This window comes from Lissotriton vulgaris, chromosome 1_1 (assembly GCF_964263255.1).
Source record: "Lissotriton vulgaris chromosome 1_1, aLisVul1.2, whole genome shotgun sequence".
Taxonomy (NCBI): Eukaryota; Metazoa; Chordata; class Amphibia; order Caudata; family Salamandridae; genus Lissotriton; species Lissotriton vulgaris.
The window spans coordinates 1,472,230,994-1,472,375,172 of record NC_141685.1 but is presented as its reverse complement, the minus strand read 5'-3'; the positions used below and the strand labels follow the sequence as shown (position 1 = coordinate 1,472,375,172).

The window sequence follows — 144,179 nt, the reverse complement described above, 5'->3', positions numbered from 1 at the left end:
GCCTTTTGTGCATTCATTATCTCGTGGATTCAGGAGTCTGAGGTCAGTGCCTTTCCTGAGGCCGACTCACTTCTAAAAACTCTACTCTGGCTGTCCCAGAACACCTCTCGTAATGGTTTTAGTGCCCATCCACTTCTTACCCGATGTTAGTACTCCCTCATTTGGTGTGTGTAAGTGGCGCCATAGCCGGTATAAGCTGGAGGATTGGAGTATGCATTGTCTGTGAGGGATGTGCATGCTGGATGGGGGGCTGTTCTATTGGGCCTTCTAACACCGTGTGCTCATCCCTGCTTAGCCACTAGAGAAGAGATTTCTGGATCTTTTGTGGACTCTGGTTGTAAAGGGTCTGTGGGGGACTGCATGAACTTATGGGGCAGTTTTGATCCATAAGGAGTGCCAGACACATGTGCTTCATATAGTTGTTGATGCGATGTGTGTTGAAAATGCCAGGACTGCTGGACTGTGAGTATTGAGCTTTGCAGAGGTGGTTGCATTGTCCGCTGGACCTACCTGGACTATTTGGAGATGGTGGATATGTTGGTGCATGGAGAAGCTGTTGAATCTGTCTTGCAGGACAGCTGTCATATTGGAGGTTGTTTGGGGAAGCAAAGGATTTAGGGCCTCATCTCAGTCTGACAAAGTAGTATCGATGAACATACACCTCTGCCATATGCAAGCTGCTAATTTCCCACACCTGCTGCAAGAACATTGGGTCCAGTTTTACTGAGTATAGATCCGCAACCATTAAAACCAAAGGCCGGACAATGCATGGGATATGAACTGAAGCACAGCCCAGCCTTCTCCCAACAATCTGGGACCCTACAGGGAGCACACAATGATCCTATAGCAACGGATGACCCTGCCCTGCTCCCCTCGGTACTCGCTATTCCCTATGCCCACCATGACTCCCGTGCTCAGAGTTACAATGTTCTCAGAGCAGCTGCTAACTCTGAGTAGAAATGTTTCCGGAAAAATTAATAGCCAATTAAAAAGAAACTGAAAATACTGCTTATATATTGCTACTGCCAGATCCGGTGATATTATGTGTTCATGGCCAGAAATTGATGGGGGAGATGCCATCCAGAATCTTTAATTCGAGCCCTGGTATCACCCCATCATAAATCCAGTCAACTTTTAATGTAAACTACAGTGAAAGAGAATGATTCAAGTAAGTTTCTTGAAATGGGCTTTTGTTACATGGTGCTGGGGGGTGTGCTAATAAATGTGTTGTAATTAAAGAAGTCCTAGAGCCAGGTATTAAACAAGCTGGATTTAATAAAGCTTAGTTCCAATTTAGGTTTGAAGTAAAAAAGTTAAGATGACAAAAACCCCACCAGGAGCGGCCTCCCTGCCACTCAGCCTGCCTGCCATCAACTACCACTCCACACAAGCCAGGCACCCAGGATTCTATTAAGTCATCAGGCATTCCAAGAGCCACACCAGCTGAGTAGCAGGGAAGTCACCAAAGCTAAGTATAACATATCCCCCTTCCTTATGGAAACAACAATTCACAAGTGAAGGAAGGAAATGTGAACAACCATCAGAATATACAATGAAGATATACAATGCATTGTGAAAAGAAAGCATTTACATTGCATTCTAAAGAGAAAAACCTTATCTCCCAAAATAAGCAGTGCATTTTCAAACTTAACATTTACATTGTGAAAACACCAAAGGTCAAAACACAGCATTCGGGCAATGGTGCGCAAGCAGTAGTCTCAAGTGCATAATATACCTCTTAACGCCGGCATAACAGCTGACAGCCCGATGGCACCAATTATGTACTGCAGACTCCTTCACAGGAAATTCCAACTCACTTCTTGTGCCAGGCAGCCAAACTCCTACCAGACTCTGCTCCGACTTGTAGGTGTAAAACTTCACAGGAGTACCAGTTCTCACAATATACAGCGCTGGTGTCAATTTCGAAGGTGTCACAGCAGCTGTCCATTCACAAGAACACAACGAACACCGTGTGGGCAGGCAATTAACTCCCGGTCCGCACATCCAGAGTTTTCTCCTTGCCAGGAACAGAGTACTACTGTCACTCTATAAATCTGCTCCCTTTACATCAGGTTTCACATGCAGGGTCAGAAACAGAGAATAGCTGTCAGACTATAAATCTGCTTCCTTCACGCAGGGTTGGCTACTCATAGAAAAAGCAGGTCATACTGTCTCAAGTCTACAGCAAATACTCAAAACCGTGGGGTTGCAGGCTGTCCAGATGGCAAAGAACACTGGTGGGGCTAACCAGGGCACTTTCTTTTCTATAATGGTTACGTAGTTTCTGTAGTTTCAAAATAATTCAGTAGGTTCTTCCAATACACAGTCTCTTCTCTTTTGTAGGTTCCTTAGTTCTCTTGTAGAGATCGCTCACCGGTGTCATGAACATTAAGGATTTGCAAGAATAATTATAATTTATGTTTTCCTATGATTTTCACAATCCAGTTGGGAGTTGTGGGTAAAAATTAGGGTGGTTAGTGCCCTATTGTGGTTTGTTTTTAGGTTAGTATGTGCCCAAGTTTAGTGTATTTTTGGGTTGTTGTAGGGTGGTGAGTGGTGTAATTCGGAGGTGGTGTATAATTCTAACTTTTGGGAATGGTGATGAGTTTGTGGGGTAGTAGGTGCCCTAGTGTTGTGTATATTAGGGTGGTTTGTGTCTTAGGTTAGTGAGCTTTTGGGGTGGTGAGTGCCCCGTGCGGTTTGTTTTAGGGTGGTGAGTGCCCTATGTTGTTTGTTTAGGGTGGCGAGTGCCCTACTTTGGTATGATTTTAGGGTGGTGAGTGCCCTATGTTGTTTCTCTAGGGTGGTAAGTGCCCTATAGTGGTCAGTTGTGGGGTGGTGAGTGCCCCGTGCAGTTGTATTAGGGTGGTGAGTGCCCTATATGTTGTTTAAGGTGGTGTGACTCGTATGTTGTTTGTCTAGGGTGGTGAGTGCCCTATAGGGTGGTTAGTGCCCTATGTTGTTTGTCTAGGGTGGTAAGTGCCCTTTAGTGATCAGTTGTGGTGTGGTGAGTGCCCCGTGTAGTTGTATTAGGGTGGTGAGTGCCCTATATGTTGTTTAAGGTGGTGTGACTTGTATGTTGTTTGTCTAGGGTGGTGAGTGCCCTATAGGGTGGTGAGTGCCCTATGTTGTTTGTCTAGGGTGGTGAGTGCCCTATAGTGGTCAGTTTTAGGGTAGTGGATGCCCTATGCTGTTTGTCTAGGGTGGTGAGTGCCCTATAGTGGTCAGTTTTGGGGTGGTGAGTGCCCCATGCAGTTGTATTAGGGTGGTGAGTGCCCTATATGGTGTTTAAGGTGGTGTGTGTCCTATGTGGTTCATCTAGGGTGGTGAGTGCCCTCGTATGTTGCTTGTCTAGGGTGGTGAGTGCCCTATAGTGGCTAGTGTTTGGGGTGATGAGTGCCCTGTGTAGTTGTCTTAGGGTGGTGAGTGCTCTATTTTGTTTGTCTAGGGTGGTGAGTGCCCTATAGTGGTCAGGTTTTGGGGTGGTGAGTTCCCTGTGCAGTTTATTTGGTTTCTTTGGATTTTCATGCATTAATTGTTATATAACTAGTGTTATTTATGCATGTTTTAATTTTTATTTTTCCTGAGGGAGGGGGGTGGGCAATGTAAATGTTAAGTTTGAAAATGCTTTGCTTATTTTGGGAGATAATGTTTTCTCTTTAGTATGCAATGTAAATGTGTTCTTTTCACAATGCTTGGTATATTTTCATTGTATATTTTGATAGTTGTTCACATTTCCTTCTTCCACTTCTGATTTGTTGTTTCCCCAAGGATGGGGGATATGTTATACTTAGCTTGTGTGACTTCCCTGCTGCTCAGCTGGTGTGGGTATTGGAATGCGTGATGTCATCATAGAATCTTGGGTGCCTGGCTGGTGTGTGGAGAGGCAGTTGATGGCAGGCAGGCTGAGTGGCAGGGAGGCCACTCCTGGTGGGGTTTTTCTTATCTTATACTCAAATACTTGGAACTTAACCTGGAACTAAGCTTAATTAAATCCAGCTTATTAAATGTACCTGGCTCAAGGACTTCGTTATTTACAACAAAATGCCTTCTAGTGCGGGTGTTCCAGAGTGCCGCACATCTGGGTTGGTGTTCAGGGAGTCAAGGAAACGTGTGGTTAATCCTTAGGTGTCGGTCAGGGTAAAAAGAATGTGGTGCTTATTTAGGGCAGATTTATCTATGGTGGAGACAGGGTCTCTGATTGGAGAGGAAACTAAAGAGAAGATTAGACAGTTAGGGAGGAGAGCGTTGGGGCTGTGTGGATAGAATTTCCGATATGTTTTGCTGTGGCAGTTGTTGTGGAAGCTGGAGTGTGCCAAAGTCAACTGTGACACTAGGGATGATCTGCTGACCCAGTGTAACATTAAGGATGGTCTGCTAATCCACTGCAACACCAGGGATGTTGTGCTAATGCTAAAATGCATGACATGGCCCTTTTGGATTAGACATGTAAGTCTACCTATAAGAGATGGAGTTTCCTCGGTGTGTCGAGCCTGATGGGGCCTCATCAGAGATGAGGTTGATATATTTTGAATAGCGAGTCATGCCTGGGTTCGGGACTGCATGCAGCTTGCATTGCTTGGTGGAGTCCCAGCAATGTATTTGAGACTTCCTCTGCTACTTTGAACTTAATGTATAGAGACTGGACAATTAGTGAATGAATAAATTAGGTTATGTTTTTCAAATACGACACATACAGGGACGAAGAGGAAAATGCCTGACTTAGGTTAATTATATTTACTTTATATTTTGAGTCGATTATCAGACTTCCTACAGGGAATAATAGCAGTTACATAATGGCCAGGTATGGTAATTTATTTAACAAGACATTGTGGAACACAATCTAATCACGGATCTTCTTTACTGGATCAATCTAAAATAGATCCCAATCATATTGTTCTTCATTTTATTACGGACCCTGTTTCCGGTCCTGGGTCTTTTTTATCTGCTAATACTTTTTGTCAGGTGTTTTAGTTTAAGTAGGTCAATGGATGGAAACCAAGACTACCATACCCAGAATCCATTCGGTTGTCACACAAAAGCTAAGGATGGGAAGCCGTGTCCGTAATGACACAAAGTCAGATGGCCACCTTATATCGGTTGCAAATTGGTGGACTATTAAAACTGGACTGGCTACTGTTCATGTCTTATCAGGCATGATATTGCATATATACTACAGCCATGGGAAAACGCCATTGGCTCATCAGGTTTTGCATAATGGGGCAAAGTGGCATCCTGTTTAGTTTTTGTTCATTGTATGCTATGGAAAGGTGCATATCTATCAGATTAGTATATTTGTCACAAATAAGAAATGCCACAACTAGGACATTTTAGACTACGCATAGTAGCATGGTAAATGGTTAATATCTAGCCTGCAGGGTTGTAGCTATAAATGCTGCAACTGGTGCAGTGGCACCATGACCCAGGAGTGTAAAGGTCCCACTGCACCTCAGTTACTCCCCAGTCAGGGACTAAGTCAGTGGTGGTTACACCACTGCTGGCCTGGCTGTGATGCTTTAAGGCATTGTTTAATCCTAGCTACACCACTGACCTCTGCAATGGCACAGGGGAGTGACATGCGTCATCTTTGTTGATCAGTGATTCTCACAACCTAACATTATATGGAAGAGTATATCATTGAAGGAGCAATGACCTAAAAAGTGTGAAGGATGGGCAGTAAACGCCTTGATATTAAACACAACATGCACGGGAGGATATACAGGATTAATGTAATCAAAGAGCAGTGCTAAATTATTACAAATTAAATTGAAGAGCACTACTCCGCGATTATTGAATTTAATTGTGTACATTATACTGCTGTTTCGGGTGCCAATCAGCCCCGTTGTGTGGGTTGCCTCACTTATGTAATATCCTGTTTCGGAAGCGAAAAGAATAATTAGCAGCTAAGAACATGAATGGGTGTGGGGCTGACTCATACCTCACCTCATTACTTGCAGGTACATGACCTCAAATGAATCTATATAGAGTGGAAACCTGTCTTTGGCAGAGCCTCATTTTACAGCACTGTTTTTGCCCAGAATTCACTTTGACTCAGGCACTAAAGTAGGTGCCAGTATTGTTGAAATGTTTTATTTCAGTTATCTATCAATTAATGGAAAATACAAAAGATTTTCACACATAACAGCTGTGTTTCCCAAATTCTGGGTCGAGATGTTTTTGGGTGGGTTGGGAAAGTCTGAGCAATAAATAAAGATGTCTTTAAATTCTGTGTTCATCTTGTCATATTTGGGGCCTAATTTAGTAGTGTTGCCCTTGCTCCACACATGTGACCCAGGGTGACACAAAACCAAGATTAAGATTTACTAAGCCATGCAAGGCCACCATGAGTGGCTCTGTGTATCTGGTAAATCTGGTGCAACGCAAGTCAGCACAAATCGCTAACTTGCATTAAACTGCAAGGTAGGGGAGTTACATGGTTAGCCTGGGTGTTTCCACGCATCTACTCATGCATTCTGACACATTTCCAGATTTACCAACACTAATAGACCTGGGAATGCGTCAGAATTGTCCCCCTTCTCACCAGAGGCACAACAAGGATAACTATCTATATTTCTCATGTTGTTTCCTCTTTCTAAGTGTGCTGGATTCGACAGCACACTTAGAAAAAGGAAAATGCCTCTGAGGATTGTTTTTGTGCAATCCTCCCTATAATACAGGCACTCTTGCACCACAGTGCAAGAATGCCTGCTTTTGTGCAAGGCAGCACATTGTGCACAAGCGCAGGCAGAGAGCAGGAATGTGCCATATATTGGTAAATACGGAGCATTTCTGCCCTCTCCCTTTCATGCAGCACAGCAAGTTGTCTTGCTGCATTGCGTTGTGTGAAAGTATGATAAATCTGCCCCTTGGTGCTTCAATGATAGAATTAAATGGCAGGCTATGCCTTCTGATTAATTGCTGCTTATTCTTTTAACATGGGATTGGTGTTTTCTCAAACCGCAAAGTGAGAGTAGGTTTTAAAGTAAATCATGTGACAAACTTGCTAGAGCACAGGGACTGTGTATGGAAAAGCTTTAGGATGTAGTTTATTGCAACACAACAAAATGTAAATACCTGTAAATAAACTGTATGTATTCAGCACTTAGAAAAGCAAAAAAGAGAAGACTTTTTTGTAATTCTGAAGTGTGCTGGATAAAGAATTTAATAGGATCTAAACAAATCCAGACACTTGATGATGCACAAATGATACATATTCACAGAAACCCAATTTCCACACATTATCATTTGAGTGCTGTTTATTTATATCAGTAAAATGGTATGCCTGTGCAAAGAAAGTTGCCTTTTCAATGGAAAATATGCTATGTGTCAATGACAATTCTCTAACACATGAGGCTTTAGTTACATTACAAAAATGGCCCACCTCATGCCCATTTAAGGTAATTGAGTTGCAAAGAGTTGTTGCTCTAGTGGATTTAAAAAGTTTGATAACCACTGCATTAGTGTACGAAAAGAACGTTACTAACATACCAAAATGGTCACACCCTTAAACTATTAATTTTTTTTATCTGAGATGCAGAATAAGAATTCTACCAGATATGTGAATTGATATTGAATAACTCCACTCCCCATCCAAAAATAAAAACAAACATAACTTAAAATATGGTTTAGAATATCACATTTCAAGAAGTAAATTGTTACAAAGGGAAAGGCACTTCGATGCAGTTAAGTGGAAAATGTATTGGAGGCAGCACAGAATTCACAGACCAGCAGCCTGAGCAGCTCCAAGAGATGTCAGGCAGATTCCAAATTCCAAGATGTTACAGGCATACTATTACAGAGCTATTTAAGAATAAAAAAAGTACCAAATATGTATCCTAAAACAAGAATAAAACTAACTGTAAATATAATAAACCAAGAATGTAACAAACATACTATTAATCAGGATGTATACTCTGTTCTAAACCAAAAACGTACTCATTAATTACCCAGGTTACATATGCCAGAGTTTTCGGCGTGAACGGCACTGTGCTTATCATATGTTTAAGATTTTGCTGTAGAAATGGCAAAGGACTTTGGGGCATATTATCAAGAACTTATCGCTGAGTTAGCAGCACTTTATCGCAGCAAAAGTGGCAATAAATTTATAGCCCTATTCACAAGCTGGTGCTGACATCAGATATCACCAGTTTTCATGCATCCGGGGCCTACTTGCTGTTTCTAGGTGTGCTGCAGTGTGCCAAGGGGATCAGAGACATGCTCCAGAGTCATTGTGGGTGTGCACTGTGCTATACTTAATTGTGCATGTGTGCCATTGTGCCCATCTCCCCCCATCCCCCCAGTTCCTGGTCATTACTCACCCTGTTGCTGTTGTGTCAGGTCATGTTGAGCAGTGTCTGGTCCCCTAACTCCTACCACCGTCTCCACACTGATGACTGTGGACACTATTTCCTCCATCTCATCCAGCTCCTCCTGTGGTGCTGGACTCCCACCTCCGGTCTGCATCGCTGCCTTATGGTTGTTGGCGAGTTTCTGCTTGGTTTTGCACTTCACAACATTCCAGCGCCTCTTGAACTCTTCCATTGTCCTCCTCAGCACTCCGACTGCATTCACCTTGACCACGATGGACTGCCATATTCCATTTGTTGTTGCCAATGACACAGTGGAGGTGACGAACAGTAGTTGCTGCTGTTCTATCACCTCCGTTATCAGGATCCTGTTTTCCTGCAGACTGAACCACATCTTCCTCTTCTTCTTGTCCTTGCCCTTCCCTGATACTGAGGTCCCAGGCTGCTCCTCCTGGAGGCTTGTGGGGTTCTGGTTGTCCTCTGGACTTGCCCCGGCTACCTCCATTATGCTTTACAGTTGTTTGTTTTCCACTTTTATAGTGATTTTTCCCACCTGATGTGTGTGAATTGAACGCCTGGCGAAGATTATCGCTGATTTATTTATCGCGGTTGGGCCCATCGCAACTTTTTTCATGTTGGGGATTACATTTTTATCACCATTCCGGTGACTTTATCGCAGACATTTGACGTGTTATCCGGAGAATATCGCATGTTATCGCCGTGTTGTGAATAGGATGTTAACACATTGTTATTTTCCCGCGATAGACAGCGATATGAAACATTGCATTAACCGATTTTGGTGATGATTATCGCACGTTCTTGAGAGTATCCCCCATTGTCCCTTTCTTTCCCAGCATGGATAGCAAAGTGCTAATGCAATGTTTAAAATCTTTGATAAAAAAGCAGACATTTGAGGTGACCAAATTCAGTGTATGGCTGTTGTTGTAGGGTGCTCTATACAGGAGCTGCTCTCCACCTAAACTTGGAAACTACCTAGAGTTCTTTGCTTCTTTTTTGCATAATTTATGCAGCACTCTATGCCTGAAAGAATATTGTTTTGACTTATACTGGGTGCTCCCTTGTGTATGGACAACGCTAAACCTCTATGAAGAGCTATAATGATAACAAAACACGTGTCAGGGGTTGCTTTTATTTATTTCAGGTTGTCATGGATGGTATTTTACCAGTATAAGGCTGTAATATAATGCCTGGAGTGGTGAAAAACGTTTGTCATTTTGTACCTCAGCGTGGATGGCACTGTGCTAATCCTTTGCTTTAAGACTTTGCTGTAGAAATGGCAAAGGATTTTGTCCCTTTCTATCTCGGCATGGATAGCTGTGGACTGCTTCATATCAAAGTGCATAAAGTGACGTAAAATAATAAATTGAAAAATGTAAATATCTCAATAATTTTAAGTGCTTTTCAAACCATTCTCTAGGCCCAGCGATTCTATCTATATCTGCATTATTCAGATTAGGGCTATGCATAATATGTGTTTTATAGAGCGTAGAGGTAGATGTACACACTATTCAGTTTCCCCAAGTGGATAAAGAATGTCAATATATTATTTATTATGTTTTTTAAACATTTTTTTAATTGTTGCATTATCCTCAGTGGGTAAATACTACTCTGTGGTACTCGGACCTGTGAAGTATCCTGCAGAGTTGCAAAGTCTCCCTATCCTCTGATGTTGTAATGCTAGTTAGTGAAATGATGGATCCCAATTACATCAAAACAAAACAAAAAATGAAGTTCAGGCATCATTTCTAACATGTTCCCAACTGTTAAAATACAATTTACTGTATGTAAAGAACAGTGTCATGAGGATGTGCACTGGGAGTAAGGTGTGTGAGTCTAGTATAAACTTGTATACAGCTCTTCGTCCACGTTAAATACATTGAGCTCTTTACTATCCAGTGTGAGTATGAAATATGTTTCGAGCTTTCTAAGTTCCCTTTATCTGGCTTCCCCCTCCTACTCTTAGAAATTCGAGCTATACAGCTATATCTCATCCAAGTGGAGTCGCTCTGGTGTACCTTCCCAAAATGATGAGCTACTGGGTAGCTACGGTCATTGTTGTTCATTGCCCTAATATGTTGCAAGATGTGTTTGTGCACAGGCAGTGTTGCGCTGCCCAATTAGACTTTCTGGCAAAGCTAGTTCTGCAGGTCAGATTGCCTTTAATCCTAATGGTCTTCTTAAAAGGGGGCCTTTAACATAGTTAGTTCTTCTCCATTCATGCATGCTTTGCATTTTTTACATCTATAAAAGCCTGCTTTTGGAGTGAGCCATGTAGGTCTAACTTGCTCTGTGGCCAGTTTACTCTTTACTAAGTAATCTCTCAATGACTACACTTTTCTATAAGTTATTTGAGGGTGACTTGTTGCTAGGGATCCTATAACAGGATCTTCCCTAGTTCTGTCCCAGTGCTTTTGTAAAACTTTCCAAATTCTCACATCTTCAGGATTGTAAGTGGTGATAAATCTATGAGGCTGACTTTGTGTGTTTTTTTATTTTTTGTCAACAGGGATGAATTGAAAAGGGATATCTCTTTCTTTTATTTGCATGCTATTTGTGATGCAGTGCAAAGTATAGCATCTGAATATCCTCGCTGTTTGAAGCGTTCCTTCATTTTTGTCTCTGCTGCATTATAATGCTCCATAGTACTACATATGCATCTAGTTCTATAGGATTCCCCAAAGGGAATACTCTTGATTAGGGGGGTGGAGTGAAAACTATCAACATGTAATATTGGATTTCCAGCTGTGGGTTTTCTGTATATGGTGGTTTCCACTTTATCTCCATTCACCGTAATAAGTACATCCAGGAATTCAATGTTTGTGCAACTAGTTTTGCTAGTGAATTTCAGATTTAAACCATTCTGGTTCATCTCTGTGAGAAACCTGGTTGGCATCCTCCTCCGTGCCTTTCCATAGCACAAAGAGGTTATCAATGAACCTAAGCCAAAGTGCTATTTTGTCAGACCATTGGTCCTTCCCACCCAACACCTGCTCTTCCCAAAAGTCCATATGTAAATTAGCATAGCTACTGGGGGAGCAGGTGCTATAGCTGTACCTCTTAACTGCTGGAAGAGCTCATTGTTAAATAAGAAAATATTTTTATTCCAGCACCATTGCATCATTTCCAGTAGCATGTTGTTATGTGCTGCATATTTTATGGGTCACATCCTTAGGTAGTGTTGTGTTGCATTTAAGCCATCATGATGTCTAATGATTATTTATAATGTGGATACATCAAGGATCAATAGGAGCATATCATTTCCCCACTGAATATCAAAGATACATTGTAAAGATTCATTTGTATCCCTGATATATGCTGGGAGTGTCATTACAATAGGATTTAGGAAAAAGCAAATATATTTTGAAACATTCTCAAAGAGACCGTTTTGTGCAGCTATAATTGGTCGTCCCGTTGGTATAGTAGAGTTTTTATGTACTTTCGGTATCATATAGAACACCGGCAGTTTAGGATGGTCTTGCTTTAAGAAATTATTAACTTAATAGTCCTAGGTTCCACCATGTATTACATTTTTCTGTGGTTATTGCCACATCAAACACTGTCACAGCAGTGTCTGTATGACTAGTAGTGTCCCTGTCAAGCAACAATACCATGCTGGTGAGGACAGACAACTTACTGGACCAGAGAGCCAGTATAGCAGCAAGAACCTTGGCACATATTTTTGCTATCTGATGTATGATTTATATTTTTTTTCTAGTGAACAGTGTTTTCGGCTATGTTTTGTGTTTTGTTGTCGGTTTGTTACTCATCACTATGAGTATAAGCAACTCTAATAAAAAATAAATTTAAAAGGAAGTAATTTCTTCACACTAATAATACTATACTTGATACAGTCTTGAATCAAGCAAAATCAAAGCTGCTTGTTTGATTTTGGAGTGGCAGAAAGTCCTCTTCTGTTCTTGAGGAACACTTTTAGTCTCTCTGGAGCTGAGTGTTAGGTCCTTTGTGCCAGCGTTTGCTCACAGAATGCAGGTTTCCAGGATAAGGTAGAGGTCAGAATTTGGGCATAGTTATACCTTCACTAGATTTAACTATTACAATAACCACTGAGATTTTTGGGGATGGCTGTAAGCCTGTCAAAGAGCTATGTGGTGGACGTACATTGCAGGCATCGTAAATCACGAAGAGCATTGTGTTACACTGAGGTCTATGCTTCTAGGCTCCCCATGTGTCTCCCTGTTGGTCAGAATTTCCAATGTGTGTGGCTTTGAGTAACTAGGCACAACCTCATCTGCATATGTAAATGAGAAAATACCCTCCAGAGCACTCAAAATTGTTCAGCAAAATATTATTAGAAAATCACAAAAAGTTCCAAGTCTTGATTAGCGCACACTCCAAGTTCAAGTCCAAAATCAAATCCAGGATTATCTTCCAAATATTTATTTCTTTGTCGTACAAATCAGTCCAATCATCAGCACGATTCTTCACAGTTATGCAGCCAACACGTGTTTCGTCATGATTATTTTATCATTCATTGACTTCCTCAGGGCTGCAGCCCAAAAATTAATAACATAAGTAAAGGGGATCCTACTATAGGCATTAACACTCACCAGTTAACAAAGTGTTTGAAGGATAGTAGAGTAAGAAGGCCCCATTGTGAACTAGAAAAATTTGAAAAGAAAAGAGATTGGAACTTTCACCATCTACCTGTTTCACCTCATGCGTGGGAGTTGACCTTATATCCCATGAACATGGTTGAATGGAATCTATTAAGAAAGTAATATTATATTTCACCTATTTCAGCACCATCCTCATGTTCCAATTTAAGCTTTCTTGTATGGTTGTATCCAAATCTGTAATTGTAATATACACCGATATATCGGATTCCTAAATTCCAACCACATAATATCAGACCTTGTACCAAATCTTGAACAATTATAAGTGTTCTGTTGTCACCACTTGACAGTTTATCACTAATGCTCCATTTAAGTCTATAAGTACTTGATCTATACACTATAGTTAACATTAGTTCAAAGTGATTTCTTGTCTTATCTTATCAAATATCGATTGTGTAATTATTAGTACATCATTTCCACAATGTTAAAATGATAAGGTTCAAATCTGAAAAAAGAAACTGATTCAATTCAACACTTCCCTCTCACGATCTAATATTCCATTCACTAAATTAAATAGCATCCTACTCACCCCCTCTTTCTTGTTCACTCTCCTAATACTTCCAGTTATTGCATCCAAAATGTTCAAATATTTTAGTGACTACGTAAATACAAAGCTGTCTGTTATCCAAATAGGTATCCTTTGAAAATAATATGATCCAGGATATAAAATCTCTATTAGTATTGCGTAGGCTACTAAACTGAGTCCCATAGAACTGTAACTCGGATTAAACACTCACCAAATCCACCAATTTCTTGTCCGCTCTCCTAATACTTCCAGTTATTTCATCCAAATTGTCCCAAATCATTTATAGCAACGTAAGTACAAAATTATCGGTTGTCCAAATACATATCCTGTAAAAATAATAATAAGATCTAGGAAACCGCTATTACTCTTACGTATATTACTAACCCAACTGCCTAGATACGGTAACTGGGATTCAACACTCACCAAAATTCACCGCGAGTATCTTCGCGTGTATGGTACGGCGTCTCGCACGGGCGACATCTTGAACTTCCTATTTGAGTATACAGAAGTTCAGCGCCATCTTGTAATGTGCTAGTGCTAATCCGAGGAGCCTAGTGAAGTTGCGTAACTAATATTTCATAACACCACTCTCGAATATGCATTCCAGCATAATATACTGTCTATGTAACAAAATCACAGTATGTTGCAAAACTCGATCGCGAGAGTGGTGAAATCGCGCATCGAATTTCTGGTAATATATCTCTCTAATGTTCATTTAAATACACCATGCTGTCTCACTTCGTAAAATTACAATAACAAAGACCGGACTATTTAGATTCCAGCGAGCAACCAGTTTCCTAGAGCTTCTAAATCAAGGCGCCATCTTGTAAGGTGCAATATATTCGGGTCGTTTACCTTGTTTAAAGTTCAAAGATAGCTATAAAATTAGCTGAGTGTGGCATGCAAGAGAGAGAAAAGAGAGAGAATATACTTCAGTTATACATTAAAATGTACGAGAGATTGTGTGAAAATCCAAAGTGAGTATAAGGTGACGTGATGGTGTTCCTAGTTGCGTGAAAACAATTAGTATTTAAGTCACTTTAAAGGCGAAATATAATTGACTATAATTTCTGGCTTTGTATCATAAAATGGTCATTAGAGAGGTAGTATTCAGAGTGTACATCACTCAACATCTTGAGTATAACCATATTTACATCATAAGGAAATATACAGAATAAATTGCGATATCAGAAAGCTGATTATAGTCTGTATATTATAAGCAAAGCAGTACATACTTGATATTTAAAAGAACACAATATATACAATGATACCTTAACAGTATACATGTTCACATGAAATTAGTTATCATCAATATAAATCATTCTTGACCCAGGAAGAATTGGTACTCGTTATCAGTGTTCATTCCGTCCTCAACCGCTCTAAATTTCATTAACCAGATCACTTCTCTACGTCTGAGCTTCAAGAGTCTATTACCCGCTCTTGGGTCTTGCGTTACATGATCAATGCCAAGGTAACTGAATTTGTGTTGTTCCATTTTGTCAGAAATTTTGTACAGAGTGAGCTGCAATGGGGTACCTAGTATCCCCATTTTTCCATGCTCTAAAATGTTCCACCATTCTATAGCGTAGTCTACGAATGGTGCTCCCTACATAGATTTTACCACAGGAGCATTCTATTATGTAAACAACAAACGTGGTATTACACGTAATAAAGGTCTTAATCTCAAATCTTTCTGAACAATTGTAGCTAAATTTAGCCACCTTCTTCTGTGCCCACCTGCACGAACTGCATCGACCACATTTGTGAAAGCCCATGGTAGGGCTCATCAACCAAATTTTGGGTAACCTGGTACGGTAACTCAGACTCAAATCATTGGAAAGTGTTTTACCTTTCCTAAAAGTAACACTAGGTCTAATGGTAATAAAGGGTAGAAGATCCTTATCTGCCTTCAACAGGTGCCAGTGCCTCTTTAATCCAGAATACAATTTATGGCTCTCAGTGTTATAATTGGTCACAAGGCGTACTTTTTGTAATGTCTTTTCTTCCGTTACTTCCTTCCTTGGTGTCAAAGTCTGAGTACGTTATAATCCATACACCCATGTCCTTGCCTTCTCAATCACCTTACGATTATAACCCCTGGCTTCAAATCGATTAGCCATGTCTTGGATATTCCAAAGGAATTCTGTGTCCACTGAGCAATTCCTACGTGCCCTAACCATTTCACCATAGGGTATCGAATTTCTCTGGCTCAGCGGGTGGCAGCTTGTTGCATGGAGTACAGAATTACAGCTCGACTCTTTCCTATACATCCTGGAGCAAAGTTTGTCATCCTGGGCATATAATTCAATGTCGAGGAAAGATATTCTCTCATGACTATATTGGCTGGTAAATCTCAAATTAACATCGTTATCATTCAAAAAATAAAAAAAAATGCATGTAAAGCATCAAGGGTCCCTGTCCAAATCATCAGGCAGTCATCTATAAAACGACCCCAATAATAGATGAAGTCCACCCACCTCTGACCGCGACGGCCCCAGATGCACTCCGCCTCGAACCACCCCATGAAGAGGTTGGCAAAAGACGGAGCAAATCTGGAACCCATCGCAGTACTGAGGCATTGTCTATACCATTTATTATCATAGATAAACACATTGTTCTTTAGTACAAGTTCAGTCATTTCAAAAATCATTTTGGTATGCTCCAGTAATTCGGCCGGTCTCCTGTTTAGAAAGGTTTCTAGAGCAGCTATTCCTAAGTGATGCTGAATATTAGAGTATAGAGAAACCACATCTAGAGTAACTAGATACATCCCGGTCTCCCATGTCACATCCGCCAAAATATTAAGTACATGCTTGGTGTCTTGAATATGGAAGGGAAGATTGCTTACATATGGTCTTAAAAATGTGTCAATAAACTCTGAAAGTCTTTCCGTTGGGCCACCAATCCCCGAAATTATGGGTCTACCCAGTGGTTTCTCTCTGTCTTTATGAACTTTGGGTAAAGTGTATAAGCATGGTGCCCGTGGGTAGGAAACTGTCAGATAGTTAAATTCATCAATATCTAGTAGTGTCTGGTCATACCACTGTTTCAATCTGTCATTTATCATGAGTGTAAGTCGTTCAAGTGGGTTCCCCATTAAAGGTTCATATTATCTCACATCATTAAGTTGTGAGAGAATCTCTGCCTTGTAATTAGTGGTATCCATAACAACCATATTACCACCCTTGTCCGCTACACAGAAAGTAATATCATCATTGTTCTTCAATATTTTCAGTGCACTTCTCTCACCTTCCGTTAAGTTGTCATGTTTCCTATAGGAACCCCTTTTGAGCTGTTGTTTAATCAATTTGTCAATATCTCGCTCTACTGATCTATAAAATGCATCTATAGTGTTACCAGACGAGACTGGTGGGGTCCATTTGGATTTTAATTTAAGACCACTGCTTTCACTAAGAAATCTATTCACTTCTAAATCCTCAAGTAGTTGTGATGATGTAATAGGGTCTTCTTCACTCTCAGTTAAAGACAATAATAATTTTGTTGCATTGATCCCTTCAATAGTCAATTCACTCATATTTTTTATTTGAGTTGTAGGTTTCTCTTTTCTTGGTACATGTACAAAGAATTTCTTAATTTTCAACAATCTCACAAATGTATATATGTCAATTTTCGTCATAAACCAATCAGGTGGTGTATTTGGACAGAAGCCCAAACCTTTCTTCAACAGGGTGACCATATCTTTAGTCAATTCCAATGAGGATAAAATGATTATCTCTATTTCATCACTACCAGCTCCCACTGTATTTAGGGATTCTTCAAGGACCTTGTTCTCATACCTCTTCTTACTCCTTGCTGTCCCCTTGCCTCTGGTACCTCTCCTTGTCTTACGATACCCTGTCCACGGTCTCTGGTTCCTGAATCTCGATTCCCAATTCTCAGTCTTTTCACCTCTTCTAAAAAATTATTCTCTACATTCACTACAACTTGGGTACCATCCATCTCCTCATTCTCACTACTGGAGAGATTACTTGATGAAGCATCAGTGTCACTGACTGTGGGAATAGTTTGTTTTTGTCTTTGACCTTGTTTCATTAAATAGTCAAAGCGTTTGGCGAAAGTAAAAACGCGTCCAGATTTATAATCATTTTCATCGCGTCTTAGCTTTCTCGCTTTCCTCTTTTTAATATCAGCTTGTAAGTCATTTAAATAAGTATCTAAGATTGTATAATTGATAACAGTTGCCTCGGGAAGATTGAGTTCTTTCATTTCATCTTCCACTTTTTGAATTTCAAGTAAAAGTTTAGTAATTTTCCTCTCAGCATTCTCAATCAGAATGCCTATTAAATTTCTAGAGGAATTGGTAAGTTCTTTTTCCCAACTCACTAATAGATCAGGTTCAAGGTCTTCATATGTGGGCATTATTTGAGATCTTAAGCCCCTGGGTATCCTATTTAGGGTCAGGTACTGCTTAAGTGTTGCAGCATCCCACCATTTATTAAGCTCTTGTCTCTTCAGAGATTCTAGTTTCTTGAATTTCTCTTTTAAACCTTCTGGTCTGGTGGTTCTATTTGGATTGGTGGCTGTGCTAATAGATCCCCCTGTTGTAAGGTTACTAAATAGTTATTGTGCCTCTTTATCTCTATTCATTTTCCCTTTCAAAGAATGCGGCTGCTCCTAACTGTATAAATACAGGAATTACGTTGGGTAACCACAGAAAAAGGGCGCTCAGCAAGTTCAGGGTCTGTAGAGTTATAAATACAGTTGTGCTCTGGGAAGAGGAAGTGGTTACCTACACCCACAAACAGTTCTACAAGAGTAAAACCTCAAACAAGAAAATACCCTCCCGAGCACTCAAAATTGTTCAGCAAAATATTATTAGAAAGTCACAAAAAGTTCCAAGTCTTGATTAGCGCACACTCCAAGTTCAAGTCCAAAATCAAATCCAGGATTATCTTCCAAATATTTATTTCTTTGTCGTACAAATCAGTCCAACCATCAGCACGATTCTTCACAGTTATGCAGCCAACACGTGTTTTGTCATGATTATTTGATCATTCATTGACTTCCTCAGGGCTGCAACCCAAATAATAATAACATAAGTAAAGGGGATCCTACTAAAGTCATTAACCCTCACCAGTTAACCAAGTGTTTGAAGGATAGTAGAGTAAGAAGGCCCCATTGTGAACTAAAAAAATTTGCAAAGAAAAGAGATTGGAACTTTCACCATCTACCTGTTTCACCTCATGCGTGGGAGTTTACCTTATATCCCATGAACATGGTTGAATGGAATCTATTAAGAAAGTAATAATATATTTCACCTATTTCAGCACCATCCTCATGTTCCAATTTAAGCTTCCTTGTATGGTTGTATCCAAATCTGTAATTGTAATATACACCGATATATCAGATTCTCAAATTCCAACAACATAATATTAGACCTTGTACCAAATCTTGAACAATTATAAGTGTTCTGTTGTCACCACTTGACAGTTTATCACTAATGCTCCATTTAAGTCTATAAGTACTTGATATATACACTATAGCTAACATTAGTTCAAAGTGAGTTCTTGTCTTATCTTATCAAATATCGATTGTTTAATTATTAGTACATCATTTCCACAATGTTAAAATTATAAGGTTCAAATCTGTAAAAAGAAACCGATTCTTCACCAAGAAATTGGTGGATTTGGGGGTGTTTAATCCGAGTTACATTACTATGGGACTCAGTTTAGTAGCCTACGCAATACTAATAGAGATTTTATATCCTGGATCATATTATTTTCACAGGATACGTATTTGGATAACAGACAATTTTGTACTTACGTAGTCACTAAAGTATTTGAACATTTTGGATGCAATAACTGGAAGTATTAGGAGAGGGGGTGAGTAGGATGCTATTTAATTTAGTGAATGGAATATTAGATCGTGAGAGTGAAGTGTTGAATTGATTCGGTTTCTTTTTAAAGATTTGAACCTTATAATTTTAACATTGTGGAAATGATGTACTAATAATTAAACAATCGATATTTGATAAGAAAAGACAAGAACTCACTTTGAACTAATGTTAACTATAGTGTATATATCAAGTACTTATAGACTTAAATGGAGCATTAGTGATAAACTGTCAAGTGGTGACAACAGAACACTTATAATTGTTCAAGATTTGGTACAAGGTCTGATATTATATGGTTGGAATTTGAGAATCCGATATATCGGTGTATATTACAATTACAGATTTGGATACAACCATACAAGGAAGCTTAAATTGGAACATGAGGATGGTGCTGAAATCGGTGAAATATATTATTACTTTCTTAATAGATTCCATTCAACCATGTTCATGGGATATAAGGTAAACTCCCACGCATAAGGTGAAACAGGTAGATGGTGAAAGTTCCAATCTCTTTTCTTTTCAAATTTTTCTAGTTCACAATGGGGCCTTCTTACTCTACTATCCTTCAAACACTCGGTTAACTGGTGAGTGTTAATGACTATAGTAGGATCCCCTTTACTTATGTTATTATTATTTGGGTTGCAGCCCTGTGGAAGTCAATGAATGATCAAATAATCATGATGAAACATGTGTTGGCTGCATAACTGTGAAGAATCGTGCTGATGATTGGACTGATTTGTACGACAAAGAAATAAATATTTGGAAGATAATCCTGGATTTGATTTTAGACTTGAACTTGGAGTGTGTGCTAATCAAGTTTTGGAACTTTTTGTGACTTTCTAATAATATTTTGCTGAACAATTTTGAGTGCTCGGGAGGGTATTTTCTTGTTTGAGGTTTCACTCTTGTAGAACTGTTTGTGGATGTAGGTAACCACTTCCTCTTCCCAGAGCACCACTGTGCTTATAACTCTACAGACCCTGAACTTGCTGAGCGCCCTTTTTCTGTGGTTACCCAACGTAATTCCTCATCTGCATATGTTTTCCCTAAGAGGCAGTAAATGTAATCACTATGGGGTCCTAATGGGCAGGTATCTATGGGCATATTTTCTATTTTCTCGAGCAATGTGGCACAGTAAACTAAGTGGCTGCACTGCACTGTGCAAGAGCCAGATCTACTAAGATATGGCACTACTTTTATCATCCCCAGTGCTCAATGAATAGAGCAAAAAGTTTAGGGGGCATTGGGCACCCCTGGCGGGTGCCGGTTTGGATTTGCACAGTACTAGCACGATCTACTAACTTCACCAGACCTTCTATTTGTGATAGACTTAGTTAAGTATTTAGGGCCAGATGTAGGAGCCCTAATACCGGTCAGAAATGAGCGATTTTGGCCGTTTCCGACCGGTATTAGGGTTTTCAGATGTTGGGGCATGTTATTTTAAGAATCGGTAATTTTACCGATTCGGTAAATATACCGATTCTGTAAAATACCGAATCGGTATGTTTACCGAATCGGTAAATCCATATTTGGGTGACACTCCTAAGAGTGCCACAGGCCCTTAAGAGTAGGTATTTTACCACACAATCCTATTGTGTGGTAAAATACTGAATTCAGGTGTGCATGCACATCTGTGCATGCCCACCTGCGCAATGTGACACACAGACATGCCCTTAGGGCATGTCTGTGTGCCACATGGCACACATGCCTGTATTTGGGGTGCTAGAGGGTGTCAAAGTAACACCCCCTGCACCCATGCTGGAATCGGTATTTACCGAATCGGTAAATACTGATTCGGTAATGCCCATTGATTCTTATGGGCTTCAATGCCCAAAGAATCAATGGGCATTACCGAATCGGTATTTACAGAATCGGAAAATTCTGAATCTTAACGATTCGGTATTTACTGATTCTGTAATACCTACACCCCCCCCTCTATTTTACCACTTCTTAAATACCGAATCGGTAAAATTTGGTATTTAAGAAGTGGTAAAATAAAATTACCTACATCTAGGCCTTAGTGCCATAAGTACTAACACGCCTATTTCACAATAAATACTGATATTGTTTACACTGAGTTTAATTCTGACCTATGCGAAATTTGAAAATGTATATATGCCAAAAATGGCAGAGATTCCAACAGCAGCTGCCAACCACAGTAGAGAAGTAGGCTCTCTCCTTTGCATAAAGTATACACACCAGCATCCTCACAAGATCTGCACCACTAAATAATGGATGTGATATTAGCAGCGTGGAGTGTGACACCCAATCACCATGGGACTGATTGCATTATGACCCCTCCGTAGACCCCTGTTTACTCATGGATCATAAGTGTGGGTTTGAAGGGATTTAACATAACCGATAATTAGTATTTGTGTGAAGTACCTCAAGCTTAAATGTCAGCTGGTTTGACCTGCTGAAATTTAGCAGGGGAAATATGTATGTTACTGCACATATCACAATGATGAGTTAAAAACTTTTTTTCACTTCTGAAGGTCGAACCTGCTGATAATTCTCCCCCGAAAGATGATCACTGTTGACTGGAACATGCAGATCTTGGTGGGGTAAACACCAATATCCGCCTGTTATCCTCCCCACAACTCGAAATTTGGTGGAATTTATTGCACCTGATAAATTCCGATTCGCCAAACTGCAGTAATTATCACATCCTTTACCGGGACACTAATTAGAACTTAAGGATTCTGGTTATCACTTTGTAGCAAGTTATGTTTGATACTTACGAGCTAGGACCTAAAATATTTTTAGGCTAGCAAGTAGAAGTACAACCGCCATCAAGAGCAATATGTTGACTTTCATATAAGCACGGAAATTCATTATTCACAAAACTGCAGAATGCAAGATTATAAGTAGTTGCTGTTCTTCGTGCCCCGTGACAGATTTTTTTCAGAGATTTACCGATATCACAGGAAATTGTAGTTACATCCCATTGTTGAACCACATGGGCAGCGCAAGATCTGTAGTACAGAAACATTATACACGGGCAAAAGAGATAGAAACAAATGTAGAATTCACTATTTTGATGTATGTCTGTGTTTTAGAAACATTTTTGTACCACGCCAAAAATGGAGAAAAAGGATTGTGGGACCCCCGATAACAGCATACCTTTATTAAATTTAAATACATGAACGTTGCTAAAAGAAAATACAAATTAGTTCTGGTCCACGAATAACCTTAGAAAAATGTTTTTAGTTGGTTTGTGTTTGGTTTTCTCTTCTCTGTCTTCACATTCTATACAGAATGTTCCCTGTGTGGAACACATGTAATGATTCTGTTCACGGCAGTTGCTGCCGGGGAGTTGCAGTGGCTGGATGTAAAATAAAGCCCTTCTCCTACCTGTCATGTGGACCCCCCTTCTTTTCAGTGGCGACGATCGATTCCAGCTTCCAGCCTCCCCAACCTCGAAGAAGATCCCTCCTGTGGCGATCCGGTCTTTCTGACGTTTTAGTGTTTTTGAGAATTCGACGTTTTGTCAAGAAAGGTTCTCAGTGATTCCTGATTCCCCTCTGAAGCTTCCTGTTGTGTCCTCGATGCCTGCTGACTCCTCCACACTTCCTCAGTGTGTTTAAGATAGATTTGTTTATTTTCTAGCGCAATCGAGCTATTGCCCTGCTCTCGCGCTGCAACGTGAATTCTGCCTGACCTGCCTGACGACGTCAACACGACATTCACATTGCGTGCGCCGGCCATTTTAATGGTATTGTCATAACCAAGCTGAACTGATCTAACGCGCACAGCTGTTTCATCTTCCCACCGCTGATGCGCACAGCACGTCTTTCTCGAAATTATTGTTTTTGCCATCATTTTATCGCTGATGCGCACAGCAATACCATTTTAATTCTATCTGCGCAACAATATTTATGCATTACTTAATTGAATATGCACATCATTTATTAGCACACTGTTTTTGACTTTTAAAACCCAGTTCTTTAACCATCGCTGATGTGCACAGCCTGTTATACTTACTACCTTTTTCTGTTTTGTACACTATTTGATTCCAAAAAAAAACAAAGTGTGTTTATTTTGCAAAGTGCACATTCCCGTTTTTTTTCATATACAAATATTATCTTGTGAACTTCTTCATTGTGCTGAAAGTCTTCTGGAGTTAAATATTCCTTTAGTGTGTTCCGAGGCAGCAACTCACCCACGCAATGGATCATATTTTGGCTCCTCCTCCTTTTTTGCAAACTGCTGGCACTCCGCCTGTACCATGGGAGCAGTGGAAGGACACTTTTGAAGCGTATTTGGAAGCTATTGATGGCGATACTTTTACCGGCAAAAAGAAAAAGGCTCTGCTCATTTATAATCTTGGCACTGAAGGCAGAAACATATTAAAAACTTTGACTCTTGAAGTGGTCAGTATTACTGTTAGTGGTGGTGATGCTGGAGAATCACTTCTAATTGATGAATATTCCTCGTTGATTAAAACTCTTGATAAAAGATTCTCTCCCAAGAGGAATGTTGTGCTCGAACGCCACAAGTTTCTTCAACGTGCCCAAACCCCTGGTGAATCAATTGACGACTTTGTAGCTGCGCTTCGCATACTAGCCATTAACTGTAACTATAGGGAATTCAGGGATGAGATCATACGTGATCAACTTATTGAAAGAACTTCCAACAAGAAAATCCAAGAAAAACTACTTGCTTCAGGCGATCCTGACTTGGAGACTGCTCTCACCTTAGCCAAGAGTATTGAGCCTTCTCAGTTTTGTGTTAGAGAAATGAGTTCTACCTCTCCATCCATATCCTCTTCTTCAATGGAGGTTAAACTCTTGAATTCCAAACCTCCTTTTAAACCTAAAGCTAGTGCTTTGCCTAATATTACCCGTTCTCTTCCATCCAATGTTTCTTCCAAAACCAAGTTTGTGCAAAATGATTTAGTTTGTTTTCGTTGTGGTAGTAGGTCACATTTGGGTTCTGCTAAATTCTGTTTTGCTCTCAATCAAACTTGCTATAAGTGTGGGAACAAAGGTCACTATGTGTAAAGCTGTTTCCACAAATAAGCCACTTCAATCTGTGAAGAATATTTCAGGGGAATCTGATGAGGAATGCTATGAATTGTTAATGTTGTCTTCTGCTTCGCATGAGGCCGGAGTAGTTGAACTGTCTGCTTTGTCTGGTCTTCGGAAAAGGAAGTCCCCTTCATGTTTGATAACTGTGAATGGAGTGGTCTGCAAGTTTTTAGCAGATTCAGGTTCTCCGTTCACCTTGTTGAATTCTGCCGGCTTTGGTAAACTGTCTAATGTACTTTTGGAACCTTCTAGCATTAAGATTTTTGCTTACAATGGGAAAAGAGTAGAAGTTTTGGGGAAGTGTTCTGCCAAACTAAAATTTCATGCCGATCATACCACTGGTGTGGTATTCATAGTTAAGGATGGTACTAATTTGTTGGGGTGGGACGAACAAGGTGATTTGAACATCATTTTAGATCCCAACCATCCGGACATGGTGATATCCCGTAGTGAATTGTGTACGTTTTTCTCTTCAGCTTCTGCACCAACAAAGGGACTGGCTGTGTCTCAAGTGTCTAACACTAAGTGGGCACTTATGTTTCCTGAGGTATTTAGTGGGGAGTTGGGCAAGCTCAAGGGTTTTCAACACCGTTTAATTTTAAAAGAAAATGCCATACCTGTTGCCCACAAGGTGCGCAAAGTGCCTTTAAGTTTACGGGCAGAGTTGAAGAAGGAATTGGAGCGTTTGTGTGCTACTGGAGTGATCGAGCCAATTGAGGGTTCTGAGTGGCTCGCTCCCATAGTTTTGGCGAGGAAATCCGACAAATGTTTGAGGATGTGTGTTGACCTGCGCGATCTGAATAGTAATATTTGGATTGACCGGCAACCTCTCCCAAATATCAACGAGATGTTAGCTACTCTCGATGGTGCTAAATTTTTCACTTCCCTTGATATTTCATCGGCATATCACCAAATTGAGTTGTGTCCAAATTCTAAGCATCTCACTTCTTTTGTAACTCCGGAGGGAGCTTATCATTACATCCGCATGGTGTAGCTTCAGCCTCAGCTGTCTTTCAGAGGCTGATGAACAATCTTTTTAAAGATATTCCTGGCGTAGTCTTTTTCCAGGACGACATACTGGTTCACGGGAAGACTGAATGTGAGCATGATGAGCGTGTCAAACTAGTTTTGAGTATTTTAAGTTCCAGTGGGATGACCTTGAGGGAGGACAAATGTAAATTCCTTCAAGATGGGGTGGACTATCTTGGTCACCATATTTCCCACAATGGTGTAGAACCTAAACTCAAAATTATTAATGCCATTCAAAATGCCCCTGTTACAGCGAACAAGGATCAGTTACGTTCATATCTTGGTCTGGTGGAGTATTACTCCAAGTTCGTTAAAAACTTCTCTTCCAAAACCGCTGCTCTGCGTTGCCTACTCAAAAAGAATGCTAAGTTTGTTTGGGATGATGATTTCAATAGCAACTTTAATACCATTAAGCATGAAATCATTGCTGCTAGCCCTCTCAAAATGTTTAACATCAATGACTTATGTATTCTTTCCACCGACGCTAGTAATGTGGGGTTGGGGGCTGTTCTCATGCAGAGAAGGTGTGATGGTCGTGAAGAAACCATCGCTTTTGCCTCCAGAACTTTGAGGGGTGCTGAGGGTACTTATTCTACCATCGAGAAGGAGGCTTTGGCAATGTGGTGGGGAGTATTGCACTTCAATAATTTTCTCTGGGGCAACAGATTTAACTTGAGGACTGACCACAAGCCCTTAGTCGATTTGTTCACCACTAAGGGGGGTGGCAGGGCTACCCCACGGATCTCCAAATGGCAGTTTAGATTGCAAGAGTTTCAATATCAGCTTGAGTTTGTAGCTGGGGCGAAGAATTTAGTTGCCGATTGCTTATCTAGGCTACCCCTTTCTAATTGTGATGAGTGTGTTGCGAGTGACGATTTGGAGGTGGTTTGTGCGGTTGGTTCTTTAGGTGACTCTGTTGGGTGTGCTCTTTCTGAGTGTGAGTGGTTGGAGGGGATTGCTTCGGATGTTGACATGCAGAATGCTATTGAGCTCCTCTGCAAACCTTGGCCGAGTGAAAAAGCTTGTTCTGCTGCTATTGTTCCTTATATGAGAGTTAAGGATGAATTGTCCCTTGTAGATGGAATATTGAGAAGAGGGGGTTTATTAGTTGTTCCTCTTTCGATCCATGGTAAAATTCTTAGTCTGGCTCATGAAGGGCATCCTGGTATTCGTTCCATGAAACGTAGGGTGAGGCAGGATTTTTGGTGGCCGTCTCTAGACAAGGACATTGAGCATTTTGTTCGCGAATGCTGTGAATGTATTGTTAGTGATAAGTCACAGGTCACCCATCCTTTGCCTGTTGAACCTATCTTTGTGAAGAGTGTTCCTTGGTCTAAGTTAGCTTTGGACATAGCAGGACCTTATGGTCTCATTGGTTCAAATCCCAAGTTTATTTTAGTGTTGATTGACTATATGACCAAGTGGCCTGAGGTTAGGTTTGTTGATTCTATCAGTTCTTCTGTGGTGATTTCATTTTTACGTGACGTTTTCTCCAGGGAAGGTTTTCCTGAAAAAATAGTTTCGGATAATGGCACGCAGTTGGTTTCTGCTGAGATGTCTTCGTTTTTCAAGGAGGTTGGTATTAAACATATTTGCACGTCACTTTATCATCCTCGTAGCAACGGCTTGGTTGAGCGTTTCAACCGCGTTGTTAAAGAACACCTTCAACTGGCTTTAGTGAATGGTTTACATTGGCGTCAAGCGGTTAGCGACTTGTTATGGGCTGTAAGAACCACTCCCCATGTTTCCACTGGTGTTGCTCCTTTTACTTTGTTGCGTGGTAGGGTTGCTGGTACCAAGTTGAACAAAGAATGGATGTCTAGGAAGGTGGTGGATGCTGCTTGTTTAGCTGGTGTAGCTTATGTCAGGGTTTCGGTTCAAAGCAAGTATGATACCAGGTCGGACGTTTTGTCTTCTTGCAAGGTGAAGGTTGGTGACTGGGTGAGGATAAAGAAACCTGGGTTTCTTCGTAAGGGGGAGTCGTGGTTTTATTCTCCTAAGAGGGTTTCTGCGGTTAAGGATTGTGTGGTGGTGTTGGAGGATGGAAGGGTTTGGAGCAAGAGTTTGGTTTCCATTGTGCCTGGCCTTATGGTTGAGAGTGTCGGGAAGCGGTTGGGGGTTAGTGTTTCCCCTGCTTCTCCTAAGGTGGGTGGTGTTGTGCGTTCTCCTGTTTCTGTCTCTTGCCCGCAGAGGGAAACTTCCTCCAGGGTCAGATCTGTTCCTGCGAGATTTCAGGACTATATGTTGGGGTAATTTTCTGGACCACATGATGGGTGTACAGCCATGTTTGTTTTTGTTTGTTTTGCTTTGCCTTGTTTTCATCTTCTTTTTGCTTCTGTCTTAATCTCTTCCTTGGTTCTATTTTCCCTTTGCTTTTTCTCTTCTTTTTTTTTCTTCATGAAGAAAGGGAGGTGTGTTGGGTTTTCTCTTCTCTGTCTTCACATTCTATACAGAAGGTTCCCTGCGTGGAACACATGTAATGATTCTGTTCACGGCAGTTGCTGCCGGGGAGTTGCTGTGGCTGGATGTAAAATAAAGCCCTTCTCCTACCTGTCGTGTGGATCCCACTTCTTTTCAGTTTGTCAATGCCAATAGGTCTGATTTGCATTTTCACTTGTAAGTCAGTCCTATTGACTTTACTAAAGCCAACAATTGCCCTGATTTTGGTGGTAGGAGGAGTAAGCTGCCAGGTGCACTGAGGGGCCGATTTACAATAACTGGCGCATCCCCAGGGATGAGCCAGTTATTGTGTGCTGCAGCTCCGCCACCCATGGTGCGCCGCATTTACAATGCGGCGCACCATGGGGCAAAAATGGCACAGATGCGTGACGCATCTGTGCCGTAAAGGCGGCGCATTGCTGGAGTTGCGTCACAAGCGCGACGCAGCTCCAGCAATGCTCTGGGGGGCCCTATCTGTCCAATGCTGCGTCAAGCCTTACGCCTGCTTCAAGCAGGCGCAGGGATTTGACGCAGCATTGGCCTAAAAATGACTGAGTGAAATCTTGTAGATTTCACTCAGGCACTTTTAGGAGGCGTTCCTGCGCAGGAACGCCCCCCCCCCCCCTTCCCCTGCGCCAGAACGCCTCCTTATGGCGCAGGGCTTTACAACGTGACGCATCTCCCAGATGCGTCACGTTGTAAATACCCTGCACCATGGCGCATCTTTTGCAACACCGCTGCCTCAAAAAAGTGACGCACCGGTGGCGTAAAAGAGGCGCAAGGGGCTTGTAAATCTGCCCCAGAATGTGGTTGCTTGGAGTGCCTCTAACAAAAACACAAAGATACTTACCTTTAGCGCTAGTATCTCGTCATTTGTTCTGTGGTAAAATGAGTCACTATGTCCTGCAAGAGAAAATAACAACACAAAAGGATTCTTTTTTATACACAATGGGTATTTGATCAAACTCTGAATTTGTCAAACGATGCCATCATCGTATTTTTCAGATGTAAAATAGTCTTGCATGGATTCCACTGGAAGCATGTTCTAGGAGTTGCAAGGTTGCACTAAAAAAGCCAATGGTATGATAGTCAGACTAAAATACTCCCTAGGCCTCATTCAAGATGTGATTGTCAATGTTTCCAAGAAATGGCTCAAATAAATTATCCTCAATAAGTCAGCAGTTTGAAGGCAGTTGACCCAAAACCCATTCACTGTTCATTGGATGTGAGGCATTGCCTTTTCTAGACCTATAAAAGGCAATACTGACTTTGCCTAACAATTTGCAGGGTGATTTTCCATTTGGTCAAAAGGGAAAACCATCATAAATATTTAATGTATACACCTCATTAGAGGACGGGTCGTCTCCATTAGCTCTGCCCTCCCTTTGACTGCTGACACACCTGAGACAGGAATACTAGTCTGTATAATTCAGAAGGTTTGCCCAATTTATGAGACACACATTTTTTCTGTCAGATCTGCCATGTCAGACATGGGACATTCTGGACAGGAAGAGGCAAACAATGTCCTCAATGTGCAGAGACAAAGTCCATGTGTGTCAGGACATTTGTTTTTGTAACAAATAAACCCTCCACGTACCCAGTATGGTGCCATTACCTGGAGACTTGTCCTGCATGCTTTTTCACTGAAAGTGCCTCTAACACATCAGTTGATCACTGCTAACGCTGGACCCTTATAATATGGCGGCTAGGTTTCTGTGGGGCAAATGCAGGCAAAGTCTCAATGGCTCAGTGTGTTTGGTGTCCATCTGCCCAACAATAAATTATCTTCTTAGTTTCATCTCTCAAATTTGTAAAGTGAAGAAGTCCTTTATTTTTTAAACAAGACTGATACAGAACACTTTTTTCAGGTACAAAGATTCCTTTGTCCATTGACCTGAATCACCGAAAACAGCCTGCCATATTGTAGCATGTTCCTCTCAATATAAAGAAATAAGAGACATTTCTTAATTAACTCTTGATTTGCAAATTACATTTAATTTAGAAATTGTTCTTCGAAATTAGTGCAATAAATGCATCATGCTCTAACCGTTTGCCTTTTGAAAAGGAATAGTCCCTTAGTTTTTAGTTTATTCCCCATAAAATTTGTTTATAAATAGGATGAAAACAAAGAATTTTGACAACCAAAAATAACGTTCTGGAATTCAACCAACCTTTGAATTTTATGCGTGGAAATTGGAAAAGGAAGTTGGCTAGTGTTAGTCGTTAGCATGGCCCTTAGAACACTGTGATATTTCTTACTTCCACAGGAAGGTAACTGAAAAATCAGAGATGCCAGACAAATACAGCTACACCCTTCTGTTTGTACTTTTTTTAATGTTAGCTTCTTTGAAGTAAAAATGTCTAGCTTCAGTCCAACTGGCAATCACGACTCCCTGTACTAATGCCCTTGCTTCATGAAACATACAGGAGATCATTATTTTGATTTTTTTTGGGCCTTAATCATTTGGTCAAAAAGCATTGACATGGTCCCCGCTAGAGAAAATCATACAGAGAAAAGTGAGCCGACATAGGAGCCATGTTAGTGTAGGAAGCCAAAATGTAAGCTCAAAAATAATTCCCCAAAACTGCCAACATGATTGAAACAGAGGTTGTGAGCTAGCCAACAACACATTGTTTTTGTTGCCAACAATGGAATGCTATGCACAGTGTAATTGTTTGTAATTTTAAATCTGTTTATTTTTCTAAGACATGGATTGAAATGCTAAACTTGTTTAAATTAGCGGCCCCTGTTAAAAATATCTCAGATTCACTTGATCTACTTTTTTCATAAAGTACAAAATATGTTGATATCCCTGGGTGCAAAGCTAATGTCTGTCATGAGGACATTCAGATTCAGTGTCCAATGGATAGGAAAGTTAGTCTCGTAGTTGGGACAGGGTTGTCTTTTGTGGGGTGTCACTAAGATTGATTTGGATATCTTTGTCCTTGTCTTCAATGGCTCCCAGACTAAGAGGATGATTTGGACTGTCCTTATGTTTCACCAGTCTCCAGTTCCTTCAAGCTTTTTTCTTCACTTTTTGGCTTCTCATTTTAGTAGCAACATTTGTGTCTGCTATGAATGAATGGAGAACCAAGTAGCTCCTTTTCAGTCCACCTAACAAACAGCATGGCAGTTTAGACTGTAATGGGTTCACCCCCTCTTTAAACCTTGATCAACCCCCCAAAAAAACTCCTTAGCAGGATTACCCTCATAAAGACTTTACATGACCCACAATTCTAGTCGAGATATTCATAGGTATGCATTTGCCACTGAAAAAATATCTAATTCTAGGCTGTATGGACAACCCTCAGTAGTTTGGCAAAATACAGTACACACATTCTTGAGATGGACACAATGGCCTATAATCTTAATGGCATGCTGTGTTAAATCACCTTTAACTGGATCACTCCTACATTCTATTTTATTCAGCAAACTGCAATGCCTCAAAATCTTCAGCACAGTTCTTGAAATAAACATCTACCCGTATAAACTTTTATTACTAAGAGGATAGCACTGTATTACAACTTGTTAACACAGGCATGTGCCCAGATATCTACTGGTGGATAATTTATTGTCAACAGAAGCTTTGGGCTTAGTAACAGTTTGCAACAGGCTTTGGGTTTCAGCAACAACCTACTATGAAACATATCACTGGAACCCACATCAGGGGCACTCAGCCTGTGCCTTGTTTAATATGGAGTAATATGTGCACTCTAAACGGTAGCGATTTGTAAATGGTGAACTATATCACTCTGAACATGCAAAACCACCTCCAAGCTTTCTCTGTTTCTATGCTATGTGCCTGCACATGTACACACAGTAATTCTATGCTGTATGTGACTATGTTGTTATCAGTATTGTCACCAGAGATTTAATCAAGGATGTCATTTGAGATCATCCTTAATGTCATCCATGATGTCACTTAACATGTCATAAGTGATCTAATATGGTAGGTCATAAGCAATACATGGCGAGGTTAGCTAAGTAAATTATAACTTGTGGATTTTAGTAGATTTTTGTTTTGTAAATGTTAGTTTTTCATCTCAAATAATAATAATAATAATAAGGCATTTATTGAGTGCACTGCTACCCCAACGGGGTGTCCCGGCGCTATAGCAGACAGAGAGCGAGGCCGCGGCAGAAGCAGTGACTAGTCCTGGCGGCTTAATAGCCAGGTTTTGAGAGACTTGCGAAACTCCGGTTCTGACTGAATCAAGCGCAGGTGAAGGGGTAGTTTATTCCAACATTGAGTGGCGCCCACTGCGAATGCTGTACCTCCTGATCTGGCTTTTTGGAACCTGGGGGTGGCAAGCAAGCATTGAGTGTTAGACCGTAGGATCTGGACTGAGAGTATGGACAAAGTCTCCTCCTGAGATAGGCCGGCCCTAGACCTTCGCCTGCCCTAAAGGCTAGTGTCAGAGCCTTAAAGTCAATTAGTTTAGCGATAGGTAGCCAGTGTAGGTGTCGTCAATAGGGGGTGATGTGTTGTCTGAGCAAAATGCCGCAGACTAGACGTTTTGTACCGTCTGAAGTCTGCGGAGCAATCCTAAAGAGAGACCCAGGTATAATTCATTTGCGTAGTCCAGATGTGAAGTTATCAAAGCATGGACCACAGTTTTTATAATAGAGTTGGGCAGGTAGTTAATGAATTTCTCTAGTAGTTTTGATTTTGCCAAAACAGGCGGCGGAGACTGTTTGCACCTGAACAGCGAGGGATAGATGTTTGTCCCATCTAACGCCCAAGTAAACACCTAAGTACAACTTCTGTTTAATCTTTGGTATTTTTAATTGAATATGTATATATGTGTATTCCCCAACACCGTTTAGCTATGGATAAGACGTATTTTCCACTGAGAAGTTATTTTTTATTATGCATGACCATGTAATAGTGCCTATAACATTTGTCCCCATGGACAGATTTGAACCAGAGGTGGCAATCTACTAGCTTAGTCAGCTAAGCGTCAGCATGTTGCTCTTCCTAAAGATTGCTGCAGGGGAGAAAGAGGTAAGGGGGTTGAAAAAATAAATGTTTCCCATTGTATCTCCAATAGGAAGTTTTTGCTCTCGTTTACAGCCGAAACCACTGCACATATTTCCACAAACTTCACATGAAAGTAGACCTTTCTTCAGTGTGCATGCTTTTTTGGTTTAAACCTTTTAAGTTGTTTTTAGAGATATTATTGTTTAAGGAAATTACTGAGTTGGCACCAAAGGATTAACACTTTTCTATATGTCTACCATTTAAACTCAGGAGTCATTACGCACAAATCCTGTAAATCACATTTTTAATTTTTTTAAGAAATGTGATTGCTGTATACGGGCTTTGATTTTTTCTTTTCTGCTATCTTAAAATCCACAAGTCAGATCTGAACAGTGGCTGTACATGACCTTTGTCTGCAAGAATGATTGAGGGCCAGAAGTGCACTGGGTGCAGGGCCTGGCTAAATACAAGGACCTGTGGCCAACCCCCGTTGTGTACAGCTGAAGGTTTTATGTGAGGGATTTGTAATGATTTAGTGAGAACACAAAGAACAACTTTTCAATTGAATAAATAAAAAGCAGACTATATCCATGCCTCTCCTGATTCACATAAAAAAATGCAATTTGAACAAATTCCTTAAAATTCTCAAAAACGGAAGACATAAATTGTATTGTTTTGTTATACATTTATTTTCCTTGCCCACATTGTCCTTGGCATGGAAGCCAGCAGTGTCCCAGGGATGGGGTTCCTGGGACACTGTGATCAAGATCCAAAGCATGGGGTCCCCGGAGCCAATCTTTGGGGAGGCCCCTTCCCTGAAAAAAGAAAAACGCTAGGATAGGGTTCCCATGGATGTCTTTGCAGCTTGGGGAAGAGGGCCTTGTGCCCCACTCCCCCTTTTAAACATATCGGTCGCAGGTGATCCAGTCCCTGGGGCCTGTTTGAGACTCAGAGAAGGGGAGGCATGCCTCCTCCCCATTTAAAAATATCAGAACAAAGGATGGGGGTCCCATGACATCTTTGAAATTTGGGGGCTGCCCAATTATACTGCCCCCAGGGCCACATGAAGGCTCAGAATGTGAACCGCATGCCACCCCTCCCCAAAAGATAAAACATTTTCTGCCTCCCCAATCCATGGTGCTCCCCAGGAGATTTTTTTTAAAAGGTTGAAGACTGTAATCTGTTTTTTAGGTCTCGCTGAACCAACGCGCATGCGTTGCTCTGCGAGATTATAGTGGGCAAAACAGCTCTTGAAACCAGCGAGGATTGTCCCCAATGCATGTGAGTTACTCAAGCGCGACGCTTCCCCAGCGCGCTCTTGAGCTCACTTCTTAATCACACCCCATATGGTGTTCCCTCCCACTCGCTCGCAGATCAAAGGCTGCTCCCGCCCCCTGCTTCACACTTCAAAGGAATGCTGCAGAGAGCATTTCCAGACTGGCCGCTTTTAATTTCATTTCGCAAGCAGTTCCCCTCCTCCTCTCCTGACTTGCTCCTGCCTCCCACACCAATCCCACGTCGAGGCTGCTTCCACTCTCCCGCTGCCTCGTCAGAGCACTTAAATTGCTTGTTTATACTTGTGCCCTAATGAGAAACAAATCAGGCATTTAAATGTATATCTTGTTTAACTTCTACACAGATGTGCCCAAGTGCACACAGAGCATCATTGAGCGATCCAGTAATGACGGGGTAATCAAGCATCTTCCCTTCCAGTCCTTCATCCTCCGTCTGCTCCTTGATCCGCTTCTAGGCACCTCAGTTGCTCTGCATAGGACGTCCCTTGCGGATTTTATCGCAGTGTAAATTGGCGCATGTCTGACTTAAATGAAGTGCTGTATTCTATACGCTCCAGCGGACAGGTTTTCAATTCCCAATTATCTTTATTTGCAGCTTTCCCAGAGCCGGGAGCCCTAATTTAAGGAAGGAAAATGTCTCCCCGACCCGCAGCGCCCGTGTACCTGGTTAGGTAGTTAAAGACAGTTCTAAGTGGAGATCAGTGGGCCCCTCACACCCAGTGCCCTGGTGCCACTGCACATTCAGCACCATTTGTAGCCACGCCGCTTCCGCCTGAGGTGAGCCGCTGGCTCATCCTAGTGTCAGGCTCCGAGGGTGGCAAAGAGCTTATTCAGGCGCGTGAAGGTGGCAGTGAATGTGAGAGGCCCGGGAATGCATAGCCCTGGCACGCGCTGGAATGCGCGGGCCCTGACTACATCTCACCGGCCCTCACGGATCACTTTATATAGCGCCTAGTGCTAAAGCCTTGCAGATTTAAAGCGATGTGAATGCAGATGCTATTATTAACACAATATCATTAGCGGTCATTCTACCCATTTCAGAAGATGACAAACTTTCACCTCATAAGAATGCAGAGTTGCAGCTTGTAAGTTACACACAGATCCGAACAGCCGATGGGGCCTAACCCCAAGAGCTATCCTCCTCATCTCCCATATTCCCGCGCAGAGTGATATGAGCTGGTCTGGTGTGCATTGCATCTTTTAATACTTATACGGCGTAAAACTAAATGAGAGGCATCGGAGCGCTGTGCTTCTTTCATGGGGAAGGAGGAGCAGGGTGCTCCTCTTATTGCTGCAACACGAAGCCTCACAGTGCTCCACTTGTAACTGCAGCATTTTAGAAGCCACAGAGCAATTCACTGTTTGCTGCAGCATTTTAGTAGCAGCAGGGCCGTACGCTTGTTGCTGCAGTGTTTTAGAAGCTGCTAGGCATTTCGCTTGTTGCAGCAGCATTTTTGAATATTCAGTGCGCTCTGCTTGTGGCTGCATCATTTTAGAAGCTACAGGGAGCTCCGCTTGCTGCTGAAGTACTTTAGAAGCCGCAGGTGCTCCGCTTGTTGCTGCAGCATTTCAGAAGCCATAGGAGCATTCTAAAAGCCACAGGGTGCTCTACTTGTTGCTGCAACAAGAAGTCACAGGGGTCTCGACTTTTTGCTGCAGCATTTTCGAAACTGCAGGAGCATGTTAGACGCTGCAGGGTGCTCCTCTTCTTGCTGCAACAATAATCTCCGCTTGTTGATAGGTGCGTGTACAAAATAGATCACTCTCTCGTGATTTATTCGACATGTCTTAATTCCAATTAATTTTTGTAGTTACGTTCTTTAGTCTTCATTCATTCATGTCACTTGTTATTTACAATGGGCAGAACAGATGCCGAAACCTCGTTGCCACTCTTCGTGAATGGGACAAGGGAAAGGATGTGGTTTAACGACCAGAGTGGCGGACTTTGAAGCCAGGGACCCAGCCTTAAGTCTGTCCGGAGGCTCAAACATACTGTGATTCTGGGCAAATCACCATCTCCCCGTGCCTAACAATGAATGAGTCCATCTGTAATGCAACTATTGCTCATGTAAAGCGCTGATACCTAAGGTCGAGTTCGAGCTATATAAAACTGCAAAAACAGACTTGCTGCAGCTTTCCATTCTAACCCACTAGCATCAGCCTCCCATTCTGCGCTTTTACTCCTCCCGCCTCATTTTTGCTCCAGAGTCAGTCTCCGCCTCGTTTATACAAACATAGCCAACTCTCACCACAAAATCTGAGCACGGGGAATGTGCACATCATATTAAAACTACATAGGACGGGAATTTGGATTCTTGTACATATGTGTAGTGTTTCGTGTTTTGTTTTGGCGTGGGTGCTCCTTGTTTTATCTCACTCCTGAGCCTGTCGTAACATTCATGTTTTATCTCTGGCCCTCTTATTTTTGTTATATAGTGCTGGAACAATCCTTAAGCCGACCGTAGCTATGCCAAAGAATGATATCGTGAAACAGGTCAAACTTTTTAACTTTCACTCTACTAAAATGCAGAAAACGGCTTTAATACCATTGCTTTTGATAATGCAGAAATGTGGAGCCGCTACTGATGACTTACCCTAAAATATAGCTATGGAAAAAGGTATTATTTTCCTTAAAGCATGTGAAACATCGATGAACGATCTTCGGACAGCTTCTGGGATTTTTAGTGCAAACAATCACCCCTTCCTGGTGTCTTTTTTATTGATCCTGAGCGCGTTTAGTGTCCTCTATTTTGGTGTCCGTGCATTTTTAATTAACCAACCTATATGCTTTAGTTTTATACCGCGATTTTTCAAATTTTTAAGATACTAGTATTGTTTTATTAAGTTGAATATGTTTTTTTTAAGTAGAAACATCCACGTTCTGGAGCTTACATGTCAGGAACTGCAGGGAATATAAACCCAATATCATTCTTTACAATAGATTAAAGTGAGGATTTTTTACTATTGATATGAACATTAAACTATATATGATCACTGAACCCAGCCATTGTTTAAGGTAATGTTTTCTTTGCACTCTCATTCGTTGCACACAGCGAAGTGTGGTTAAGAGCATTGTTAAATTAAGATAGCGAAAATTCCGGGACTTTGCCAATATCCCTTTAATAATTGTCAGATTAAATCAAAATGTATTCATTCATGCCTTCGAATACGAATCTTAGTGATGAAGGGGCATATTATCAATGGGGTTTATGTCCGCTTTTTTGGCTTTAAAAGCCAAGAAAGCGGAGATAAAATTATCTCCCTATTACCTAGCTGTCGCTAACACCAGTTAGCGACAGCTAGTAGGAGATAGCGACCATCTTGGGCCCCACTTTGCATGTCAGTGATATTTATCACTAATGGCATGCAAAGTGGGCGTGCCAAGATGTTAGCGACTGAAAACAGTCGCTAACATCGCTATCTCCGATTACCAACTTTTGGAGATATTCGTGCTAAGCGCGAATATCTCCAAAAGCTAACACCTGCCCTGAACAGTTCTTAGCCATGTTATCCAATGGGAGGTGGATAACATGGCTAAGAGCATTAGCTCGGTAATGCATGAATATCGCTGACTTTTCAGCGATATTCATGCATTGCGGCGATTTTTATCGCATTTGCGGTAAACCTTGGTAATACCAAGGTTTATTTGCGGTACAAATCGCCGCAGCTCAGCGGTAACTTTTTGTCTCTAACCAAACAATAGCGATAATTATCGCTATTGATTGGTAATATGCCCCGAAATTCTTTATCTTTTTGGTAGTTTTTTCTCAGGATGATCTGCTAATTCCAACTCCCCCCTACAGTGGTTACAGCATAGTGGGTTTGTTGATTGCGTTTCATTTATTTACAAATTGTTAAGTTCTTAATGTAGTACTGGTTTGCCACTAACTTTTCTTTTCACAATTTATTGTTTTCCACTTGTGAAGAGAGGCAAAACTCTGAGGTTTCACACAAAGAAATCATAAGAATTCTCGGGGCATATTACCAAGCAATAGCGATAATTATCGCTATTGCTTGGTTAGAGACAAAAATTTACCGCGGAGCTGCGGCGATTTTTACCGCAAATAAACCGTGGTATTACCAAGGTTTATCGCAAATGCGATAAAAATCGCCGCAATGCATAAATATCGCTGAAAAGTCAGCGATATTCATGCATTACCGAGCTAATGCTCTTAGCCATGTTATCCACCTCCCATTGGATAACATGGCTAAGAACTGCTCAGGGCAGGTGTTAGCTTTTGGAGATATTCGCGCTTAGCGCGAATATCTCCAAAAGTTGGTAATAGGAGATAGCGATGTTAGCAACTGTTTTCAGTCGCTAACATCTTGGCACGCCCACTTTGCATGTCATTAGTGATAAATATCACTGACATGCAAAGTGGGGCCCAAGATGGTCGCTATCTCCTACTAGCTGTCGCTAACTGGTGTTAACGACAGCTAGGTAATAGGGAGATAATTTTATCTCCGCTTTCTTGGCTTTTAAAGCCAAAAAAGCGGAGATAAACCCCCTTGATAATATGCCCCCTCCTTTCTTATATATATCGCTACACAATGGGACATTCCGCCACAGTGTGGGTGAATCTGACACGTGCGCAGATTGGACGGCCCCTCCCGTCCTCCGCACACGCCCACTGTGAGGTTGGTGCCATCCAACGCATGGAAGCGGTTAGAGACACATCAACTTAAATACTCTGATGCCTTATCCTTCCTCACTTTTTAGAGTTTTCGAGTTTTCGAATGTTCATAAGTAGGTTGGATTTACTTCCGTAATCCTTAAGATTTAGTTGATGTGCATTTTTATAGTCTTTAGTGCAAACACTCTGGCACCCCCACTGCAAGAAATACAGCTTTAGCACAACAGAATTCAGAGACAAGTACCCGAAGCTGCCATGTTTTTGGAATAGGAGAAAAGATTACCTGTAAGAAACAAGCATTTTTTTAAATTTAAATCAACATAACATGTGCACACAACAATGGCGCCTGCCGCCCAGAGCCCTGTCCCGCCCTCGGAAATGCTTTCAGTCTTAATCAGCCTGTTTCGTTATCCAGTTAAAGTTGTAAACGTGATTACTTTTTCTCCCGAATTTCTGTTCTTAGTCATAAAGTGAAAAATACGCGCTTGTTGTCTGTTAGTAACCTGACTCCCTTGGCATCAGCTTTACTAATGCCATGAGTCACGCTGTAGCTATAATACATGTGCAAATTGGAGTTTTATTTTTTATTTTGGTTGCTGCTATTTAAAAAGGTGTTTTTTTAAATGGACCGAAGTGGTGGACAGAACATGTTGTCTCGAAGCCCCCTCTAACTCCCCTGCACACCAATCACAACCAACCCTGTCCAACTTCTGTGCATCATGCTGGTTCCAATGCATTTTGCACCAGTAAAGATATGCAAAAGGTCTCGCATTTACGCGAGTCTCACCCTCTCCCTCACACCCCCTCTCCCTCGCACCCCCTCTCCCTCACACCCCCTCACCCACCCTAACATTCACACCCCTCACACTCACACCCCCTCACCCTCACACCACCTCACCCTCAAACCACCTCACCCTCACACACACACCCTCACCCTCACACTCCCCCCTCACCCTCACAACCCTCTCACCCTCACAACCCTCTCACCCTCACACACCCTCACTCCCCCACCCTCACAAACCCTCACACACCCTCACCAGCATAGTATAACAAAACATAACATAGCATAACAAAATACAGCCCAGTAAAGCATAGGATAGCGAAACAAAACATAGCATAACAAAACAAAGCATAGCAAAACACAGCAAAGCATAGCAGAGCATAACAAAACACAACAAAACATAGCATAGCATAACAAAACATAGCATAGCAAAACACAACAAAGCATAGCATAGCATAACAAAACACAACAAAACATAGCATAGCATAACAAAACACAACAAAGCATAGCATACCATAACAAAACACAACAAAACATAGCATAGCATAACAAAACATAGCATAACAAAACAAAGCATAGCATAAAACAACAGAGCATTGCATAATATAACAAAGTATAGCAAAACAAAACATAGCATAGCATACAGCATCACTCAGCACCACCACAGCATCACTCAGGGGCACCACAACATCCATATGCGATACCAAAGCATCATTGAACGCCACAGCATCACTCGTTCGCCATCACAGTATCAATCTGTGCAACCATTCAACAACAACTGGTTCAAATATGTTCTCTCAATGTTTCAAGCTTTATTACAAATGTAACAAAAATATGCTAATATTTCACTTCTGTTTTTGGCTTTTCGTCACAATAAAATACACTGAACATAATCTTCACAAAAGTTATTTACAAAAGTTTAAGCTATTGCCATTATAAATTACAATAACTTTCATTTAAGTATTATTTAAAAAAAATTAAAAGCCATTGTTATTTGTAATATCAATACATGTAAGTCACGTAAATACAACACATATTGCATTACAAATGCTATAGGTGGCACATTTACGAAAGTTATAACTATTGGCATTGTAAATGACAAATCTATTAATTTCGCTATTTTCAAAAACAAAACCTATATATAAAAATGTATCATTTACAATACCAATACCTCACACTTTCCTAATGCGAGACCTATTGCATTGCAAATGCTTGTTTAATCTGCACCCTGGATCCAGAGATCGTCTGCAGACCTGTGGAACTGTTTTGATCTTCTCAACAGGCCCTAATGGGAAAGGGCATACCTACCCTGTCCCCTATGTTTTTTAAAACTTTTTTTACTGCAGAAGTATGAGGGACTGATTTAGATTTTGGCGGACAGTCTGTTTGCCTGCCAGGTCAACAGAATCATTACTCCATCGCCCTGACGGAGATGCCACCCACTGAATTTGTAAGTGACCGCCAAGCTGGCGGCCAAGTGGCAAGAACTGCCTTTGCAGTTTCATGTAGAGCTTCATTTGCACAGAGGAGGGGGCCCTGCACAAAAATGTTTTCAAAAAGTAAGGTCCAGAATAAGATTTTCATTTTGGAAATAAAAAAGAAAATACTCCCCTCACCATGGGTGCCTCTCCTATAGAGAGGTGAGCATTTAACGACTTTTACTGTCTCTTGCCCTCAGGATTATCATGATGGTGACAAGCAGTGAAAACTGACCTCTGATTCAGCCCATCTAAATCAGGTGGGCAGAATTACATATTTGATTAAGATCGCTCTTACTCAGCAGGTCCATAGGATGGGATTAATCACAGCTGAGACAGAGTAGTCTCTGTCAGGAATAGCTCCTGAATCCGCTCTTGTTAAGCGCCTGCCTAAAGACTTCAACTCCCAGAAGGCCGTGGGAGGCGTTCAGGGGTTATTACGGCGTCAGTCGCGCACACTCGTGTGCGTAATTCCTTTTCCGATTCCTGCATGTCCTGCCCGGAGGTTCCTGTGTAGACGACTCCAGTAAAGAACGCTCCGCTTTTTCACCAAGGTTTGATGAGTACCTAGATCCTTAGATTATGGGTGGAAGTTTCCCCGTAATCCGTTGTTGTCCGGAAGCATCGCTTCTTTGGAGCTACTTTAGCGCGGATGCGCTTTGTGTTATATTTTCTTTGACATTATTTTGGCCGGATTCATAAGCAGGGGAAAAACTGAAGATACGGAGGTGGAGCTTAACCGCATTTACCCTGGGCTCAGGGGTTTTTCCTCACCTTACATTTAAACAGGGCATCATTTACTTTTTGTTTTCACGCGTATGCGTTCCTAACTTTAATAAGCTGGACCCTGATATTGAAGGAAGCTTATATTCTTACGGAGAAAACTAAAGAAAAGGCGGCGGTTATGCTAACACTGTGGAAGCCTTGTTCTTTGGGGTTGTTTTGTTGGATTTAAAGGATAGCAGTTTCAGCGGTGACGTAACCGCAGGGTTTCTTTGTTGTGTTCTGACATTTGGTGGCTGGTCTTTAAATTGAATAGGGCGGTGGTATGCTACTACACCATGGAAGCCCATTCAATTAAATCCTTGGTTCAAAGAATCTACACCCTGCAAAGCAGGATTGATGTTTTGCCTACAAACTTATTGGTTATATATCTGCCTTGATGTTCTATGCTGCCTTGCCTTCCCCTAGAACCAATGATATCGGTTGGAGTGCTCTATTGAGATGGATGGTCCACGTAGAGTATGCTGATCCAGTTGATATCCAAGGTATGCAAGGGTTTCTTAGCGAGAATTAATGAGAGTAGATTTTCATACTCTTTGTTTTCTGATCCTCTGCTTTTCTTCTTTTAGGTTCTCCTCCCCGCTGTCTCAGCCCTTTTTTCCCTCACCTGATAACCCTACAACTCTGTTATATATATAACAGCTGCTGTGTGTATTACATGTGACCAAGGCCGCTGGGGAGCCGAAACGCGTTATTGTAATTAAACAGTTTTCGACTTTGATCTTGGTTTGATTGAGCTGTTCCGGAGAGCACAACATTTGAACTTTTGAGTAAGCTATTGACAGCCGGTACACTCTGCCCGCATGCGCGCCACTCCCCTTGGGTCCGTTCGTTCTGGAAGGAGCTATGAATGAAGAAATATATATATATATTGTTTTCTTGTGTTCTGTTTTCACTTTATCATAGTTTGTGTGTGGTATAAATACTTTATTATTATTTATTATATTTAAATTTGTAAAGCGCTCAGCTACCCATAGGTTTCCCGGCGCTAACTCAGAAAACAAAGAGGGAGAGGTAAGAGGGAAGAAGCTTACATGTTGAATAGCCAATGTTTAACTTGTTTGCGGAATCTAAGATAGTTGGGTTCTTTTCGTGACTGAAGGGGGAGAGAGTTCCAGAGTGAGGGGGCTAGCCAGGCAAAGGAGCGACCTCCCATTCTGGCTTTTCTGATTCTCTGCACTGAGAAAAGGTGTTGGTTGGATGAACGCAAAGTGCAGGGGGGACAGTGGTGATGGACCAAGGATATGAGATATGGTGGGGCCAAACCGCTGTTGATTTTGTGCATAATGCAGAGTACTTTGAATTTTGAACGATTTCCAATTCGAAGCCAGTGAAGTGAGCGGAGGGAGTTAGAGGTGGGGGCGGTATTAGGAAGTTTGCAGAGTAGTCGTGCCGCCATATTCTGGATGGTTTGAAGTTTTCGGGTTTCCTCTTTGCTGGCGCCCAGGAGGAGGATGTTAAAGTAGTCTAGTCTAGAGGTAATTAGAGCCTGGACCACAGTTTTCTGAGTATCAGCAGGCAGCATCCACATGATTTTACGAAGCCATTTGATGATTGTGATGCATACAGAAGAGGTTTTGATCACATGGCTTTTCATGGATAGCTGATCGTCAAAAATCACTCCTAAGTTACGGGCTGATTTAGAGGGGGTGGGTGGGGTGCCCATTTGAGCGGGCCAGTGTTGGGGTCCCCATAGGGTGGTATTGTGTCCAAACAGAAGGAGTTCTATTTTTCCCCCATTCAGTTGGAGTTTGTTGTCCAACATCCAGGCTGCAATACTACTTAGTCCTGAACAGAGAGCAGATGAAGGGGTGTGAGGGTCAGAGGAGAGGGAGTAGATGATTTGGGTGTCATCTGCGTAGGAGTAAATTGTGAGCCCAGCTTGCTCCGCAATGGACGCCAGAGGTCTGACGTATAAATTGAAGAGCAAGGGGCTCAGAATGGAACCCTGTGGAACTCCGTACGCAGATGTGAAGGTTTGAGAAGCAGCTGAGGAAGAGAAAACTTGGAAGGTGCGGTTGGATAGAAAGCTAGTGAGCCAGATGAGAGCAGAGCCGGTGATTCCTGATGATCGGAGGGCGTTAATGAGGATGGGATGGGAAACAGTGTCAAATGCGGCACTCAAATCCAACAGGATGAGTGCCACGGTTTCCCCCTGTCAACTCGGGAGCAGATGTTTTCTGAGACTCCCAACAAGGTAGATTCCGTTGAGAAACCGGCTCTGAAGCCTGACTGTGATGGATGTAAGATTTCATTTAGCTCAACATGGGTGGAGAGTTGAGAGTTAATATGTTTTTCTAAGATTTTAGAAAAAACTGGGATAAGCGAGATGGGGCGAAAGTTAGCTAAAATGCTGGGATCAGCATTAGCTTTTTTCAGTAGAGGCATTATCATCGCATGTTTCCATGCGGAGGGTACCGTAGCTTCTCTTAGAGAGGAGTTTAAAAGCTCCATGATGAATTCAAGGGAGGCATTATCCAGTTTTTTTTAAATTTGGGGAGGAATAGGGTCTAGTGGGGATCCGGATTTAATTTTGCTAATTATATCAGAGAGGGTCTCGATGTTGAGTGGATCCCATGTGTGGATCATCGGAGCAGTCGGAGAACAGGTATCAGACGTGAGCATTGTTATATTGTTATTGTTATATTGTTATATTATGTCTTTTATAGCGCTCGGCTACTCAAAAGAGTGTCCCGGCGCTTTATTGACAACCTAGGAAGACAAACACAACACAACAGATTAAAAGAAGGCAGGATCAACAGAACACGAAAGAGACTAGGAGGCAAAAAGCCAGGTTTTCAAGCCCTTCCTGAAAGCCAGCAGATTTGAGGTGCTGCGTAGTGTCAGAGGCAGAGTGTTCCAAAGCTGAGGGGCCCGGAGCATAAATGAACGACCTCCGATACGGGCCCTCCTCACACGTGGAACAATGGCAATGAACTTCGACTCTGACCTCAAAGATCGGGCAGGACGGTAAGAAACTAGCCTCTTCTGAAGATATTTAGCCCCAGTGGCGTAGAAGGCCTTGTGAGCAAGGGTTAGAGCTTTAAAAACTATCCGCTGTCGGATAGGCAGCCAATGAAGCGACTGCAACAGGCCAGAAACTTTGACTCGCCTATGCAGGCCAAAAATGGCACGTGCTGCAGCGTTCTGGACCACCTGCATCTGTTGCAGGAGATATTCGGGCAGGCCAAGATATAGGACATTGGAATAGTCCAGTCTTGACCCGATCAGGGCCTGTACTGTAATCCTCCTGTGGTCCTCGGAGAGCAACGGAAAAAACTTCCGAAGCATGCGGAGAAGCCCAAAACAGGTGCCAGTGAGGGTAAGGATCTGAGATCTTAAAGTCAGACCGTTGTCAATTTTAACCCCCAGATTCTTAGCTGACTGAGATGAACGCCCTGGGGGAGACATGTCGGCAGGCCACCATACCTGCCAGTCCGGAAGGCATGGGAAGGCGTGAGTGGGGGGGAGGGAGTCTGCAAGGAATGAATGGGGCTGTTGTCATCTGATGTCTCTTGCTCAGGGAATGAGGTTGGGGCTGGTGAGTTGGGTAAAGTAGGACGGTGGGATGAGGTTCCAAAATTGGAGTAGATGGTGTCAATTTTGGCGTTGAAGAATTCAGCTAATGCATTGCTTTGAGATGTGTTGAGACAGGGAGCTTTGGGCTGGCAAAGTGCTCCCGAGAGTTTTTGCACTACCTTGAACAGTGTCTTTGGGCGATTTTTTGCTTCAAGGATAGTGTGATTAACATAATCAACTTTAGCATCTTTACATAGGGAGTGGTATTTTTTAAAGCGGCTTTATAGCTCTGTTTAGAGCATGAGTCATATTTTATGCGCATTTGCGCTCTTAATTTTTGCAAATGGTTTTCTCTTTTTTTAATGCTTCGTTGAACCAGGGTGCAGGTGAATTATGATAGTTGTGCGATGGCATACGTAGAGGTAGGCATACATCGGCAGCCTGTGTAAGCCAGGTGTTTACAACGGCAGACGTTACAGTGCTGGTATCTTCCATGGGAGGTCTAGTATTTTTGAGACAGGTGTTAAATTGGTTTAAATCCAATTTATTCCAATTTCTGGATTGTCTGGGTTCTGCGGGGCTGTGCGGGTTGTTAAATTGCTGACCTAGTTTGATGGTAAATGTCACCATGTAATGGTAGGACCATGTAATGGGTGAGGGAGCCTTACAGTCTATGGTCTCCAAGTTAGAAAGAATGGGGTCCAGAAGGTTCCCTGCTTTGTGCGTGGGGCCAGAGTTGTGCAACAAAACTTTACGCATTGCCTCCCTTTAAATCATGTCAACTTTGTGCCAATCAACCAGAAAGTTAAGCAAAGGTTAATTTTTTACTTCAGTGATTCACTCAGTGAAGGATTTTGATTATAATTTGAAGAGGGTCCCCACACTCTTAAAGTAATACTCCAATTTCTTACAGTCTTCATGTCTACTTTGTGCAGCCAGCTGCAGTTTCCGCTGTATAACAAATCAGGGATTTAACACTAAAGAATTATCTCATACTTTTTCTAAAATATATAGGCAATGTTCATGGTGGGTACAGAGAACAAACAAGATTGCTGGATTGGATAGACAAAGCCAAAGTGTCAGCTGCATGGATTTCCAGAGTACTAGAAACATGTTTACTTTCTTGGGACTCCTTTTTGAAGCCATTTGTTGCACTATGCTACTGTTGTGTGATCATTTTTAGTAGCACTAGAACGCAGATAAATACAATGGCATATATGTGTAGCACCAATCATGAATGTTAAATTAAGAAAGCTTTAGATTGATCAACTCATAATAAAAATGTAAAACTCTTCAAAATAGAGGATATCAGAAAGGGACCAACTTGTGCCAGGATACCCTCGCGGTGAGAGTGCGATTTACAAATACACGAATAACTAACTTTGTCACACATATCAAGATGCTCACATTCATCTGAATATCATGTTTGAGAAGTTACTCTGCAAGATACTCAGAAATGTTTGTTCTAAATTGCATGGAGGAAAGATCCCATTGTGTTGTCTGCTTAAATAGTTTAATGAGCCTGTGCTGTGGAACTCTACGTCACCATGAAACTGTGCGTTCCTATAGCAGATCTAATTATTGTATGGAATTGTTTCCAAGTAAACATTGTTCCAACCCGTGCATAACCTGAGAGCTCCAAAAGAACTGTTCAGCTTAAATTGGACTCTGTAAATAATTAACAAGATCCAAACTGTACCTTCAGCATCAGTTTTGTTCTGTGAATATGAAGGATGTTTTCCAATAGTGCATCATAAATTTAATGGACAGGAATAACAGCTTCCTGGAATAATCCACTTACATGCACTGGTCACAATGAAAAGAAGTGCACTTCTGGGAATTCTCCTGTGATTGGGTTTCATTGTGTATCCCTGTCAGGGAAAGTTTATCTGGTCTTATTTTAAACCTCAAGGCTTTGGCTCTTTTTCTGCTTTGGAAAGTAGCCTTTAGAATAAACTGTGCATGTACAACACTCCTTCATCTCTTTTCCTCATCACAGTACTTAGTAGGTCTGATTCAAAAAGCCATTTAAACTAGCTTTTACATGTTCAGATAGTAGGATTTGTGACTGCTAGGTATTCACAAAATGTGAACTAATAGCCTTCAATTTACTTATTCATTCATTTATTTGTAATTTTAATGGCACAAACCAGACTCACCAGGGTGGGAGAGTGCTCTACAAGAAGCAAGCTATATAAGAACAGAAAAAGTTGGAGGGGGAAGGCTAAATGTAAAGACTGCAGCTGTCATCTCTTTGTACTAAGGTACAACTATGGGGACAAACAGGTTAAGGATTCCGCATTGATTACTATAATTAGCAGGTGGTTGGTGTTAGAAATGGGATTCCTGGTTGGCTGAGGTATGCACCCAGGCCGGGCAGAAACCACCACTCTAGTCAAGAAAAGCTAGATACACACTAAAGGTTTATCTGTGATCATCCTTTGGTAGCTTGGCACAGAACAGTCTGGCTACACAGAGGCAACACAATGAATACAACACAAAATGACTATACACAGGTTTAGAACAATAGAGAGGATTTATCTTACCAAAATAAGACCAGAACAACAAAACTCCAATAAGGAAAAGTCAAGATGTGATTTTTTAAAAGATTAATTGCCAAAATAGTGCTTAGAAGTCACTAGCGGTCAAAAGGTTACTTGAGGACATGAGGGACCAGTGCAAATCCAAAGTTTAGGACGACAGTGATTGACGGCAGGCTGGCTACAGCACCCAGACAGGTCCCACTGAAGAAATACCTTGGATGGAGCTTTTGTTGATGTCAGTCTACAGCGTTGTCATCCACCGGCGGAAATTGGGTCCTGCATCGTCATCGAGCTCCGTTGAGTGACTAGATTGCGTCATTGTTGAGCCACGCAGAACGTTGTCATTGAGCCGTGAAGACTGTGGAACTGCTGTCGGGCAGCCTCTGTGTCTACGTGAAAGGGCGCAGTGGCATAATTTCTCACGCAGTTGGTGCAATGTGTCAGTTTCTGATGGAAACAGCTGCAAACCCATTTCTGAGGCACAGAGTTTGGAGGGGTCCCTCAGGCAAGGTTAGGACTCTCGGAAGGCAGAGTTCAGCAGCACCTGCAGAATTGTATGAAGTATGTTGTGTCCCTGAGACTTCAGAAATAGTAGGCAAGACAGCAAGACATTGGTGATCACTTGGAAGGAAGGCAGGGTCTTTGCAGCAAAGTCAGGGAGCTGCAGTAAGCAAGGAAACAAGCAGAAAAGCAGTCCTTCCAGAAAAGCAGTCCAGTTGAGTCATTTAAGCAGCACAGCAGCCCTTCTGACAGAGGTTCAGTGCAAGATCCAGAAGTGTCTGGTTTTAGGGGGTCAGAGACCCAGTACTTATGCCCAAAAGTGCCTTTGATGTAGGGGTGACTTCAAATGTTCTCTCTGAAGTGCACAAGGATGCCTTTCAACCCAGTCCTGTCTGTCAAGCTAACTCTGAAGGGTAAATCAGTGCTTTGTGTGTGGACAAGACACTACCTATTGAATTGTAAGTGTCAGACCCTCTTTTTCCTCCCTGCCCAGGAAGACCCCTCAGAATTAAGATAAATGCAGATGAGTGCTCTGGATGCAGATGAGCCTCACCTTTCTGTGTTTGTGGCTGTGTAGAGGGAAAGCACAAAGTGTAGCAGTCACCCAAGCCAAACTCCACTTGGAGATAGGCTGTCAGGCACAAAGAGCAGTAAGTACACAGAAATGTCTAAATAGTGGCATTTCTGAAACAGTAATGTTTAAACGAAACTTCACCAGTATGGAGGATTTAATATTCCCATTCCCAACATATGAAACATGGAAAAGCTACCCCTCTCTGATCAAGAATTACGACTTAAAAGAGAATTAAGGAATTCCCAGTGCTAACCTATGAGAGTAGCATGCCCCACATTAGTGGAAAATGAATTAGGCTGCTTGTCACTACCTGGACATGCAAAACATGAATGTACATGCCCCTACCGTTTACTTGCATAGCACCCTGCCCCTAAGGCTACCTGGGGCCTACCCTAGGGGTGACCTTTATGTAATAAAAAGGATGTTTTTGACCTTGCAAGTAGTTTCAAATGCCAAGTTGAAGTGGCAGTATTCTGCACTCACAGGCCCTGCAGTGGCAGGCCTGAGGCAGGTTTGAAAGGCTACTTCTGGGAGTGCCACAATCAGTGCTGCAGGCCCACTAGTAACATTTAATTTTCAGACCTTGGGTATATAGTATACCACTTTACAAGGGACTTACAGGTAAATCACATATGCCAACCAGGTGTAAACCAATTATACCATGTTTAGAGGAGAAAACACATGCACTTTAGCACTGGTCACCAGTGGTAAAGTGCTCAGAGCCTGAAAGCCAACAAAAGCGAGGCCAGAAAAATAGGAGGTGGAAGGCAAAAACTTTGGGTTAAGCCTTCAGAGAGGGCCATTTTCCAACATTTGGGCTTTAGAACATTTAATAATGGTGCAAATCAAGTATACGGTAAGCAACAAAAATGACCACAATATGCAAGTTTGAATACATTTGTAAAGCCCTCACCTTACCTTTGGCTGCCTGGAAATGCCCAGAGATTTACTTCAGGGTTGGAAGGGAAACAAAACACCACCAAACATGATGAGTGGGTAGGGGACAGGCTTTCTACGTGAGAAACGGGAATCCTGTCACATGTATGGGCTCATTACGATGTCGGGCAGAAAGCCTCCGCCCGACACGTCTCGGAATCAGTACCGACCGATGGAGGTTCCGAATGCCGGAATACAATGAGACCAAACACTGTTCGTCAGATTCCCATTGTTTCCTATGGGAGCTTGTGTTATGCCTGAGAGCCGGCCGTAGTACAGGCTCCTATGGCAAAATTGGGTGAGTGTATAAAACCCTACACCGTGTGACAGGGACCCTATGGTGCCTCCCTCACAGTGCAGGATTTAACAGGGGGGGTACCTTAGGTACCCCCTCGGCCACCAAGCGTAGGCTGCATGGGGGTAGGGGGCCCTGCCAGAGGCTCCCAAAGTCACTTTCCAAAATCTTTCCCATGTCAGGAAGGCCAGCATGGAAAGGCAGTTGGAAACCGACATCGTAATCCCAATGGCAGAAACGCCGTCCATAGAGGGGTACGGTACGGTTCCAACCGACAGGAATACTCTGCAAGTAGCTTGGAACTAAGTCCGAATGACTGGCCGGTTTACAGTCCGACTGCAAACATAATCGGGCAGTCGGACTGTAAACCGACTGAGATGGCGGGAAAGGCTCCAACACTGTCGGGAATATTCTGACTGCCGGGCAGAGGCTTTCCGCCCGACATCGTAATGAACCCCTTAGGATATTTTCTGCAACGAACAACAAAGTGATGAAAGGCATATTTACCAGTGGCTGAGACTAATTCAAGCATTCTGCCCATCATTTATCACTTCTTTGCGTGATAGTGTAATGGGTATGCCCAACTGTACATCCTGATATCACTATGTGTTAGAATTGGGGGTCTCTGGTTGGCGCAAGTATTTACTTGTGACAAGCAGGGACCCTCTCCTCTAAGTCAGGGCGAAGGATGACCCCTTAGAATTACCCTTGCTCACCCTCTAGGTGCGTGGCGTGAGCAGCCAAGGCTATTCTCCAGGCGTTTCTGAGTTAAGCATTTGTAATAACACACACAGTAAATTTACCAATCCCCCACAAATGGACACCAGGCTGTAGATATATAAAAATACGGTTCCTTTATATAAAAATATATATGTTCAGGCAAGACTTATCACAAGACCAATATAACGATCTTTGTTAGGCCACAAGATCATAGAAAAATGGCAAGTGTTCTTTTGAATTAATAGCTGCTTCCTTTTAGTTTCTTTTGCTTAAAATAGTTCTTTTTGTTGCAGTTCAGTTACTCTTTTAAAAAGGATAATGCCACAGTTCTTGTTATGCAATATTTGGGGCCTCTTGCCCCGTTCCTGGAAGGTACGGCGCTCCCAAGCGCCTCTGTGTGCTTCGCAGCGCTCCTTTGTGCTCCACACGGAAGAAAACCCAGGGCCCTACCAAGACTCACGCATCTCGCGTGAGCAGGCGGACTCGGAATCCCATGGTGGGGGCTGAGCTGAGGAGCAGCAAGCATGCGATGAGAGGAGCCTCGAGGAACCCAGGGCCTTTTCCGGAGGTGGGAGCTCCTGGCTGCAGTGAGGAGCAGGGAGGCGATGAGAGGACCCTTGAGGAACTCAGGACCTTTTCCGGAGGTGGGGGCTCTCGGCTGCAGTGAGGAGCAGGGAGGCGATGAGAGGCTCCCCGGGCCAAACGCACAGGGAAGGTCTTACAGGTACATGCATCAATATTGCTTTTTGCGATTCCTTAATTGCGAAAAATAATTAATCGCAATTAAGGAATTGCAAAATGCAATGCATCAAGAAATCGCTAAATAAATTGCGATTTCTTAATATTCCTTAATTGCGACTCGCAAATTGCGAGTCGCAATTAAGGAATACCTCCCCATTCATTCCTATGGGCCTAGAGGCCCATAGGAATGAATGGGAAGACATTCTCATTTTGCGATTAGCAATTAGCGAATCGCAAATTGAGAATGCGATTTCAAGGGTGCAGGGGTGTCCAGAGGACACCCTGTTGCACCCCTGAAATCAATCTGTGCACATATGTTGTGCACACACATGTCCTTAGGGCATGTGTGTGCACAGCATGAAACTTTGAAAAATGCACAAAAGTGCATTTTTCAAAGTTTTCGCAAATTACCATGAGGTTCAACCTCATGGTAATTTGCTCCCCCTAATTGCGAAATCGCAATTGTTTTAAGTTTCATGCATTGCATTTAAGGAATCGCAAAATGCGATTCCTTAAATGCAATCGCAATTTGAGAATTCGCAAATATTTGCGAATTCTCAAATTGCAAGGGCCTTCACCCTTCATGCATTCCAAAATCAGATTTTGCGATCGCAAATGTTGTATCTTAGCAATGATGTCATCGTCTCATGGTCACTGTGCTCACTGGATTCCAGAGTGTGGAATCCAGGGAGCAGATCAGAGATGCACAGATGCTGAGGAAGTTGGTCCTTGAATGCTCCTGGGGTTGTTGGTTAAATAAACTACTTTTACCCACTTAACCACTGTACTCCAAGTCATTTCAGTGGCGACGAGGATGGGATACATTTAAAGAAGAAAAGAAGACTTGGATTGAAGATTTTTCTACAAATTGAAGATTTCTTCACACAACCCCAGGAAGCCTGAACATTTTATAAAAGTTTCAAGGTACCTTTATTATATGTTGTCGTTTTGAAACGGATGAACTCTTGTTTTGCGCTTAATTTGGATTTTTTTTCTTGTTTTGAGAGTCTGAATCCAATTTTTAAACTGTTTTTGGCATGTGAACTGTTTTTTTTTAGCATGTCAAATTAGCGCGCAGCATTGTAAATCTAATGCCATTTTAAATACGAAGGATCGCTCTCTTTTCTATCGTCTAAAGGATCACAACAGTATTGTTTATTTTGAAAGATGCCGGCATGCTGACAATTTCATTGTACTCACATCGTTTCTTTATTCAAAAAATGCCGCCGTGTTGATTGCTGCCTTAGCGTGCACATCGCGCTGCCACATCAGCGTGTCTAACGCTCCAATATCAATCACCTGCATTCTTCTGGGTTACCGCGTTGCTACATCAGCGCGTTCAACGCTCTGACATCAATTACTGCATCATCACGTTTGACGCTCCGTTAAGCGGCCATTTTGAGTAACCATAGCAACTGATGCTGTTTCACTCGTACAATCGTCGAAAGTAAACAAACAAGGCTATTTCACTCGTCGGACACAATTTCCTTCGGCAAGTCTACAACTTATTACTTATACTTGGCATTATTAAACGTTCTTCATTAAAGAAGATTGTTCAATTTTTGTACACAATTTTCTATGAAGTGAACTTAGAACATCAGATGAACTTTGAACAATAAGTGCATACTTAATGGAATAAACGCCTGACAACAGTTTTTCAAGCAAATACCAGTTATTGACAACGGTGACTACATTAATTATTTTAGTTATTTATTTTCAAACTACTTTGACAACGGTGACTACATTAATTATTTTAGTTATTTATTTTCAAACTACTTTGACAACGGTGACTACACTAATTATTTTAATTTATTATTTTATTGCATTTACTAAGTGTTATTCTAATATTTAAATCTTATATTAGTCTCATTATGGATGTTTCATCTTCTGTAGTTGCTCCTCCCAAATTCTTGCAGTCTCCTGGTCCGCCTTCTATGAATTGGGAAGATTGGTCAGAATCTTTTGAGACCTATTTAGAGGCCATAGGCGGTGATGTATTTTTACCTTCTAGAAAATTAGCATTACTTAAACACAATTTAGGTGTTGAAGGCAGAAAAGTTTTAAAAACTTTACCTGTAACAAATCGTGTTGTTTCAACGGTTATTGATAATGATGAAACAAGTGAAACTAGTGAAACCAGTTCTAATGATACAGCTATTGATGTATATTCTGATGCTTTAAAAGCATTAGAAGAGAATTATGGTAAGAAAACGAGTATTGTTGTTGAAAGACACAAATTTTTCTCTAGAGCACAATTAGCTGGTGAAAATGTGCAACAATATGTGGCATGTTTAAGAACTTTAGCCATCACATGTAAGTTCAAAGACTTACACGAAGAAATAATAAGAGATCAGTTTATAAATAGAATTAAAAACATCAAAATTCAAGAGCGTCTACTTGAGCTAAAAAATCCATCTCTACAGAAAACTCTTGACACAGCCAGAAAAATGGAGAATACATCCCATTATGTCAAAGAGTTAAGTTCTAAGGATGAATCTAGTAATGTTAATGCTGTATCTACAGGCTATAGAAAAACTGATTATAAAAGCGATAACAAGGAAGTTAAACCCAGTTTTTCTAAAAATAAATCTAGTTTTACCAAAAGAGTCTGTTACAGATGTGGTAGTCAGAAACATACTGCTGATTTCATTAAATGTCCTGCTAGTAAAGTTACATGCATTAAATGCAAAAAAATTGGTCATTTTGCCAAATGGTGTAGAACTGGCGATTACAGTAATTGGAAGCGTTCTGTAAATCTCGTAGAATCTCACCTTGACAGTGATGAGGAAGTATTTGATGGCAATGAGAATGATATTGAAGTGATGATGTTGCAGGATGATTTTGTTAATGATATCTCTGAAGATTATTGTCCGCCTAAATGTGAAGTATTGATAAATGATGTCTACATGATGCTTTGGGCGGATTCATGTTCGCCGTACACCATCATTGATAAAAACATGTGGGAAAATGGAAACAAGTACACTTTGATAACATCTGATGCACGACCTAAAGGTTACTGTGGTGTTAGATTACCTGTTATAGGCTATTTTGATGCCAAGGTAACCTTCAAAGGTAGATCTTGTTCAACCAAAGTTTATGTTGTTGAACAGGGACGTGCTTTATTGAGTTGGAAAGATCTTAAAAAAATGGGGTTGGTACTAAATCCTAATCATCCTGACCAAGTAGTTTTGGCTAATGATTATCTTGAACATGTATTGGTAACTAATGAAGATTCATCTTCTAAATGGGAGTCTGTTTTTCCCAAATTATTTAGCAAGGAACTAGGATGTTTGACCAAATTTGAACACAAGATTATTTTAAAAGCAGACAATACCCCATCTGTTCATAAAGTAAGAAATGTACCATTTGCTTTACGGAATCCCTTGAAGGATGAATTAAATAGGTTATGTAATGCAAAGGTAATAGAACCTATTGAAGCTTCAAATTGGCTTAGTCCCATTGTTTTGGCTCGCAAACCCAATGGAAAAATTAGGATGTGTGTGGACCTTAGGGACTTGAATAAAAATATCTGGGTTGATAGATATCCTCTGCCACACATCAATGAAATGATTTCGAGCATTAAAGACGCCATGTTTTTCTCGTCGATTGATTTGTCAAATGCATATCATCAAATCAAATTACATTCTGACTCCATGGCATCTGCATCCTCAGTTTTTCAGAGAGTCATGTGCAGTATTCTGAAGGGTGAATCAAATGTGAGAATTTTTCAAGACGATGTTCTTATTTGGGGGAAAGACATACTTTCTCATGATCAAGCAGTACACGGTGTGTTACAGAAGTTACAAGATGCTGGTCTAACTGTATGTGGGGAAAAATGCAAGTTTGGAGTGAAAGAAATTGATTATCTTGGTCATACCATTTCCAACGAAGGGGTTAAACCTAAAATGAAATTATTAGATGCTATTGAAAAAGCACCCCACCCTATTAATAAAGATCAGTTACGATCATTTTTGGGACTTGCGGAATACTATTCTAAATTTGTCCCAAACTTTGCTGACAAAGTGCATAATTTAAGATTGTTAATGAAAAAAGGCGTTTCTTTTGCATGGTCAACTTTGTGTCAACAGGCTTTTGAGAACATCAAAAAAGACATCACAAAAGCTGTGGCTCTTAAACCTTATGATCCTGATCATATCTCTATAATTGTGGTGGACTCAAGTGCTTATGGTTTGGGAGCTGTCCTTATGCAAAAGCACAATGGGGCTGAACGTATCATAGCGTTTGCATCTCGCACACTTAAGGGTGCTGAACCTTCATATTCCGTAATTGAAAAAGAGGCTTTAGCATGTTGGTGGGGTGTAGACCATTTTAAAACTTTTATTTGGGGCACTTGTTTTGAATTAAGAACAGATCACCGACCTCTTATTGACATCTTCACAACTAAAGGTGCTTCAAGAGCCACTCCCAGAATAGCCAAATGGTTATATAGATTACAGGAGTATAACTTTCAAATAAATTATGTTCCTGGTCATAAAAACATTAATGCGGACTGTTTATCACGCCTTCCCTTGCCATGTGACAAAGATGATACTTCTGAGGATAAAGATGAATGGTTAGTTGCCAGCATCGAAGAATCATGTAATAATGCTATCAGTGAACAAGAATGGGTTCAAGCTGTGACTGATGACACTTTACTACAACAAATCATTAACAACTTACATGTTGGTGTAGATCTGTCATCTTTGGATAAGTCTATTTTGGCTGATTTTAAGATGGTTTGGCCAGAATTATCTTTTTATGATGGCATTCTTAGGAGGGGCGACAGATTAGTTGTACCTGCACTTCTGCGTGACAAACTATTGAGTTTATTACATGAAGGACACAGTGGAATGACTAGCATGAAGAAGAGAGCAAGGAATGATTTTTGGTGGGCTGGAATGGACAAGGACATAGACAGGTGCGTTAGGAATTGTCTAGCATGTATGTCTAGTGACAAATCTCACAAATCGCATGAAACCACCATTTCGGCAACTCCTTTTCCTGAAAAGCCTTGGGATAAAGTTGCCATTGATATTTGTGGTCCATTTCATGTCAAAGGTATAGAAAATAAGTTTGCAATTGTCTTGATGGATTTTCACTCTAAATGGCCTGAAGTAGCTTTTGTAAGGGATATCAAAGCTTCCAATATTATCGAATTTTGCGATGGTATTTTTCGAAGAGAAGGGTACCCTAGCACTATTTTATCAGATAACGGCCCGCAATTTATAGCTGAAGAATTTTCCGCTTATCTTAAAAAAGTTGGAGTTAAACACATTACTACCTCTGTATATAATCCAAGAGAAAATGGTTTAATAGAAAGATTCAACCGGGTGTTGAAGGAATGCATCCAACTTGCTAGCAACAATAATGATAATTGTAAGGATGCTGTCAAGGAGATGTTATGGTGTTACAGAAATACTCCTCACACAGCTACGGGAATATCTCAGTTTTCTTTATTAAAAGGGCGTGAGGCTGGATCTAAGGTTAAACCTGTATGGATGTCTAAAAATATTTCAAAAGTGACTGATGGTAAGAACCTTGCATCTAAGGTTCAACAATATCAAAATAAATATGTTCAGAATCACAATTCTAAGATCAATTGTAATGCTAATGCTTTTAGGGTTGGTGACTGGGTACGCTCTCAATTAATGGGCAATCGGAAACCTGGTTCCTCTAAATGGTCTAAACCTAAACAAATTATCTGTGTAACAGGTAATATAGTAAAGTTAGATGATGGAAAACAGTGGAATGTGAGAAGCATTACAAAATGTAATGATCTAGAGTGCAAACAAATGAATGGTCTGGTAGACATTTCTTCAAAAACATCTGTGGAGAAAAGAGATGATGTACCCATTTCTATGTCTGTATCCACTAGGCCCAAATGTAGACCAGTTTGGATGAAGGATTACATCTGTCCTTGATTGTGTAATTCTTATAAGTATCAATATGAAATGTGTTCTTTGTTTTTGTTGTTTGTTTTGTTATTTTATAGAAAGGGAGATATGTTGTATCTTAGCAATGATGTCATCGTCTCATGGTCACTGTGCTCACTGGATTCCAGAGTGTGGAATCCAGGGAGCAGATCAGAGATGCACAGATGCTGAGGAAGTTGGTCCTTGAATGCTCCTGGGGTTGTTGGTTAAATAAACTACTTTTACCCACTTAACCACTGTACTCCAAGTCATTTCAGCAAACAGCCGATTTTTGCGATTCGCACCGTTTGCGATTGCAAAATCCTTTGATGCATGTACCTGAAAGTACACAGTTACAGGCTGACAGGGAAATAAGAACGGTGCGGGCCCCGAGCCCGTTGTCGATTTCTTGCTTGAGGCGCACTGACACCGCGAGCGGCAAATGTCCCTCGATGCAGGGGGACGGGTCAGGCTATTGGTGTGCTTGGAAGCGCAGATGTACCTTGGGATCTGAAGAATGGCAGGATGCTTCCGAAGGCAGGGCGCGGCATGGAGACCTCCAATACGACCAGTAGAGGGAGCGAGTCCTTTGATTATGCGGCGCGGCCTCTCCACAGGTCAGAGGGCACAGCAGGGCGGCCGGGTACGATCACAACGCACAGGCGGCCGTCCAGGCTATGGATGTGCACTCAGGAGACCAGGATTCTGGCGGGAGGGAGCAGATGAACCCTCCAAGTCCTCCAGTAGCGAACAGTGGCAGAGGAGCAGGCGGCCTGACCCGAGGGGCAGAGAGCGGCTCAGGCAGAGCGAGGCTCTCAACGGGTGAAAGGGCAGGCAAGCTCCCAAGTGACACAGTTCTAGGAGGGGGCGAGGGGGGCGCAGTCTTGCCTCCGGCGGGAGGAAACATACGGCTCAATCACAGACGAGCCAAAGCACAGAGAACCCACTAGTCTTGAGGTTCAGATCAGGGGGCAAGCTCAGACAAGCCCTTGGAGAAAGTTTCTGGCACAAGTCAGCAAAGTCTTTTCAATAAGTCTTCTCCTCTCCTTCCTCAGCAAGGCAGATAGCAGGCCAGTCCTTCCAGCTTCTTCTTCTCCTTCTAGCTGGGCAGAGGTTCGTTGTGGGAAACAGGATTCTCATTTACAAGGAGCAGGGCTCCTACTTTTATACAGCATTTTCTTTGTTCTCACAGGTCAGGGGGGCCTCTGCATAACTTAATTCAGTCTCTGAGTACTTTGTTGGGTGTACTCTGGCTTCTGCTTTCAGTGTGAGGGGCAGGCACCTCAGATGCTCCACAGGAGGTGGAGCCAGCATTGTGTGGACAGGGGAAGCCAGGAGTACCTTGTTGACGGTGCTTCTCCTTTCCTGGGCCAGGTGTCGGCTGAGTCATCAGTCGCTCCCCAGGGGGCGGAGCCAGCATTGTGGTGGCAGAGCACAGCCCTATTCAGAGTCCAGCGGCACTCCCACCTCCCACCAAGGTGTAATCCTTGCATTCACGGGGGGCCTCTGCATAACTTAATTCAGTCTCTGAGCACTTTGTTGGGTGTACTCTGGCTTCTGCTTTCAGTGTGAGGGGCAGGCACATCAGACGCTCCACAGGAGGTGGAGCCAGCATTGTGTAGACAGGGGCATGCAGGAGTACCTTGTTGACGGTGCTTCTCCTTTCCTGGGCCAGGTGTCGGCTGAGTCATCAGTCACTCCCCAGGGGGCGGAGCCAGCATTGTGGTGGCAGAGCACAGCCTTATTCAGAGTCCAGGGGCACTCCCACCTCCCACCAAGGTGTAATCCTTGCATTCACCACCTGTCATCCACCAGCCCTGTCACTCACATAACCCAGACAGTCAGATACACATCCTAGCAGAGGCGGGCTGAAAGGGTTAGGCAAGCAAATGCTAGCTTTCTAAAAGTAGCATTCGCAAACACAAGATATTAAAATAAACTTTACTAAAAGATGTATTTTATTGTTCTGAGTTCAGGCATACTAAACTTGACTTTCTACCATGTTCCCTGAGCCTTCTGGGATTATAGGGTGTAATAATTCCAGAAGCTCATCTTGGCCTAAGAGAACAGGTAGACTTACAATAGTGAAAAACGAATTTGGCTGTAATTCACTATTAGGACATGCCACACACATCAGGGCTTGTCCTACCTTACACTTACAATGCACCCTGCCCTAGGGCCTACCATAGGGGTGACTAATATGAACTTAAGGGAAGGTTTAGAGGCTGGCAAGTAGGTGCACTTGCCCAGCCAGCATGACAGTACCAGACTGCACGCAGGTTCTGCAGTGGCAGACCCCAGACACATTTTAAAAGGCTGTTTCTGTGGGTGGCGCAACCAGCGCTGCAGGCCCATTAGCAGTATTGGCATTTACAAGCCCTGGCACTCCTGGTGCACTTTACTGGGGACTGACAGTAAATCCAATGAGCCAATCATGGAGATCAATCGCATATACACTTTACATGGGGAGGGCATATGCACTTTAGCACTGGTCAGCAGTGGTAAAGTGGCCAGAGTCATTAAACCAACAAAAACAGGTCAGAGAGAATATTGGAGGAAGGCAAAAAGTTCAGGGATGACCCTGCCAAGAGGGCCAAGTCCAACACTATGTCACTGGACTGAAACTGCACCCTATGGTTGAGATTCAAAAGGCCAAAACCAGTTTAGGGGGTGCATGTATTCTCATCTGGTGGGGACCGGGCCTGGCAGTTCAAATTGGACTATTCCAATTACAAGAGTAACAAGAATGATTTGCATATGACTGGCCTCCAACAAGTGTGACATAGTGAACACAAACTATGGACTGAAATGTTGCCCAGAGTAACCACCAGTGGATATTAATTCAAATATTTATCCTTCACTTTTCACTTTTCTTAGTGGGATGTTCAGGCACAAGTCACTACAAATATCAGATTATCACTGGCTGTCAGAAACTTTAAGTCCTTACTTTTCTCTGAATATTCCTGTTGATGTTCTAATTGTATCTCATATGAAAAGAGTAGGTAATTGTGTTCTACTTCCCACTTTATGTTGCAAAGCTCTTTGCAGGTTCTTAAAGAAGTGACTCTGCTGTGCATGAGTATGCAAAAGCATTCCTAATGCAAGAGGATGGTGTATTTATTCATGTTTTAATTAAACAATCCTCCCATTCATTCCCACTAAGGGACAATTATGATGTTATACGGACCCCCACCGACAGCCTGTCGGTGGAGGTCCGTTGGACATCTGGTGGCGTGGTCAAACTGCTGCATTATGATGTGCGGCTGTCGGAGGTAGTGGGAGGAGGGATGAACCAACGCTTCCGACGGGCTCAAGGAGCCAGTCCAACCATCAGTCGTACCCTACCATGAGGCAGTGCCTGCTTAGGCGTTGCCGTAGGATTTACGATGGCCCATTCTGACTGCCTTTTCATGGTGGCCTGATTTTGGGGGTCCCTAGCAGGGCCCCAGTCCCCTGTGGGTCTCTGCAATGTGCCTCCCAATATCCATGCCCTGTGTGCCAGGCACCACATATATCTGTTTTTCCATTTTGGCTTGTGCTGTGGCAAAACAAAGATGGATTAAAGCCAGATCTGTGACTGGGGGTGAATGTTTTGCCATTGTGCAACATCCTGTCCATCATCTTGTGTGTTTTGCTGTTCGCCCTATGTGGGAAGGGTATGCTCAGACGTGGGTCCAGTACTCCCAATGCCACTGGAGTGAAGCTATCCTGGCTGATGACTGCTGATAGCCAGAAACCGGTCCTAGGGTGCTTGATTCTGGTCCAGTGAAGACATGGCTTGACAGTTCCGGCTGGACTGTTCCCATGAGGCACAGGGTCAAGGCAGATTTGCATATGGCCATGTCTGAAATGGGGTGGCGTGGTGATCAAAATAGCGATGGATTAAACCCAGATCTGTGACTGGGGGGTAAATGTTTTGCCATTGTGCAAAATTCCGTCCATCATCTTGTGTGTTTTGCTGTTCGCCCTATGTGGGAAGTGTATGCCCAGACGTGACCGGTCCTAGGATGCTTGATTCCGGTCCAGGGAAGACATAGCTTGGCAGTTCAGACTGGACTGTTCCCATGAGGCACAGGGTCAAGACTGATTTGCATATGGCCATGTCTGAACTGGGGTAGCCTGGTGAGCAAAATGACGATGGATTAAACCCAGATCTGTGACTGGGGTGAATGTTTTGCCATTGCGCAACATCCCATCCATCATCTTGTGTGTTTTGCTGTTCACCCTATGTGGAAAGGTGATGCCCTGACGTGGGTCCCGTGCTCACTAAGCCACTGGAGTCAAGCTATCCTGTCTAAATACGGCTGATAGCCAGAAACCGGTCCTAGGATGCTTGATTCCGGTCCAGGGAGGACATGGCTTGGCAGTTCGGTCTGGACTGTTCTCATGAGGCACAGGGTGAAGACTGATTTGCATTTGGCCATGTCTGAACTGGGGTGGCTTGGTGAGCAAAATAACGATGGATTAATCCCAGATTTGTGACTGGGGGTGAATGCTTTGCCATTGTGCAACATTCCGTCCATCATCTTGTGTGTTTTGCTGCGGCCCTAATCGGGCAACCGCACAAGAAGCAAATTTTTTATTCCGACCGCCTATACGGCGGTTGCATCATAAATAGGTGGCTGGGCCCTCCAACTACTTGTCGGTCGGTCCCAATTCCACTACAGTGTTGCTGACTAGAATCGTAATGAGCCCCTACGTGTTTGGTGGCAATTACTAATGTTACTGTGCTATGATTTGCTTGCCCAGATTACATGATTCCAATATATTGGGAATTTTAATTTTCCTATTAATGTTTACATAGTGAATGAGCAATCTGAACAATAATGTTGCCTTTTGTTAACTGTTTTGTTTGTTGTGTTCCAGACCCTGATAGGTTTTGAGGCATATTGGCATTGTTGTACTGCATTATGTTTGATTACCCTTTGGCCATCAGGCTGCAAACATCCTTGTTTTTAGAAAGCAAAATCATCTGTTATGGTGGCTGAGCAATTCCTAATCAAGATGTTTTAAGCCAACTGTCAAAAGAATGTTGGTGCTCCTCTTTTTATGGGGTACAGGTACTTTAACCTTTCGTTTATGATTGCTTAATTGGTGCCCTTTCTTTGCTCTGTGTTCTATGATTTTTGCCTATTCCAGGAGTGCTGAAATGTTTGCCACATTTACTAAATTAGCAAGCTGGATCACTACAGTTAATTAGACTGTAGCTAGGTTAGCCTTTTACATCAGATGCCTCTATGTTATTTTTTACATAAAAAATAAGTCATCATTGTAACACTGTTACATTCTGCTAGTGCTCTTTAAAAATGTACATTGTCATTTTCAGACGCTCAGTGGGCTTGTTATAGAAGTAGTTACATTTTCTTCGAATGTAAGTCTGGGCTGTTGAGCTTCATTTTCTCCTCTACTCAACATTCATATGAATGCCATGTCGTCCTTTGGTCTTTAGAGTTCTACTTTGCTGCTGAGGGTGGGGTTTATGGTCCTTCCTAGTCCATATTGGTGTAAATTGTAGAAGAGTCTTCCGTCTTGTAGTTAGCCCTGGGCGGAGTTGGCGGAGTGGGGCTTCTCGGAGCTACGCGAAGTGGGCGAGAAACTACGCCCACCTCCGCACTCCGCGTAGCCCCACTCCGCAAAACCACTGGCCGCCAGCCCCGCCACCCGCCTCCCTCCCGCCCTCCCTAAATACTTTAAAATAAAGGAATGAAATAATTTAAAAAGCACTTACCTTGCCGCCGCTGCCCGCCGCGTCCCCGGGGCTCGCTATCTTCCGTCTTCTTCAGTAATGCGCATGCGCGGGCGGCCGCGCATGCGCATTACTGAAGAAGACGGAAGACGGAAGATAACGAGCCCCGGGGACGAGGCGGGCAGCGGCGGCAAGGTAAGTGCTTTTTAAATTATTGCATTCCTTTATTTTAAAGTATTTAGGGAGGGCGGGAGGGAGGCGGGTGGCGGCCAGCTACGCTCCGTCTGCGGAGCGTGCGTAGTGCCGCCTGGCTCCGCCAGCTCCGCAAAATGCGGAGTAGGCGGCACTAGGCACACTCCGTGCACGGAGCGTAGCTGGCCGCCCACCCCTACTTGTAGTAGGATTTCTGACCCTGGTAGAAATTGCCCTTGTGGCATGTGGAATGAGTGTTGGGTTATGGCACAATGCTCGTAACGGTGACCTGGTATACTACTTGGCTTTTGTCTTGAATGTTTGTAGCTTTCTTTCTTTCTGCAACTGCATGTTTTGTGTGTTACCTTATTCGTTTCTTTCCAGTGTGCCTGTGTTTATTCTTCTTCAGTGATCTGCATATGCATGCCATCATACTTCTGTTGTTATGTTTCTTGATTTTAGACCCACTCTTGTTTTCTTGCTTGCTCACATCTGATCATAGTTATTACATTTGGAAAGCATCTTTGTTAAGTAGGAACTTTCTGTATTGCAATTTCTGTTTGCATCAGTTGCAAGTTCTTTCCGAAAATGTCACTTGGATGTCACTTTATTTATTTGTGGCTGGCTTGTAAATGATATTTGGTTTCCTCTTTGGTCTTGTAATTCTCGTTTTGGATCTTACTTAACAATTTTCTGGGGACTGTGAATGCGAATGGTTGCGATTGCATCGTATAATCTACTTTGAGGCTAGGGGAATGTTGCTGTGGGGACTCCTGCTGGGCTATTAATGTTTGCGAGCCCATGTGATTGTATATGGATGATGCCTGTTGCTGTCTCCATTTCAGAAGTAGTACAAGGTGGTATCTTGAGAGTGATTTTATGGCTTGAGGATATTCTGTAGCATATCATATTTTTTATGTTATTCCATCGCAGTAGTCTTATTGCTTCAATTGTAGAGTTTTATTTTGGTGTTACTTATTCTCAGTCATTATTACTTAGTATCATTGTCTAGCTCCAGGACCATATGTTGTCCATTTATATTATACCCGTCATAAAGACATTTTGAATATGGCTACGCACCATGCCGGTTCATGGGCATAGTTTAGGCACTGTCACTCCTTGAGACCAGGCAGCAGATTTACTAACATTTTGCATTTTGGCAGCACCATTTGTTTAGCAAAGTCATGAAGCTAAATGGTAGTAGCGATTTACAAAGCCACACAAGGGACAAATTGATGCTCTTGACTTTGAAAAAAAAAAGATACCTTACAAAGGGGAAGCTTTCCATGGGTGGAGAATGGGCGTTCCAATGGATCCACCCATGGGTTTTGACACAATCTCACATGTACTATCAATCAATCAGTGTTTGCTGAGCACCATTTATCACCACATAGGTATACAGGTGCTGGTCATATTGGGGCATATTATCAAGGAGGTTTCTCCCCGCTTTTTTGGCTTTGAAAGCCAAGAAAGCTGAGATAAAATTATCTCCCTATTACCTAGCTGTCGCTAACACCAGTTAGGGACAGCTAGTAGGAGATAGCGACCATCTTGGGCCCCACTTTGCATGTCAGAGAAATTTATCACTAATGACATGCAAAGTGGGCGTGCCAAGATGTTAGCGACTGGGAACAGTCGCTAACATCGCTATCTCCTAATACCAACTTTTGGTAATACCAAGGTTTATCTGCGATAAAAATCGCCGCAGGTCGGCGATAAATTTTTGTCTCCAACCAAGCAATAGCAATAATTATCGCTATTGCTTGGTAATATGCCCCATTGTGCCATAATGGTGCACCTGGGATTGTGCCATAATGGTGCACTTCTCTAACCGAGGAGAAATATCCTTACTTCTCAATACTTTTTTTCTACATGTGATGCATTCCGTATCACACAGAGAAACTGGAAAAGGCTTTTGCAGATAATTTTTGTACAGAAATATACCCCATCCTGCACACACAAAAACAATCCCATTCGTAAAGCAGGTGCACTTGCACCACTACTACTTATGGGCAGATTTACAAGCCCCTTGTGCTACCAGTATGTCACTTTTATGACGGATCAGCAGCACATTTCTCTGCCCCATATTTACAAGGAAAGAAAAAGCGACCCTTGCAAGGTGGTGAGCTGCTCATTTGAACAGCCAGTTCAGAGTCCTTTCCTGAATTGCTGGAGCTATGAGGCAGTCCTGAGGTGCAGGGGTAGGTGGTGCTTAAAACAAGTTCTGCTACTCATCACACATCTAGAGCTGGAATGCCAGTACTTGGCTGGGAGAGTTAATAATCCAAGCTTAGAGAGCATTGGCCTTTCTTTTGAGCCCAGGAAAGGCCAGGCTGATAACAAGCGGTGTGTGAAGTGTGTGTAATTTGTTTTCACATAATTACCCGAAATTTGGGGAAAATTGCACAAACTTATGCTTACTTACATGAAATGCAAATTCAGCATTTAGCACTATATTTTAGCATGAAATTTGCCCTTACATCTATTTTTGGTGTGAGAATGCAATTTGTGCTAAAATGAGTGCCAAAAAGACAAGTGTCATGAACAACAGAAAAAGGAAAAATGAGGAGGAATAAAGGTATTTCTCCTCATTGCTCCTCCCTTACGCCTCCCCTGGTGAAGCTTAGGAATCTGACGCATTCCTAGGTTTATGAAAACCTGTACATCTGGGAATGCATCAGGTACCATGAGAGTTGCATGGAACACCCATTGAACGCCCCTTTCAGGAAGAGCACTGCATGAAAGGGGACCATATTTACAAGGCCATGAAAAGCCATGCAGACTGGCTTTGTAAATATGGTCCAGAATACTGCATCACTGGAGCGTCGAAGACAGTGACTCTCTGGTAGTGCAAGGGGCCTCGTAAACGAGGCCCTCAGTGCGGGAATAGGACTGGGTTACACCAAGCAGATTATTTACAATGGGAGGCTGAGACTGTGAGAAGAGGCACCTACATCAGACCAGAGCTTGTCATTAAGGTTTGGAAGACGTGTAAAAGGTCATTAAAGTCAGTGCGCATGTTGTTGCACTCTGTGGTCAAAGTTTAAGTTTATAATTAGCGAAGACATGGTTCCAATCATTTGAAACTAATCACATAGAACAGTAAATTGTTAGAAAGGGAAATATCTGAAAAAGGGAATCCAGTTAATAAAAGCATTGGTAAAGCCAACTGGTACTGCCCAAGACACAGAAGTGCAGACCTAGGGCCCGATGTAGGTCGCCAATTACTGGTCGGTAACGGACGATTTCGGCCGTTACCGACCAGTATTTGGGATTTGACATGTAGGTAGGCACAATTTACAGAATCTGTATATTTACCGATTCTGTAAATTTACAGATTCTGTAAAATACCGAATCGGTAAATTTACCGAATCGGTAAATACAGAGGTAGGTGGCACTGAAAACAGTACCACAGACCATTACCGATTCGTTATTTACCATGTAATACTATTATATGGTAAATAACAAATTCCAGTGTACATGCACATCTGTGCATGTACACCTGTGCCATGTTACACACATACATGCCCTTAGGGCATGTATGTGTGTAACATGGCACACAAGGCAGAATCAGGGGTGCAACAGGGTGTCAAAGTGATACCCTGTCACCCTTGCAAAATCGGTAATTTTACTGAATCGGTATTTACCGATTCGGTAATTGACATTGATTTCCATGGACCTGTAGGCCCATAGGAATCAATAGCAATTACCGAATCGGTAAATACCGATTCGGTAATTACCGAATCATACAGATTCGGTAAAAATTACCGAATTTTTACCTACATCTGATTTGCCGAATCTAGAATACCGAATCGGTAAAATTCGGTATTCTAGAGTCGGTAAATCAGATTTACCTACATCTGGGCCTTAGTGGCTTTTCCACTATTTGTTTTTGCCCCACATGGCCACGGTGCATGGGCATGCATGTCTGGCACCCATCTTGCCGAAAGAAAAAGGCAATCCAAAATGATTGCAGCACATTTGTGAGCATGTATGCGGCTACATTGTATTGCATTTTCTTAAATCATAAGAGAACACATTTCAAGATAGCCTCCGCACATGAATATGCATGCACTAGCATGGACAGCCATATTGGCCTGGTTTAAAAAAAAAAAGTAGGATGGCTGCCCGCCAAAACTGGATCAAGAAATAACTGCTTACTTCATCTTCATAAGTGCCTTTCTGCTGCTCGCATTGAGAGTAGCTATTTTCTTTCTTCTTCCCTCCCACCACCTTGCCTGTATTGCTTTTACCTACCCATTCTCACTTGCCTGTATTTCTCCTTCCCCTCCTTCCCCTGCTTGTCCATATTACCTCTTTCCGTCCCATCCCCCATGTCCGAGTTGCTGCTTCACCCCCATTGTCCTTGCCGGTGTTGCTTCTTCCCACTTACTCACACTGCTATTGTACTGTACAAAAATAAAAAAAAGAATATGATGCAGCCAGCACTGGCAAAGTAACAGCACTTTTTTTTTGCTTTCCATTGACTGTTCCCACCTGCTTTCTGTTGTCTGTTTTACCCACTTCGACCCGCCATAAGAAAAGAAAAAGTACCATGACCTCCCCAGCACTGGACATTTAATAGAACATTTTTCCCAACTTTTGACTGCTTCTGGCTTCAAATGCAACCCCATCTGTGATGTCTTGCTTACCTCCGAACCTGAATATACTGCAGAGGCAGGTATCAGACTACCAATTGCATTGTGTGACTGGCAGAGGCCAAGACACATTCAAGTCCCTGGCTAGGAGTATGGTGTTTGCTGTGTGTACTCCTTTACGATATTTCTGTTTTGAGAGCGCATTTTTGCACATCGTTACAGTAGCCACACCAGCTCGCTCCCCCTTGTTCCAGCTGCAACACTAACAGTGGGGAAGAGAGCCTGCTTTCCATCCCCACTCTCCGGGACACCGGAATGGAATCCTGGGTCAGCAGGGGCTCTTGGAAACTGGCTGCTGTTGCCTAATCCTCTGTGCTAGGTGGCAGCATTGGAATACCATTCACAGATGGGCTGAGAAATTTCCTATTGCCTCTCCCCCACCCACTCAACTCCCCATAAATACAGCCCTTACATGCCCTGGCAAGTGCAGTATAGAATGTACAGCCTGTTATCTGTGCATTGTGCACAGCTGTCTCATCTGAGCTGCAGCAGTCCTTACAGCATCATGAGGGAACCTTTTAGAGGTGCATCACACTCCTTGCTCACTATTTATAAATGAGCCAGAAGTTGATTTATCATCATATCCTGTCCGGGTTCACTGTATTGTCGATGTGTGAGCATGAGAAGCTCGAAATGCATAGGTAGCATTGCTTCTTCTTGTGTTTTTTTCATGAAACTCATGCAAGAAACCCCAGCAGACTTTTAAACATAAGTATGTGGACTATAGGTATAGTACTCAAACTGCATCTGGTGATGTTTAAGTAATAATGTTTTACACGCTTTACCAACCATACCCAACAAATGAAGTAGCCTCTGACTCCACCAATCCAGAGAGCTTTCAGAGACCCTCTGAGGGGTACAAAGTACTAGACAGATGTTAAAATACATTCTCTCACTTTAGAAAAAGTTATGTATCTAATGTCACACAAGAGGCTGATTTCCTGACACATTGAAAGACCACTAAGGCATGTAGTTTGTCATCGACTGCTTCCTCCCTCTCACGTACCTACGTGATTGTTTGGCTTTGTCAATGTTTTTAGCAATATGCATGTTTTTCTTTTGAAAAGTGCTACCATGAGGCCATAGCACTCTTTATCTAAACATTTTCAGCCATGCTGCTCAACAGCTGCGCTGCCAGGCAACTTGACAAAAAGGATAGACAAAGTCAATAGCTCTCAACCTATTGTTGTTGCAATGCTTGTTTAATAAAGAGAGCAGGCCCAAGGAAAAAGGGGGTGAGCTGGAAGAAACAGAGAAAAGGAGAGAGAGAAGACTGATTTATGCACAAAAATACACATTTCCAATGATGGGCAAAATCCTTATCGCCCGGCTCAGGCTCAACCCCCTAGACTTGTGCATGGCCTAGTTGAGATATTACAAAACAAAAATGGGTTTTGTGGTGAGCTAACATTATAACAATAATTTAAAAAATCAGGAGAAACATCCAAATATTGAATTCTTATTCAAATTTATTCCAAACACATTATCATGGAAAAAATTACTAGAAACCATATTTAGGAAATGTCATTCCATATAATAACAAATTGTTTCCACAAGTATTTTTACCGTTGACTTATTGCTAATACACAATATTTTTAGAAAAGAAAACATTCTTGTATTATAATATGTATATACATTTCACATTAAGTGATATAACATACATATTCAATTTTCAAAGAAACATGGGTCTCCATCTTGTAAGACCATCTTAAGTTAAATGTTTGTGTTCTCATCAAATTTTTCACTAACGCACTTGTAACATAATACTTCCCAACTCTTTACTTATTTGCACCATGAGTAAAATGGAATTACTAATATTTATCTTCAGTGCTTGACTCTAGTCCCCAGTGCACTCACCATATTGAATTAAGCTGATATACATCTTGCCTGATGAAATGCTCAAATAATTCGGATTAAAACCTATTTTTACACTCTTGCTATTTCAAAATATTTCTGAAGAGAAATGTTTCTAAATAAAAAAGTAAAAAGAAAAAAAAATCAAACAGGTAAAAACATTCAAAAAAGTGAAAATCATATCCAGTCTCAATTACATCTAGTATTTCTACATTAATTCGCTCCAAAATGTTCTCATACTTACTTTAAATTAATCCAGTATCTCCAAAACCCAAATATGTCAAAATTCTAAACATTGATTTCACTAGTTCCTATAGAGCATACCAGATCATAAGAGTCTAGAGCATCTTTATTACTTATTCACTGAGTTTAACTGCCGTTTTGCTCAATTACATTACCATTTGTAGAGGTCCATTTAACTAACCAGCATCATTAGCGGGAGCAGTGTATTACTCCAAAGAAAACCCACAACATTCAGCATCATGAAATTGTAGTTAAGTCATCTCACTCACCCATTCAGGATTGTACCAAGTACATGTAGGTGGTCAAAAACCTTTCCTATTTCCTTCTGTAGTATGTGCTGGTTCCCCACCTTAGTTTCCTTTGATAGTGATTCTATTCTAAGCATAGAAAATCAAAAGAATCAAAAAATACATATTTACTACTCACTTATCCAAATGACATTAAACTGATAATATCCTAAAAAGACATCTTGTTTCTTTACTCTGCTTCTTGGAAAACGGCACTGAAACTAAACCCAACATTACATACTTTGCATATGGCTCAATCTAATAGGGTTGCAATCCCCCCCAAAAAGGAATCTTGGTTTCCGACATGATCAAACAATAAGCACCCATGTAAAACCTAAATCACACATGTAACATTTTAAAAACAAGCACAAACTGAAATTTCAAACATCTGAATTAGATCAAGCCTCGGAATATCACATTGCCGCTTCTTAGTGCACTCATTAGGTAATCTAATTTATAAAGCACATAAACAAACCCACATTCTGTTAAGTATTTCTAGGTGTACTTCGGTTATCAACTCGCCATCAAAATGTTTTATGATCCTCAGCCAGAAACACAAAATTTAAACTAATTTTACCCAATGACTTATAACATAGAACCCACCCGATGTCAGAGTGCAATACTAACCAACATACCATATGCATTCCTGCTTCCTTGTGAACTTGAAATTCAGATACTTCCTAGTCTAAGATGAAAAATAAACTTGTGCGGGTAAGAATAATTGTTTCAATCTAATCTCTCGATGCATCCAACGTGCTCTCTCTGGTTTTAGGTACCTGCCATGAAAAACTGAGTTGCGGCTTACTGTAACATACCGTATGCACAAAAAATCAACACAGATACTCCCTTTAAATAATCTATTTTATTGCAGTGTGACTCCACCAATCAGCTCTTAAATGACCGCTTTTGAATTTTAACCTATATCCAAAAACTGAAATGGAGTAGAAGATCTGTCCAGTTTAAAAATAAGGTTCATCCTGTTCGACAATGACATCTTAGTATGCACAATATTTTACCTTGCAACTCTGTCCATTGCAATAAAAAACATAGTTCAAATCTGTAAGACTTGCAAATATTAGCTTATCTAATTGTAATAAAAATTAAATATAAAAATGAACAGGATAAAATAAAAATATGCCATATAGTCTTCTAGTCATTACTAGGTCAATTCTAAGCATAACTGGACCGGATAAGTACCTGATCTTCGACTCCTCCGCCACAGTGCTTTCAGGGTCAGACTCCTCTTGAGCCTACAAGGAAGTCCTGGGAACTCCTTCATTATCCCTCTGATCTTCCTATGTCTCCCCACAGAGGGTCGGACAACCAGAGCTGACTGCCTGAACTGGACGATTGCTTTGCTCGTCTAATACGTGGCTTACGGTTACCGATCGAGACTGCAGCCACCCATGCTTACGACGAAGACCACTGGACCTTTTATGGGGGTAAGAGCTCTTTGTCCACTTCCTCAGACTGCTACAGTCTTCTTTTCAGCACTGCCACTCTACACCGTTTATGTTCTCAGGGCTTACTTGCACTCCATGTAGGTGACCCTTAATCCTACAGCCTCACAGAGTGAGCCTGAGTTCACCCTTGACGATGTTAATACGCGCTTGATCAGGAAAGCAGTGGGCACTAGATATCCCAGCATCCCTTCCCTGATCCTGACTGGTGGATCGAACTCTCAGACCTGCTTTACCGCACCACAATCCAAGACTGTTTGCTGTGCATGTCGACTGCTCTCGCCAATCCCTACTTCCATTACTAAGACCCATTAGTAACCGATTAAATATCCTCTCGGGTGGCAGGTGCCCTTCCCATAAGTGATCAGCAAGTCCACCCCAGCTTACCAAACCTCCTCAGTTGCATCTGCCAGGTATCTGCTGGGGCCGGATTCCTCCTCAGCTCGATGATGCCTGTGTTCTCGCAAGAGGGCTCAGGTCGGTGCTAGGCTAGCTTTCAGAGAAGGGTTGAACTTTTGGTATCTATCTTACAGGTGGTCTGTCATTTACTGCTGCTCATATGCAACTACATTCTATTTTCACGGGGCCAGTTTCAGCACTGTGCTCTCTGGTCCCCAGCACATCTAGTTCGGCTCTCGCCTCACCTGCCCTGTTGTCTGGCTAACAACCATGATACTCTCAAACATCATTTTAATTGCAGTGAGTCTATCCTGATCCTCTCTATCCCAGCACTCCCCGCCTCACTATTCACTAGTTTGCTTTTCCTTACGCTATCCAAGATGGACCCCAACTCAGTCTTTTAACCCTCTCACTTCCACCTACATAAGCAGCGAAATAGGATGAACAGCCTGAATGAAAACTGAAATCGGACTTTGTAGTGTCCTGTATATGTAATTATCCTGTTACTTTCTCTGTAGCTGCTCAGCCAGTGTGAATGTGCTGCATAGAATGTTGGTGTGGTCAAGCTGAGTGGAATGTTTGGATGCCTGTGAAGTGAAGTGTGACAGTTGGAGTATGGACTGAGCAGATGGCAGGCTGCTCCTGGTGGGGTTGCTCTACGTGAACTTACCAACTTGTAACCAAGACTCAATAATCCTACTTAAACTACATCTCGGTTACTGGATACTACATATTTGTGGTGAAGATTTGGAGACAGATCCATGCATGAAACTGAACTAACTAATGAGGATTTCTACAAGAAACAGAGGATTCAACTTCTAAGGAACTTCAGAAAGCTAAGAAATACAAGACAAGATAGTAACAGAACGTCCATCAGCCTCACCAATGACCTTCACAACGGACGTCCCCAGCCTGGGGGTACTTCATTTGCTTAAAGAAATTGTAAGAGTTCAAGGACGTCTAGCTATCTGATCTAAGGAACAGCCACCACCACAGTATTTGCCTGCACTGTTGAGTCAACTGATAATGGTGAAGTTTTAAAGTAAACAAGATTTACAACTAGGACATTCTACGTCCTGCACAGTCATCGATGCATGTGCTCTGGGAGGGAGATTGCAGCACACTTTGCCATTGTGCTGTGTTTAATTGACTTTCAGCGTTGAATTTGTGCAACATGGCGATTTTCACTTTGTCTGTGCTGGCAGCATTTCACTGGTGTGTTCCTTTATGCCGCTTACATTGCATGTGTTTCAACTGCTGAGAAATGCACAATATATATTTTTTGTTCAATAACGTGGTCACGGTACCAGCAGCTGAAGCAGGCCATCAGATGTGAGACTTATACTGTACTTGGTTTGGTTTTTTTCATCTGAGATCTGTATGGAGTTGAACCACTGCGATGCAGTTTGAAATCGGAAGCTTGAGCTGCGTTGAGAACGTTCATCTTAACTGCTTCGCGGGGTCGCGCTGAGATTTTGCAAGAACTTCTATGACGTCTCTGTTGTAAGGCAGCACTGCGAGCTGCCATAGGACGCAATCCAGCATGCTCCCACCTGCAGCCATGCGGTGCTGTTTGCGCCAACGTGCCGCCATCTTGGGTTGCAGGGAAGTAACTGCAATGAGCTTTAGTACATTTGCATAGAATGAAATGCATGTGCACAAGCCAGCAGGAGCACAGACAGTCTGACTCCCTAAAGGAGGAGACCGCCGCATATTTACTTTCCAAGTATTTTCCAGATCTTCAATGTGTACTGTTTGGGAAGCAACCACCCTCATCTCCACTTGCTTTGGTAGCCATCTTGTAGTGGCTCACACCCTTTTTTTGTTCTCAACCTCTGTTACTCTCTCTTACTGGCTCATCCCTCCTTTTGACACACATCTTGATACCTTCCCATATTATCAAACTGAATCCCCTATTGCCCCCGCAGGATGTGTTAGTTCAATTTCAATTATCCTCTAAATCTAACCAAACATGAGAAAATAAATCTCAAACATAAAACTCTCAAACTGTACATAGAAACATTTATAATAGGTTCCTGTGTTTGCATCAACAAGAGTACGGTACTTAATGACCTTATCTTCTTTACAAAACGTTGTGCTTAGTGGAGAAAGATGCTATCCCCTGTACTCAAGACTGCCTCAAACAAGAAGATACCGCAAGGCTATAAACTTAGCATCGCACCCCCCCTCTTTGTACAATGCAGATGCCCCTATCTCCAGCTACAATGTTGGCACTATGCTCATTCAGTCCTCTACTCGGAACTCCTTGTCATTCTTTCCCCCTACCTTAAAGTCAAGCTAGACAATGACACAGCCCCCCTTATCCAAACCCCTCATGGATTCCCTTCCCGATAATAAGCAGTTCCCACCTACTCCCTCCTCCACCTCTTTCTATTATTCTCCCATGGAAGGAACCAACTCTCCCACCTGTGCTATGTACATATCCGAACACTATCTTCATATATGAGATCCCCTACCCTGCCCTAAACCATGTATCCCTCAATTCTCTTACCTAACCTACTAGTGAACTATTTCTCAATACTGCTGTCATTCAGGTTAGGAGCCACACCACCCCTAATCAGTGATCCAATGCTATGGTACCTATAGCTGCTCCTTCTAACTACTTGTCACCCATCTCCTCGGATTTAATGTGCTCCCTTTATACTGTGCTTCCACCAGACAGGATCCCAATAGTGATCTTTTCACCACTAGTCTCTATGGCCACTGTCCTTCTTACCCCCATGCTCTACCTCAAAGTACAAATTCTTTTTTCACAACACAATTTTATTGTAGACAGCCAAATCAGCCCTGAAACGTCCAGGATTACCAATATTACAAAATTGAAAAAAAATGGACAGTGGACCCAACACAAACACTCGCGGCACCAATCATAAAAAGTCACCAATGAATTCAGGATGTTGAGCTATCTTGTGTGCAGACTTCCAAAAGGGACCCCTGTCTAAGAGCACCCCTCTTTTCCTAAGGGAAATTAGACAAACAAACTAGATCAGAGCTGCACCACTATGAAGTGATCAAGTTCATATGAATAATCATTGCTCAATGAAGCGCGGAATGAGATCTTTTCTTCTTTATTTTTTATTCATAAACAGCAACAGCCAACACATTTCATCCTATGACATAGGACTTCTTCAGGGCAATATCAGTCTCAGGCAACCGAAATATGCGGAAGATACGGTTGTACCTGTGTAGATAAATAATTCTCAGCAGGAGTAGAAATCTGATATCTGATCTGTGCGTAGGGTAAGTAATCCCAATAAAGACCAAAAGGGTGTTATTTAATATACCTCCAATATCCAATAGTCGTAGGTTGATGAATAAATGAAGTGGTATATTAGCCACAGTTACATCGAGACTTGTGCTGGTAATACTACAGCCTGCACATCTTGAGTGAGACTCTTTGCACTAGCTGCCGTACTTCGTAATATAAGACCTGGCAGATATTGGCAGCCATCGGCAACCCCAGTACACGGCCTATCCCTGATGACGAGGGGTGATACCCCGAAACACGTGTCCAGGGATGGCGAAGACAGCCAAGATAGCAGAAGATCGAAAGATGATGCATCGCGAACACTTTACTACATTGACCAGAGTCCTTAGAGGCGACATCGCCGGTGTGTGAGTAGTGTGCGACCCCACCCCCATTTGTGATATAAGAGTACTCCGGGATAGTTTATGGCATCCCTCTCATTATTACAAAATATTGAACAATAATGTGATGCCAAAATTTTCAAAATGCAAATAATACAATTTAGAAATTAGGAATATCTGGGCAAAAAAAAAAACTAATAACAAACAACAGTGCCATATTCCTGATAAAGAGTCTAGAGCATACAGTTCCCGGCCACCTGAGTTGAAGAGATGCATAATCATAGTCCAAACTGTCTCGCAATCTTGTCCTCATGGCAGTTCCTCAGTAATATATGTAGGGGGGATAGTCTGCCCACCTCTTCCATATTTTGGGATGCTTCTGAGGGTATCCCCTCACTTTAAAATCAGGCATCTCAAGACCCATAGAGAAATTGATGCTCTTCTTCCAGACCCCAACAGATGCCAGGCTGCATCCTTCCATGCCCTGGCAATATCACACTTCACTAACATAAGACCAAGAAACAGAAAATGGCGCTTGTACCTATTGCCCCTTATTCCCTCTGTGATATGAAGCATGGCCAGTCGCGGCGAAAATGGAATGTCGCGTCCCAACACTTCCGAGAGACATGCAATCACCCCTCGCGAAAACCTTGATAGCGCCTTGCACTGCCACACTGTGTGTATGAGAGTGCCCTCTGCATCCCTCCATCGCAGAAGTCTGAGGCACTGTGTGGGGACTCCAGTGCTTCAAACCAACCATCGTCATCTATGGGGCCTAGATCAAGATGCCAAGTGTCCTGTGTTCTATTCCGTGTAGTGGGGCCATTGGTCACAAGTGTACAGTATATCATTGTTATTTTATGGGCACCCAATTCCCCCATAAAGAGTTTAGCCTCAATGGAATTAAAGTTGGTTATGTCTTCTTTTGATGGGCTATGTAGGGGGAATAGGCATGCTGGAACTGGAGGTACCTATAAAACTGCGAACAGGGCATTTCATATTCTCTTTGGAGTTCCTGGAAAGACTTTAAGTTCAGGCCATGTAAGACCGCCCCAACTGTAGATATACCAATGGCCTCACAGTCCTGGAATACACACAGCTGTGATAATTGTGGGTATACAGTCAAAATATCGAGTTTTTATTATCGACTTGCATTATTATAGATTAAAAAATATAGAATGGACAGAATATCGACTGGACAGAATATAGACTACAAAAATATTGAATAGGATAGCATTAATATCGAGTTAAAAAATATAGAACGGACATAATATCGAATGGACAGAATATAAACTACAAAAATATAGAAAAGACAGAATATAGACTACAAAATATAGAATGGACAGAATATAGACTACAAAAATATAGAATGGACAGAATATAGACTACAAAAATATCTAATTTGAGGTAAGTTAATATCAATTCTTAAAGTGTTTTTTATGTTAGTATATGTTTGAAAAGTGGATATTTATTTTATTATTTATATTAATTAATTATTTTTATGGTATTTAATTTTTGCGTAATATAATTCTGTAGCGGGTTGTGGGTTTATAGGGGAATAGGGTGGGAAGTAATTTATTTATAATTAATTAAATATGTTAATTTATTTATTGGTATTTATTTTTTATTAATTGTTAATTAATTATCAATTGGCAATTAATTAAAATATAATTGGTAATTATTTTTAAGTAATTGATTAATTTATAATTATGTTAATTTTAGTAATTTATTTTCTGTAGCGGGCTGTGGGTTTATAGGGGAATAGGATGGGAAGCAATTTAATTATAATTAATTACATATGTTAATTTATTTATTGGTATTTATTTTGAATTAATGATTCATTAATTATTATTTGGTAATTAATTAAAACATAATTGGTAATAAATTAAAATTAATGGATTAATTGATAAATATGTTAAATTTAGTAATTTTTTTTCTGTAGCAGGTTGTGGGTTTATAGGGGAATAGGGTGGGAAGTTATTTAATTATAAATAATGCAATATGTTAATTTATTTATTTGTATTTATTGTGAAATAATAGTTAATTAATTATTAATTGGTAATTAATTAAAATATAATGGGTAGATAATTTTAAATATTTATTGATTGATAATTATGTTAATTGTATTCATTTATTTTATGTAGTGGGTTGTGGGTTTATAGGGGAATATAAGTAATTCTATTTCGAAATTATTTTTTTATTTATCAAATTTTTAATTACTTTCCAATTGTTAAATAATTTATTGTTAATTGGTAAATAATTTGTATTAGTAGGTAATTATTTTAATTAATTAATTCGTATTTGCATTTTAATTGATTAATTAATATATTATATAAAAGTGTTAAGTATTTTCATTAATTTGTAATAAGTATTATTATTTATTTAATTTTTATTTATATAGGAAGTATTTACTTTCCCTACTGTTGCACTCACTGGAGTGGGAATAGTATTTTTTACCCTCCTGCTATCCAATGCTTTCCCTACTGTGGCACTCACTGGAGTGGGAATAGTAATTTTAACCCCTACGCTATCCAACGCTTTCCCTACTGTTGCACTCTCTGGAGTGGGAATAGTAATTTTTGCCCCTACGCTATCCAACGCTTTCCCTACTGTTGTACTCTGTGGAGTGGGAATAGTAATTTTTACCCCTACGCTATCCAGCGCTTTCCCTACTGTTGCACTCTCTGGAGTTGGAATAGTAATTTTTACCCCTACGCTATCCAACGCTTTCCCTACTGTTGCACTCTCTGGAGTGGGAATAGTAATTTTTACCTCTACGCTATCCAATGCTTTCCCTACTGTTGCACTCTCTGGAGTGGGAATAGTAATTTTTACCCTACGCTATCCAGCGCTTTCCCTACTGTTGTACTCTCTGGAGTTGGAATAGTATTTTTTACCCCTACGCTATTCAACGCTTTCCCTACTGTTGCACTCTCTGGAGTGGGAATAGTAATTTTTACCCCTACACTATCCAATGCTTTCCCTACTGTTGTACTCTGTGGAGTGGGAATAGTAATTTTTACCCCTACGCTATCCAGCGCTTTCCCTACTGTTGCACTCTAAGGAGTTGGAATAGTAATTTTTACACCTACGCTATCCAACGCATTCCCTACTGTTGCACTCTCTTGAGTGGGAATAGTAATTTTTACCTCTACACTATCCAACGCTTTCCCTACTGTTGCACTCTCTGGAGTGGGAATAGTAATTTTTCCCCCTACGATATCCAGCGCTTTCCCTACTGTTGCACTCTCTGGAGATGGAATAGTAATTTTTACCCCTATGCTATCCAATGCTTTCCCTACTGTAGCACTCTCCGGAGTTGGAATAGTAATTTTTACCCCTACGCTATCCAATGCTTTCCCTACTGTTGCACTCTCCGGAGTGGGAATAGTAATTTTGACCTCTACGCTATCCAACGCTTTCCCTACTGTTGCACTCTCTGGAGTTGGAATAGTAATTTTTACCACTACGCTATCCAACGCTTTCCCTACTGTTGCACTCTCTGGCGTGGGAATAGTAACTTTTACCCCTACGCTATCCAGCGCTTTCCCTACTGTTGCACTCTCTGTAGTTGGAATAGTAATTTTTACCCCTACGCTATCCAACACTTTCCCTACTGTTGCACTCACTGGAGTGGTGATAGTAAATTTTACCCTTTCCGCTATCCTATGGTAAAAATATTGTAATTGTTTTATTATTTTACGTTTATATATATATGTATGTATTATCAAATCAATTTGTATGTTTTTTTCACTTACATTAATTATTTATTAATTTTAAGGGTATTTAAGTATTTTAAGTATGTTTAAGTTCATTATATTTATTATTTCATTAATTTTTAATTAATTTAAAGCATTTAAATAATTCGATTTTTTGACTATAGTTTTTTACATTGATATTTTTGAATCAATATTTTTGTACTTACCTGTTTGGAAATAGGAGGTTGATATTTTGGTATTCTATATTTTGACCTCGATATTTTGGTAGGTCAATATTTTGGCATTCTATATTATGTCAGTGATCCATAATTGTGGTAATGGGTCATAATGCCATAAAGGAGCTTCCTTTGTCAATCTACCCCACCATCTCATTCCTCGTAGCATCTGCCTTAAGTCAGAAATACCATCCTGGTCACAGGTAGTAGCGTTCTAAGCTTTGGGCCAAAAAATAGGATCGTATGTAGTGAGTGGTGTCCATTAACCATAATTCGACCGCGTATGTTGGGTCTCGTCCGTCCCCATACCACCAGTCATTAAGGATAAGAAGATGCAATGCAGCATCGTATGCCTGGACATCTGGAGTCGCAATACCCCTGCAATATGTAGACTGAAAACATGTACTTAAAGATACTCGTGGTAAACTGCCCCCACCTAGAGGAAGCGGACAAGAATTGCATTCCTTTGTCGGAACAAGGTGGGTAATATTGGGTAGCAGTGGTTTTGAAGCTGATACAAAAGACTAGGCAGAGGGACCTTCTTAAATATGGCAGACCTGCCAAACAGAGATAGTGGTAAGTGCGACCTGGTTTGTGTCCACAATGGGACTAGATTTCTGTCCCATGAAGTGGACTGGAAGGCTGACAGGAACACCCCTAAATAATTAAACCCATCGGGGACCACGTCACCTTCTGTGTCCACTCACCCAGTTGGTCGCCCCCGCTTAAGGGCCACAAGAAGGATATACCAGCGTTCTTATATGGGCCAGAGGTCTCACAAAAAATGTGCATTATCCTTAGTAGGCCAGATCAATTAGGATGCATGACAAAGAAAAGCACATCATCCGCATAGTGCTATGCGGTCCAAAATTTCTTGTGACCACTCAAAGCCACGGACCTGAGCATCAATCCTTACCCAGGCAGCAAGCGGCTCCATGGCAAGTGCGAAGGGGTAGCGGGATAGGGGGCATTCCTGTTGGGTTCCCCGCCCAATAGAGAAAGTTTGTGAGGTTGAGTCGGTCACACAAACAGAAGCTGTGATGTCAGTGTACATGAGGTGAATATATGTGAGGAGTTGAGTGCCAATGTTGAGGTACAAAGTACAAATTCGGATCAAAATCCTATCACCCTACCCCTAGACATTCCCAATTCTCATATCCACTGCCTCAAACCAAGGACGTCTCCCCTCGCCTCCAATATAATACACAGTTCCCCCAATCTACTCAATAGTAATCCCAACCCCAATAGCTCCTACCAGCTCTATTCTACCCTCATTGCAATAAAATCAGATCTTCTGTTGATGCAGGCCGATATCCTTAATCTTCTATATATCACCTCTAACCTGGAACATTACTTGTTGAATCACTTGAGCTTCCAACAGGCCCCTAACACTCCCACCCCAAGCCCTCCAGCTGTCAGTACTGCAATACAGAGGGTACTCAACCCATATGGAGATGAAAACCGAATCCGGAACATTCCACCAAACCCAACAAATTAATCAGACACCTATCAAACAATTATATACTTTTGCTTCTCACATCCCATAACCCAGCCCCTAATGGGCACATTCTGCCAGCAGAAACCATCTCCCAACCCCACTGGGAGCCCCATCCTAGAACCAGATCCATCAATAAAATGAACCTTAAACTAGTCCCCCGCATACACTCTTCTACCACGGTTAACACAGCTTACCTAAAATGCTCCCTACTGAATTGCCGATTGGCTGTGAAACACACTGCCGCCATAGCAGACCTTATACTCAACCGTAACCTAAACCTCCTAATTCTCTTTGAAACATGGTAAAAGAATCCTCATCCACTATTCAATACATCCTAGTTTCACCCAGCTAAGAAATCATCCATCTGTACTGTGTGGACCGCCAAGGGGGTGGTTAGGCTTGTATACATCGGTCCAACTTCACAGTAAATCAGATTTACACTAAGTCAATATCTTATTGCAAATATCTGAGGATCAATATCACAACCAAAGATAACTCAGTCTGTACTCTGCACACCATCTATGACCCACCTGGAGATAATCATAGATTCACCGAACAAATCATGGAGATTATTTCTTCTACCAACAATGATCCACATAATAACAAGGGGTGGGCAGTAAACTCTGCTTCACTGGTGGAGTTTGTGAACTTTTGCCACTATGCGCTCTGCTTGGACCGTGGAGTTCTGCAAATCTCCACCAACCTGCCGGACAGAGTGGAGCGGAGCTTACCGGTGCCCGGACCCCAGGTGTCAGCAATCCTGCTGTGGGGGACTTACCTGTGGTAACAATAGGTTCTTGGCCCCCAAAAACCCTCAGCAGACAATGGAACCTCACCCACCAACTAGTAGTGTGCTTGGAAGTGCGTTTGCAGGGTGGTTGAGAAAGGAGGCGGGCCTCCGATGAGGTCTCAGCAATCCCGCTATAGGGGACATACTGGTGGCAACAATAGGGATTTTTGGCCCCAGTCAACATCAGCTGCCAAGGAGACTTCATCCCTCAACCAGCAGTGCACCAGGAGGCATGGTTGAGAAAGGGGGCACAGCCTTCAACGAGTTCTCAGCAGTCCTACTGTGAGAGACACACTGGTGGCAACACTGGGGTTTTTTGGCCCCCAACAACCTTCAGCAGCCAAGGGGACTTCATCCCCCAACCAGTAGTACACCAACAGGTGCGTTTTCAGGGTGAATGAGAAAGGGACAGGGCCTCCTATGAGGTCTCAGCAATCCTGCTGCAAGAGACTTACTTGTGGCAACAATAGGGGCTCTTGGCCACTAACAACCCTCAGCAGCAAAGGCAACTTCATCCCCCAACCAGTAATAATAATACTTTTTATTGTTCGATTATTCAAATCTTTACAATATTAAACAGTCCTAAAAATAGTCATGTGAAAAAAAACTGTGAAAACGTGTGCATTGTGTTAAGAGCAGCAGGTCAAAAAATGTTATACATTAAAAAACAGGTTGAAGTAGGAACCAGTAGCTAAAAGGCCAGGAAAGGGAAAGGCTGTTAAGATATGGAGTTTTAACTAGCACAGGGCCAGGAAAAAGGTATGTTGCATTGGTTCCATTGAGAGCACAGAAGTTTACAACGTAGTCTCGGGTGGTTCAGCAAAGGCAGATGGTGTGGACCAGGTTTTCAGTTGCCAAGCCACATAGCCTGCAGGTGGGGTCCCCTGCTGTCCTCAACCTAGGCTTGTTGTGCAGTAGCAACGGAAAGTCTCACAGTAGACAAGACAGAAATTAGCTTTTTGTCCTGGAATTTAATGCTTCCCCCAGATACTGCTGAGGTTAGCAGTTTAATATGAGCCAGGCATGTGAACATGTGAACATTTTACTAGTGTAGCCCTGTCTCCTAGCAATGCTGAAATGTTGGATGATTTTGATGCTGCCTTTTTAAATTGAGCAAACACAACAAGATGATGGACGGAGCGCTGAAACTATTCAGACACTTACACACAGTCACAGATCTGGGTTGAATCGATCATCATTATTTAGCTCACTTTGCCATCCCAGTTCAGACCCAGCGATATGCAAATCAGCCTTGACCCTGTGCCTCATGGGAACAGTCCAGACTGAACTGTAAAGAAAGGTCTTCCCTGGACCGGAAACAAGCATCCTGGGACCGGTTAAATTGTTATTGGCTTATGGTGGTCGACCACAGTTCCACCAGGCCTAACAAGTTGTTGGTGTGGCTGAGGTGTTTACGTACAGCCAAGTGTGGCTTCTTTATGATCTGCTCCCATATGTGATGATTGATAGAGTTAAGCTCTGAGTTTTTTAACTTGTGACAAAAGGTGACTTAGGCTGCTCCTGTGGCATGAACTGCTTGGTGAGCCTGAACTCAAGTCTGATTAGGGCTGGAGAGGTGCTTTTGCAGAGCTGGACTATTTACTTGTATACGCGGACCACTGTTTTATCCAGGACTGATGTGTCTCTGTCTTAAAGCACTTCGCTGCCATAGGCCAAGGTGGGGAACTACGATTTTGAGATTCGGCATGTATGAGAGGCCGTTCAGGTTCCTGAAGATTGCAGCCAGACCAGCAGCAAGAGCGATCCCTTTCCTTTTGATTTCCTCCTTGTGTAACTTAAAGGAGCCATTGCTGTTGAATATAAGGAGAAGATACTTGTAGCTATTTGTTTCTTCATTCCTGTTCCCACAGAGGTGCCAACTAACCTTCCCCTTCCGAGCATTTGTGGAAAAGACACTTATTTTCATTTTATTTGCTTTTTATTTTCAGGCGCTGCATCCCAACTTGTGTCCTGCTTAGTAGCACCAGGTCGTCGGCGTACAGAAGATTGGACAGCTGAATCGATCATAGCTTGGGAGCGTGCAAGTTGATGGAGGAGAGTGTGGATTGGAGATCTGCTAAAATAAAAATAATAGCATCGGTGCCAGTGTGCACCATTGTTTGAGCCCACTAGTTGTTGGGAAGGCCTTGAGAGATGGCCTCCACTTCCCAATTTGATCCTGACCCAGTTGTTAGATTTTAGCATTTCTTTTGCTTTCAGGAGATGAGGCAAAATCTGCCAATCTTTTTTATTTTTCCCAAAGCGTGTTCCGGTCCACTCGATAGAAGGCCACCTAGTAGTCAATGTAGTAAAGATAGAGGGGGAGCTTTGAAAGTTTGGAGGAGTCAAATATGAGAGATAAGACCATTATTTTTGTTGTGGTGCCTGATTTTCTGGTAAACCCTATTTGGTTATAGGGAATGGTGTTGTTCGAGTCGGCCCAGTCTAATGCGCTTGAGTAGGACCACGGCATCTTATTTAGCCTCGCTATCGGTCAGGGCTATCTGCCTGTAGTTTCCTGGTTCAAGTTTATTGCTTCCTTTAAAGATAAGTGAAATGATGCATCCTCTTCAGGAAAGTGGAAATGATCCCCCACCAAGGGTGTGATTAAAGAGTGGCACTATCGCTTCAGCCTATTTTGCCAGGTTAGTTTTGTATAATATCTGGTGGATGCCATTTGGTTCTGGGGCCCCGGTGTGCCGCCCCTTGGTTATCTGCTGCTGCACCTCCTTCGGGATGATTGTGAAGATACCAAGCTTGTCTGACCACCACATCAGAACCAAACTAAGGTACGGTCCTGAGTTGTCTGGCCCATATTTGTGCCAGGTTGGGTTTGGGTATGCTTGGTGGTTGAAGTAGGCTAGTACAAAGGTGGCCCATTCAGCTTCTGAGACGTTGGAACCAAGCTTCCAGTGGGTAGGGTTTTTACGGCATTCACTGTGTGCCAGAAGTTGCTCGAGTTGTTGTGCTTGAGGTCCCAGATGAGTTCAACCCAGAAGGTCTCACCGTTTTGCCTTTTAATTGCTAATATTGTATGCCTAAAGCCCCCAATAACTTCCTTCAGGGTGACAGCATTTGATTAGTTTGATGAGTTACTTCAGACAGTTTGTAGGGCTTTGTTAACTTTCCACTTTAGTTGTTTAAGTTTAGTTGTCTTGTGTAGATTTTGACTGGTCAAAATGGATTGTCCGGGCTGCATATTCCCAGGTTTTACTTTTGTGGAGCACTGTTTTGTATAGGTGGTTGTCAATCCCACCCATTTGTCTGTGGTTGTGCCTTGGAGATGAATTTTGCAGATGGTGAGTTGCCTCCTGTGCCAGGCTCTCAATTGTGTCAGAGGACCATTTGATTCTTTTCAGATAGATTGAGGAGGTGGTCCCAGCTACTTCTGTGAAGCAATTGTTCTCTGTGGAAGGAATGGCAAGTTCCAGCTCCTGGGGTAAGTGGTCGCTTTCCGGTCTTAAGACGATTTTGTATGAGAGAGCTACATTTAATAGGTGAAGTGACACCAAGGTGTAGTTTATTAGTGAGCTCTCAGACTGAGAGTGAAACAAGAGGGCTGGGGGAGTTTCTCCATTGATGTGGCCATTAAGAACTCATAGGCCCAGGTGCTCCAATTTCCAAACAATGGATAGTACCATTTGGCCCTTCCTCCCTGTGCTAAGTTGAGTTTGTTTAGGGGTGTTCCACTCCTGTTTCCAGCTGCAACAACTTTACTTCTGGCAGTGTGGCCTAGCAGCATCATGTTAAATTCCCCTGTCACTATATTTTTTAAGTTCAAAAGAAAGCTTTATTGAGAGAAATAAGGGTGTCAATAAAAAGTACAAAACATAAATGCATATCATATATAAAGATCAGTCAAAAAAAATTACAATAACATTGTATGAGATGGGCGTAAAATACAATAGGGAAAGCGACATATGGCAATCATGAAAAAAAGCAGTAGAATACTGAAGATTTAAAGAACGTTTAGGGGTTTCAAGGAGGTTTTGAAACGTCTTGTTGGCTGGGCTGTAGTTGGAAAGAACGACTAGCACAGATATCAAAATACATTGTGACAGCTAACCACAAATCTAGGCGCTTCGGTGCCATTTGTATAGGATACACAAAGGAAGTATCCAATCTATGATTATGGCAAACATTGTACCACCAAGCTCTAAAAGAGATTTTAGAAAAGTATTTCTAATTAGCTGTAATTTGCTGGAATGCAACTGCAAGGACCTAATCAATTATTTTAACATTAAGCGTAACACTCTCCCAGCGAGAAGAAAGGCTTCCCAAAAAAACATGAATAAAAGAAATAGAAAGATTAGTTCGAAAAATCAAGTTAATTTGGGACCACACTTGTTCCCAAATATTATGTGCATTAGGACAAGCAAATAACATATGAAATAAATCTGCCAATTACAAAATCTCGTGCTGCAGCCTTAAAGCACCCCACAAAGTGGAATGGGGCATGGAATGGGTTTGATTTATCTAAAAAAACTCGTCAAAGAAATTAGCAAAATAATCTGTAAACTTCGGATCCAGAATTAGAGCATTATTAAAATGCCATCTTTTAGGACCCATAACTTTGAGTAAAATATCAATGTATATTGAGACAGGGCTATGGTCTGATAATAGAATGGGACCAATCTCCGCATTAGTAATAGTTTGTTCAATATTTCGAGAAAAAAATATATAATCAATCCTTGATTGAGAGTGATGAGTTGGGGAGTAAAAGGTAAATTCCATGGTGGTCGGATTACATAGGCGCCATGCATCGATAAGTTTATGTTGCGAAATCGCCTGAACAAAGGACTTATGGTATTTATTAGGCACAAGTGAGACTTTAGATAGCCTGTCAATGAAAGGATCAAAAACATGATTACAGTCACCCGCAAAGATAACATTATCATCCATGCATTGAGTGATATGCTTGGCAAATGTGGACCAAAAAGAGGGTTTGCCGCATGTAGGGGCGTACACGTTCGGAAGAGAGATTGGAACACCCTTGAGAGATAATTTAACATTTAACCATCTTCCATTCGTATCAGACTCTTGAGACAACAAAGAGTATGTAAGGGACTTACGACATAATATCATCACCCCATTGCGTTTACCATCACCTGGAGAGTAGAATACCTCACCTACCCAACCTCTCTTCAATTTTAAATGATTCAATAGCCGAGAGATGAGTTTGTTGTAAAAATGCAAGGTCGACATTTAGTTTGGCTAAGTGAGATAGTATTCTTTGTCTCTTAATGGGGAGTTCAAACCCTTAACGTTCCAGGTAATAATTCTTAATGACATGGAGTATTAGAAACACATTGAGTCATAGAAAGAAAAGAAAAAAGAAGAAGAAAGCCCAGGTCATATAAACGACAAAGAGAGATGAAAAAAGAGGAAGAATGAGAAGTATTAGGGAAGCGAATAAAACAATATAGATATGCATAAAAACCAGAGAAGATATGAAACTGACAAAAACTGGAAGGGAACAAAAAGAGAGCGACGCCCAAAGATTTAATAGGAAGAGAAACACGAAGGGAGATATAGGAACAATTGGGATCAAAAATATGAAAAACGGATAGAAGGAAAACATACCTACAAAAAAGGAGGTCAAGGAAGTACGATCCGGAAAACAGGAGGAGGGGAAGGAACCACTTGAAGTAGGCAGTACATCCAGGGTCAGCCAGACGCGCGATCGGGAAGACACCACAAAACAAGGGTACATATGCTATGGAGACAAAACATAATATTCGTCAAAGGGGAATGCTGGAAGAGACATGTACACTATCGACGATTAACAACAGTAAATGTAAACACAATAAGAAACCTACACTTTAGTAATTCTAAACACTCTTATGTGAAAAACCAGGAACTACAGAACACAAAGTAATATCTGCATGAAGAAGAACAAAGGCCAGAGAGAACCATTCAAGAAAAATACTACAATCTCAAGCATGGAATGAAGAAGGACCCGAAGAGTCCATGTTGGTTGTTTTACAGGAGTGTATGAAACTTTGGAGAGGCACAGGATCTTCGTATGTCGTCGTTCTGTTGTTATACGTAACTTTGAAGAGACACGGGTGGAAAAGACCACACCAGGCCCCCTTTGACCGTAGATCAGCTCTCATATCCAGAAAGGTCTTGCGTCGGTTTGCAGTTGTCTTGGCATAGTCCTGTGTAAAGAACAGAGATGATCCCGACCAGGTGATGAGTGGAGAAGCTTTAACAGCGATAACACCTTCAAGAAATCTGTGTATTCTAGAATGTACAAAATGACACCCCTTTGCCTCTGCGAAGTTGAAGATGGAAAAGGAATCCGGCCCAGTCGGTGTGCACGTTGGATATTGAGCTTCGTGTCATGCGGCAGATGTAGCAATTTAGGGAGAAAATATTTGAAAAAAGTGAGAGAGTCATTCCCTTCAATGCCCTCCCCAGGCCGTAGATGCGAAGATTATTGAATCTGTAACGATTCTCAAGATCCTCCACTTGTCTTTGGAGAAAAGAGATCTATGAATTAAGATGAGAAAAAGTGACACAAGTTTCGTTGAAAGATGAAATGCTTTGTTCCACTGATGAGATCCTCGTCTCCAATTGAGACCAATTGTCTGTCAGTATTTGCAATTTGGAGTTTGTTTCCTCCATAAAGGGATGCAGGGCCCTAATTTCCTCCAACAGAAGCTCCATAGAAACTGACGACATTGATTTGGGTGGGGAAGGAGGGTCTTTTTTTTGCCTTTTGGTGTTTGTTTTCCCTGAAACTGTAGAAGAGAAATCCATTGTTGTCTGCATGTTGTGAGGGGACGGCATCTGAGAGTCCTCAAACCAAGAGAATTCAGAGAAGATCCTTGAGTTTTTGACAAATATATGTTTAGGTTTAATGCTAGGAGGATGAGTCGTTGTCGTTCTGCCCATAAGACGCAGTCACAGCAGTTTCCTCCGGCAAAACACAAAAAGAAGCAATTCCATGTGGTAGAAACAGTCGGAGAAAGTGAGTGGCCATGATAGACAAAGGCAAGTCAGCAACAAGCGAGAGGGGTCTCTTCGTTCAGGCACAGGCGCAGAAAGATATTATCAGGTATTACGAATAATAAAATGTATTAAAGTAACTAACGGAGAAAAAATGCAGACAAAATGTAAACTGCACAGTGAGAAGATTTGAGCACCGAAAGCAGAGTGTTCATGATCCGTGAATAAATCCTGTGATTAGCAGCCTGAGAGGCTCTGCTGAGGGTCTCAGGAGGGGCCCATATCCTTCGGACCGCAGAATTCGTCTCCCAGGCAGTGAAAGGTGTGCCGGAATTGCGGGGCTCACCGACCACAACAGAGCGCTTCACCCCAGTGCTGCCATACTTCCCGGGCCCAAGCCACGCCCCCCTGTCACTATTAATGGGGTGTCTGGACGTTGCCTTTCTAAGCTGATGATATGATCTGTTTCCTCTTTTGATAACTCCACAAGTTTCGTTGAAAGATGAAATGCTTTGTTCCACTGATGAGATCCTCGTCTCCAATTGAGACCAATTGTCTGTCAGTATTTGCAATTTGGAGTTTGTTTCCTCCATAAAGGGATGCAGGGCCCTAATTTCCTCCAACAGAAGCTCCATAGAAACTGACGACATTGATTTGGGTGGGGAAGGAGGGTCTTTTTTTTGCCTTTTGGTGTTTGTTTTCCCTGAAACTGTAGAAGAGAAATCCATTGTTGTCTGCATGTTGTGAGGGGACGGCATCTGAGAGTCCTCAAACCAAGAGAATTCAGAGAAGATCCTTGAGTTTTTGACAAATATATGTTTAGGTTTAATGCTAGGAGGATGAGTCGTTGTCGTTCTGCCCATAAGACGCAGTCACAGCAGTTTCCTCCGGCAAAACACAAAAAGAAGCAATTCCATGTGGTAGAAACAGTCGGAGAAAGTGAGTGGCCATGATAGACAAAGGCAAGTCAGCAACAAGCGAGAGGGGTCTCTTCGTTCAGGCACAGGCGCAGAAAGATATTATCAGGTATTACGAATAATAAAATGTATTAAAGTAACTAACGGAGAAAAAATGCAGACAAAATGTAAACTGCACAGTGAGAAGATTTGAGCACCGAAAGCAGAGTGTTCATGATCCGTGAATAAATCCTGTGATTAGCAGCCTGAGAGGCTCTGCTGAGGGTCTCAGGAGGGGCCCATATCCTTCGGACCGCAGAATTCGTCTCCCAGAGCGCTTCACCCCAGTGCTGCCATACTTCCCGGGCCCAAGCCACGCCCCCCTGTCACTATTAATGGGGTGTCTGGACGTTGCCTTTCTAAGCTGATGATATGATCTGTTTCCTCTTTTGATAACTCCACAAGTTTCGTTGAAAGATGAAATGCTTTGTTCCACTGATGAGATCCTCGTCTCCAATTGAGACCAATTGTCTGTCAGTATTTGCAATTTGGAGTTTGTTTCCTCCATAAAGGGATGCAGGGCCCTAATTAATGGGGTGTCTGGACGTTGCCTTTCTAAGCTGATGATATGATCTGTTTCCTCTTTTGATAACTCCATGCGATCTTTCCATGTTGGTGACATGTAGATGTTTATCACCATGAGACCCTATTCCTTTCCTTTGATTATGAGTTAGATGCAGTATCTGGAGTCTGTTGAGTTCAGTTGTTTCAATCTTGTGCATTTTGAGCGCAGTTGATATATATATATATTCCTTTTTTTATGTTTTATTAAGCATTTATCATTTTTCTGCACAAATACAATTCATGTTACAGCACACATCATTAATTCTACAAAGTCACAAAATTACAATATAGACCTACAGGATGGCTAAAAGAGCAAACAAAAATGACATAAAAAATACAAATAAACCAAGAAAAGAAACTAAGCAAGGACACAACAAGCTTTTATACTTTATATAACAATCGCCGAGGCAACCTCCGCCTGCCCTTCACTAGCCCTACCATTTTTCCAAATAGTTATAGGTTGCCATATCTTCCGTCCTAATATCTTAGCTCTTCACCCCTTCCTATCATATATTGCTTTTTCCAGGTTATACATAGCGAGAAGGCTTGCAATCCATGTTTGGAACGAGGGGGGAACCTTATCCAGCCAAGTCCTTGCTATGCAAATACGATAAACTGCCACAGAGACAAACAAAAATTCCACTGGCAATCCCACTACACCTTTCCGAGCCATGATATATATATTCCTAAGCCACATTTCCATGTCCTGAATTTTGCATTTTGGTGGATGGAATCAGGGCATGAGTGAACCCCGAGATTGATATTGGTTTCAAAGCCCAAGCTTCCTGTAGCGCTATTATAGAGAATGTGTGAAGATAATTCAGTGTTACGGGGTCAATCATCTTGGCCTTCAGATCATGGATGCACCATGAGCATAGCCTTAGGTTTTAGATTGTCTGTTTCAGTCCAGTCCCCAGAGCATTAGTTCAATCTGTTGTTGGTCGTCAGTTGATTAAAAATGCAAAGCACCACCATTTGAGCTCTTCTCCTAGTTGATTCTGTGGGCAAGTGTGTGGATCTGGTCCTTTGTTTTGGTTGGTCCTCCTAAAGGAGGCACCTGTTGCGTTCCTGAGGACTGAGTATGGCATGGATGAGGAGTGTGTTTTGGTGTTTGAGCATATTCTGTCAATGTGAGTGGTATTCAGGTTCGAAATACATTTCCACTAAGATCCCCCAGTCCATAAATTGTTACTTTCTTTATTTTTTTTGGCTGTTTTGGCTGATTTCCCGGTGACTTTAGTTGAGTGACTCTATTGCCCAGGACCGGGGTTGATGAATTGGACTAATTATTTTCCAGCTGGTTGGACCCCGGATACGGTGGGGATGTGCCTCAATAGTCTTAGTATATTACCTCGAATTAAGATATCTTCCTGTCTCAGGGAGCGATATTTTGGATGAAGAAAGGTAACACTTGTTAGTCTGCTGGGACAGTTTTCTTGATCTTTCTGCCCCAATTGCATCATGTGGCTTGAGGCCTGACAGGCTTGGTGGTCGACACAGGGCGGGAAGTCTGAGATTTTTTTCCAGACCCCGGTGATCCCCTCCCATTGCTTTTATAGTCCTCCAGGGTGTGTGGGTTATAAGATGAGTCATTGTTCGGAGGCATTCAGAAGGGGTCAATCCCTGTCCTGCTGTTTGTGAATGTCCTTGCTGGATCAAGTAGCCCACTCTTGTGTACTTTGTGTTTCTCCTCAGGATTTGGATTATAGAATTCTCCATGGGACATTTGATGGAGGTCGGTCCCTATCTTGATGTTGCTGACCGTCCTAGTTAAAGGAGTAGTTAAGCCAGGCTTGGCAGGTCTTATGGGTGAGGCAATGTGTGTATTTATTTCTTGAGTGGCATTTTCTTTGAGTACCACTGTGCCATGGTGTGGGCCCTTTGTGTCTCTTGGGCCCTTGATGCTGATGACCACCACACTACCCTCGTCCCCTTTTTCGTAGGTGGTGTTCCTTACTTCGTTTGGGGTGCCTCCCATGTGGATTTTTATTTCATGTGTCTTAAATGAGTGTTTCAACGAAGTTGCAGTGTTTGTAATTCTTGTCCCTTGGCTCATATTGAGGTTCTTGTTGCTGTAAAGGTCCTGTGCTTCAGGCGCCCTGCTTGCTGGTGATGTTTCTGGGTATGCTTCTCTCCTGGGTTCCGATGTTGTCTTACACCTACTGCTCTCCATATGGACCAGGATTATCAATGCCTCTCTTACACAAGGCTCCATTCCGGGCTCTCTCTAAAGAGGCCAAGTCACCCCTATCCTTAAAAAAGCCCCTTTCCAATCCAAACTACTACTGCCCTATCTCCTGCATCCCAACTGTAGCCAAACTGCTGGAAAATGGCTACATCTACAACTCTGCAACCCCATTGCTCAATACAAACTCCTCGACCAATGCCAATCTGGTTTCAGACTGGGTCACAGCACTAAATCTTCCATGGTCCACATTGTTGACTATGCTTTACGCTTACTTAATCTAAATGATTCTTGTTTATTAATCCTACTTGACCTATCAGTGGCATTTGACAAGGTCAAACACAAGATTCTTGTGAACCTCTTAGAACATGGAATGTGTCTCTCCGGTACTGTGCTAAAATGGTTCTCCTCATTCTTAGACAATAGATCCCAGAGAGTTCTGATCAATCATGCCTCATCTGACGAGACTCCACTCGCGATCAGCGAATCCCAAAGTTATACTCTTTGCTCCACCTTGTTCAACCTGTAAATGGAACCCCTGGCCGGAATCCTCAAACTCTCTAACATCTCCTACCATATGTACGCTGATGATACACAACTTTACATGAAAATTGCCTCACCTGAAGACATCAGCATCCTTAATAACACTCTGATAAAAACTCATCACTAATGACTTAGAACCACCCTACACGTAATGCCAGCAAAGCCAGGTTCCAATTCATCTCTCTATCCAATTCCAACTCCAACATCAAAGACTTGCTCCCACATCTTATAGCCTTGAACTGTACCTCATATATTGTAAATGCAGCAAAATCACTAGGAATAATACTGAACAATAACCTCTCTATGCTTAACCACATCAGCACCTCTACTAGAGAGGCCAATCGTCAACTTCACACACTAAGGAAACTAAAACCTTTCCTGCCCATTGCAGATCTCAAAATAGCAGTTCAAGCTCTTTTACCCTCCAAACTTGACTATGGGAATGCTACGCTCATGGGCCTACCAAAAATAAAACTAGCACCTCTGAGGGCTGCCCTTAATTCGGCTGCTCGGCTCATCACAGGCACTAAAAAAACAATCATATCACTACTGACCTGCAATCACTGAACAGGCTAACCTTTGAGGCTAGGCTCCATCTACGAATCACCTGCATGACACAAAGAGCCATTCACTTAAAAAATCTGTGCAATTTGGCCCAGAAACTGGCTCTGTCTGTTGGAAACTGATATTCTGATAGCACATAACCCCAAAGATTCAACAAGAATAAAACCTACACGTGAACCTTCTCCGGAATTGCCCATACAATTTGAACTCTCTCCCCAGGACACCAGGACCAATCCCTCATTAACCCTCTTAAAAAAATAAGTACAAATGTTACTGCTTTCCTCTTGGAAGTGATTATCTGTACTACCGTCAATCCAGCTGCTCTTGGCCTCCTGATATTACCTGTGCATAGTCTATGTTGCTTCCATTGTATAGCGCTCTAATATCACCTTGCAAACTTGTATCATCTTGTACATCCTTTGCCATTTTCCATTGTACAGCTCTCTTTGATACCAGAAATAGTCTTGTTCACGCTATATAAAACTTGTTAAATAAAAATCCAATCTGAACCTAGGATTCGAACTCCCTATGTGCCAGTATCCTTACCTAGTTATAAATCTTGGAACAGGGATGTTTCCAGATTTATAAACAAATGTCTTAAAGACAACTGTGACTAGGTTAGCACTACTGTTTGGGATGGCTGGTAGGGCAGCCACTAGGCATGGTGTTAGAATTTGTGCTCAGTCGAATATCATAATCATCATAGATTAATTAAAATGTTGGTATTACATTTTTCTTTAAAAAGTAATGCTACTTATCTGAATTAATTTTAAACGAAGAACATGGTTGATTGAAAGAAGTAGAGCTTTGAACTTAAAAAGCTTTAATATTAAGATGCTATTGACACATTTGATGATTGTCACTTCAACTGGGTAGTTCTTTCGATTTGTTTTTTTTTTTAATGCAGTTCAATATTTGGAACAATTGGTTTAGGAGTTGGTTGATGAATTTGTTTTGGTATTAAGCAGATTGTGGATGTGGTGCCTTGAAGGTTTGAAAAACCTTTCCACCAAAGCAAGACAAGGTTAGCACAATGGTTCAATTGACTAGTTAAGGAAACCGCCACCTAAGGTGTTCAAATCCTAGGTTCGGATGACTATATGCCATATTTTAATATTTAGCTTTTAATACAATTAGATTAGTTAATATTTGTAATTCTTACAGACTTGAAACACAGTTTTGATTGCAACAGACAGAGTTGAAAGGTAAAATATCCTTCCAGCTAGGATGTCATTGTCGAACAAGATTAATCTTATTTTTAAATTGGGCATATTTTTCTAATCCGTTTAAGTTCTTGGAAATAGCTTAAAATTCAAACTCAGACATTTAAGAGCTGATTGGTGAAGTCGACACTGCAATTAAGTAAAGTATTTAAAGGGAGTAGAGGTGTCAGTTTTTTGTGGCATATGGCATGTTAAGGGAAGTGGAAAGATGGTTTTTCATGGTATGTACCTGAAATCAGAGCGAGCATATTGGATGCATTGAGAGGTTAGATTTGTAAAACTGTATCTTACCCGCAGGGTTTGTTTTTCATTTTAGACTAGAAAGTTGCCTAATTTCAAGTTTGCAAGGGAGCAGACATGCATATGGTATGTCGGTTTGTTTTGCACTCTGACATTAGGTGGGTTCTACATTATAAGTCACAGGGTAAAATTTGTTTAAAAATTTGTGTTTCTGGTTGATGTTCATAAATGTATAATAGCGAATTGATAACAGAAGAGCAACATGAAATACTTAACCCAAATGTGGGTTTGTTTATGCACTTTAGAAAAGAAATTAATGAGTGCACTAAGATGCGCCAACATGATTTTGCTAGGCTCCTTCAAAATCAAATGTTTGAAATCTCGGTTTGGACATGTTTCAAAAATTTTACCAGTTCGAATTAGGTTTTACATGAGTGTGCATTGTTTAATCATGTCTGAAACCAATGTTCCTTTTTGGGCTCTCGCGACCCTATTAGATTGAGCCGTATGCGAAGTATGTAATGTTGGGTTTATTTTCAGTGCTGTCTTCCAAGAAGAAGATTAAAGAAACAAGATGTCATTGTAGGATATTATTACTTTAATGCCATTTAAATATGTGAGTAGTATACATATATGTTTTATTCTTTTTATTCTCCATGCTCAGAATAGAATCAGAATCAAAGGAAACTAATTTGGGTAACCAGCGTATATTGCAGTAGGAAATAAACAAGTTTGGCCACCTACATGAACTTGGTACAACCTGGAATGGGTGAGTGAGATAACGTAACTACTATTTGTTGATGCTGAATGTTACAGGGGTTGGAGTGATACACTTCTCCATCTAGTGATGCGTATTAGCTAAATGGCCCTTCACAAATGATAATAAAATTGAAAAGAATGGCTATTAAACTCAGTGAATAAGTTAGAAAAATTCGCCTGACTATTTTGATCTGGTATGCACTATAGGAACTAGTGAGAGCAATGTTTAGAATTTTTGTCAAATATGGGTTTCGGACATACCGGATTAATTTATAATAATTGTGAGAACGTTTTGGAGTGAATTATTGCAGAAATACTGGATGTAATTGAGATTGGATTTGATGATGATTTTCACTTTTTCTATTTTTTTTTGTTTTTCGTTTAGAAACAGTTTTCTTCAGAGATAGTTTAAAATAGCAAGAGAGTGTAAAAAAGGAACTCCAAATGCGAATGATACTAACATTTGTATCAGACAAGATATATATCAGCTTACCACAATTTGATAAGTGAAATTGGGACAAGTGTCAGGCAGTGAGATAAATATTAACCATTTTGCTCATTGTACGAATAAGTAATAGTTTGTAAGTATTATGTTCCAAGTGCATTTGTGAATAATTTGATGAGAACACAAACATGAATCTTAAGAGGTTCTGACAAGATGGAGACCTGTTTTCTTTGAAAATTGAATATGTATATCACTTAATATGAAAAGTATACATATGTTATAATACAAGAACAGTTTCTTTTTTTCTATTTTTCAGTATTTCATCCCTGAAGAAGTGGCATGAATGACAGTGAAACACGTGTTGGCTGACAATATTTTGTGTTAGGAATAAGTCAACTGTAAAAATATTTGTGGAAACAATTTGTAATGGTATGGAACAACATTTTTTAAACAAGGTTTCTTGTCATTTTTCTATAATAATGTGTTTGGAATAAATTTGAATAAGAATTTAATAATTGGATATTTCTTCTACTAATTTGTTGTATTATTCTTATAATGTGAGATCCCCACAAAACCCATGGTTGCACTAAAAACTACACAATATGATGTCACCAGTGGAATGATACAAGCAATCCACTTATAACAGAGAAGCAGATATGGAGAAAGAAGTACAAAGAAAGAGAGGAAACCTATGTTTAATGAAGTGGAAAGGGGAAGACTGAAAGGGTGGAACATGGAGGATTTATTCACAGAAATAGTCAGTACAGCTCAGAAAATGCAATTTGAACCAGAACATTTTAAACTGCCACAAATAAAAAGCAAACTGTATGTAGTTGCTTCACGTCTATGCAGTTATTTATTTTATAAATTGTAGCGCCGTTATCCATGTGAATCAACCTTTATAAAGTGAATCAACAATAAACGGTACACTGCATCTACATAGGTATAATAAAGATACACTTCCTATGCTAAATTCACAATATTGCATTGAGTCCCAGGGGGTGTTCTTTCGACTCCGCCCCCAAACATCCACCTGCAGGCAAGTGCAGTCACTCATCACACCTACCGATCAGGAGAATGCTATCTCCCTTTGTAAGGAATGCTGTAATGTCACCTGCAAAGTTAAAGATAGTTTGGCTGCTTCAGTCAATCCTCCTTTCACTACTGCACTGCCCACAGCGAAGAAACGAGCTTCTGGATGCCCAGGGGGCATCTCATTATCTGTCATAAATTACACTGAGCAGATCTGCACCGGGCAGTGCTAGTTAAGGGTGGGAGGCTGTGCAAATCAGAGCAGTGTGCTGTAATCAAATTGTGGCCCCGGATGTTCCATCAGTACTGAAAAAGCATGAACAGAATGGATTGAAAATGGGAGATTATTGCACTGATAAATAGGAAGAAATGTGAAGGAACAAAAACATGAAGAAGCACAGGCTTGGAAACAGAGATAGGAAACTGAGTACCAGAACAAAGAAAACACATTGTGGAGCATAGAGAAATGAAAGAACATAGTAAGGTGGAGCAAATAAGTGCAGGCATTTATGATACAGAGATACCAGACTCTGGATAGAGATGTCAGTGGCAAACATCAAAGCTGATTCTGGTAGGCATACACAAGACCTTTGATAGTCAAGAGACAAAAGAATATAACTGCAAGATTTTTTAATAGGTTGAAGCAGTGTGAGCAGAAACTTTCAAAGGACAACATATAGTAAAGAACAATAGTTATTACGGAAAAAGACCAAGGACAGAAGTAGTACTTTGAGCAAAGAGAATGTAGAAGAGATTTAATTTTACAGATATTAAAAGCTGTATGCAACAGTTCTGGACCACAGAAGAGAGTTGTTCAGAAAAAGTGAGCAATAAATCAAAGATTATTCCAATGTTTCTCAATGCAGAAATAACTAGAGGAGGGGGAGGAGCTATATTGCAAGTGGCCAGTAAAATAGAACCTCCATTTTCTTAGAATTCAGTTTTAAAAAATATTACAGCAGTCAGCTTTCAACAAAATAAAGGCAAGTGGTCATCTGATCATGAAGAGAATCGGTTATAGAAGAAAATTACAGACAGATGTTAAAGGCAAGAAAACAAAGAAGTGACCTGTATTCTGTCAAATATTAGGGGTGTGCAGAACTTGCAGAGTTTTACTCCACAGAATCCCACGGACTTACATAAAAATCTCTCTGAGATTATGTGGTGATCCGCGATGGAATTTTGACACGTTGCGCTGCTTGCACTGATTTCTAATCAGCACATACTGCAGCACCCACCGCACCAGACAGCACTGCTTCTTTCTGCTGCTCGAGTAGATTTTCATCTCGAATTGCAGCATTCTCAATGTGAATGGTAGAGACCTGCCGTGAATGCCAGCATTGAGAAATCACACCTGGACTCATCCTAGCACTCAATTTTTCTAGATCGCACTCGCCAACTTAACATTGGTGAGCCACACACAAGAAAAACTCCACTGTGCAGCAGTCCAGAGAGTTTTTGTGGAACTCTGTGAATTCCACCAGTGGAGAGGTCTTTACTGGCCACCCCTAGAAAATAATTTGTTTTAAACATATTCTCATCATGATACAAACAGACAACAAGTTCCAAAAATACACTTTCTGTTTATCACTGTATTGTATGTCTTTTGAAAAAATTATTATTTACATAAATATTTGTATGTTTGTACCTTCTGTGTATGTGAAACAGTTGTGTATTTTTGTAACTTGTCTGTTTGTATCATGATGAGAATACTTTTAAAAGTAATTATCTTTATGAATTAAGTCTAGATAAATTTTTTCTAATTTGAATTACAGAAATAATTTTATTAAAATACTATCTCTGTCTACACTGAGTTCACTATATCATGTTGTCAGTTAATATGGTCTGTTGATTGTTAGAGACCTTCATTGCCTAGGGAATTTTCCTCGATTGCATATTTGCCCTAGGAATTTCAGGTATCTGCAGGTGGTCCTTGTTATTTACATTGATTAATGGAGGTAGTCCCTAAAACACATAGTAACAATGGAGCAATTATTCGAGAACAATATAATTTCAACACCAGAAGACTTAAAAAATGTTATAAGAAGGGCAGACCTTAAACTGATACACCAATGAAGCAATCCAACATTAATGGCTCATTACAATTTGGCTGGTGACTTACCCAAGGTGGAAAACTGCTTCGGCTAATTCTGCGTGGTCCAGTGGTCACTCACCTGAAATTACCAAGTATGAGAATCCAGTGCCTAATTTTACTGGTATAAGCACAGGGTGATGTGGAGGCACAGGGCACAGTGAGCCGCGCCACAAGCCTCTCAGAATCCCTATGGATACCCCCCCAGGAAGGCACCATCCCTGGTGCAGCGCACACACTCTTGTTTACCATCTGTTCATAATAGGTAATAAAGGTGAGCGGGAAAGTCCCATACATTGGGGAAAGCATTTGAAAAAGAGCCTGATGATTACTGCTTTGAGAGTTTTTCCCCATAATGAGGACTTGTGATGCTCAGAATTAGGTTGTGGTTATATAAGCTGCCATTGTGACCTCTAGCTCCACCACTCAATAACGCGCATCTTTGAATGAAATCCTGCATTTTATAGTTTAGCATAATAGATCCTTGGCTGTTTACCATCCACTAAGCGATCTGTCTCTTTTTTCCAATGTTCAAACAACTAACTACATTTCGTGTTGGCAGACTAGTACTACTGCAATGCACTCTGTACCATGCCCAAAAAAATACTGACAATTTGCAAAGACTTACCTTCCAGTCAAATATGATTAAACATGTGAAAGCAATCCTCAAACCATATATCAGAGTGGAGATAAGGATGAGTTTTAAAATACTCTGTACATACTCAAAATTTGAATTATACTGATACAGGTTTTTAGAGAATCCAAGCTGTGAATTCAATAGATCTTGTGAATCAAAATATCAGTTACTGCAATTGTGAGTTGGCCACATTTCGCAGTATGTAGACATAAAAAACTGGGTTGTTCAATAAGTTGTGGTTAAGCACAGAAGTACACAAATCCTCAGCACTCGTCTGTAGAGTAATAATAAATACCAATGTCTCGTACTCGAGGACCGGACAGACTGATCTAGTTGCGGATGTACTACGGTGCGGAGCAGGGTGCTTTTACTGAAAATTATGGATTTGCTCACTTCGAAGCAAGGAGACTAGACTCACTCGCAGTCTAAAGCGTATGGGATGGAATTATCACCACATGGAAAGTTGCTACAAATGACATTGAAGCATTGAGAAAGTCACTGGACGATATCCCAGTTTGTGTGATCAAGCACGTGTTGGCTGATCAAAAACATAAGAATAAAAGACAGAGAAGATTTCTGAAACTTTGTTTATAATTTGTGTATACTTGAATTGGTATTTAGTAATGCTCTACAGACGTGTGCTGAGGATTTTGTGAATTTCTATGGTGGCTTTGGCCACAACTTTGGGGAAGGTTGGTGGTTCTCCTCACCTTACAGCACTGTAACTCAATACTATTCCTAAACTGATATATGTGCAATTGTTCCTAAGGTGCCGTACAACGTATAACTATACCACTCTCTATTAAATAAGCAGAGAAGTATACAGAGTTATGCATTGTTTCATTAGTGCTTGTAAATACACCGTGGGCAAAAAAGCAGGCATGTGTGAAACAATGGTAGGTATAGCCATTTACATCAGAAACAAAGAACCAGTGCTTTGTGGAAGATCTTAATTCTGTCCTTTAATAATTTCTAAACCTTGCAGATCTGCCCACCAAGTAACATTGAGCACAAACAGAAAAATCAGGCTTGATAATGAAGAACTGCAGGTCGTTGTGTTTGAGATCGTAAATGAGGAGGCTAGTATGTTTACAAACACTGAACAAAGGAACTTCCTTGACAGATAGACCAAGAAGTATTAGAACATCCACATGAAATTAGTTCAGAGGCATTATTTCCGTTCATATAAAAAAGAAAAGGCTAGTTCCATTATTAATGTGGAATGAGTGGTGGATGATGGACTAGAGATAGATGCTAGTGACCAGCTGCAGACGAAGAGTGCATGACATATGTTGAGTCACAGAAGCCCATTCCCTTATCTATCCACTGATACCAGAGTTTATGCATAAAGCCACCCAATGACGGTATTCCTTGTTGCAGGTGCCACAAAGGAAACAGGTAAAGATGAAGAGTCTAAAGGAACAGAATCGGATACAAAATGAATGCACGCTGGAACACCTAGTCTGCTCTGGCCAGCCATGCAATCTACCGTTATCAAAAATCTGGACACAAGGATGCCACCTGCTATGACTATGTTAAAGATGTTTAATATCTTTACATACACTGGATCGCCTCTAGATTGTAAAGGAGCAGATAAATTATCATTTAACAGCACCTGCTGCCCGAGGACAGTGATGCGTCAATGAGTTAGCTCAGGAACAATCTAAAGCCAGGGTTGACTGCCAGAATACATAAAGAAATATTATCTGATATAAATATAGTTACATAAATATTGTTTAGAAAATATGATCGCATTGGATGCAGATATTCTGTTGCTGAGTTCAATGGGACAATATATGTGTAGATGACATTTAGATTACAATATTAATCACAGATATTTTGACAACCATAACCCATTCCTGCACTGAGCCATGTTTGTAGGGGAAACATCCTTTACCACACAGTCATTATCATGATCTGCCTTTATGACTTGTTTTAGGGGGCACGTTTTGGGACTGTTGTTGAATTTTAAGTCCAACAGCTTCCCTACTGTTGAGTAGGCTGGAGTTGAAATAGTAAATTATTGTATTCCAAAGTCCAGTGCCCTCCAAGGCAAGTCAGTGTACTGACTTCTGTGACAAAGGAAAGCATGGTAACATCACAGTCAGCATAGAGACTGCGTTGTAAAGGCATGCTTGGTAGATGAATGCAGGGTTCCATCATACAACCATTTGTACACCTTTGCTCACATATGTACTGGTTTCAAACTCCAAACCTTGGAGGATAACCATCTTTCATTCATAACAAGGAGAACATTCAGTCAGTTGAAAGAGTGTTACAAGATCTGGAACGTTTTTACAGAGGAAAAAGCCTAGGTAAATCATATGAGTCATTGACACAAGCAGACACTTGGTGATCGAGGCATAGAAGAGACTTACCTTCTAATGTATTCTCAGAAAGTTGATGGAAGCAACTAATGGCCCCAATCATAATATGTTTGTGACACCTATGATGCATTTAGAGAAGCAGGCACAGACATATTGTAAATAGTACTGTATTGCACCAGACATGACAACTCCACACCCATTCTGACATCTTGTTCTTTTTTGCACCACACATACATGACCTCTGATGGCTTGTTACTATTTGTTCATCCTCTCACATTAGGAGAAAGTAAAGCAAGAAACCACTGCTTGTGTAATAGATTACCAAAGCATCATGGTGTTTAAAAACAATGGGAGGATAAAGGCTGATATTGGGTATCAGGTGACAGTATTCATGAAAGAGATATTGGGTCTAGGAAGGAAATGAGCTGAGTGGGTTGATGGGTACAAGGAGAGAAAGGAAGAGGTGACTGAAGCAAGATATTAGAGTTAATAAGTATGTAGCATTGCTGGATAGTGGATTATTAGTAGGGCCAAATATATATCTACCACTGGCAATAAGGCCACTAACACAGTACAGGGCTCAGAATAGGTTTTAGGAAATTATTCCTATGCTCAACCCTTGGTAGGGTATGTAAAGCATTTAAAAACACCAATACAGTAAATAATTAAGACACAACATCAAATAAAAATTCAACACCAATTTATAAAAATGGGAAATATTTGTATATTTTAAATGACACCAAAACTAAACATAATCCACTGTAGGGAACCAGAGATATGAATTTTCAAAGATTAGTCACTTTCTAGTGCTTAGAAACCAACAGTGCCACTTTTGGTCATTTTGTTGCCTCTCACAGGGACACATTCACCTTTAGCAACTGTTCAGAAGGATCTCTCACCAGTCTTGTGCAGCCTCCTCCAGCAGGCTGGATCCTGTTAGAACTCCTTCCAGAAGTTCTTCTTGCGGGTCCCAAAGTATCCAACACACAATCCAAGGTTCTGGAATCTCCAAGAGGGCCCTTGAAAGTGTGAGACTTCAACTCACACAATCCACTTGGACAAAACCTTTTCAAATCCACTGGTAGTACTACAGGCTAGGGATTCCTTTTGGGGATGGTCCAGGTGAGCACTGTTACTCTGACCAATCAGGACAGAGCCCTGGAAGGCTGAATTGGGATTTACAAACAAGAAAGTCTTATAACTTCTTGAATGTACATTTTAGGAGACATTCAACAATATCATATTGTTGTATTTATTAATACCATTCTGTGAAGTCTTTGAATGGTGCAATTATCCTTCTCCAATCAAGTGCTATTAGTTAATAACTTTCTGCCATTTTAACCTATTTGGCAAGAGATTTGCAATGGAAAAATGACTTGGGCTATTTGTCCAGCACCAGGGCTCATAAAACATATAAGTATTTTGTCTATATCCACAGGGGCCCCACCCCTGGTATACCTAGTGGAGACTTTAGGGGTTCTGAATATGCAGAAATATTGCAGATCCTCTCTCCACAGTGCTTCTATCACCAAAGTCGATTTTGGGCAGCACTTTATCACAATGGGGGTGTTAAAATTTGCAATTTCACTTTACCCAGGCCATATAAAACTAATTTTATAAGTGTCCACTTTATAGATACCTGACCCGCCACCCCTGGGACACCTAGGGGAGACCACGGGGTTCCTAATATGGGCCAACATTTTAGGTTAACCATAGTTAGGTGCCCCAAATACAAAAGTCGACTTTGGACACAATTTAGTTTTTAAAAGTAGTCCTGTAGCACATAGCCACTTTTAATCTGATCTCAGGCTTCAGCAGTGCACGCATGCAAGTGCAGAAAGGGCTGCTGGCCTCTAAACGGCCATGCCCTATTATATATACTAGGTACTGAGAGGTAGTTTCAATCACCCTGCCCTTCTATGTACTAGGGCCCTATGGGGTAGGTCATGCCAATGACGGGGTTACCCCCAACCCTTAGTGTACACTAGTGTATGTATGTGCTTTTACTGTATTCTAAGTGTGTTCAGCATAGCACTTGCCCTGGGCATGGTTAGCCCAGGGTCAGTCAGTTAGTTACCACCAGTACCAGTCAGCAAAAAGTTGGGGGTGCCCAGGTCACAGGATGACTTTGCAACAAGCAAGTTGTGTTTTTTAGAGTTAAGGGTGAATTGATAAGTCTCAGAAGAAAAAACAATTGAACTGTAAATTATTTTGTGCTACTCTTCTCTCCTATGGCTTTGTAACAAAATTGACTAAATTTCATAGTCCTTGATATGTCAGTAGTGTACTGGACCCCCTTCTCCAATCTTCAGCTCCAGGACCATCTGAATTACTGAATCACCTAGAGGATGGTACAATGAAAAAGGATTGACCAATAGGTGAGCTGTTTTAGATCAATGCGGGGGGTCCACTGCTGATCTGCTCCTGAGCCAATTTTGGCAATTTAATGGAGCTTTACTTGCCCTGGGCTGGCCCCTTAACCTGTGAGATGTTCGAGTGTGTGTTCAACATGACCAATTGTGGACCAGCAAGAGCGCTCTAAAATGGGCCACACCAGTTACTGATGAGCAAGGTCACTCAGTCTGTTCTATGCCGCTTGCTTCAAAGCCACCAGGCCAGGCTGTAAAGTGATTTATATCCCAATGCACTAGTCACTTTCTGACTTCTAACCTACTGCATTGCTTGTATCCTTTGGTGGGGTGTCTGCTTCCCTGATGCCAAAGTTATGATGCCACAGTACTGGCCACTGGCCACCAAGCAGGACAGCCCAATCACCTGATACCACCAAACCGGCACTGTCCTGGCACTTCAATCAGCCTCTGGGTGGGAGTGCACAAGCTGGCACCCCCAGGGTCTAGGACTACCCACCTGCACCTATCCTCACTGACCGGCTGGCCTCAGGGATGTTGCTCCTCTGACGGGTCACAGCCTAGGCTGCTGTCTCCCATCACTGTGAGCCCACCAAGTGCAGTGCTCTACTCGGTAGATCACCAATTTGTAGAAGTGTCACTCATACCACCTCTAGAGTCAGAATGGTTGAGGGATGAAGCACACACGAAGAAGAGTATAATTGGTGAGTGTCCGCCATCTTGGCCATTCGGCTACAACTCTTCCTGCATTTTTAAAGCACTTTATATTAGACAAAGAATGTATGCAAATAGAACCAGAACACAAAACACATTACTAAACCTACTAAATACACTGTTGTTCATTAGCATTATCCTAATTATAATAACAGCATATGACTTAGAATAATGGAGCTCCAGCGAGGGATAGTATTGTGAATTTAAAAAACCACCCCGCTCTATTTAGGAAGAAATGGCATTAGCTTTCCTTTGGTATAAGGGTGTCAGCTCTGTGGTGCATTTGCTGCCAGGGTCCTGTCTCAAAAGTGCCCCGGTTTTGAATGCTGATAATAATTATCCGGTGTAAGGCTAGGGATGTCCCTTACCTTAATAAAATACACTATGGGGCATATTAGCAAGATCCTCGTTAAAATTATCGCTGTTTTAGCGGCAGGAAACTGCTGCTTAAATGGCGATAATGGGCTTGCTAATATGAGTTATAGAATTCCAATATAAACCCAGGTTAGATGTCCACATCTAACCTGGGCTTCTATTGGAATTCTATAACGCATATTAGCAAGCCCATTATCGCCGTTTTAGCGGCATATTCCTGCTGCTAAAACAGCGATAATTTTAACGAGGTTCTTGCTAATATGCCCCAATATGCTTTACAAGAGGACAGACCATCGTCACAAGACTATGGGGCATATTTACAATTACTGGCACATCCCTGATTAGCAGGGATGCGCCAGTAATTGTGCGCCATGCCTCCGCCACCCATGATGCGCCGCATTTACAATGCGGCGCGTCATGGGGCAAAAACGGCACAGATGCGTCACGCATCTGTGCCGTAAAGGTATCGCATTGCTGGAGTTGCGTCGCATGCGCGACGCAGCTCCAGCAATGCTCTGGGGGGCCCATTCTACTAATGCTGTGTCAAGCCTTACGCCTGCTTCAAGCAGGCGCAAGGTTTTGACGTAGCATTGGCCTAAAAGTGATTGAGTGAAATCTGGTAGATTTCACTCAGCCACTTTTAGGAGGCGTTCCTGCGCCGGAACGCCCCCACTGCCCCAGAACGCCTCCTTAAAGCGCAAGGCTTTACAACCCTCAGATGCGTCATGTTGTAAATAGCCCGCACCATGGCGCATCTTTTGCGCCACCGCTGCGTCACAAAAGTGACGCAACGGCGGTGCAAAAGAGGAGCAAGGGGCTTGTAAATGTGTCCCTATATATTGATATTCATGACACACATCCCTACAAAAGACTGCTTCAAGCGAAATTTGTTGCTGTCCGTGCTTTCTTTGATGTTGATACTTAATGCAGAAATAATGGCAGCTACCTGTTATGTTCGCCGATTGTGTACTAACGCATAGGTCTTAGGCACAGTGTGGACATGCAACAACTAGCAAGTTTATCTAAAAGTAGCGATGAAATGATAATAATACCTTGTTGGGGTGCTACTGTTTCAACCTCTTTTGAAGTTTTATAGTGTTAGAAATTATAGGTTCTTTTATTATCCAATATAATGCAAAGCGTGACAGCCTGCGCTCCCGGCGAAGACGCAAAGCGTTCACTGTTTACTAAAATGGCGGGCGGCGCCGGAAGCAGAGTTCATTTTAGGTCTACTTTCAAAATCTGAACACACAGCGTTTGTACGGAGACTCTTGAAACGTTTGGCGTCTGGGTGCATGAAAGATGGCGCGCTTATGAAAGTGTTCCGGAAATTTGTACCGACTCTAATGCCTTAAGTCTTTCCAAGACAAGAGAATCCAGGGTGTCTTTCTGAAACTAAATACTGAGCTCACACAGTCACCACTCAATCTCCTGGCTCTGATTGGTGCGCCATTATCAGAAGAACCTATGAGAATGTTTTTTTTCTCGTTCAAAAAAGGCTTTATTATATTTTCAGGACCAGATTTACATTAACATTGCGTCAGGAAAAAACTGTGTGAGCAGAAAGGGCAGTCCTTTGAGACGAATACATGGTAACAATCAAAAGATAATTATGACGACTAATGGTAAAACAAATAGGCTAACAAGAAACTACACGAGATGAAAAACATGACACCAATGCGGATATAGATAGAGAAGGGACGACGAATAACATAAATAAAATAAAGACTGCTTAAGCCAGGAATGAGAGCAGGACAAGGGCTGCTTTTCACGCAGATCTCCTGAAGACAGCAGCCGGGCGCGGTTTCTTTATTTTTCTTGAAGCCACAGCCAGTTTTAACTGCTGATTATGCCTGAACCAGCCAAGTCCATGTCAACTCCCAAGAAGGGCGCCAAGAAAACCCTGTTCGAGCCACACGAGAAGGACGAGAAAAAGTGCAAGAGTAGCAGGAAGGTGAGCCTTGCCATCTACATTTATGTAATGTTATGTTAAATTGTATTTATAGAACGCCAATTACTGGAAGGTCTCTAAGCGCTATAACATAAATAGGAGGTCCAGAATCCTTTCACGCAACTATACACAACACACAGCGGAGTGAACTTATCCAAACACCTCTGTAAACAGAAGGGTTTTAAGTCTCTGCCGGACCGGTAATAGCCTGGCTTCCTTGCGCATATCATCTGGTATTTTGTTCCAGATCTGGGGGATAGTGACTGAAAATGCCCGGCCCCCTAGAGTCATTTTATTAAAACGTGGACAGGATAAAAGACTCTGATGGCCGAAGAAAGCGTCCGGCACATAAGGCCTCAGGCGATCTTTGATGTATTGGGGTGCCTCTCCAAACTGAGACTTATGTGCAATATGCACAGCCCCTTGAATTTGATCCTTTGCTTGATGGGAAGCCAGTGTAACTGCTGCAACAGAGGAGTGGCGTGGCTCTTGTTAGCAATTAAACCTTGCGGCATCATTCATAACCACTTGGAGCTTCCCCAAAATTAGCGCAGTCACAACCGTCTGCATGGTGGAGAAAGATAGCAAGGTCACCAGTTTCGGAAATTGCCGCATTAGGCCAATACAACTCCCCACAACAGCAGATACCTGGCTATTTAGGGTTAGACCAGTGTCCAACTTTATACCTAGGTTCTTCACTGCTGGCACCGGAGTAGGGGTGTGCCCAGCTCTTTACAAGGTGTTGAAGCAAGTGCCCCTAGAAACTAGCATCTCCTCCAAGGCATGGACATCACAAACTCCTTCCTAAATGACATCTTCATATGCTTTGCTGGGGAAGTCAACCACTTGGCTCACTGTCCCCAGCAGTGCATATTACCTCCAGGGAGATCAAGACCGCTGTGCTTCGGTTGCATGATGTTACAACGCGATCTTTTATATTGCGGTACATCACAACGCGCGCTGTAGGGTGCTGGACTTAGGAATAGTTAGATTTACCATTCCAACACCAGCCTACGTACAGTAGGGAAGGTGTTGGAATAGTAAATCTACTATTCCGTAGTCTAGAGCGCCCTCCAGCGCAAGTCGTGGTAACGACTTACGTTGTAAAAGACTCATGGTAATGGCAGCGTGGTGTTTTGACTGCGTTGTCATGGCTGTTTCCCTGTGCTTCTGCTGTTCCCAGAGAGCTGGCCAAGCGCACCCATTCCAACTCCAACTCTTGTAATTTTGTGAATCACAGGGTATGCAACCACTAAAGGACTTGTCTTAATGCACAAAGCCCTTTTTTAAGTGAGAAAAGTCTTCTCAACTAAAAAAAAAGGTTTTACGATGCTTTCCGCATTGCAAATAGGAGGGAGCATACAAGAGGCATTCCCCTCCTATTTCTGATTTCGAAAGGAATTTATCATTGGTTTGTGACTGCAGGTGTGGTCTAAAGCCTGATGAGTCACCAACCCCAGAGCTAGCGTGGAATCTCATTTGAGTTTCTTTGTGAATCACATTGGTGGCCTTGGGGATAGCAGGAAGAGGTTCAGAGGGCCCGCAACTTCTCCCCCTTATGGCTTCCCAAATTAAAAACATTTCCTTAAAAGCAGCTCGAGTGCCTAAAACGAACATGGGATGCTTCAAAGAAGAATATTTCCCAATTTGGAAAGCAAATCCAGGGACAGGCGTCTGCTTGCCCCTTAATACGCCTCCATCCTGGCACTGGGAGACAATCAATGGGGTCGCACACTTAAATTTTCCTAATTAAAGTTCACTGCCCAGATTATTTTGCTCCCCAGTGAAAGGACTACTCAAAGGCTTAGCTGAATGTTGTACCAGAAAAAGGTTTAACAAGTCACTATTTTAGAGGCTAATTTGCTTCCTGACATGAAGAGAAAAAAAACATTTGTGATATCAGTAACGTAATAAAAATGTCCTTAACTGCCCAGTCCTTCCAAAATCTTGCATGTCTCCAAAGCAAAAAACAAAAGTTCAATAAAAAAAGATGATTAGGACTAGTCTTTGATTGTGATTGTCACTTGAGATTCAAAAGCTTTTTTGATGGCTAAAAGAACAGGAAGTTGATAAGAGATAGATCTGTGCTCATTGCCAACAGATTGTGTGAGAGGGAGGATGTACACTTGGGGGCCGATTATGATTGCAGTGAATCTGCATCCTCCGGGCCGGTGGAAGCCACCGCTGGCCCGGAGGATGCGGATTCACCTCTGTGGTGTGTGTGAAGACCCCAGCCAGATTAGGATGGCTGGGGGGTCATCGGCGGACGGGGAAACCATCCGCCGCTTTTCCGCCGCGGTCTCGCGACGGAAAAGCGGCGGACAGTCTCCGTGTCTATCAGACACCGCCAGACATATTAGGATTTGCCCTGTGACATGCCTTTCCGCGGCAGCAATGCCGCCACGGAAAGGTATACAGTCTTTTCATTGGGGGCCCGTTGCGGGCCCCTAGGGTGAAGGGGCAGTGGGGGTGCACATGAAGGGTACCTATGGTACCCCCCTGCATTTGCATGCATGAACCGTCAGGCACCGTGCGGTGCCTGCCTCTTTGTGCATGCAAATGCACTGCTTGCAGTTTTAACATTGCGGCGGGTGCTGCTTCAAGCAGCACCCACCGGAATGTTAAAAATACAGGATGTGACCGCCAGGGTGGCGGTCACATCCTCATTCAGACGGAGGGACCACCGCTGCCCCTGCGGACGGTCCCTCCTCCCCTGGGGTGGCGGACGGACGCAGGTCCGTCCGCCATCCTAATAGGCCCCTAAATCTTTCTGCACTTTAAACCGTGGCAGAATTCTTGTTTAATCCAGTGACTTCTGCAACCGCTTAAGGCGTTTGTCTCCAAAATTGCAATGTAATGAGATTTTAAATCAGGCTCAGTCATACCTTTTTAAAAGCTTTCAGTGTAGTTAGAATGATACATGGTTGATTCCTTCTCTAAAGGAAGTTTTTAATTAAGCAATCAAGCGGGCTAACAAACAGGCATAGAAAGATCTACGAGCAAGAAGTGAGCGGGATTAAAAGAGGAACAATGGATTTTAGCTCTTTCAATGCATCCACACCATGATAGAAAATGGGAGGACAACCCCTGTGAGGTGACTTCAGATAATAATCTTTTGGTACTGTTTTGGATAGTTTTGTCTCTGTACTCATACTATGGACTATGAAGATTGAGACCAACAATCTCACAACTCCATGATGTATACAAAAGTTCAAGTAATCCTCAATAATATTAAGTCCGGCTATATAAGAGGAAGTAGCTTTACTATAAATCCAAAGTAATAATTGCAGTTTTTAATGGTGTAATGCCTTTGTTATTACCACATTGCCTTTTGAGGCCAATCTCTCATCAGAAGAACAAGAGAACACAATTTAAATCTGTTGAGAAAGCACAAAAAAAAAATATATTGTATTTCTTCCTTTTAAGAGTCTGAAATGTAATCACTCACTCATACCACTTCAATCAATATTCTTAACCATATTCCAACATTTCTGTTAGCACGCTGTCCTTCAGCTCTGAGTCACTGAGTCTCTCATAAACCTCTGTCTCTTTGTGTAAAGGTAGATATTAATGTGGTATTTTTCTCACGTACTTGATATTTGATCTCAGAACAATTTCCTGTTTTTAAATGCATAAAAGCAAGATGTCAGAGATATTCCAACCCTTTTGTGGTAAATAGTAATTTACCGTCGGAATTTCTATGCGGTAAAGTTCAATATGAATAACTCAATCGAAAAATAAAGAGACAAAGTCCGTGGCAGCTGAGTTTCAAAGTGGGTTTTATTCCATAAAATGGAATGGTTCGAACCAGGATATCATGTTCCTTTCACCATAAAGGATCAGGAAGGGATAGAGCATACTTTATTGACAGAGTACAACTTTTATAGTTAATGCACAGAATGGTGATCAATACAGAAGGCGTAACAGCTGAGAGAAACGAGATAAGAACACATGTGCGTAGCAATACGTAATCAGAAGGCGTGCACTAGGGCGTACACAGAGGTGTGTGCTAGAAAACGTCACATGAAGGTGTCACAAGTGGGTGGATACCTAGTGGAATCTTGCAGTGTCAGCAGAAATATATAGCAAGGATGCGCGCGCAGCAGCATGACGTGTGACTGACGTGAGGCTAGAGGGTGCAGGGGACTTGACATTTAACACTAGAGGAAAGCGACAGAAGTCTGGCATGTCAGATCAACTCGTTCCTAAATCATATCTGATATCTTGTGTTTGGGGAACTATATTATCTAGAAGGAAAGGTCTCTTGGGCAGAGGCTACTCTATACTGACTATTAATGCGTGCATATGTGACTACGTGTCTGCGTGTAATGCGAGGGGCCTTGGGCCTACCATGGTAACAGGAGCAATGAATTACTTGCATGGAGACAGAGAGGCCGGGCCCTTTGCTCTGCAGCCGGGGAAATGTTTATCTATTCTGCTAGACTGGAATGTGTTTTCGAGGAGCTGAACTCGGCTATACTGATAACTTGAAGGCAAAATACTGTCTTTGGCAGGCAAGCAGGCCGAGCCGGGCACCGCTCGCCGCGCAGGGAGTAGGACAGAGGTCAGGGAGGCATCCCACGTTGCAGCTTTTCAGGAGGCAGAGAACAGAAAGGGCTTGATGGCAGAAATCAGGGCCTAGCTCTGCAGGGCTAGGAAAAACGTGGAAGTGCACCATGAAAAGACGTTGGCAAGGCATACTTAGGAACTGAATTATCGATCCATTCATGGTGGATCTGAAAGAGGACATGTTAACGTTGGACGCAAATGTATTTGCGTCTTCATAGCAGGTCGAGGAGGGAAGTTACATGCACTTTAAGCTCGTACATGGAGACGGTGGGGTTCACGTTAGGGGACACAATTGACTATAAAAATTTATATTACCTCATTCCCTCCTTGTCCCCTACGGACCCTTCATGATACATCAATCCTCATTAGTCCATCTATTTGTTCGTATAACATCATTTGCTCTTCCTTTTTCAGACGGGATTTAGAACGTGGACTTGGATGAGGAAAACAGGATGTGGCGCACAAGCCGCAAATCGCCGGCCCACATTGTATACATAGGCAGCAACTGAATACTAGGAGAAGGGCTATTCCGAGGAAGGATAGGACTTTCCAACCCCAGGCAGATAACACGCTCCAGAACCAGCCGGACCAAGTCCAGGTACCTGGATTCTGGTGTATCTGACTTGCAATCTTATGGAGACGTGTAATGGCTTTATATACTGACGGTGCATTATTTGGAATGAAAACACAGCAGCTCGATCCGAGGACTTTACAGGCCCCGCTCCTATCGGCCAGGATGACGTCAAGGACGAGACGATTTTGAAGAACGACAAGTCTCATAGCAGACTGTTCCTCGGTCAAGTTGCCTAGGGCGGAAGTAGTTTCATTCACTACTGCTTCGAGGGTTCTGGTTAAGTGACGTATAGATTTACTATTAAAGACAGCACCTAGATAGGGAAAGAAACCTTTATTGAAATCTGTGTATCGTTCCCATGCCGTTTCAGTATAGTCGACAAGCAGGAGATCTCTCTTGGGTCTGTGAACTAGATGGGAGTTTCTATGATAATCAGGTGGAGCTAGAAAAACAGGTGGCAGAAGGAATGCAATGTAACATGTCCCATCCCAATCTAATGGCAAACGTATATAGGCTGTATGACCACAAATGAAATAGGAATGGCGGGTAGCTTTGAATGTAGACTTGCCTTTATCACTGAATTCGATCACAGTAGTACATTTACTATGACCTAGAGGTACTGAACCATTCTCTCTGACACATAATTCGCCTTTGACGGGTAATACTGACATAGAGGGTAAGTCTGGTCCTGTATCAGACTGAACATTTAGAATCATGAGGTTGAGTGTATAATTACCTAATCCATATACTTCATTTTCTAGATCTGTCCCTGTCCTTTGTGGAAGACCCTCCTTGTTAGGGTAACATACTTTATGCAGAACTGTGTTCAGATTTCCCCATATCCAACTGCCTTTGTAGACTATGGACTCAGAGTCTAATGAATTTATTAAACTAAACCAGGCACCACAGGAACCATTATGTGTGAACGGATACGGGAAGAGAGGCAAGACTCCCTTGTATTTCTGATAGGGAGGAAGTCGGCCACATATCCAACAATTGGTAGCATTGCTGGTCTGATGAGAATGATGTAACATACTGATAAAAGTATTGTTGCGCAGCGCAAGTCGGTAAGCTAACTCATGCGGGGGTAGTTCACTGAAGGTATGCTCGACAGTACTGTTTGAAAAGAAATGTGCATGTATGGAGAGAGGGAAATACATGTGTAGCAGAATACTTGCAGCAATAATCGTAAGACTCAGAAAAAACATAATCAATAATGTCACAACACAGTGACTACGAAGAGATTTACAATATTCTCGTTTCTTGAGCTGTTTCTGTCTATCTCTCTCTCTATTGGGGTCTAACGGGTACATGTCAGAAACTGTCTAACCGATTCACCTAGGGGAGGACTTAAACAATTAAACTGTCTGACTTGCTAGACCTCAGCTTTAAACGATATTCTTGTTGAGGAGTTTTCTCTACCAGGGGAAGTTTAGAGTCACTAGAATCTGGGCAGTCCTTAGAGGGGGAGGAAGAGTCAGTCTCTGGCGGCGATCCGTAAAGTTTTTTAACATGACTCATGTGGACCCATCCTTTGCGGCCCTCCAACTTCACTGCCGTCCTCGTGGTCAATAAGACGAGCTTCGGCTCCTGCCAGCGGGGCTCCAGCGGACTTCTCCTGTCGAAATTGCGCACAAAAACAAAAGTTTCCTGGTGTAATCTCGTGCGGCTTCACCTCGGTATTGTCGGGAAAGGCTGCAGCTACCTGTGAACGACATGATTGTAGTGCAGACATCAAGGAGGCAAGGTAATCTGTCAACATATTACTATCAACATCAGTAATTTTACGAGGCAGAGGCGTCCCCCACATATTCGGTGGCCTACCAAAGACCACCTCATACGGGGATAGCCCAGTTCTAGAGTGTGCAACCATTCTCATGTAAAACAATGCAACTGGCAAGGCGACTATCCAGTCGACCCCTTTCTCGGCACAGATTTTAGCAAGACGTGTTTTCAGTGTCTGATTGTGGCGTTCCACGAGACCTGCTGCCTCGGGATGTCGGATGCAGTGGAATTTCCACTGATACCCTAGCAGGAGTGAAACCTGCTTCATTAATTCGGATGAGAATGGCTAGCCGTTATTGAGTACACGACACGAGGCAAACCGTACCGTGGGAAGAATTCACGAACCAGCTGCTTGGCAGTGGTCGGAGCAGTGTAATCTGGGACTGGATATGCTTCTGTCCAACGGGAGAGTGCACAAACAACTACGAGGACGTATTTGAAACCTCGACATCGTTCTATCTGGATATAATCCAGCTGGAGGACTTCAAAAGGGTAATCGGGAGCATTGAATCCACCTTGCTCTACGGGAATGCTTTTACCTGGATTGAACTGACAACAGATCATGCAAGTACGCACTTTCTGTTTTGCTGCTGCTCGTAAATGTTTGTTGTACCAGAGATTCTGTAAACTGTCTAACATGGCTTTTTCTCCCAGGTGTGCTGGACTGTGTGCAGTGTTGATCATAACTTGAACCATAGAGTCGGGGAGAAACCATGTGGCTTTTCCCTTCGTCATCCATCCCTGATCTGTCTGGATCCCTCCTAGTTCAGTCCATTTCTTTATTTCGTCTGGAGTAGCGTGTGTCTGTATGTCAATTACATCTAGTGCGGGATCCTTAACTGTCATGCAATGTGTCGGTGTCGGAACTATTGTCTTTGTCACATCAGTTGCCTGCGTATGAGTCAGAGCTGTGTGTTTCGCGGTTTGATCTGCCAGGTCGTTACCCTGGGAAATGGTATCGGTTACTTTAGTATGTGCTTTACACTTCATGATGGCTATGGCTGAAGGCAGATGTATTGCTTCTAACAGTGCTTGAATGAGGGGGCCATGTTGTATTTTGGCTCCGTGAGAGGTCAAGAAACCTCTTTCCTGCCAGAGCACACCGAAGTCGTGTACGACTCCAAATGCATAACGTGAATCTGTGTATATGTTAACATTCCTGTTTTTGGCTTTTATTCAGGCTCGGGTCAGAGCAATAAGCTCTGCAGCTTGAGCAGACAGTGTATCAATACGGTGTGTTTCTTTGACTTCAGTTTCAGTGGTCACTGCATATGCGGCCACTAATTCGCCTGTGCTTGTTCTCATACATGAACCATCCACGTAAAGTGTCAGGTCTGGGTTAGTCAGTGCAACATCTGTCAAGTCTCGTCGGGGCTTTGTTACTGCATTAATGATCTCTATACAGTCATGTGGAGCTGGATCTGTTGTAATCGAAGGTAACAATGTGGCAGGATTGAGTATGTTACAGCGTCTGATTTCTATGTGTGGTTGGAACAATGTCAATTCATAACCTGTCAGTCGTGCTATGGTCAAGTGTTGAGTCTGTGTTCTGTTTAAAAGAACTTCCACAGAGTGTGGAACTTGTACTGTCAGAGGATGTCCTAACACTATGGAATCACTTTGTCGGATTGCTAAGGCTGTTGCTGCAACTGATTTTAAGCACGCAGGCAGAGCCTGGGCTACTGGGTCTAATGTACTTGAAAAATAAGCACAAGGCTTATGTGAACCTGCTTGGTCTTGTGTGAGGACAGACAACGCTGTACCATCACGTTCTGTAACAAAGAGTGTAAAAGGTTTGCTGTAACATGGTGTTGCTAAAACTGGTGCTTGACATAATGCTTTCTTTAATTCTTCAAAAGCCTGTGTGTGTTCCTGAGTCCAAGGGAGGACAGTCGAAGTCGTTGCCTCCTGTGTTGTCAACTGTATAAGTGGTTTGGCTAAAAATGCGTACTGGGGAATCCATTGCCTGCAGTAAGAGGTGAGGCCAATGAAGGCCCGCACTTCCTTTTGTGTCGTAGGTTGCGGTAAGTGTGCAATTAACTCAATGCGGTCAGGTGTTAGCTGTCTCCCCCATTTGGACAGCAAGTGCCCAAGGTACACCACTTGCTGAACACAGAATTGTAACTTTGAAGGGGAAACCTTGTGTCCTTTGTCAGCCAGAAAATGTAAGACTGTCAGTGATGCGTGTTCACATTCAGGTTCGCTACGAGCGGTGATCAGCAGATCATCGACGTACTGGAGCAGGGCAGTTTTAACTGGCATTTGAATACTGTCAAGTTGTCTTTTCAATGCTTGACTGTAGATGCTGGGGCTTTCTGTGAATCCTTGAGGTGCGCGTGCAAATTTGAAGCTTCGTCCATTTAAACAGAATCCGAAAAGATATTGGCTCTCTGGATCAATGGGGACACTGAAGAAGGCGTTCTTGAGGTCAATTACAGTAAAGAACGTCGCCTCTGAATCAATAGCAGTCAATAAGGATGAGATGTCGGGGACCACAGGGTACTGTGGCACAATGCATTTATTTAATTCTCGCAGATCAATCACCAACCGATAAACTTGTGGTGCATTTGAGTCAGTACGTTTAAGAATCGGAATGATAGGGGAATTACATAGATTGGAGTCGGTTTCGACAACCACTCCTGTGCAATGAGCTCTTCAATGATTTCCAGTAAAGCCACTACAGCATCGGGTGGTAACTTGTATTGTCGGATTCGGGGCAGTACAACTCCTGGCTTGAGTGTAACACGGTATGGTGTGATGTGCATACAACCTACATCAGTTGGGCCTTTCGCCCACAAATGCTTTGGTACATTTTTCAATCTGTCATCAAAATCTCGTAACACATAGTGACCTTTAAAGTCACGCAGAAATAGTCTAACTCCTTCCGGAGAACAACATATCACGGCTCCTAGAGCCTTCAGTGTCTTGATACCTAACAAGTTTTCGGGACATGACTTCGTAAGTAGTAAGTCTGTAGTGCGTGACAATGGACCAACTGCTAGGGGAACAGGTTTCGATACTTCATTAACAATAGGCTGTCCTAAAAAACCAAGGGAAACATTCTGTGAGCCTGAGAGGGGTGCCCCTGGAACGTCATTGTGACTTATTGTTGTTCGACTTGCCCCTGTGTCAATCAGAAACCTTCTATCCTTTCCTAATACTTGACTATGTACATAAGGACCCTCTTGATCTACAGGAATTTCAATAAGAGGCAAGCCAACCTCCCTCTCTAGGCTGTTTCATGTGTATCGCTGATAATCGGGATAATCAGATTGTGCATACTGGTACATCTGTTGTGAAACTTGCTGTGCCGCGGCAATAGGCTGTGGCTGTGGTACCGCTACTGTCTGTACTGTCTGTTGGGGAGCATGCATTGGCTGTGTATTCTGTGGAACATGTTGCTGGACCTGATGTTGGATCTGGTCCTGTCTAGGCTGACGGGGTCTCTCTCTAGTTTTACCTGTGGATATGTTGTGTTTCAGGCTGGCACATTCATTTACATAGTGACCTGGCTGTTTACAGTAATTGCATGTCCCTTTAACAGGAGCCGCCGAATTATTAGACTGTGTCATACCCCTTTTCTGACCGTCAGCTGGGACTGACTGAGCAACTAGCATTTTCATTTTCGTATCTTTCATACGTCTTTGTTCGTGATCTTGTTCTTCTCTAATTCTGTTCTGGTGGTACTGTAACATTTGTAACATTTGGGATGGTGAGTTTGCTTGCCATGTGCTCTCGACTTTGTATACACGGTTCTTAACCTGGGGCAGGGAATTCTCGACTAATTTCATTACAAAAAGGTGCGGGTATGACTCGCTACTTGGTTTCAGGCCACTATTAATAATAAAACATTTCTCGAATCTAGAATAAAAATCACTAGTGTCTTCATCGTGTTTCTGTTTACAGGCTGAGATTGCGTCCCAGTCTTCCTTTTTCGTTGTCAATAATCTTGGCAAAACCTGTACAATTAATCCTGGTAACGCTTTAGCTTTTTCCCCAAGGCCTAACCCTGGAGTACGACCATTTTCCTCGTCTTCTATTTCGGTCCAACTAATCTTTTTATCTCCCACCTCCCATTCTTTCTCTTTGAGTTTCTCGTAGATGCCAGCTGGCAACAGTACCTTTAACATTTTCATAATATCTGAGTACGTGTAGTCACCCATGAGCAGCATATCTTTAATTTCTCGGTGAAAACCTGCAGGGTCTTTATCGTGACAGGGTACTAGTTTCTTCATTTCTAGCAATTCTATTTTAGTGAGGGGTGTATATACATATACACGTTCTAGTGTGTCATCTTCTTTTCTTACTGGATGTACTTCTCGTAAGGGATTCTGTCTGTCAAAGTAAAACATTTTTCTTTCTGGGGGTGGTGGAGCTGACATAAACTGTGGTTTCAGAAAAGTATTATACTTGAGTCTATGTTCTAGAATTTCTTTAATTAGATCAGTACCTAGGCCTCTCCATCTATTAGAGAGCAGTTCTACCAAAATGTCTGGTAAGGGACCTGGATCAGAATGTTGGCTTTTAAACAACGTAATGAGATGCTGAATCATGTATACACTAGCTAATTTTTGTTCATCTGGGGAAAGGCTCAAAAACGTCTGAGCTACTGCATCATCATTATACATACTAGAATTGTCAGCCCATTGTACGGCGGACCGGGCTAGTTCTTGTTCATCCATGGAATTGAGTACATGGTACCCCATTCGATCTTGAAGTATTTTATCGGTAGCCTGAAACAAATGTTCAGGAGTCCTTGGATTTGACATGGCTGCTTGAAAAAGTCTCTTCCTTTCTGGACGTACCGGACGTATTGTATTATTAAAGGGTCTTCCCTTACCATATGCTATCGTTTCTTTAGCTGGTAATTGCAATGTTTCTGCTGTTGTTTCTGGTTGATCGTCCTCCTCCGAGGTTTCATTCTTGTCTGTATCTAATTCTCTTTCAAGCTGTCTTCTTTCGTGTATTTTTACTACTACCTTTCGGATCCTTCTGTACATGTTTTCTATACAATTCTGTTTATCATGCTTTCCGTCTGCTATATTCTGACCCCATTTGTTAAGTGCGTTCATTTCTTCCTTGTCTACACCGGGCCTATCTTGATCTCTTATCAAGCAGTTTATGAAGAAACGTAATATCATACTTTGAGTGTCAACCTTCTGGTATGCCATGGCCTCGCCAATACTTTCAGGACCTTCCCCCGTTTGGACAAAATGATATATTCTGTCTAGATGATCAATCATTCCTGGTAGCAACATTAAATAGTTTGCAACTCGTCGTAGACGTACTGATGCTAGCATCATTCTGTTGTCTTTGCCGGGTACTGGATCATATCTACAGTCTGTGAGAGGCTCTTTAAGTATGTTGTAACTCGCTGTTTGAGGTGTACGTTGTTGTGCTAAATCCCTATAAGTCAATCGATGTGTTTGTGGCGGTGTTTGAAAACCTCCTGTCGCACCTCCCGAGGTGCCAGGTCCAAAAGGATTTAGTGGGTGAATGCCAGGAATAAGAGGTGCAGGAAGGGCTGGGGCTGGGGGAACAGGCGCAGGATGTGGAACGGGAGGAGGAGTTTGTTGTTGCGGAAGTGGTAGATTATTTCGGGGCGGGGTGCCATCATCAGGTGGTACATGGACACGTGGATTTGTATATGCGGGAGCTATGTCGTCCAAATAGGAAGAAAGGAATATGTCCTTTGCGGTCTTGTGGCGTAATTTAGTCGGAACTAATGGAGGGGGCAGATCTTTTGGTACTTCCGGGGTGGCCTTAGGTAAACCCTCGGCCAAAAGAGGATACATACCATTGGCAATAGTAGTTCGCTGTCTGTCTACTTGTTCTACTTTGACTCGTATACCTTCCTCAACTAATTCATTTTCTCGGGCCTTTTCTGAATCTTCCCTATGTTTCTCTGCTTTTCTGAATTCTTTTTCTGCTCTTTTATGCGATTCTTTACGCCACAATTCTATGGCATCTTTCTGAGATTGTCTGGCTTTCTTTTTCCATAGCGCTTCTTCTACTCTCATGATGCAATCAGCATCCCATGTCCCTGTAACGGGCCATCTGTATTTCTCTTCTAGGTTCTTAGTATAATCGGCCCATAAATCTAGGTACAGTATGGCCTCGAAGCCATGCTTATGGTACATAAAATTTCCGGGAGTGTCCCTGGGTGGGACAGGAATTGCTTCCTCTAATATCCCTTTCCTAGTTCCTATCTGTCTTAATTTGCTGAATAATGGCATCTTGTTATTCGGTACTTTATACTAACTTGAACCTGAACACACTTTTAACACAGAAACACAGTAATGTATATCAAACAGTCACTCATACCACGACATTAATCACATAAAAACATTTTGAACACATATTGACTACCCTTGAACTCTAAAACGAGAACTCTAAAACGAGAACAAAAATTGAACCCTTGAATATCTTGATATACTGCTAAACAGTACAGATACACTGCTAAAACAGTGCAGACCGGGTCTGTGTACCCAAACCCGTCTTTACCGGATACATAGTAATGCACCCGTCTAGATGCGTCCCCAGCAACGGTACTCACCGGGAAGCACGGAACGGAAGGCCTCGGAAACTCGACTGGACAGGACCGGACTGGACTCGACTCGACTCGTGACGTAAATACTTCGGAACTGGTGGGCCTCTAGATACCTCGGACCTTGTTCTCTTTGGCTGGGCTCTGGTCGGGATCCTCTGCACTCCTCACCGCCTCGTCTGGGTGCTGATCGCAGTCTCCGTCACCTCCGTAGGCCTGAGGGAGATACAGGAAATCCTGCGGGTACGCGTGATTGTCCGTCTTGGCTGGGGCAGGGGGCAAAGCCTGCAACGCACCTACCGGCGCGTGGGGTGGGGGAGGGGTCCCTATTCGGGCGCCAAATTAATGTGGTAAATAGTAATTTACCGTCGGAATTTCTATGCGGTAAAGTTCAATATGAATAACTCAATCGAAAAATAAAGAGACAAAGTCCGTGGCAGCTGAGTTTCAAAGTGGGTTTTATTCCATAAAATGGAATGGTTCGAACCAGGATATCATGTTCCTTTCACCATAAAGGATCAGGAAGGGATAGAGCATACTTTATTGACAGAGTACAACTTTTATAGTTAATGCACAGAATGGTGATCAATACAGAAGGCGTAACAGCTGAGAGAAACGAGATAAGAACACATGTGCGTAGCAATACGTAATCAGAAGGCGTGCACTAGGGCATACACAGAGGTGTGTGCTAGAAAACGTCACATGAAGGTGTCACAAGTGGGTGAATACCTAGTGGAATCTTGCAGTGTCAGCAGAAATCTATAGCAAGGATGCGCGCGCAGCAGCATGACGTGTGACTGACGTGAGGCTAGAGGGTGCAGGGGACTTGACATTTAACACTAGAGGAAAGAGACAGAAGTCTGGCATGTCAGATCAACTCGTTCCTAAATCATATCTGATATCTTGTGTTTGGGGAACTATATTATCTAGAAGGAAAGGTCTCTTGGGCAGAGGCTACTCTATACTGACTATTAATGCGTGCATATGTGACTACGTGTCTGCGTGTAATGCGAGGGGCCATGGGCCTACCATGGTAACAGGAGCAATGAATTACTTGCATGGAGACAGAGAGGCCGGGCCCTTTGCTCTGCAGCCGGGAAATGTTTATCTATTCTGCTAGACTGGAATGTGTTTTCGAGGAGCTGAACTCGGCTATACTGATAACTTGAAGGCAAAATACTGTCTTTGGCAGGCAAGCAGGCCGAGCCGGGCACCGCTCGCCGCGCAGGGAGTAGGACAGAGGTCAGGGAGGCATCCCACGTTGCAGCTTTTCAGGAGGCAGAGAACAGAAAGGGCTTGATGGCAGAAATCAGGGCCTAGCTCTGCAGGGCTAGGAAAAACGTGGAAGTGCACCATGAAAAGACGTTGGCAAGGCATACTTAGGAACTGAATTATCGATCCATTCATGGTGGATCTGAAAGAGGACATGTTAACGTTGGACGCAAATGTATTTGCGTCTTCATAGCAGGTCAAGGAGGGAAGTTACATGCACTTTAAGCTCGTACATGGAGACGGTGGGGTTCACGTTAGGGGACACAATTGACTATAAAAATTTATATTACCTCACTTTAGCCAATATCTCAATGCAGAGAACTTCATGTCTTTGTAATGTCTCCTTAATATCTTCTCCCTGTTACTCATTTATAATACCGGTTGTTATGTTATGTTATGCCTATTTGTAGAGTGCACAATCACCCTGGAGGATATCATGGGCTGAGCAGGTGCGAGTGTAGCCAACCCAGGGCCTAGTGGAACTACTCAAAAAGCCAGGTCTTCAGCTACTTGTGGAATTCAAGCAGCGTGGAGGGGGCTCTTATATGTAGCAGCAGGTGGTCCCAGGCTTTAAGAGCGATGAAGAAAAAGGCTTGACCATCTGGTTCTCTGTATGCGTGGGGTGTGTGCAAGTAGAAGACTGGACACGTGAAGGTGTATGGAATATTTGTAAAAGCAAATGTGATTGTTCAGGTACACTGAGCCAGTGTGCAGTAGTACCATGAAAGTGTGGGTGAGAAGTCTGATTTGTGCTCATTTGTGTATATGGAGTCAATGGAGCTTTTTCAGGTGTGGTGTGATGTAAATGCAGCATTGGAGCCTGAGATCGATTCTGCTTGTGAAGATCTGAATGGTCTGCAGGTTTCTGATCAGTATTTTGTTGATCCTGGAATGGAGGGTGTTCTTGTAGTCCAGCTTGCTTGTGACAAGGGCGTGGCTGACAATTTTCCAAGTGCTGAAAGGGAGCCATTTGAAAATCTTCCTTAGCATCTTCAGGGTATGGAAGCATGAGGCTTTGTCTGCTTTATCTAATGTTTATAGATAAAACATTCCTCTTTCCTAAAGATTAGCCCGTCCTGCTATGACTGTCAGGGCAACTGACTCTTCTGACAGCGCGGGGACACACTGACAGTGTAACCAGGCGCTATACAAAATCAGAAATAAATAAATAAATAAATTATATTAGATTTCTAAACAAATATAATTTTATTTAAAATTTACTTTTTTATGTTCATTTTATTATTTAAGTGTGATACTTGTTTGTTAATATGTTTGTTAAATTTGATTTTAAGATATACTTTATGTTACTACTGTATTTTTGTCTAATTGCTGTTATATGTTTGATAAATATATATACATACATATATCTATATATTTTATTTGATTATTTAGTTTGCAGTATTAATTAAAAATATTTGTTCTATATTCATTTTAATATTTATATTAGGTTACATACAACTGTTTAATTATTTCGAATGTTTGAAAGACTAAATATATTATTTACATTAGTTATTAAAATTATTTGTTTTTATTAATATTTTGAATAAATTACATATAATGCTAAATATGTATTTTACCTTTTTTGAAATATATTCAGTTATAAAATATTTTGACAAAATGTTTTGGTACATACAATGTATGCAAACTCAATATTTTTGTAGGCAATATTTTGGACACAATATTCTTGTGTTGCGATACTATTATTCTCGATATTCTGTCAACCAACCTATATTAGTCCTTAAAAAAGTATAGCATTAGAATTCTTCCACATTCTTTGGTTATCTCAAACTGGTAGTTAGGGTTCCATTACGATGGTGGGTGGACAAAGTTGTCCGCCCGCCACCATAACGGTAAACGGGACCGACGGCAAGAGGTGGGCCGGTCCAGCTGTGCCTATTAGATTGAGACCACCACCATGGCGGTCGCATCCTGCATATTCAGAACCCACCACAATGTTAAAAAGGCATGTTGTGCATTTGCATGCACAACGTGACACGCACCGCGTGGTGCCTGCCACTTTGTGCATGCAAATGTCGGGCAGTACCATAGGTACCCGCCAAGTGCAGCAACTCACCTCCAACCCCCTGGTGGCCTGCAATGGCCCCCAAAGAAAAAACTGCATGCCTTTCCATGGCGGCATTTCCACCATGGAAAGGCTACTCTCTGCCATCATCCTAATATGGATGGCGGTGTCTTGCAGACACTGCCATCATATTAGAAATGTTTTCCGCCGGTCAGCGAGTCGACTGGCAGAAAAGCGGCGGACGGTTTTTTTGTCCGCCACGGACCCTCCAGCCATCCTAATATGGCAGGGGGTCTTTCTGGTGTGGATGGCTGGCAGTTGGCCTCCGCCGGGCTGGCGATGGCCACCACATGCCCGGCATGGTGAACTGCCCGCCTTCCTAATGGGCCCCTTAGTATTTTGCCACTTTCAGCTTTTGCTGAAATTCGATTGGCTGCTACATAAGGGCATGTGCTTATCCAAGGATGATGCCTCTTTAAATTGTATTAATAACAATTTGTTTTCTTTATCAGTAAAACATTATGTGGGCCGATTGATAAAGAGGTATCTATTTTGCTGCTCTGAAGGTGGCCTAACCTTTTAATCGACTTACAAAGATAAATATATAATTGTTAGAACTGGGGTTCCCTGGTTGGCAATGGTTTGCACCTTTGTCCAAATAGGGACCCTTGCTTCTAGTCAGGGTAAGGGGGCTACACTCCTAAAATACCCCCTTCTCAACCCTGTAATAGCTTGGCACAAGCAGGAAGGCTTATCTCAGGCAATGTGTAAAGCATTTGTGAACACATACAGTAATACAGTAAATACACTACAGATGGACACAACACTGATTTTATCAAAATAAGTATTCTTTAGATAGACTTAACACAAGACCCAAATGACAAAAATCCACAATACAGTATTAAGAAAAGGACTTTAAGATGGTAGAAATAACTCAGTTCACTTTAGATGGTAAATGCGGCACGTTTCTCACAAAGTACCTTTGGATGCGACACGAAAGATAAACAAAAGGTTTGCAGGTAGGACGATGCATCTGTTCCTCAGTGCTTGCTCAAAGTAGGCGATCCCTCTGTTCCTTACCGGAGAGAAAGGATGCAATGATCTACTGGTGCGTCCCGGTTGCGATGCGACAAGATGACGCCTAGATGAAATGCGACGATCCGATGTGATACGAGAAGATGGCACCCTTGATGCGATGCGACAACGTGAAGACGATGCGTGCATGCCCGACGGCCATGCGGCGACACTGTTACTTTGGAGCCGCGACAAGCCCTGCAACACGCTTCTCCGGTGATGCGATGACATACAGCTGGGCGGAGACACGCTTCTCCAGTGATGCGATGACGACCCTTGCGGTCGCAACATGCTTCTCCGATGATGCGACGGCAACAGCTGAAGATGCGACATGCTTCTTCTCATTGAGTCGCGTTTCCAGCTCCCAACAACATGCAGGCTTCTGCAGACAGAATTCCCAGCAAGGAAATTCAAGGGGTAGCTGGTGGTGAAGTCTTGTATCCCTCAGACGTCAGCAGGAGGCAAGCACAGTTCAAGCTCTTGGAGACTCTGCTTTAAGATGATGAAAGTTGCATATAAAAGTCTTTCTCCTTTCCTTGGCATAAAAGAAAACACTGCAGGCCAACCCCAGAAAACAACACACTGACACAGAGGAAGTCAAAAAACTCCTGCAGATTCTCTAGTTCTTCTCCTTGGCAAAAGGTCCGACTTGATATCCAGAAATGATCTAAAGTCTTGGGGTCCGGGCCCCAATATTTATACTAGTAAATACTAAAGGCATAGGGTACCTGTACCTAGCCAGAACCCATTCTGTGCAGCTTCCTGCCAGGAGATGGAGAAAGCATTGTTGAAAGCAGACCTGGCCCAGGTGGCTGAAAATAAATCTCCTGCCCCTACTCTCTATTCTGTAAGTGCTCAGAGGAGTGAAAGGAAATCTCCACCCCCCACACTCCCTGTGCAGCCAAGGTTGTATTCAGCCAGGCCCTGACTCATCAGACTGCTGGAGCCCTAGCCCTCCTGTCACTCACAAACCAGACATGCAATACACAACATAGCAGAGGCAGGCTGGATGTTAGGTCAGAAAATACCTACTTTCTAAAAGTGGTGTTTTAAACACAGAATGTTAAAACCAACTTCACTAAAATATGTATTTTATCATTTTGAGTTCAGGCATACTAAATTTGTTTTTCTACCCTGTTCCTTGAGTCATTTAGGATGATAAGATGTTATATTAAAAGTGCCCATTCTGGCCTGTGGGGACAGGTAGCTTTGCAATAATGAAAAACTAAATTAGCTGTAATTCACTATCAGGACATACCACACACATCAGGGCATGTCCTACCTTTCACATACAATGTACCCTGCCCCAGGGCCTACCATAGGGGTGGCTAACATGTCGAAAAGGGAAGGTTTAGGGACTGGTAAGTGGGTCGACTGGCAGCACTAGACTGCACACAGGCTCTGCAATGGCAGTCCTGAGACACACTTTAGAAGCTGCTTTTGTGGGTGGCACAATCTGTGCTGCAAGCCAACTAGCAGCATTTGATCTACAGGCCCTGCACACACAGGGTGCACTGTACTAGGGTCTGATAGGTAAATCAAATAAGCCAATCATGGAGTCACTAATCCATTACAGTAATTTAACATAGGGAGCACTTGCACTGTGCCACTTAATTAGCTGCCAGACGTGGGTCCCTTGCTTACTTTGCCACTGGATTCAACCTGATGACGGCTGATTAGCCAGAAACTGGTCCCAGGATGCTTGTTTCCGGTCCAGGGAAGACATGGCTTGGCAGTTCGGGCTGGACTGTTGCCATGAGGCACAAGGTCAGACTGATTTGCATATGGCCCTGTCTGTACTGGGGTGGCTTGGTGAGCTAAAGAATAATAATGGATTAAACCCAGATCAGTTGACTGGGAGTGAGTGCTTGCAATGTTCAACACTCCGTCCTTCATCCCCTTTTGTTTCGCTTTGTTCGCCCTAAGTTGGCAGGGTATGCTCACACGCGAGTCCCTAGCTCACTTGGTCACTGGATTCAAGATAGCCTGGCTGATGACTAATTTTCATATGTCCATGTCTGAACTGGGGTGGCTAAAGAATGGTGATGGATTAAATCCAGATCAGTTGACTGGGGGTGAGTGTTTGATTTGCTTGAACGCTCCGTCCATCATCCCCTTTTGTGTCGCTTTGTTTGCCCTAAGTTGACAGTGTATTCTCACACGCGAGTCCCTAGCTCACTTGGCCACTGGATTCAAGATAGCCTGGCTGATGAGGATTATGAATCCAAAACCGGTCCCAGGGTGCTTGTTTCTGGTCCAGGGAAGACATGGCTTGCCAGTTCGGGCTGGACTGTTCCCATGAGGCACAGGGTCAGACTGATTTGCATACGGACATGTCTGAACTGCGGTGGCTGAGTGGGCTAAAGAATGGTGATGGATTAAATCCAGATCATTTGACTGGGGGTGAGTGTTTGATTTGCTTGAACGCTCCATCCATAATCCCCTTTTGTATCGCTTTGTTTGCCCTAAGTTGGCAGTGTATTCTCACACGCGAGTCCCTAGCTCACTTGGCCACTGGATTCAAGATAGCCTGGCTGATGAGGATTATGAATCCGAAACCAGACCCAGGATGCTTGTTTCTGGTCCAGGGAAGACATGGCTTCATTGCCAGTTCAGGCTGGACTGTTCCCATGAGGCACAGGGTCAGACTGATTTGCATACGGCCATGTCTGAACTGCGGTGGCTGAGTGGGCTAAAGAATGGTGATGGATTAAACCCAGATCAGTTGACTGGGGGTGAGTGTTTGACTTGCTTGAACGCTCGATCCATCATCCCCTTTTGTATCGCAAGCCCACTAGCAGCATTTGATCTACAGGCCCTGGGCACACATGGTGCACTGCACTAGGGTCTGACAAGTAAATCGAATAAGCCAATCATGGAGTCACTAATCCATTACAGTAATTTAACATAGGGAGCACTTGCACTGTGGTACTGAATAGCAGTGGCACGGTGCCCAAAGCATCTAAACCAGCAATAACATATCAAAAACAGAGAAGACAACAGCAACAAAATGGAAGGGAGACTCATGTCAATGGTACTAGGTCTAACAATAATTGAAAAGCTAGCCTGCTTAAGATGCAACTTAATGTGTGCAGCCAATAATGAATTCATGAGGTTCCACCTCTTGTATATTCCCTTATGGAAAATTGAAGAAGTTTGAAAGGGATTATTAGCAAAGGACATGATCTGTCATCTGTACCTTGAGCCTTTAATGATGGTAGAACATAACTTATGTCTGTGCCCCCCTCTTTGGTCCACCTTCACAAAAACAATTTGTGGTCAATATTTGTGGAAAATAGTTGGAGAGCATATAACATATAGAATTATAGATGGGTAACAGTGATTTAAGTGGCTGTTTTTTTTCACAAAGAGTTCTGAGTGAAAACAGACAGACAACTAAAGTGAAGCTCGAGGTAAAAACACGGCAGCGTAATTCACTTTTTACCCATCCATATGTTATATTATGTATGGCCCTAGAAATGAATTGCCTAGGCTTTCAACTGCTACACAGAGGCAAAATAGTAATGGGGAAGCCATACTTAACACGGCCTCTCCTCTCTGTCCCAAATAAAAAAACACCTGGTCACCTGCCAATCAACCCCACCCCTCTCTGTGCCATTCCTTCCCTCTCTTTCAGAAGCTGTACTCCCTGCATTCCAACGACTCACAGAGAGCCCAGTCGGAGCAACTGGGAATTTCTCTAGGAGGTAACAACAGTGAGTAATGGAGAACTGTAATCCACCTTTGCTACATCACAGTAGTGAATTATCAGATTTACAGACAGATTTACCAGTTTGTTACAGAAAGCAGTGCAGCAACCACAAATGCAGCGCAGTGTGATAAGGAGAGCAAAATGCTAAATTTAAAGAAATATGGAGCTCTCCTCCCCTCTCCCTAGTGCCAACACAGAAATGTGTGGTTCACCATGGACACACCTTTGCACCATAGTGCAAGGGTGTCTCCGTGAGTCTAGCATAGGTTTTGTACTTTAAGGATACCCTTCCAGTACAAAATACTATGCTTAAACTAACTTTAAACATTTTCCCACTTTCTATGTCTGCTGTACAGTGCAGCACACATGTAAAGTCAGGCAATAAAGGAAAGAAAAAGCATTTCTGCTTTATAATTTCTGACACCAAGGGCTAGCTGTAGGTGGCTAAATAGAGGTTGGTAACGGTGAAATTCAGTAAATTTCACCGTTACCGACCGGTATTTAGCCATGTGCGATGTAGGTATTACCGATTGGCATCAGTAATAAGGAATCGGTAAAAATGAGGGAAAACAGTTAATGATTGCTTATTTACCGATTCGGAGAAAAATAATACTGAATTGGAGAAAAAATACTGAATCGGAAAAAAAATACTGAATCAGAAATAAGGAATTGGTAAAAATTTGGTAATGTGATGTACCAAAAATCGGTAATACCGAATTTGTCAAAAATCGGTAATTAAGAATCGGTATTTAACACTAAGTGAAAGCAGGTGGTAATCAGGTGCACTGTATAAAAACAGCCCCAAAATGCTTCAGTGTGAACACAATGGCAGCCCTGTACGTGATAGCAAGGCGGCTAAGTTTGCGTGCAGCAGGACTGAGGATCTGGAGACGGGAGGAGCGCGTGTACAGAGTGCGAATAACACTGTTCCAACTGACTGAGGCTGAAATCCATGAGCGCTACAGGCTTCACCCAACCACCATCTTCGACCTCATACGGGACCTGCTCCCACTCCTGGAGCACCAGACACCAAGGGCGCATGCAGTACCCACTCATGTACAGGTACTCTTTTGCCTGCACCTACTGGCATCTGGCAGTTACCAAGGGGTAATAGCTGCGGCAGGTGAAGTTTCACAAAGTTGCTGTCACGTTTTTTCCGCAAATTCCTGGATGCCATGTTGCAAAGGATGGCACACTACATCAAATTCCCCAGCACACAGGCAGAACTGCAGAAGACCAAGTTGGACTTTTATCAGAAGGCCCACTTCCCACACTTCATAGGTTGCATTGACGGGACACATATACCAATTTGACCCCTGCTGCGACTGAGTGCATCTACCCCAATCGCAAGTCCACACATTCCATCAATGTACAGGTCATATGTGATGCGAAGAACATAATCACTGACAAAGTTGCAAAGTTTCCAGGGAGCACCCACGATTCATACATATTCAGGAACAGTGGGATATATACCTGTCTCCTTGCAGGAGAATTTGGTGAAGGCTACCTGCTAGGTAAGTACATGTGACACCCCCTGAATTACACAACTGTTGCTGAGATTGCACGCTGTGTAATACTTACTTACATCTCACACACAGGTGACAGTGCCTATGCAGTGCGCTCTTTCATCCTGACTCCGTACCTGCACCCATCCCCTCCAAGAGAAAGGAGATACAATGTTGCACATAGATTGTCACGCAGTGTGGTTGAGCAAATATTTGGACTCCTCAAAAGCCGGTTCCACTGCCTGCACAAAAGTGGAGGTGCATGGCAGTACCAGCCCCTGGTGTGTTGCAAAATCATAGCTGTATGTGCCATGCTGCATAACCTTGCCACTAAGAAGGGTATACCTGTTGAAATGTGTGATTCTGAAGAGGAGGATGAGGATGAGGAAGGTACACAGCCACAGCACAGCGCAGCAGGCGGCGCAGCTGCAGCAGATGGGAGACAGAGACGGTCAGAGATCACAAATAATTATTTTTGAGTAAGTGATGAGACAAAGCCAGGTAATGCATTTATGTCAGGGTGTTTAATAGACCTTTCATCAAGCAAATTACCAGCACACCATGACACCAGCTATATGTTCAAAAGGGTTACTTCACCCACTACAGATGTGAATTGTAGGGCCATGCCTATCTCCTGCGCCCCCGCACACCAGTGCTGCGTCCTGCTTGCAAATTGTCCTCAGCAGCACTGTGTCCTGCAGCAGAGCCATGCCTCACACTGCTCCTCCTACTCTCTAGCAAGGGGGGGTTTCAGTGCTACGACTGCTTGCCTCCTCACTTTCCTCAACGTCCCGGGAACCGGTGGCAGCAATCTGGTTTGTCTGCATGATTTCCACGGCACTGGTGACTGACCAGGCCCTGGGTAACCTCACGGCTGCACTTGGCCATCTCCAGTTGTATGGCCACAGATCTTCTACTCAGCACGTGGGTCGCATTACACAGTCTGTTCACAGACTTCGTAAAGCCTGCAATCACCTGCCTGTCTCTCCGCCTTTCAGCGCGCTCACCCTTCATTCTGTCACTTAATTTGTTCACTGCCTCAGATACCTCCTTCAGTCCCTCTGCCATTGTATTGTTTAGGCAGTATATGGCCTCCTTCCTTTCATCTACCTTTCTGTTGTTTTCCACCTTCTGCCTCTGAATGGTCCGCATTGTCTTCCCCTGCAGGCGCTGCACTATCAGCATTTGGCCCTCCAGGCCTGCAAAGACATTTGAGCCTTGAAATTCTGGACTTTGTGACCTTGGGCGTCGTCTACGGACACCTGTGCTGCGTTCCTGCATGGGGTACTGCTCCCTAGATGGCTGTGTGTCTGCACCTGGGGATGTATGCTGGACTTCCTGCCTGTCCTCCTCTGTGGGATCAATCTCCAGAAGTGGAGCAACTGTGTAGCGCTTTGACTTTGGAGGTGGTGGTGGAGTAGTTAGTGCAATGGATGGAGGTGACATAACTTCCTTATCACTTCTGTTATCCTCCCTGGGAGCATCAGCAGTCTCCCCCTCTGAAGCCTGTGGCGCTGTTCCGCCTGTGCATACAGAATGTATCATTACTCACTTTTCTTGCAGCAAATGTGTGCTAATAAATTTCACAACTGACATCCTAGCTGTCGGACCTCTGCTATCTCATCTATAGATGTGTAGCAATTGCCTATGCTTATTGGAGAGTGGCTGTTTTGGTACCCTTTGATAGGGACTACATTTCCCATGATGCATTGCACAGCTTACATAAAACATGGCCTGGAGTGGGATTGTTGCAGGGGGATTAGGGTTAGGGAGGGGAAACAGTATGATGTAATTGCAACTTACCTTGTGTGTTGGAAGGTCTAGCAGAGCTATCCACATCCCCAATTCCACGGACACTCTCTGGCTGGAGGGTGGATTCTACCAGTTGGTCCAGGGCAGTAGCAGCAGGCTCTGTGGAGCTTCCACCACCAGTTTTTCCAGATTGTTTCTGGCGCTCAGCCATCCTTTCCCCGGCACGTGCTCTCAGGTCATACCAACGCTTTTTCAAGTCCTTAATTGTCCGTGGTGTGACTCCAATTGCATTTATTTTTTCTTGGATTGCCATCCAAATGTCCCTTTTCTGGGATTCAGGCACGTTTAGTGACCTCTTAACAAAGAGCTGGTCATGGTCTTTTACCACTTCCTCAATGAGGACCTCCAACTCCTTCTCACTGAATTTGAGTTTTCTTTTTCTCCCAGCTGCAGAAAGAATCCTTGCTTGTATCTGATGTGGCCATGGTGCAGTTTGTCTCTGTGAACTGGGTGTTGGCTGTTCTGCTCCTCTGCTGTTGCTGCTGCTCCCAGTCTCTCCAACACCTACTGATTCAGTGCACCTGCATGGGTGTTGCCACTTCCTGGTTGGGAGTTATGTGCTTGTTCTGGATTGGCTGATTCAACAATTCCTGTTTTTTTGAATTACCGATTCGGTATTTACCGAATCGGTATTACAGAATCGGTATTTTACCGATTCGGTAATGGGTTTTCGGTAATATTTTTACAGATTTCTAAGAAATAGGTAACTATTACCGAATTTTACCGAATCAGTAACTTTTACCGAATTATTACCTACATCGCAAATACTGATTCCTTATTAACGATTCAGTAAAAATCAGTAATAACGATTCGGGTATTTGTGAATGACCTACATCTAGCCCCAAACCTCTACAACATCTACATGTCACCACTCTCTGACACCGTCAGAACGCACAACATCAACATCATCTCCTATGCCAACGACGCACGGCTCGTCCTCTCACTCTCATAGGACACCACCTTGGCGAAGACCAACTTCAACATCTGTATGAAAAACATCACAACATGGAGGAAAGGCAACTGCCTGAAACTCAATGTGGACAAAATGGAAGTTCTGATCTTCAGGAGACACACCGACCTTTGAAACAATTCCTGCTGGCAGCGGACCTTAGACCTTCCTCCACACCCTAAAGCTTGGCATCATCTGGACAGTGAATTCTCCATGAAACGTCGGGTCAGCGCCATCTCCTCAGCCTGCTTCCACAGGATTCGCCTGCTCTTCAAAATCTTCAGATGGCTCCCCATCAGCACAACTTCAACATCTGTATGAAAAACATTACAACATGGATGAAAGGCAACTGCCTGAAACTCAATGTGGACAAAATGGAAGTTCTGATCTTCGGGAGACACACCGACCTTTGAAACAATTCCTGCTGGCAGCGGGCCTTAGACCTTCCTCCACACCCTAAAGCTTGGCATCATCTGGACAGTGAATTCTCCATGAAACGTCGGGTCAGCGCCATCTCCTCAGCCTGCTTCCACAGGATTCGCCTGCTCTTCAAAATCTTCAGATGGCTCCCCATCAGCACAAGGAAAACTGTGACGCAGACCCTCTTCATCAGCCAGCTTGACTATGGCAATGCACTTTAGGCTGGCACCACCATCAAACTCATGCAAAAACTTCAGACAATCCAGAATGCAGCAGCCAGACTGATACTCAACCTGCTGTGTCCACTGTTAGGTTTGGTCCCCTTTAGCACAGCAAATACCCCAACATCCAGAGGTTGTTTGAATATGATTACACTTATATTAAGTTCAAATGAGAAATCATGAAATAATTGAAGAATCATTTACCATTCTCACAACTTTTAAGAGTTAAAAGAATTGTATCTAACCCTGAAACATCTAGTTAGCAAATGGAGAGAATGCTTGACAAATTCAGAGACAGAGGGTATCCGAACAAGGTGTTGGATCAAGCTAAAGAACAATGTGCCAAGAAAACTAGACAGGAGTTGCTAAAGACCACATAGGTGAAAACACAAAGTAAAAGGATGGTTTTAATATCAACATTTTCAACTATAAGCTTTCAGTTCAAAAAGTAAATTCTACAGCATTGGCCAATGCTTATTACTGAAACTGATTTCAGAGGCATTTCAGAGGCATTTTTTCAGAAATCCCAATGTTTGCCTATCAGAGAGGGAAGATTGTTAAAGAGATATTAACATACACCAACGCCAACACAGAAAAAGTCGCCTACAAAGGGACAACACCATGTTATAATTGTAATAACTCCAACAGTGCTATTAAACAGACTTGGATCTCTCACCCCATGAAAGGCACTAAATTTGATCTCAGAGTGTCTGCTAACTGTGCCCCAAGAATATCATATATCTGTTGAAATACCCGTGCGGGTTGGTATATGTTGGTAAAATCAGGTTAAACAAACACAAAAGTAATATTCGTACCAAGAACATGAAGTCTGTTATAGCCAGCCATTTTTTAGACCATGGTCACCACATCTGCCAATTGAAATTCCTCATTTTAGAAATTGTTGAGAAGAAGGAGGGTAAAGACAAAAACAAAAGCTTGTTAGAAAGGGAAATCTTCTGGATCAAGCGCTTGGACGCTTTGAGACCAAATGGTCTGAATGACAGGATAGAATTCATGTGTTAATTGTAAGAAGCAGGGTAAACCTCACCCATCTATCACCAGTAACTTTAACTATGTCATTTAACCCCTTGCATGCTGATGACGGCCCCCAGCCGTCATGCACTACGATGCTCGTGTGCTGATGACTGCTGGGGGCCTTCATAAACCCACCCACTCGCGATTTTGCCGCACAGGCACAGAATCGCTGCTGCATGGAATGGGTTAATATCTCTGGGTCTACATTATCATTTTTGTTTATGTTTTTAATGTTTATGTTTCAAATTATGCATATGACATGTATACAGCTTGCTGAGTTTTAACATACTCAAGGTCTTTCAAGTTTTGAACAAGCCTATGAATGCACATAGCTGGTTGAGTCTTTATGTACCCAGGATCTCACACATCTTGGACTAGCTTATCTGTTGCGGCACTTTGCATTACATGACAGTGTTAATATTTACCTTGCACAGTGAATCTTTACATTCACACAGGATTAAGAATTACTAACCTCACGTTATGTTAACAGCACTTTACAAGATGGCCCCCATGATGCATATGAATGTTTGGCATAGGAGCCGATACAATATAGCCCCCATTCTTAGTTCAGCAGTCTGTCGTCACTGATATTTATTGTGAAAACGCGCACACGCACAAAACGTTGACGCACTGACACCGTTTTGCTTTTAGTTGTATGCTGATTAGACAGAATGTAAAATCAGATGAAATCTTCTGTGTGATTCCTTAAATATGGTGTTTTCTTTTCCATATGCACTCAAAGCAAAAGGTGTTTGTATACTACTGGTGAATGAACAGATAATTCCAGTAGTATGTCAGTTGCCAGATTGTGATTCGTACTGAAAAGTCTTTTGAATAAAATAACCCTTTATACAATTGAGTGTTTATGAAGGAATTCCCTGTATTAATCAATTGATGATCACTGCTATGACAATATTACAAATAACAAATGATGCCAAATGATTCCTATAGGGACACTGATACACGTTATCACTTTAGCATTCGTTTATTGGGCTCCTCACCCAGTGGTGTTGGGAGGCAATACAGGATATGAAGATCTGTTTCCTAATGGATTGTCATTATGTGTTTTTACAGAATTGATACCACCTGATGAAGGGCGACGTCCCGAAATGCTTCGGGATGGGACACTGCAATTGAACCACTCTGGATGAATAATATATCATTTTGTGAAAATTATGATTTATTAAAATATTTTGATGTTTCACAAGGTGGGTGGAAAGTGAATATTGCCTTGATAAAATAAACTAATTGCATTTGAACTTAATATAAGTGTAATCATTTTCAAACAACCCCTGGACGTAGGCGTATTTGCAGTGCTAAAGGGGAACAACCCTAACAGGGGGCGCAGCTATTTTATTTGTTACACACGCTCCATGATCAGAGAGTGAGAACCTTTATAGCATGCTACAAACTGAGTACTGAGATTAATTTTTGGAATTACAGTGCACGTTCCCTTTAATTTATTTGCGATACTCAACCTGCTTAAGAGGACACTCATCACCCACCATCTAAAAGACCTCCACTGGCTCCACATTCAGAAGAGATGCCATTTCAAGCTCCTAACCGATACATACTAAGCCCTCCATAAACAAAAAACAGCCTACATGTACCACAGCCTGGTTTCCACCAACCTACCAGAAACCTCTGCTCTGCACACCTTGCCTCGCTCAGACACCACGTATCTGTCAGAGCAACTACAGAGGACTTTCCTTCTCCCACCTTGACATCAAAGCCTGAAACACCCTCCACCTCCAAATTGCACCCTCACTGACCCACTTCAGGAAGGGACTGAAGATCTGGCTCTTCCACTGATACCTGCAGCACAGTACCTGGATTCCCCCTGGGGTGATTATTCATGCTATACGAATATTACTTGATTGATTGTATGTCCTTGTCTACTTGCTTAAGTAAATAGGGCTTAGCTGGTGGTTGCATGAGAACACTCAATCACCACCCATGGTATGGCCCCTTGGTACAAAGTAATGTAAAGCAGCGCTATGTGCTGCTTTGCCTTACTCTCAAGTGATTTACCAGCATAAAACAGGCTGTACGCTAGAAAGTAAATAGGTCAAAAAGATTAAGCGTCATTTTGCGTACCTTTTGAGATGCAAACATGGTGTTAAATCTTAGTAATTAGACCCCTTAGAATGTGACAGACATGCTAATGACAGTTATTACTTCACAGAGACTGCCACAGAGGAATGAGCTGTTTTATAAAGTGCCTTAATTGGCCACTGGAAACCTAGACAGTAAATTAAGAAACATGACAATTGTCTCTGTATTTGTGGTGGTCAGTGCTCATATTATTCATAGCTGCATTGACTTTAACTTCGATTCATTTTATTCTTGTGTATTTGTTGTTTGGACATGTCTGGTGCAGAAGTGACTAAAAGCCAGCAGCACTTTCACCATGAGGGCGGGGGAGTATTGCCCCCCCCCCACCCCGCCTGCTGTGAGCCGTGCTAAATCAACGTGAACAATAAAATGGCAACTAAAATATTTCTTTACAATTTTCTTTTTTACAAAGTAAACTGCAGCTGTCAGCCTGCCCCAGAGCTGAGAGAAATGAGGGGCATGTCCTCTGCTGCATGGAGGACTGGAGTAGTGGCTGGCCAGACACTGCAAAGTGTGCAAGTCAGTTTGGCCGGCTGTTTTCTGCCAGCCAAACTGACATGCACAATTTGAAGCTCTCCAAGCAGCTATCTTTGACAGCTGGGTGGGACCAAGCACAGGCCTATAAGGCGGAAGGAGCATCTAGCCAGCCTGCTCCATCCAATCCTGGAACTGCTCTCATGCTAGTAAACACCATGAGTGCAGCTCCTGGATTGCTTAGGGAAGTTACTTCTTCCACTCATGCCTGTTGGAGCCACTGACTGCGAAGGACAGAGGACGCAGGTCGGGTTAGTACATTTATTTTATTTGTAATGTTATTGTAATGCATGTGAGTGTTTTTATTTTGCATGCTTGTTTTATTTATGTATTTTGGGATGCGGTGAGGCACTTCTGTCGCCTCACCACTTTCATATGTCACCAGCCGCCCCTGCACAACTTTTAAAGTTTTTCTGGTAAAGGGTCTTATGACACCTTAAGTGTTTATAAAATGACATGCATTTTCTGCTTTATATGTAATATTGTAAATAATTTGTTTCAAGAAATACAATAAAATGGCCTACTTACCACATGAATGAATGAATGAATGAATGAATGAATGAATGAATGAATGAATGAATGAATGAGAATTTGCTGAGCACACACATACACACACAGCCATCATGGTGCCTCTCTTCTCCCCTCTGCTTTCGAACCCTTGGTGACTGGAGGTTTTGCCATGAGTCCATGACCTATTCTATCCAGTGCACCTCAATTCCAGCATACGTTACAGCAGAAAGACGCGCGTGGCATTGGCAATGCATCTAGCATGGGTACACTCTCATTGCCAAGACTCTGCGTGAGAAGGGAGACATTTTTTTGGCAGCTAAAGATCATCTCTGCAAATAAAAGCGAAGATGAATGGCTAGGCACAGCATTAATACGTACTGCAATTATTAATTAAAAGTCCACGAAGGCACGATAAAAAAGGTCAGTCGTCCTCACTGTCTGCACAGTGAAATGTACACGAGGCCTGGTGCCAAACTACGGTGAAGCACATCCGTGATCCTGTTCCCAACAGTTATTAGACGTCAGATCGTGCAGTTTTTTTTTATATATAAACAATAATTTGCTGTGTGGAGATTGAAGAACGCCCTTTGTAACGTAGTGGGTATCTTGGCACTGCCCACCGCCATACGCAGCGCACCCCCTCAAAGCCACATCAATTTGAAATCGGAAAGGTCTTTTTTGAGAACTATCTACTTCCTAAATTAGTTGAAAGATATATTAAACATCGAATATGAGCAGTGTGAGAGCACAATAGTGCCTCATATGCCAAAAATAGTCCTGCCTTCCTCGATGCTTGCGTTGCCAGCTGTCAATGAAATCCTTTAATGGGGCAGGTTCGGCATCCAATATAAACACGGGAGGCACTGTACTTTCCAGGTAACAATATGACCCAGGAACTAAATGTGAAAATGATACTGATAAACTTAACATAATGTACCTTTCCCCTTGGAACAGTTCCACCTGTCAAACCCTATGGCCTTACAGTACACTTTATTGTTTTGCCGCACGGAAGGAGATGCAGATTGTTCGCTGTAGAAGGCGACTTGAACATGAAACGTAATTGTCGTCATGAATTTATGGCCTGCAATGTTCAATAAAATATCTTTTTCTAGCCAAATGTGATCAAAACAGTTGTTAATGCTAATTCGTGTCAGCCTAAAAGTGGTGGATGGAACTCCACCGATAGTAACAGGACACATTTAATGCAAACATTTGCACGCCTCAGTTTTTCTTTTCTCAGCAGAAATACATAGCACCTATCACGAGTTTTTCCTTAAAATGGGGAATAATATATGTTGGTGCTTAGAGCAAAAACATCTTGATGTCCCGGTAATTCCCATGTCATTATTCCACAAGAGGGTGTGTGTCTAGTGCACCCTGCATTCGGATGAATGAAAAAAGCCAAACTCACGAACTGAAATGTGAGGCGACAGGAGTTGCCGCACATTTTGCAATTTATGGAGCTACTAGTAATGAGGCCCAATGTGATCAAATTATGCCTACGCATCAGTCCCTTACCTCGCTGTGCTATAGCATCTCGAGCCGGACTTCCCAGATGCGGTCCAATAAAGTCCAAACATGTCTTGTGTTCCCATTCAGGGGGGGGGGGGGGCGCTTCCGTGACTGCTGTGCCTGTGGTTGGTCCATGTCTTCAATGGTACAGACGAGCAAAAACAATCAACTTGAATTCTGGCAAAATGACTACTTTGAGCATTCCATCCTTCACTTTTTGTTTTTCCTACCTGCTTATCAATTGGCACAACGAATACCCAGAGATTAAAAAAAAATATTATCACAAATGTTGTTCCTCAATGTGTGATACCTTTACAGGCGGAGAGCGGAAATGGTTGTTCATGAATGCAACATTGTAGCAGTATGGCTGGATGTTATTAAGAGGACATGGCACTTCTCTCCCTGGTTCCAAGGGAGAGGTATGGGAGATACATCTCTTCCAAATAGTAGGGGATGGGGCTGTTACATGTCTATTAGGTTTACAACTGATTATCATAACAACTTAGATGCCGAGATTGTGGGGAGAAGTGTGAAGGTTGGGTGAGGGCGCGATAAAGTGGGAGGGTTAACCTGAGGGCGACAGGGTGAGCTGTTAGTTCCTGTCTATTCTGCAGTGTCCCATTCACAATAAAAGGGCTTCTCTAAAGCCCGTGGGGATGATCTGTAGACATAAAAAAAATCCTAAAGAGATGACATTATTTCCCGAACAGGCAAAGTATAAGGTCAAGTGTGTACATATTTTAGATATTCTTTTATCCTCTAATTAGCTTTCTAGGTAAATCAAAATCCCTTACTAACCATTTTGATTCAAATGCACAGAGAGACATCTGTGAAAGGGCCAGAGGCAAAAGGTGAGGTTTCATTAAATAAACTCAAGATCTGAACCTCATACATTCTGGGACGTATATTGCATAACTTTTATTAGACATTCTAGCTGGGGAGCAATACACAATCAGGCAATGCACAAGAGAAAAAAAACAATCCTGGATTGTGTATAGGCAAAGAAAAAAGTCACATGACAGAAATCCAAACTACTCATAATAGCAGCTGGAGCAGATGCCCCTTGTTCTCATGAGACACACTGAAACGACTTTAAAACTAACGGCCAGATTCATGAAACTTAAATCGGCTCGCAAAGGGCCAGATTCTGAGAATCTGGCCCTTTGCAAGCGCAATTTTAGCATTTGGGATTCATCATCCCAAATGCAAAAAACGCCTTTAGGCCCATAGGAATGAATGGGGAGTTATTCCTTATTTGCGATTAGCAATTTGCTAATCACAAATAAGGAAGCTGTAGGAATCGCAATTTATTTTGCGATTCCTACATGAATCCCGTTTTGCAAGTCCTTAATAGCTATTCCTTAATAATCGCTATTAAGGACTCGCAAAATGGGACAATGATGAATCTGGCTGTAAGATACACAGCTGAAGCCTCTTTGCTGATCTAACAGAAATCTAACTTTCTTGCTTATGTGTGCCATGGTGAAAACGAGGCTTAAGCCCTCGCAAACGAGAAGGCAGCACATCTTCGTACACCATAGGTGTATAACATTGTGAATGGGCTTTTACAACAATATTACTGATGGAAACGGGAATTCTAATCAATGTAGTACTATTTGGGCGTTTAAACACTGAACTAGTCGAAGCACAGCCTACTTAATGCGGCATACATGAAAAAGTGATAATCAGTAGAAAAGTAATCTTGTGATTCATCCCAATAGGCTCCCGAGGGCTTGGGCAGCAATTAATGTCCACACAAGTTAAGGTCCGCACTGAAATAGACCAATCGCCAGCTACAGATGTTAAAGTCAACAGTGGTTTCATGTTTGGATATTGTTTTCTACGCTTTTTCTTCCAGCCAGAAAAAATCTGTACTGCCTCTGAATTCACAAATTGTAACTCACATGTATATTAGGGTAATCCTTGGATGTCACCAGAATTCCTTCCCCATTCCTTGCATCAACTCCACACAAAGCTGTTCAGACCCTCGTCTCACAGCACTTCAAGACCTGTATTATGCACCAATTAAACCCCATAAATGGGATACAAGCAAATGGTATACTAGGACCTATTTTGAACTTTACCAAATATGGGCTATGTCCAACACTGCGGCCAACTCTTGCACATCCTGCATTCATCCGTGACATCAATAGTGAACAACACCCATCACACACAACTTTAATTAGACCTTGTCATCACACAGTGCACACAATGTGGGGAGACTTTTGCCAATGCTTGCTGACATAACACCATGGCCAAATGTCCTGCAGGGACTAAGCAAAGAATACATTTGGAACTGTGTCACTGACTGATTCTTCAAATTGAGTGGGAAGACACTTCAGGAAACCATGAAGCTCAGCAGCAGGGTTATTAATACACTCTTTCACTGCTGGAATGCATGTTTTCATAGACAATGCAGTAGAAAATGTGAGGTGTGACCCTCCTGTGCAAGAGCCAGGATGCACGGAGGCCCAAGGTAGATGGAACAAATTGGGAAAACAATTTTACAATAGAACTGGTCCAGGCCATAAAGTTGTCAGTTTATGGGCCAAGACACTGGTCACATTAGTAATTAATTTAATTAAGAAGTCTAAGAGAGAGTAACGTTTATTTGAATCTTCTCAATGGCACTATCTGCAGGCATGAGCCTTGGCTCATTTTATAAACCAATGGCATATAGCTTCTTATGCAGTTGGGTAGTGTTCGCCACTCTTACTGACTCCGCAAGTACTTCAGGTAGATACATTCCAATATGAAGAACTATTATTGAAAGCAAATCAATTCTGCAATTGATTTCAATATTTTCAGTGATCAGCTTTAATTTTAAATTCCGCTACCTGAAAATCTATTCTTACCATCTAGGTTGAAGAACCTGCAGGTAGATTCATCAAAGACCCGTTTTGCGAGTCTTTAATAGCGATTCATAAGGAATCGCTATTACAGACTCGCAAAACGGTATTCATGTAGGAATCGCAAAATAAATTGCGATTCCTACACATTCCTTATTTGCGATTAGCAATTAGCTAATCGCAAATAAGATAGCGATTTCAAGGGTGCCAGGGGTGTCCAAAGGACACCCTGTAGCACCCCTGAAATGCAAATTTAAACAGGTGTTGCGCACACACATGTCCAAAGGACATGTGTGTGTGTAACATGCCACAGAAAAAAATGCACTAAAGTGCTTATTACTATTTTTTCGCTATTTACCACGAAGTCAGACTTCGTGGTAAATAGCGACCAAATATTGCGAATTCGCAATTTCCAATTGGTTTATGAATTGCATTTAAGGAATCTCTAATAGAGATTCCTTAAATCCAATTCCTCGCAAATATGCGATTTCGCTAATAGCAATTTTTGCATTTGGGAGGATGAATCCCAAATGCAAAAATCGCACTCGCAAAGGGCCAGATTCTCAGAATCTGGCCCTTTGCGAGCGCAATGTAGCTTCATGAATCGGCCTGCAGAATCCTTATTTTTTATACAACACCCACTACTGCAGGTGTGAGCGGTTTCCTATCACCGTACCTGCTCTCAGCGTATTCATGTTCATGTGTTTTCCATCAGTCAGAGACACATTTGGTGTAGGTTTGTATTACTGTAACTACATAAACTATGTGCATCTGAACGTCACAGTAAATTATTACACAAACCACAGTGACTTTACATTTCCGCCACAAACCTTGGATCAAGTGAACACTGAGTGAACCCTTAACCAAAACTCGAAAATATCCTCGAGGGATTTTAGTGCAGCAATGAATACTTTTCTAGGCTGAGTCTTTGGTGAGTGTGATCACTTGTATTCATATGTTCTGAGATTTAGAATATTATTTTTGATGTATAAAAATGAATGCATGTAATAAGCATTTGGTTAATAAAGACCTTCTCTGTTCTAACGTAGGAAGTGTCTAGACTTAGTTGTATATGAAAAATAGATTCT

At 42.3% G+C, this 144,179-nt stretch overlaps 1 long non-coding RNA gene across 1 annotated transcript; it reads left to right on the top strand.

The window, feature by feature from the left end:
* Window positions 1–41,472: 41,472 nt before the first annotated feature.
* Window positions 41,473–97,416, top strand: LOC147750690 (uncharacterized). The gene is made up of 3 exons (XR_015299810.1): window positions 41,473–42,277; window positions 96,037–96,141; window positions 96,893–97,416. It is a non-coding gene; the product is annotated as an uncharacterized LOC147750690 (long non-coding RNA).
* Window positions 97,417–144,179: the final 46,763 nt, after the last annotated feature.